This window comes from Ovis aries, chromosome 11 (genome assembly GCF_016772045.2).
Source record: "Ovis aries strain OAR_USU_Benz2616 breed Rambouillet chromosome 11, ARS-UI_Ramb_v3.0, whole genome shotgun sequence".
Lineage (NCBI taxonomy): Eukaryota > Metazoa > Chordata > Mammalia > Artiodactyla > Bovidae > Ovis > Ovis aries.
Window position 1 is genome coordinate 30,862,264 of NC_056064.1, and position 121,896 is coordinate 30,984,159.

Consider the following 121,896-nt stretch of genomic DNA (forward strand, 5'->3'; position numbering starts at 1 on the left):
TGGAAAAACCATAGCTTTGACTAGAAGGACCTTTGTCAGCAAAGTAATATCTCTGCTCTTTATTTTTATTTTTAATATAAATTTATTTATTTTAATTAGAGGCTAATCACTTTACAATATTGTATTGGTTTTGCCATACATCAACATGAATCTGCTTTTTAATATGCTGTCTAGGTTGGTAAAGATAATAGATAACAGTAACAACATATATTAAAAATGTAAGCAATTAATGTTGAGTAGTTATCACTTTTGTTTTCCATGTAATTTAATTGTAAGATATATAGTGCACTATTTAATAATGGCTGTGTTTAACAATAAGCACACAGAAATTCTTAAAATTTTATTTTTTATTTTTTTTGTTTTTGTTGTTTTTTGTTGTTTTTTTTTGTGTGTTTTTTATTTTTTTATTTTTTTAGGAATTGAGATAATGAGATATTTGCCTATGGGTCAAGGTGTGTACCCAAAACAGGAGGGACAGAAAGCAGTGGTGGGCAGTGTTCCATTCTGAGTTTCCATGAATATGCTACTTCTGAAAATTAACAAGGATCTTGGAGACAATAGTGAGGCAATTTGAATTGAGGGAACAGAGCTGAAGTTTGGAATCAGGCAGACCTCTGTGATTTGGGACACCTCATTTAACCTCCATTGGCTTTTCCTCGAATGCAAAATTCGTTTACAGTGGGAACTCACAAAGGCAGCCAGCACGTAGGGAAGAATTGATTAAACAAGTGGTCTCCTTGAAGGTGGAGGGACCCTCCTACTATAGTCCTTGTGGATGAATCTGGCTTTAAGATTCATTGTTTAAGTTACTGATTTAGTGATGGACTGGTGGGTCTCTTTTCTTTCTTCCAAGTATCTGCAATAGCTGAAAGAGAAATTAATAAACTGCCATGCAAAGAAAAGCAAGATCTATCTTCCGTGCCTTTCAAAGTCAAAACCCATGCTCTTCTGTCCCATTGTGAGATGTCGAGGCAAAAGTGATGACCAGCCAGGCAGAGAACACAGGGAGGCACAGAGGCCGGAAGTGAGGTGGCCCCAGACCGTCTGCTTCTGTGAGCGCAGGCTCCACAGCCCGAGGTAACTGAAATTGTCCAGTGCACACAAGAGAGCCATTCTGCCTGTAGGAACTAAACCAATGAGCATCGTGTTTCCGTCTTTACGATGAGATCTGAGAAGGCCTGGCATTTACCATTAACATAATCTTATTATTTTTAAATCTTATGTATTTGGCTGCACCAGGTCTTAGTTGCAGCATATGGGCACTGTGGTTGTGGCATACAGGATCTAGTTCCCTGAGCAGGGGTGAAACCTGGGCCCCCATTGGGAGCATGGAGTCTTAGCCACTGGACCACCAGGGAAGTCCCTAATATAGCCTTAGGGGAAGACATACAGCCTTAGGAAGCCCCTAATTCTCACGTAGTAGTAGCCCTCCAGACTCCCCTGTCCATGGAATTCTTCAGGCAAGAACATTGGAGTGGGTTGCCATTCCCTTCTCGCTTACTTTATCCTAACTAACGCTCAGGAATAACTCAGCAATGGTCCAACAGGACTCGGTGATCCCATTTTACAGATAAGAAAATTTGAGATTCAGGGGAATCAAATGACTTTTCCAACCACACACAGCATGTAATGATAGCGCCTCTCTGAGAATCTATTGTATTGAAAGGGTGTATTCATATGCCTTGTACTTGCGTGAGGACAGAGGCTGTGTATCTTATTCATCATTGTGTCAAGCAGATGATACAGCTTTAGTAAGGATTTGTTGAAGGGATGGCTTTCCAATATATTATCCTGTGTGTGTGTGTGTGTGTGTGTGTGTGTGTGCGTGCGTGTGTGTGTGTGCCCCCGTGGACTGTCTCTCAGTCATGTCTGACTCTGTAGCCCCATGGACTGTAGCCTACTATGCGTGTATTTGAAGAAGTCCATTGTCCTGAATCACCATGCCTTCTCATCATTAGTAAGACAAATATTTATTTAGCTATATTAAAGAATCTTTTAGTACAAATGTTTCTACACAATCATAATTCATCAATCATTTCAAAATCATTTTCTTTCTGAATATAATTAAGAAGACTGAATTACAATTCTTTTTATTTTAATTAATTTGTATTGGAGTACAGTTGATTTACACTGTTGTATTAGTATTAGTTTCTGCTGTACAGCATAGTGAATCAGTTATACACATACATATATCCATAGTTTCTTAGATTCTTTTCCCATATAGGCCATTACAGAGTAATGAGTTGAGTTCCCTGTGCTATACAGTCGATTCTAATTAGTTATTTATTTTATATATAGTAGTATGTGTATGTCAATCCCAATCCCCCAATTTATCCCTCCCTTCTTTCCCCCTTGGTAGCCAGTTTGTTGTCTACATCTGTGATTCTGTTTCTGTTTTGTAAACAGGTTCATCTGTACCATACTGTAAGATTTCACACAAGGGTGATATCATTTTTTTTTCTCTATCTGACTTACTTCCCTTAGCATGACAATCTCGAAGTCCATAATTCATTGTGAGATATTGAAATAACACCACCCCAGGGATCTTTTTTGGCTTAAGGACAATGGATGCAATCTCAAAAATGACAGAATGATCTCTGTTCATCTCCAAGGCAAACCGTTCAATATCACAGTTATCCAAGTCTATGCCCCAACCAGTAACACTGAAGAAACTGAAGTTGAATGGTTTTATGAAGACCTACAAGATCTTTTAGAACTAACACCCCAAAAAGATGTCCTTTTCATTATAGGGGACTGGAATGCAAAAGTAGGAAGTCAAGAAACACCTGGAGTAACAGGCAAATTTGGCCTTGGAATGTGGAATGAAGCAGGGCAAAGACTAATAGAGTTTTGCCAAGAGAACACACTGGTCATAGCAAACACCCTCTTCCAACAACACAAGAGAAGACTCTACACATGGACATCACCAGATGGTCAACACCGAAATCAGATTGATTATATTCTTTGCAGCCAAAGATGGAGAAACTCTATACAGTCAACAAAAACAAGACCAGGAGCTGACTGTGGCTCAGATCATGAACTCCTTATTATCAAATTCAGACTCAAATTGAAGAAAATAGGGAAAACTGCTAAACCATTCAGGTATGACCTAAATCAAATCCCTTATGATTATACAGTGGAAGTGAGAAATAGATTTAAGGGACTAGATCTGATAGATAGAGTGCCTGATGAACTATGGACTGAGGTTCATGACATTGCACAGGAGACAGGGATCAAGACCATCCCCATGGAAAAGACAGGCAAAAAAGCAAAATGGCTGTCTGGGGAGGCCTTACACATAGCTGTGAAAAGAAGAGAGGCGAAAAGCAAAGGAGAAAAGGAAAGATATAAGCATCTGAATGCAGAGTTCCAAAGAATAGCAAGAAGAGATAAGAAAGCCTTCTTCAGCAATCAATGCAAAGAACTAGAGGAAAACAACAGAATGGGAAAGACTAGAGATCTCTTTAAGAAAATTAGAGATCTCTTTAAGAAAATTAGAGATACCAAGGGAACATTTCATGCAAAGATGGGCTCGACAAAGGACAGAAATGGTCTGGACCTAACAGAAGCAGAAGATATTAAGAAGAGGTGGCAAGAATACACGGAAGAACTGTACAAAAAAGATCTTCACGACCCAGATAATCATGATGATGTGATCACTAATCTAGAGCCAGACATTTTGGAATGTGAAGTCAAGTGGGCCTTAGAAAGCATCACTATGAACAAAGCTAGTGGAGGTGATGGAATTCCAGTTGAGCTGTTTCAAATCCTGAAAGATGATGCTGTGAAAGTGCTGCACTCAATATGCCAGCAAATTTGGAAAGCTCAGCAGTGGCCACAGGACTGGAAAAGGTCAGTTTTCATTCCAATCCCAAAGAAAGGCAATGCCAAAGAATGCTCAAACTACCGCACAATTGCACTCATCTCACATGCTAGTAAAGTAATGCTCAAAATTCTCCAAGCCAGGCTTCAGCAATGTGTGAACCGTGAACTCCCTGATGTTCAAGCTGGTTTTAGAAAAGGCAGAGGAACCAGAGATCAAATTGCCAACATCCGCTGGATCATCGAAAAAGCAAGAGAGTTCCAGAAAAACATCTATTTCTGCTTTATTGACTATGCCAAAGCCTTTGACTGTGGATCACAATAAACTGTGGAAAATTCTGAAAGAGATGGGAATACCAGAACACCTAACCTGCGTCTTGAGAAATCTGTATGCAGGTCAGGAAGCAACAGTTAGAACTGGACATGGAACAACAGACTGGTTCCAAATAGGAAAAGGAGTATGTCAAGGCTGTATATTGTCACCCTGCTTATTTAACTTATATGCAGAGTACATCATGAGAAATGCTGGACTGGAAGAAACACAAGCTGGAATAAAGATTGCTGGGAGAAATATCAATAACCTCAGATATGCAGATGACACTACCCTTATGGCAGAAAGTGAAGAGGAGCTAAAAAACCTCTTGATGAAAGTGAAAGAGGAGAATGAAAAAGTTGGCTTAAAGCTCAACATTCAGAAAACGAAGATCATGGCATCTGGTCCCATCACTTCATGGGAAATAGATGGGGAAACAGTGGAAACACTGTCAGACTTTATTTTGGGGGGCTCCAAAATCACTGCAGATGGTGATTGCAGCCATGAAATTCAAAGACACTTGCTCCTTGGAAGAAAAGTTATGACCAATCTAGATAGTATATTCAAAAGCAGAGACATTACTTTGCCGACTAAGGTCCATCTAGTCAAGGCTATGGTTTTTCCTGTGGTCATGTATGGATGTGAGAGTTGGACTGTGAAGAAGGCTGAGCACCGAAGAATTGATGCTTTTGAACTGTGGTGTTGGAGAAGACTCTTGAGAGTCCCTTGGACTACAAGGAGATCCAACCAGTCCATTCTGAAGGAGATCAACCCTGGGATTTCTTTGGAAGGGATGATGCTAAAGCTGAAACTCCAGTACTTTGGCCACCTCATGCGAAGGGTTGACTCATTGGAAAAGACTCTGATGCTGGGAGGGATTGAGGGCAGGAGGAGAAGGGGACGACCGAGGATGAGATGGCTAGATGGCATCAGTGACTCGAAGGACATGAGTCTGAGTGAGCTCCGGGAGTTGGTGATGGACAGGGAGGCCCGGCGTGCTGCGATTCATGGGGTCGCAAAGAGTCGGACACGACTGAGCGACTGGACTGAACTGAACTGAAAGATGAGGAGTGGGTCAGCTGGGCACGTCTTTGGAAATGAAGATGCCAGTTTCAGAATGTCATCTGTGAACAGTTCCCCACTTCATAGCCCTCTAAGGTAGTATATTTTGGAAGAAGGAAGTTCTTTTCAGCCACAAAAGAAGTTGTGTTTCTCACATCAAGATAACTGCCAGTCGTCTGTGAGCTCGTCACCTTGAGCTTTGGTTGTGCTCTCACCCGTGTGCCAGCTGCTCTCTGTCCCCTTCACTCCCCTGTCTGACTCTATGTAGACAGAAACTCTAGGGGCAAGTGCGAGGCGATAAGGGGAAGGGAGAGGTCAGCACCTTCACATAATAGAGAGCTAAGCTGATCCTTGGGCAGGAATCTTTAACACGCTTTATTAAACAAGTAAGCTGACAAGTAGGAAGCAGTTTCATTCCATGAGTCTCTGCTGTTTACATAAAAACCAGAAGGGCCTGATTGACATTCTCATGGGGTAAAGGTGGGGAGGGAATATGAGATGGTTTGGGCTCATGAGAGGGAATGTATGAGGGATCTCAGGCTGCCATGACAGAGTCCTCAGACGGGCTGGCTCAACAGAACTTCATGTCCTCACAGTTCTGAAGGTCAAGGTGTCAGTGGGGTTGGTTTCTTTTGAGGCCTCTCTTCTTGGCTTGGAGGTGGCTATCTTTTTGCTGTGTCTTCACTTAGTCTTTCTCCTGTGCAAGCACCTGCCTGGTATCTCTCTGCGTTCTATTTGCCCACTCTTATAAGGACTCAGACTAGAGTAGGGCTCCCTACAACAACCTCAAACCAGAGACATCACTTTGCGAACAAAGGTCTGTCTAGTCAAAGCTATGGTTTTTCCAGTAGTCATGTACAAATGTGAGAGTCGGACTATAAAGAAGACTGAGCACCAAAGAATTTATGCTTTTGAATTGTGGTGCTAGAGAAAACTCTTGACAGTCCCTTGGCCTGCAAGGAGATCAAACCAGTCAATCCTAAAGGAAATCAACCCTGAGTATTCATTGGAAGGCCTGATGCTGAAGCTGATCAATCCTAAAGGTAATCAACCCTGAATATTCATTGGAAGGACTGATGCTGAAGCTGGTCAATCCTAAAGGAAATCAACCCTGAATATTCATTGGAAGGACTAATGCTGAAGCTGAAGCTCTAATACCTTGGCTGCCTGATCCAAAGAGACAACTCATTGGAAAAGACCCTAATACTGGGAAAGATTGAAGGAGAAGGGGGCGGCTGAAGATGAGATGGTTAGATAGTGTCACTGACTCAATGGATATGAGTATGAGTAAACTCCAGGAGACGGTGAAGGACAGAGGAGATTGGCATGCTGCAGTCCACGGGGTCACAAAAAGTTGGACGCAACTTAGCAACTGATCAACAACAACAAACAACAGCCTCATTTTAACTTAATCACCTCTTTAAAGACCCTGTCTCTGGAGATAATCACATTCTGGTGTGTGGATTGTTAAAGACTTCAACATACGAATTTTGAGAGGCTACCATTTGGCTCATAACAGAAGAATATGTAAAAACGCCAAAATCAAGCTTCATTTTCATCACAAATTTTCTCAAGGCAGAGTTAGACATTGGACCCAGGAAAATGGAAAGCTAAATATGTTTTCTAAAAAGCAGCCATATGCTGGTAAATGTTTAACCGCCATCTGTCATTGTGGTGACATGATTGGTAGTATTTGACAATGTCTGTGGTGTAAATACTCCCACTACCATCTATTTCAGTTAACACCGTGATGTCACTGAAGCTGGAGCTGGGAAGAGATGCGTGCACGCAAACATCAGGAACATGCCGAGCTGCCTCCAGCACACCTGCAGAGACTGGGATGGTGTAGGGGTGTCGTCTCAATGGGGCCAGATTCCCTCTTCCACAGTTACCTCGGGTTTGAAGTCCCTCCTCACTCCCTACAACCTCTTGGTTCTCTAATCTGGCAAACTGAAGATCTATGAATCAAAAGTTTTCCTTTCCCTTTCACCTGGACACCAGATATTTTAATACCAATATACAAAATCCTTGATAGAACTGATTTCAGTTCTCTGTACTGGACAAATCGCCTAAATCGTCAGGGAGGAAAAGCAGATGTATAAAATTATTCCACAGGCTCCAAAAGGGAACTGATTTGTTAAGTCAGAAAAAATGCACCCCCCTTCAATAACAGTCATTGAAATAATTATAGATCACCTGATCTCTAATATGCATTTTCAACATTCTTTGGGAAGATTTTATACTTACGAAGCTGGTCCTGAAAAGGGAGCAGACTGACATCAGAAAATACTTATTAGCAATTGAAAAATGACAGATACTTAAAATTAATAAAGGCAACACATGTCAAATGGAACCTGTATAAAAACTGCATAATTTAATTATAGTACAAAATCAAGAAGTTTCCCTATGATTTGGGATATGAACACCAAGAAACACCTAAGCTCAAATGACATTAAAGGGTTAAAATTAAAATATATAGAAAGATATCAGTTGCAGATGAAAACAAACAGAGGTAGTAATACTACCAACAAATAAAGACAAATCCAAGGTAAGAAGTTTTTAGTGACACAGATTATGTACTGTTTACTGTTCCTTCAGCTATAAAACAGAGGAAATAATAAGTGATACTTAGAAAATAATGGAGAAAATAATAAGTTCTATTGGAATACTGAGATGATGCTTGAAAGTATTTAGTGCAATGCTCAGTTCAGTCGTTCAGTCGTGTCCGACTCTGTGACCCCATGGACTACAGCACACCAGGCTTCCCTGTCCATCATCAACTCCCACAGCTTGCTCAAACTCATGCCCATCAAGTCGGTGTTGCCATCCAAGTATCTCACTGTCTGTCGTCCCCTTCTCCTCCTTCCTTTGGTCTTTCCCAGCATCAGGGTCTTTTCCAGTGAGTCAGTTCTTTGCATCAGGTGGCCAAAGTATTGGAGCTTCAGCTTTAGCATCAGTCCTTCCAATGAATATTCAGGACTGATTTCCTTTAGGACTGACTGGTTTGATCTTAGTTAGTAAATGGCACCCCACTCCAGTACTCTTGCCTGGAAAATCTTACGGACAGAGGAGCCTGGTAGGCTGCAGTCCATGGGGTCGCTAAGAGTTGGACACAACTGAGCGACTTCACTTTCACTTTTCACTTTCATGCATTGGAGAAGGAAATGGCAACCCACTCCAGTGTTCTTGCCTGGAGAATCCCAAGGATGGGGGAGCCTGGTGGGCTGCCATCTATGGGGTCGCACAGAGTCGGACACGACTGAAGTGACTTAGCAGCAGCAGCAGTATAATGCTACCTGGTTCATAAAAAGAGTTAAATGAATGATGATTATGTAAAACAAGAGACATCATTGACCAATTAGTTCAAAATTTCTCTCATATCTCACCTTTGTTCTCCAGTCCCATTTCTATGACCCTAGCATAATCTCTCCTTAAATTTCTGATGGATTATAAAAATAATCCACTATCTGCTCTCCTTGTCTCCAGTTTTACAAACTTCAATCCACCCTGCACAGATTAATCCTCTTAGAACACTATTTTTAGTATGCCACGTTTTGGCTCAAAATTTATATACAAGATGAACTCCAAACTTTCCAGCTTGTTATTCAAAGCCCTTTAAAATCTTCTGTGATCCCACCTTTATTTACAGGCTTATGCTGTGCTGCTTCCCTATATGAACTCTCCACCCCAGGAGTGTCTATGTTTTCTATAGCCCTGAAACGTACTTGAATCACTTCTCTCTGTGTGACTTTCTTTGTCCACATGTGTAACCTATTTCCATGTCAGCGGTCCCTGCTTCCACCCCTCCATCCCAGCTAGATCTTCCTTTCTCCTCCTCGAATGCAGTCTAGCTCCTTCTACAAAGAAACATTCATCTTAAATGTCCAAGGAATTAAGTGCTGTATTCTAATACTTAAGTAGATCCTACCTTGTGTCATTACCGTACATCATCAAATTCAAAAGTATTGACTGTAAGAGAAAATATTGTATGAACCACTAAGAAAGAGAAAAACCTTCCAAGTACAGTGTGAGATTTCATTAGTTTTTTTTTTTTTTTCTTTTCTTGGTTGAAGTATGGTTGTGTTGGTTTCAGATGTTCAGCAGAGTGATTCAGATAGAGATACAGATATTCCTTTTCAGATTCTTTTCCCTTCGAGGTTATTACAAAATCCTGAGCACAGTTCCCTGTGCTATCAGGGCATCCCTGATCACTCGGCTGGTTAAGAATCTGCTTGTATTGTGGGAGACCTGGCTTCCATCCCTGGGTTGGGAAGATCCCCTGGAGAAGGGAAAGGCTACCCACTCCAGTATTCTGGGCCTGGAGAATTCCCTGGACTGTACAGTACATGGGGTCACAAAGAGTCAGACATGACTGAGCGACTTGCGCTTTTCCTTTCCCTGCGCTATACAGCACGTCCTTGTTGGTTGTTTGTTTTAGGTACGGTAGCAGAGCGTGTATATGTTAATCGCAAGCTCTTCACTTACACCTCCCCCTTTCTGCTTTGCATGCCACTGATTTTTCTAATATTTGTTTATTTGTTTATTTATGGCTGTTTCAGGCCTTTGTTGTGGCACTAGCTTCTGTCTAGTGATGGTGTGTGGGCTCAGTGGTTGCCTTGAGGCATGTGGGACTTAGTTTCCCAACCAGAGATCGAACCCGCATCCCCTGCACTGGAAGGCAGATTCTTAACCACTGGACCACTGGGGAAGTCCCTGCATGTCACTGATTCTTTAAGAGGTGTTATTTTGGGGGTGATGTGAAGCTGAAGCTCCAACACTTTGGCCACCTCATGCAAAGAGCCGACTTATTGGAAAAGACCCTGATGCTGGAAACGATTGAAGGCAAAAGGAGGAGGAGGCAGCAGAGGATGAGATGATTAGATAGCATCACTGATTCAATAGACATGAACCAGCAAGCTCAGGGAGATAGTGAAGGACAGGGGAGCCTGGCGTGCTGTAGCCTATAGGGTCGAAAAGAGTTGGACGCGACTGAACAACAACAACAAAAGATAGAAAAATGTGCATCTTGGATGCAGTGAAATATAGTGGGAGATTCATACACACGTTCATTCACTCAGTACCTATTTCCTGAGCAAGTTTACTCAGTAAATGTAACCTACCATGAGCTCAGCACTGTGCCAAGGACGTCCACGGCCAATACAGACAAGGCACCTACATTCAAGCTCATACTTTGCTGTACTGATGCTTTTTACGGCCTTTACCCCCTAGGAGGACGGTAAGGTTCTAAAGGTAGAAAGTAATGGATTGCAATTTATGTCCCCTGGTAGGTAGTATATCACATAATTTTGCACATAGTAGGCACTCTAAATATTTAAAGTGAGGTAATGAGTAAAAAGTGAAAGAGGAGAGTGAAAAAGTTGGCATAAAGCTCAACATTCAGAAAACGAAGATCATGGCATCCGGTCCCATCACTTCCTGGGAAATAGATGGGAAACAGTGGAAACACTGTCAGACTTTATTCTTTTGGGCTCCAAAATCACTGCAGATGGTGACTGCAGCCATGAAATTCAAAGACGCTTACTCCTTAGAAGAAAAGTTATGACCAACCTAGATAGCATATTGAAAAGCAGAGACTTTACTTTGCCAACAAAGGTCCGTCTAGTCAAGGCTATGGTTTTTCCTGTGGTCATGTATGGATGTGAGAGTTGGACTGTGAAGAAGGCTGAGCACCGAAGAATTGATGCTTTTGAACTGTGGTGCTGGAGAAGACTCTTGAGAGTCCCTTGGACTGCAAGGAGATCCAACCAGTCCATTCTGAAGGAGATCAGCCCTGGGATTTCTTTGGAAGGAATGATGGGAAAGCTGAAACTCCAGTACTCTGGCCACCTCATGCGAAGAGTTGACTCATTGGAAAAGACTCTGATGCTAGGAGGGATTGGAGGCAGGAGGAGAAGAGGACTACAGAGGATGAGATGGCTGGATGGCATCACTGACTCGATGGACATGAGTATGAGTGAACTCCGGGAGTTGGTGATGGACAGGGAGGCCTGGTGTGCTGGGATTCATGGGGTCACAAAGAGTCGGACATGACTGAGCAACTGAACTGAACTGAACTGAACTGAATGAGTAAAAATGGGACAGTGGAGGACAAGGAAGTCTGGCGTGCTGCAGTCCATGGGGTCACAAAGAGTTGGACACGACTTAGTGACTGAACAACAACAAGGAGTAAAAATAGATGTACATAGTGTAATAAAGTCTGTTCTAAATTCAGACACAAGAGAATACACAGTCTGTTAAAGCTAATTAGCTTATAGGTCTCTCAATGTGCATCTTTACAGGACTTCATCAGTCAGGAGGGAAAGATTCAAAAACTGGGTGAAGCAATTTTGTTGTGTTGATGTGCCCAGGAGCTGTCTCAAGGATTCACAGGGGTCAGGGGAGAGGGGGCAGAGGAACACCAGAAAATTAGAATCAATGCATCATTCACACTGCTTTATGAAATTACTTTCTCCCCAGTTATTTACAATAACAAGTCAGCTATTGTCATTTGTTAATTTCAGATTTCTGGTTTTCATTGTTTATGAGCCACCCTAGGGTCAATGGCACCCCACCCCAGTACTCTTGCCTGGCAAATCCCACGGACGGAGGAGCCTGGTAGGCTGCAGTCCATGGGGTCGCGAAGAGTCGGACATGACTGAGTGACTTCACTTTCACGTTTCACTTTCATGCATTGGAGAAGGAAATGGCAACCCACTCCAGTGTTCTTGCCTGGAGAATCCCAGGGGTGGGTTGCCGTCTATGGGGTCACACAGAGTTGGACACGACTGAAGCCACTTAGCAGCAGCAGCAGCAGCAGCAGCAGGGTCCACTATGTCTAGAAATTTGCCTTTGTCCTGGAGATTCAGTCACCTGGGAAGTCACCAAGTCAGGGGTGGGTGCAGACTGTCCCCCAGCATCTCAGCCTCTCATTATAGCTCTGTCCTTCTCCTCTTCAAGTTTCTTTAGGAACCTGAGGGTTCTCAGGTTTGCAAGATACACCCCTTGAGAACAACAAGGGCCCACTGCAATCTTGATTAGCTGGGGATCCTCATTCTCGGGAGTTCTGAGCACACTCCTTGCAGCACTGAGCAAGGAGAGGACGGCGTAGGCTGCCAGCAATGCTCATTTATTGGATCAACAAACTTGTAAAGAGGTTTGCGGTGTGCCTTGTTCTTAGGTAGCAGGGCCCATACAGTGATGAAGACACTCACGTGACTGCGATGCTTCCTTAAAGGATGACCACCCTTCAGAGAACTGTCGTACTTTTCATTTTTTTAATTGGTTTATGTTATTTAGCTGGTGAAGAATCTGCCTTCCATGCGGGAGACCTGGGTCTGATCCCTGGGTTGGGAAGATCCCCTGGAGAAGGGAAAGGCTACCCACTCCAGTATTCTGGGCCTGGAGAATTCCACGGACTGTATAGTCCATGGGGTCACAAAGAGTCAGACACGACTGAGCGGCTTTCACTTTCACGTGTTGTTTTTCGCTCTGCTGGGTCTTCACTGCTCGGTGCGGGCTTTCTCTAGCTGTGGCGGGCACAGGGCTCTCTCTAGCTGTGGCGGGCACAGGGCTCTCTCTAGCTCTGGCAAGAGGGCTGCTCATTGAAGTGGCTCCTCTTATTGCACAGGCTCTAGGTGCACGTGCTCAGTAGTTTCAGTGCAGTGGCTTTCTTGCCCCACAGCATGTGGGACCTTCCTGGGCTAGGGACTGAACCCATGTCCCCTCCATTGATAGGTGCATGTTTAACCGCTGGACCACCAAGGAAGTTCCTCACTTGGAGGAACCCTCATAACCACCCAGTGTAATAGCCAGGGAACATCTCAGTCCCATTTCACAGATGAGGAAGGTGAGGCCCAGAGACATTCAGAGAACTGCCCGAACCTGGATGGCTACAGAGGCTTCCCAAACTCAAGCCTCTTGACTGTAAATCAAATGCTTTCTGCCAGATTATCATGCCAGGGATATCAGAGAAAATGGATGGAATTTCAGAGTAATCCCACAGAAGTCCTGGATGGCATTCTAGAAGCATCACCCCCACCCCACAACCTCCAAACACAACATCAGAGGGTCAAACCAAAGAATGCCAACTGAACTGAGCATCTGAAGGTCCAAGTGGCAATGACACATGGAAGGCTCTGTGCAAACCACGTTAGCGATGGAAAGTGGCTGGGAAATAGTCGATGTCCCTGAGTGTTTCATTCAAGCTCTCTGCTCTCATCTGTGGCTCGGCCTGACCAAAGAGCTCCAGATGGCATGGACAGTGTCTGGGGCCAGTCTCGGGGTTATGTTAAGACTGCAGGTTGGCCTCTTGCCACGCTGGGCCTTCGCTCTGTCCTCCTGCAATGACCCTGGCCCATTTCGACTGGCTGAATTATTTAAATATTGTACATTGCTAGTTAATAGACACAACATATTGAAAGTTTTACAATCAAATATTTATGCTGCTCAAAAACATTTTCCATGATCTTTAAACAGCCATGTCATCTATTTATTTTCATTCTCTGATCTTTCTGTTTTGTATCAGAATCGGAGAATTTAGCCTATTTACCCAGAAGTAAATATTATGATGAAAACATGGGGCGGCTCAAAAGTAGACTTAGGAAAGTGCAGAAGTATTTTGTGTCAGTGTCAATTGCACAACAGCCTCTGCATGGCAATAAATTAAGACATTTCTTCGGGATGCTTGAAGAATGGAGATTAATGTTTCATGGCCAGACCCTGCCTCCGTGATGGAGCAGCCTCACCATCCTTTCTGTCCACTCGCTCCTTTTGTAAAATGCAGAGAAAGTCTTCTGGGTCAGGGAGAGGCCATTTGCCAGTGACTTCAATCAACGAAATACACTGGATATGGAACCTGGAGCTGCAAGTAAGAGCTGACACTCGATAATCCGAAACCTTGTTTGGCAGCTGAAGGACACACAGCCCTCAGCTTGGTCCTCTTTTTTTGCAGATACTCCTAACTTCTGAGTTCTTCTCCCTAACTCTGTCCTTGGTGATGCTTTATTAGGCCTGAAAGCTGGTCACCTTGTTTCAGGGGCAACTTCTCTCTGCCCTAGAGAGAGTCTAGCCAGTATTTCCTCATTACTGGGTTAGAGAGAAAGGCCCTCCTTGAATATTAGTGTCCTTTCCAAAAAAATAGTCTTACAGATGCAAAGAAGGCACCAGAGAATCAAAGGGCCAGGAAACATGGTCTCTGGGATGAGACTCGGATCCCCATGTCTCACTTTAGGCTTAAGATCTAATTTCAAGGGACTTCCCTGGTGGCCCAGTGGCTAAGACTCCTTGCTTCCAATGCAGGGCGTCTGGGTTTGATCCCTGATCAGGGAACTAGATCCCCCATGCTGTGATTAGCAATCCCGCATGCTGCAACAAAGACTCGTACAGCCAAATTAAAAAAGAAAAAAATTTTGAAAAGATCTAATGTTGAACTTTTTGCTTGAAACTGGCTGCGTATGCTCTCTATTCCGTGGGCTTCATTCCTCCTCTAATATCTGACTTTTCCAAGCTCTGGCTAACCTCCCAATCAGCATCTTACTTCTGTCTCATCCCTCTCTTTGAAGGGTTACCTGCAGCTCCCCATCCTGACTTACCAGGAACCTCATTAGACTTGGAGAAAGTAGTAAACAGGGTTTAGTGAGGCAGACCCATGTCTTCACCCATATCCTAACCTTGAATTTTGACTTCTGTCTCTAAAAGAAGGTGCATTGCCATTAGAAATATGTGAGAACTTACATGGATTATACGCAAAGTGCCTCATGCTATGTTTGGTCCAGACTGGGCGCTCATCAATTAAGTATCGGTAACTATATTACTATCACTGTGTGAGGGACAGAGGCTGTGACTGCCTCCAAAATCTCCCAGGTCTTGATTCCCCTAGTTGCTCCCCAGTCCTTGCATGGCTTTTTTCTAAGGTTCTAAACATCAACTCTTAATCGGTGGCTCCTAGCTACAATAAGGAATAGAGATGGGACATAGGAAAGAAAGAAGAGAATAAAGAGAGATGGGAGGAGATGCAGGTTAGATCATCCATCCTGTAGGGGGAATTACTCATTTTATTTAAAAAATCATAGTCAGTAAAGAGATGGCAAGGAGAGGCCCCTTTCTTTTTTAAAAAAATAAAGTATCTTTTTAAATTTATGTACTTTTAATTGGGCATCCCTGGTGGCTCAGACAGTAAAGAATCTGCCTGCAACGCAGGAGACTGGGGTTCAATCCCTTGGTCAATAGGATCCCCTGGAGAAGGGAATGGCTACCCACTCCAGTATTCTTGCCTGGAGATTTCCACAGACAGAGGAGCCTGGTCAGCTACACTTCATGAGGTTGCAAAGAGTCAGACAAGACTGAGCGATTAACACTTTCACTTTCACTTTATTTTTAACTGGAGGATAATTGCTTTGCAATACTATGTTGGTTTCTGCTATGTCTCAACATGAATCAGCCTTAAGTAATCATTTTGTCCCATCACTTCATGGGAAATAAATGCAGAAACAGTGGAAACAATGTCAGACTTTATTCTTTTCAGCTCCAAAATCACTGCAGATGGTGACTGCAGCCATGAAATTAAAAGACGCTTACTCCTTGGAAGGAAAGTTATGACCAACCTAGATAGCATATTTAAAAGCAGAGATATTACTTTGCCAACAAAGGTTCGTCTAGTCAAGGCTATGGTTTTTCCTGTGGTCATGTATGGATGTGAGAGTTGGACTGTGAAGAAGGCTGAGCACCGAAAAATTGATGCTTTTGAACTGTGGTGTTGGAGAAGACTCTTGAGAGTCCCTTGGACTGCAAGGAGATCCAACCAGTCCATTCTGAAGGAGATCAGCCCTGGGATTTCTTTGGAAGGAATGAAGCTAAAGCTGAAACTCCAGTACTTTGGCCACCTCATGCGAAGAGTTGACTCATTGGAAAAGACTCTGATGCTGGGAGGGATTGTGGGCAGGAGGAGAAGGGGACGACAGAGGATGAGATGGCTGGATGGCATCACGGACTCGATGGACATGAGTCTGAGTGAACTCCGGGAGTTGGTGATGGACAGGGAGGCCTGGCGTGCTGCGATTCATGGGGTCGTAAAGAGTCGGACACGACTGAGCGACTGAACTGAACTGAACAGGGAGGTAAGATCCCACTTGCAGCCTAAAAAACCAAAACATAAAACAGAAACAATGTTGTAACAAATTCAATAAAGGCTTAAAAATGTCTCACATCAAAAATTTAAAAAAAAAAAGACTCAGGAACTTGAGAACAGGAAAGGCAGCCTGGGTCACAGAAATCTTGGTTCCATTCCCACGTGAGGCACTGGACAGGGTCTCTGTTTCCACAGATCTCAGCTTCCTTGACTGTAAAATGAGATGGTCCCATTGCATTCATTCAACAGACGTTTAGCTTGGGGGCTTCCCAAGTGGCTCAGTGATAAAGAATCTGCCTGCCAATGCAGGAGACAGGAGATGCAGGTTTGATCCCTGGGTCAGAAAGATCCCCTGGAGGAGGGCATGGCAACCCACTCTAGTATTCTTGCCTGGAGAATCCCATAGACAGAGGAGCCTGGTGGGCTACAGTCCATGGAGTCGCAAAGCATCAGACACGACTGAGCGAGCATCAGTCTTAGTCAATCAGTCATACTGAGCGCCAACTGTGTGCAAGGTGCAGTTCTAGGCACCGGGGTGGCAAAGAGGCACCAGAAAGACACGATTCCTGCTCAGGTGTTGGTAGCAGAGACAAACGCACTAACGGACAACCAGGTAACTAAATATGACCATTTCAGTTAATGGTGAGGGACTGGAAAAAGCAAAGCAGAGAAACTGATAGAAAGACGCTGAGACGAGCAGGCTACCTAGGGGAAGAAGGTCAGAGAAGGACTTTGTATGAAGCTGATTCCTGTGTGAGTGGAGTCCAGGCACTTGGAGACCTGGGGAAGGATGTTCCAGCCAGAAAGACACCTCAGGCACTCCTCGTGCTGAAGCAGAAGGGCGGAATGGTCAGCAGGGCCCACAGGAAGGGATCTTAATAGACAAGACTGCCTGTTGAGAGCTGCAGTCTTCACAAGGATGCTGCTGAGGTCACGAGACCCTGGGAAACAAGCACAATAACCCCTCTCTCCCACCTCCCTGGAATCCATGCTAGACCTCCGCATTGGCCAGACGCACCCAGAGGTCAGAGGGCAAAGGAAATCTGTTAATGCCAACCCTATTGGTCCACCTCCTGGACACTGCCTCCCCGCTGTACCCCACCCCAGAGTGGGGGGTTGGACAGAGAAGGCAGGAGGAAGATCAGAGATGAAAAAACAAGATGGTAGAAGATATACCCAGAATGGCCATGATAAGGTGTGTGGTTTAATTCTGTGGACATTAGAAAGCCACTGGGGAGTTTTAAGTAAGGGCATACTATTTTTTTTGTAAGATTTTTTTTTTTTTTTTTTTGGTGTGGACCATTTTTAAAATCCTTACTGAATGTGTTACAATATTGCTTCTGTTTTATGTTTTGGTTCTGCGGCCTTGAGTCACGTGGAATCTTAGCTCCCTGACTAGGGATCGAACCCACACCCCTTGTATTGGAAGTGAAGTTTTGACCACTGGACCACCAGGGAAGTCCCAGTAAGGGGATGCTTTGAACTGATTTATATTAAAAAGATTAATCCAGCTTCTGTGAAGGGAATCAACTTTCCATGGGCAAGACTAGAAGTTGGGAGGATATTTATGAGGTTATTACACCATCAAAATAAAAATTTATGTTGGGGTGGTCTAGCATGGTGGCTGAAGATAAAGAAAAATAAATAGGTTCAGGAAATATGTTGGAAAAAAAAAACCATTTTAAAGGCAAGTTCTGCCATTGCCATGAGATAAAGGAGACCCTTCTCCAACCCTGATGGGAAATAAGAACATACGTACACCCTCAGAGCTGCAAACTCTAGGACCTCAGCACTAGTGCCAAGCCATATGGCTTTTATAGTGCAAAGTGCATGGAGAGAAATGTGCCAGCTCTGTGCTGTCTTTATTTTTAAGGAGGAGAGAGAAAATAAAGAATTTCCCAAGCCTGGCATGTAGAAAAATGATGTGTCTGGTGGACCTGATAAATAACAAATTGTAAAGTCTTCTGGTTTATTGTTGGCATTGTCGTAAAGAACATGCTGTGCTTATTATCTGGTCAAAGGGATTTCATTCTTTGTGATGTTGAAGTGAGTTATAATCTTTACTAAACAAATAACGTCAGTAATTTTTAAATTCCACAGTCATGAATGTTTGTAGAATTTTTTTCCCCTCTTTCTCTCTCTCTTTGATAGTTTTGTCAGATATCAGAAATGCTTTCACTGTGTTCCCAGATGGGGTATCATTTCCAGCTAAAGAACTAAAATCCATCAATGTCTCTAAAAACCCATCAACATCGCTTCAATCACAGGCTGTATCAGTGATGAGCAGCTTAAAGGCAGATGTCATAATACTGTATTGGCCAAAAAGTTTGTTTGGGTTTTCCCAAAAGATGTTACAAAAACCCAAACAAAGTTTTTGGCCAACCTAATACCAATCCCAAACCTCAGGAAGTTCTGATGTTCCATAAATAGTCCTAGGTAGACTATTAAATGTATATTCTTATGGAAGACAGGCCTAGCATGTAGGTGCTCACAGATCAAATAAAACTGTGGAAAAGTTTTTGGCTCATTCTGCAAATAACTTAGAACAAATGACTTAGGACAGTCGAGGGAACTGATCTTTTTTGAGTTTTTTGCAAAATGTATATATTCTAGTAGCTTTAAGAATAAAGGGTGTGTGAAGCACTTCAAGACACAACTGAGGTCAAAGCGCAGCCTGCCTCTAAGTAACTGGACGGTCTTAGTCAAATCACTTCACCTCTGAGCAGGACTGCTGGTACCCAGGTTTGATCCCTGGGTCAAGAAGATCCTTTAGAGAAGGGAATGATAACCCACTCCATTATTCTTGCCTGGAGAATTTCCTGGACAGAGGAGCCTGGCAGGCTACAGTCCATGGGGTCACAGAGAGTTGGACACAACTGAGTGACTCTTTCTCTCTCTCACACACACATACACATGTACATACACATGACTTTGTACACGAAAGTATGTATGTTGTACTCTAGATTCAGAAAACTTTCTGATGACAGTTGATCATTAGCACTTGGCTCCATTCTCTGGCAGGTGCAGTGTGTGTTCAGCTTCAGATGACCAGTCAGCAAACCCCACAGAGCAACAGCAACAATAAGGGGGACTCAAAACTCTTAGAGTTGTTAGTTCTAGCTTCACAAATTTCCACCCAAGCAGATATTAATTTGCAGGGTTTTTTTTTTTTCCTTCTCAAACAGAGTAAGAAGAAAACTTCCAAAGTCTGAATGCCTCAAAACTGAATATCATTCCAATTATTAGAGTTCACTTAAGCATTGGTCATTCCACGTTTGTATTTCCAGTGGAATCTTTAGGAAAAAAACAAACAAACAAACAAAACCTCAGATGCCAGCCAAGACAAACCTGCAACTCAGGGGTCTGACAGCAGCATCCCTGGCAACGGGTCCCCACCTGCAGGACCACAATCAGCTGTGGACAGCTTGGTCTAATGAAACCAGGGTTTAAAGGATGCTGACTTTTTCACTAGTTGGGAATAGCTCTGGCCAGTTTTTCCACAGAAAACAGTTATTCCAGAGTGACCATGGTTCACAGACTCTAATAGGCAGACTTTGTAGACCACGGTGACGGGTGTGAGGCGCTTCTCTGTACCTTAGTTTTGCCTGTGAATGGGTTGGTCAATGAGGAATACATGATCGTCAGTGCAGCCATCACCACCACCTTCACAGCCATCTGTGGGATGGGGGGACTCTCTTTTTTCCCATTCTCAAGTGGGAAACTGCCACTTGCCAGGCTCTGTACTAAGTGTTTTGTGTGTGTGTGTGTGTTAGTTGCTCAGTCATATCCAACTCTTTTCGACCCTGTGGACCATAGCCACCAGGCTCCTCTGTCCATGGAATTCTCCAGGCAAGAATACTGGAGTGAGTAGCCATTCCCTCCTCCATGGGGTCTTCCCAACCCAGGGATGGAACCCAGGTCTCCTGCATTGCAGGTGGATTCTTTATTATCTGAACCACCAGGGAAGCTACCTGAGTGCTTTATATGTATCTATTTACCGATCAGATCCTCTCCATAACTTTTCAAACTGAATCTTCCTGTCTTACAGATGTGGACACTGAGGCACAGAGAACAGAGAGGTTAAGTAACTTGCTCAAAATCACACAGCTCACAAAATGTGGGGCCAAGGAATGACACTCAGGTATCCTACTTCAGAACCCACATCTTTTGCCATGCTGCTAAGCCACTTCAGTCGTGTCCAACTCTGTGCGACCCCATAGACAGCAGCCCACCAGGCTCCCCCATCCCTGGGATTCTCCAGGCAAGAACACTGGAGTGGGTTGCCATTTCCTTCTCCAATGCATGAAAGTGAAAAGTGAAAGTGAAGTCGCTCAGTCGTGTCTGACTCTTAGGCAACCCCATGGACTGCAGCCCACCTGGGATTTTCCAGGCAAGAGTACTGGAGTGGGGTGCCATTGCCTTCTCCATAACTAGCCCTCAAACCATTACCACCCCTGAACACAAGGAAACACCACCAACAGCTCCATGTTCCCATAACCTTTCCAAACCTAAACCTTGGCAGACGTGTAACTTTTACTGACTCTTCTGGGATTCACCTTTGGTCATTTTTAATAAATTTCATTTCAAACACACTGGAAGATACCCCAGCCTCATGTCACGAAAGGCTTCAACACACAGTTACCCTCCTTTAGCTTTAAAAGCTAACGTAACAAAATCCTGGGTTTTATGGATTTTTTTTTTTGAAATGGGTCAGTACCAAGGTCAGTTCGTAATAAAGAATTTTCCAGAAGAAAAGCAGAAATTGGCAACGTACTGTAAGAAAATACTGCATGAGCCAGGAAGCAATGAAGAGATGTTTAAATTTTCCCTGACATGAATACTGACCACCCAGGGGAATAAAGAAAACACCTGTTGAAGCCCCGGGCACGTGTATACCCAGAGACTGAAACTGGAGCAGGCTTCTGAGTCACCTGTCAAACCAGAGGCTATGTGAAAGAGGAAAGAGACACACGACTTAGAGAATGACCTTACGGTTGCTGGGGGAGGTGTGGAGTGGGATGAGGGGAAGAGGTAGTTAGGGAGTTTGGGATGGCTGTGTACACACTGCCGCTGTATTTAAATGGACAACCAACCAACAAGGACCTACTGTAGAGCACAGGGAACTCTGATCAATGTTATTATGTGACAGCCTGGATGGGCGGGGAGTTTAGGGGAGAATGGATACATGTATATGTATGGCTGAGTCCCTTCACTGTTCACTGTGAAACTATCACAACATTGTTTGTTAAGGGGCGATCAGTTCAGTTCAGTTCAGTTGCTCAGTCGTGTCTGACTCTTTGCACCCCATGAATCACAGCACACCAGGCCTCCCTGTCCGTCACCAACTCCCGGAGTTCACTGAGACTCACGTCCATCAAGTCAGTGATGCCACCCAGCCATAAGGGGCTATACCCCATTGCAAAACAAAAGATTTTTTTAAAAATTAAAGGCTGCATCAGCCATTGAGAACAGACATGAAGAAGCCTTGAGCCCTAAGCCCTTGTCTTGCCTCTACCTAGAGGGACAACTTCTCATGGACCAGAGACCCTCTCTTCTGCATCAATTATTTCAGCTGTCACAAAGTGTCTCAAATGACTCCCAGACTGTCTAAACTCAAGGGCCTTAAAAAGTGAAAAGTGTATGTGTCCTTAGAGGGAAAGCAGCATGAAAATTGTGCAATTATAAGACAGGAAAATCTTATGGCAGGAGAGGGATGAAGAAGTGGAACACAGAGGATTTTTTATGGCAATGAAACTACTCTGTATGATGCTATAATGATGGGTCTGTGCCATTATGTGGTTGTTCAGTTGCTAAGTTGTGTCTGACTCTTTGCGACCCCATGAACTGCATCACACCAGGCTTCCCTGCCCTTCACGACCACCTGAAGTTTGCTCAAATTCACGTCCACTGAGCTGGTGATGTTATCCAACTGTCTCACCCTCTGTCACTCCCTCTCCTCCCACCTTCAGTCTTTCCCAGCATCAAGGTCTTTTCCAATGAGTCGACTCTTTGCATCAGGTGGCCAAAGTATTGGAGCTTCAGCTTCAGCATCAGTCCTTCCAATGCATATTCAGGGTTGATTTCCTTTAGGATGTGTCATTTCCTTTAGAACTGTGTCATCTGGGGCTTATCCAAACCCCGAGAATGTACAACACCAAGGCTGAGCCTTAATGTGACCTGTAGACTCTGGGTTATAACGGTGATTCAATGGAAGGTCATCAGTAACAAACTGTAACCAATGCGTCACTGTAGTGGAATGTTCGGTAGGGCGGGTGGGGGGCGGGGGGGAGAACACCATGCACATGTAGGAGCAAGTTGCTTACAGGAAATCTCGGTGCCATCCTCTCGATTTTACTGTGAAACTCAAACTGCTCCAAAAAGTCTTAATAAAAACAAATCTTGCAAAAAGAAGACCACTGATGATCACAGCCCCTGCCTGAACATTGTGTAAGTTTTCGTCTGAGAGTTTCAGGAATCCATTTCTATCAAGCTAGTATGCCTATTCTAATCATATTCATAGGCCTTCCCTGGTGGCTCAGTGGATAAGAATCCATCTGCCAAGCAGAAGACACAGGTTCAATCCCTGGTTCAGGAAGATACCACATGCTTCGGAGCAACTAAGCCTGTGCACCTCCTCTACTTAGCCTTTGCCCTAGAGCCCAGGAGCCTCAACTACTGAAGCCCCCTGCCCTAGAGCCCACGCTCTGCAACAAGAGAAGCCACTGCAAGGAGAAGCCCCAGACCACAGCCAGAGAGAAGCCCGCACAGCCCTGAAGAGCCAGCACAGCCGGAAATAGACATTTAAAAAATCATCTTCATAAAGAGGAATTTTGTGGTAGAAGCATTTAGTGGATTTGAAAATCCCTTGGCTATTTGCTGAAATGATTCAATTTCTTTTTTAAATTTCCTTTTACTGAGAGGAGATGAAGATATTATGGGTTAATGGACCTCCCACCATGAATGGTCTTGCCTGTTGTCATCGCTGATTGCAACAGCACTTGCTGCTGCTGCTAAGTCGCCTCAGTCATGTCTGACTCTGTGCGACCCCAGAGACGGCAGCCCACCAGGCTCCCCCGTCCCTGGGATTCTCCAGGCAAGAACACTGGAGTGGGTTGCCATTTCCTTCTCCAATGCATGAAAGTGAAAAGTGAAGTCACTCAGTCATGTCTGACTCCTAGCGACCCCATGGACTGCAGACTACTAGGTTCCTCCATCCTTGGGATTTGCCAGGCAAGAGTACTGGAGTGGGTTGCCATTGCCTTCTCCAACAGCACTTGGGTTTCCCCCTTTCAGACACTCTCACTTGGAGCCTAGTGATTATAATAGTCAGATGTCAGTTCACCTCTTCCAACTCCCCGAGTAATATTTCCAAAGCAAGAGAAATGTCCTCCCTAGACTACATCCCCGAAAACAAAAAGCTCCCCCTCCCTGATTCACAGCCCTGGAAACCGGGGTGAGACAGAGATGAGGTTTGGAAAGCTCTTGACTGACTGGGGTCCAGGAGAAGTCCATGCTGGCCTGCCTGCTCTGCCCTGCCCAGGTGGTGCGTCTCCGTTCCTTGGCCATAATAGGCATCCAGGGTTAACGAAAGTAGACATGCATGATTTGTAAGGTCATCTGAAGCAGGTCAGGGATTTATGGACCTCCATTCTGTTTTCTGGGGAGCAGGGGAGATGGCAGGCCACGGGAGGAGTTGGGAAACAGAATGTGACCAGTTGCAAAAAAAAAAAAAAAGATTTGGAAGAGAAAGCAGACTCCCACATCAGATCACACTTTATGAACCAGAAGCAGTTTCATCATCTCTGGAAAGTGTGTAAGGTTGTATCAGGCTCTGAATGGAGTGAATCAGAACCAAACAGTCCCTACACCAACCGCTGTTACAATGACTATTTGAAAACCATCATTTAAGATGCCTTGGCAGAGATGAAACCTCTCAGATGTACCCAGAGCCCTCAAGAAATTCATAATATAGTTACAGAAGAGATGATAAAAAAAACCAGAAACACTACTCTATAGACAATAATTCGAACACAAAGTATGTCAAAGGGCAGTTTATAACGACAGGAGTAATACAAGAAAATAGTAAAATAGAACAAAAGGAAAAATATTAGACAATGAGTTACAGATAAATGAAAATGACATTTCTGACTCCCAATAGCTGAGAAACCAGTGAAGAGATTTTCATGTAAAAAAAATAGTGGATAATACTCCTTGACAAATGCAAAACAGAGGTATAAGCAAGCTACGAAAAGAGCAAAGCAAAGAGGGCGTGGTTAATTCTGCCTGGGACTGTCAGAGGTCTGCTGAATAAGGTAACACTTGAATTTCTTTTCATTTCATTGGAGTATAACTGCCTTACCATACTGCATTAGTTTCTGCTATGCAACAAGGTGAATCAGCTGAATGTATACATTTATTCCCTCCGTCTTAAGTCTCCCTCCCACCTGCCCCCAGCCCAGCCCGCTAGGGCATCACAGAGCACACGGATGAGCGTTCTGTGGCAGACAGCAGCTTCCCTCCAGCTCTCTCTCACACGTGGTAGTGGTAGTCAATGCCACTGTCCCGATTCGTCCATCCCGCTCCTTCCCCCTGCCTGACCCACGTGTCCATTCTCTACATCTGCGTCTCTATTCTTGCCCTGCGGATAGATTCGTCAGTACCATTGTTCTAGAGTCCTCATATATGCGTTAATATACGATATTTGTTTTTCCCTTTCACTCTGTATGACAGACTCTAGGTCAATCCACATCACTACAAATGACCCAATTTCATTCCTTTTTATGGCTGAGTAGTATGTAGGGTGTCTCTAGACAAAGGATTCTAGGCATTCTAGGTAATAGAAACAGGAAAGGAAGAAAGAGAGGGAAGACTCAGTGTTTTTAAAATCCTTTGTTACTGTGAGTATACAGAGAACGAAGTAGGAAGAAAGGTAGGAGATAAAGTAAGAGTTAATGGGGACAGATTACATGGGGTTTTCCATGCCATACTTAAGGGTGTGGACATTATCCTTTGGCACTAGGGAGCCAAAGAAGGTTGTAGGCAGGAAGCAGACTGATCCTGCTTATGACTTAGAAATATCACCTTGATGACAACATGGAGATGAATTGGAGCAGGGAAAGAGGAGGGGGGCCACTCAAAAGACACTTGAAATATACCAGAAAAAAAAAAAACAAGGGGTGGGGGCTTGAAGTAAGGAAGAGACATTAGGAGTAAATTAAGGGGTAGCTTAGGAGGTATTTAGGAAGAGAATGGAAAAACATGGTGAAAGATTGGGGATGGGGAAAACACAGGTGTGTGGATGGTGAGCCATCACCCAAGCCAGAAATTCAGGGGTGGATCTCCCCTTCACTTGACAGGAACTGCTGGGAAAGGAATAGTTTCATAGGGAAACTTGGCAAGAGGGAGTACAAGATAGTTTTGTACCTCTTATTTTCAAAGAAACCTCAGTGGAGAAGGCATTTGAGTATATGAGAAAGGACCAACAATGCTTGATCCCCGAGAGAATCTAGAGAGACAAAAACTGCCAAGTGTCTATTGAACACGTAGGTCATTACCTGTCATCTTGGTGCCCCTGCAGAACAGACAATGCAAAGGGGAATTGAGGAGTTTGGACCATATCAATGGCACCCAGCCAAGACTGAATGACAGCCCTGAGTCCAGCTGTGGGCAGTGCACTTCCATCTTCCATACCCTCCAAGGCAAGCAAGTCACAGCAGTGCGACAGGCTTTTGCATGTACCCTGGGCCAGGGACACCATCATGGCTAAAATTCAGCACCAACCAGCCTAATGGAGCTGAGATAGACTGGAGTAGTTTGAGTCAAACACTGTTAGGTGTACAGTTTTGGGTTTTTTTTAGAATTGAGGTGCAGTTGTTGGCTTCCCTGTTAGGTCAGCTGGTAAAGAATCCACCTGCAATGCTAGAGATCCCGGTTCAATTCCTGGGTCAGGAAGATTACCCTGGAGAAGGGATAGGCTACCCACTCAAGTATTCCTGGGCTTCCCCGGTGACTCAGATGTTAAAGAGTCCGCCTGCAATGCAGGAGACATGGGTTCAATCTCTGGGTTGGGAAGATCCCCTGGAGGAGGAAATGAAAACCCTCTCCAGTATTCTTGCCTGGAGAACCCCATGGACAGAGAAGCCTGGCAGGCTGTACAGTCCATAGCATGGCAAAGATTTGGACACGACTGAGCAACTAAGCATAGCACAGTTGATTTACAGAGTTGTGTTCATTTCTACTGTACAACAAAGTAATTCAGATATATGGAGAAGGTGATGGCACCCCACTCCAGTACTCTTGCCTGGAAAGTCCCATGTATGGAGGAGCCTGGTGGGCTGCAGTCCATGGGGTCGTGAAGAGTCGGACACAACTAAGTGACTTCACTTTCACTTTTCACTTTCACTTTTCACTTTCATTCATTGGAGAAGGAAATGGCAACCCACTCCAGTATTCTTGCCTAGAGAATCCCAGGGACGGGGGAGCCTGGTGGGCTGATGTCTCTGGGGTCGCACAGAGTCGGACACAACTGAAGCGACTTAGCAACAGCAGCAGCATATACATATATATACTCAGATATATATATATATATATATATATATATATATACACACACATTCTTTTTATTTATTTTTTCATTATGGTTTATCATAGGATATTGAATATAGCTCCCCATGCTATACAATAGAACCTTGTTGTTTATCCATTGAGTATATAATAACTTAACATCTGCTAAGCCCAACGCCCTCCCCCTTGGCACCCACAAGTCTATTCTCTGTGAGTCTGTTTCTGCTTCATCAGTTCAGTTCAGTTCATTTCAGTTCAGTTCAGTCGCTCAGTTGTGTCCAACTCTTTGCGACCCCATGAATCGCAGCACACCAGGCCTCCCTGTCCATCACCAACTCCCGGAGTTCACTCAGACTCACGTCCATCGAGTCACTGATGCCATCCAGCCATCTCATCCTCTGTCATCCCCTTCTCCTCCTGCCCCCAATCTCTCCCAGCATCAGAGTCTTTTCCAATGAGTCAACTCTTTGCATGAGGTGGCCAAAGTACTGGAGTTTCAGCTTTAGCTTCATTCCTTCCAAAGAAATCCCAGGGCTGATCTCCTTCAGAATGGACTGGTTGGATCTCCTTGCAGTCCAAGGGACTCTCAAGAGTCTTCTCCAACACCACAGTTCAAAAGCATCAATTCTTCGGTGCTCAGCCTTCTTCACAGTCCAACTCTCACATCCATACATGACCACAGGAAAAACCATAGCCTTGACTAGACGGACCTTAGTCAGCAAAGTAATGTCTCTGCTTTTAAATATGCTATCTAGGTTGGTCATAACTTTTCTTCTAAGGAGTAAGCGTCTTTTAATTTCATGGCTGCAGTCACCATCTGCAGTGATTTTGGAGCCCCCCAAAAATAAAGTCTGACAGTGTTTCCACTGTTTCCCCATCTATTTCCCATGAAGTGATGGGACCAGATGCCATGATCTTTATTTTCTGAATGTTGAGCTTTAAGCCAACTTTTTCACTCTCTTCTTTCACTTTCATCAAGAGGCTTTTTAGTTTCCTCTTCACTTTCTGCCATAAAGGTGGTGTTATCTGCATATCTGAGGTTATTGATATTTCTCCTGGCAATCTTGATTCCAGCTTGTGCTTCTTCCAGTCCAGCGTTTCTCATGATGTACTCTGCATATAAGTTAAATAAGTAGGGTGACAATATACAGCCTTGACGCACTCCTTTTCCAATTTGGAACCAGTCTGTTGTTCCATGTCCAGTTCTAACTGCTGCTTCCTGACCTGCATACAGATTTCTCAAGAGGCAGGTCAGGTGGTCTGTATTCCCATCTCTTTCAGAATTTTCCACAGCTTATTGTGATCCACACAGTCAAAGGCTTTGGCATAGTCAATAAAGCAGAAATAGATGTTTTCCTGGAACTCTCTTGCTTTTTCCATGATCCAGCGGATGTTGGCAATTTGAACTCTGGTTCCTCTGCCTTTTCTAAAACCAGCTTGAACATCAGGAAGTTCACGGGTCATGTATAGGTACTTCCATTTATGTCCCATTTTAGATTCCACATATAAATGATATCATATGGGATTAGTCTTTCTGTGTCTGACTTACTTCACTTAGTGTGATCACCTCTAGTTGCATCCATGCTATTGCAAATGACATTACTATGTTCTTTCTGTGGCTGTGTAATATTCCATTGTGTATGTGGACCACATCTTCTTAATCCACTCATCTGTCAATGGACATTTATGTTGTCTCCATGTCCTCGCTCTTGTAACTCCTGCTGCTATGAACGCAGGGGAAGATGATGATGATGAGATGATGTTAGTCACTCACTTGTGTCCACCTCTTTGCGACCCCATGCACTGTAGCCCACCAGGCCCCTCCACCCATGGCATTTCCCAAGCAAGAATACTGGAGTGGGTTGTCATTCCCTTCTCCAGGGGAACTTCCCAACTCAGGGTCAAACCTGCGTTTCCTGTATTGCAGGCTGATTCTTCACTGTCTGGGCCACCAGGGAAGCCCATAGGGGCCAGGTGCACTTTCTTTATTTCAGATCTACACTCCTCCCCACCTCTTAAAGTGAGAGCATCAAGGAAGAAGCAGAAAAGTAGGCAAAATGCATATGCGTGACTTTTCAACACAGTGACCCTATTCTGCAAAAGTGCCCAACCCAGTGGCTCTAACTCTGAATTATCAAATTAGATTCCCTTGTCTTGGGCAGGGGTAAGACAGAGAAGGAAAGGTGGGAGGCATTGCTGGCAGGCAGAAGAAGGAGCTTTGACCGAAACTCTCAACTGAAACTACTTTCTTCATATTTGTTTAACTTAAGAGTGAAGTCGTTCAGTTGTGTCCGACTCTTTGCGACCCCACGGACTGTAGGCTGCCAGGTTCCTCCATCCATGGGATTTTCCAGGCAAGAATACTGGAGTGGGCTGCCATGTCCTTCTCCAATTGTTTAACTTAAAGTCTTTGTTTAAATCAGGCCAAAGTCCTTTTGTATTCACATCCATGAGAGAAAACAGGCTACGTTAATAGGGTGGTTCATATGAGTTCCATCTGAGATTTCATTACTGGTCTAATAATGACATGGGATTTCTGGTTTATTAGGAGTTTTGGGGGGTCCTGCCAATCTATTCTACTCCTTAGAGATCCAGGATCATGTCTGCTTCATCTTTATTACCCCTAGAGTTCTAGAACACACTCTGTGCTTTATACACATTTCTGGAATTGAAACTGATGGGAAACTGAGAAATTGATAGGCAGAGGCTGAATTCCTTCAATGGGTCATTGGCAGTCCAGATTCACCCCTCCCTTCTGGAATGTAGATAGAGACCCTTGGAGATCAGAGCACAGATGTCATCACAGGGGTCACCAAGCAGAACCATGAGTCTCCCTGAGCTCACACACGTTTCACCAGCCCCAGAGGTGGATTTACTGGGAAGACAATGGGGGTCCCCCAACTTGCACTGGCAGTATGGGTACCTGGAGGAGCTGGGAATTCTCCAGAGTTCCAGGTGGGAAAGGGAAGCCAGGTTGTAACTGGGAAATATTTCTGTGTTTCCATTTCTGGTCAGTTGACCACACATCTCAGAAGACTTGAATCACTCCAGGTCACAAGGGTAGCTTAGATTCAAATGGAGATCTCCCTGGCAGCTCCTCTCTCTCCCTTACGTCACATCCCATCCCAGGCTCACTCCAGGCCTCAGGGGGAGAGCAAGTCCCCTGAGAAGTGCAGCGGCTGTGATCAAATTGCAAGTAAGAGCCTTGGGGGCCTGTGGTGCTGTGTTAGCCCGCTGCTCTCAAAACACAGCAGCCTGGAAGATCAGCTTCCCTCGGGATATCCTCTCTTTTTTTTTTTTTTTTTTTCCAGAAAAATTGCTTGCTTAGAGAGGGGGATGGATGAGCTTCTATATGAGCATATTTATATCCATAGATATTCCATGCCATAGGCAGTATAAATCCCAGAGAGCAGATGTCAGCAGCTCCATGCTCAGATGGGAAACTTAAGGAAGGCTACAGTTACTAGTATTTCTTAAACGTGCTCAAAAAAGAAACTACGCTCCCAGACACACACACACACACACACACACTCACACACACACACTCTCTCTCTTTTTTTCCTCTCGCTTTCTCTCCGTCTCTCTCTCCCTCAGTCAGGCCTGCAGAGCAAAAACAATCTACTCCTGTCCAACTCATCTGGGTCAGGCAGACCCTTATCCCAACTTTCACTGCAAGAAGAGTTCTCTGCCAAGTTGCCATGTATCTCTCTTCAGCTCCACAACCCTCAGGATAAAAATCTGTTTGGCTTTTTTTTTTTTTTTTAATGTGGCTCAGAATAGTTTTTTCTCAACTCAGATCATTTAGCAACATTCCTTCTTCCACCAATCTCTCCCCTGTCGAGTACCTCCCTGTCACAGGCATCTCAAAGCTGGCCAGGGTTCTTCCAGGCCCCAGGACATCTCTACTCCCAAATCTCCCTCCCCTTGACCTCTTTTCATTGAAGATCAGGAGCCTGGGGTTCAACCAAGGACAAGAACATGCTGGTAGGGAAAGTGGTCACTTTGTGTCACAAATAACATAATGCCCCTACCCCCTATGTTCACATCTTAACCCCAGGAATCTGTATTTTCCATCACTTGGTGAAGAAGAGTTAAAGAATGCATGTGGGGACTTTCCTTGCAGGCCAGCGGTTAAGACTCTGTGCTTCCAATGCAGGGGCTGTGGGTTTGATCCCTGCTTGGAGAACTAAGTTCCCACATGCCACATGGCATGGCTGAAAAATGAAAAATAAATTTTTTGTTTGCTTCCATATTTATTTCCTTTTAAAATGAATTATATTTGCATGTTCTTTACCTATCTTTTCTTTTTTCAAAAAAATATTTTTAATTGAAGGATGTTTGCTTTACAATATTATGTTGGCTTCCAACATACATCAGCATGAATCAGCCATAGGTATACATATGTCCCCTCCCTCCTAAACCTACCTGCCACCTCCCACCCCATCCCAACCCTCTAGGTAAAATTAGATAGCCAGTGGAAATGCACTGTATGATGCAGAAAGCTCAAATCTAGTGCACTACAATAACCTAAAATTTTTTTAATATTATATAAAAAAAGATTCAGGTGGAATTAAGATTGATAATCAGCTGATCACAGGGTTTATCCAAGGTGGGCCTAGTATAATCACAAGGTCCTTAAACATGGACGAGGGGGACAAAGGGGAGAGGGCAGAGCCATCTCCTGTGAGAATAACTGGGCCCATCAAGACGACTTTGAACCTGAAGAAGCCACGAGACATAAAACATGGGCGCCCTCTAGAAGCTGGAAAGGGCAAGGAAACAGTTCTCCCCTAAATCTTCCACAACGGAAGGTGGTCCTGATAAGACTGGAAGGTTAGCAGGGTGAGACCCACTGTGGACTTGTCACCACCAGAACTGCAAGATAATAAATCTGTGTTATATGAAATTACTCAAGGTGTAATTTATTCCAGCAAGACTAGGAGACTGAGGTCTTCTGCAGGAGCATGTGGCACAGAACCTGAGCTGCTCATGAGCTGCTCCTCCAGGGACAGGATCCTATCTCCAAGAGGAACAAGGACCCGACTGCTCTGCCCCTCTGATGTGTCAGGAGTCAGATGGTCTATTCCAGAAGACCTCAGTTATGCCAACTGCTGGCCAGATCCCAAGGACCCAAGCGTTTGGGCAAGGCCCAAACTCAGAGCATTACAGGTTGTCCCAGGAGGTATGGTCAGATCAGGTCTTCATGTCACCCACTTCTCTTGGAAGGGTTTTGTGCTCTAAGACAATAAGCAGGCATGTATGTAAGTAACAGATGCTCCTTCGAGGCCCCCATGCATAGAACATGGCAGATGAATTCAGCCCAACGCTGTATGCGTATATAGTTTCGTTTTTATTTATGTGCTGCTAGCAATTAAGCAAACTTCTTCAGGTCTTGAGAGCAGGTTTCATTTACAGAGGCGCCTAGCACACCTGGCACATTCTGGATGTGCAGTCCCTTGGGGTCGGATTCGAGATGGATTTGCCCCTAAGGAAGGAGGGACTCCCTCCTAGGAAAAGTCAGTCTTTCCAACCTGAACCCAAGCCCAGCTCCGACCTCGCTCTGCTCCTGAGACTCTCGCTCCTTGAGCCCCGCCCAAGGGAAGGACGCTCTTCAAAAGGCTTCCAACTCTTGCCCCTCCCCCTGGAGGGAGAGCATTGAGCCCCGGCTGGATCTGCAGCCATTCTGACTCCCAGAAAAATCAAAGGCGTTTTGTTTTCTCCGTGGACGTGTGTCCAGGTTTGATAAGGGAACTGCGGGATGTTTGTTCGGTCTCTGCCTCTGCAGATGGGGAGAGAACGTGCGGACCCTGGGAACGCCGGGATCCTAGGTTATTTGTCAGAGCTCCGTGCGCCCTGGGAGCGCGGGAGCGCAAGCGTCTTCCTGGGGCGCGACACACCCCCCGCCGTCTCCCAGGCTGCGGGGAAGGAAAGCCCCCTCCCCGGGGTTCCCCACCCTCCCACCTGGCCCGCCCACCTACGCGCCCAGCGCCGCGCCCCTCCGCTCCCCTCCTCCCCGGCTCCGCCCCCGCCCGCGCCCCCGCATCCCTGCCTCCCACCCCAGCGCAGCCCGAGTCCAGACCGGCTCCCGGGACTCCGGCGGCTGCGAGTCCCGGGCGCCCTCGCTCCTCCTGATTGGTTGAGCTCCTGTCAGTAGTAAAAAAGGATCAGATAGCAAACTGGGGACCTTCATAAAGGCGTGGTGGGGATGCTCGAGGAGCGGGCAGCCTATGACATCAGCCGCGCACGCCTGGGATGCCCGCGGCGCCCGGCCAGACCCCGAGGAGGCGCAGGGTCCCGCCGGCCGAGAGCGCAGTAGCCCCGCTGTGGCGAGCGGGGAGGCCGCCGCTTTCCAGGGGACACGGGTTTCGGTCCCTGGCTGCCGCTGTACTCCTTCCTACCCAGGGGAGCTCGCGGAGAGTTGGATGAATTCTGGGTTGTTCACTTCGGTCAGCTGAGCTCCCGGGAGCCGGTTCCTGGTGGACATCAGGGGGCGTCTGGCTAAGGGACCAGCGGCTGTCTGAGACTCAACTCAACATGACACTCCTGGGGTCTGAGCACTCTTTGCTGATTAGGACCAAGTTCAGATCAGGTAGGGCGAAGACACTGAGCGTTCCTTCTTCAGCTCTTCCTGCTCTTCCACGTCTCAGCTGCACACTGCTTTCCAGTGCACGTTTCAGAGCCCACCTTGGCTCCTGCACCTCTGTCCCCCAGAAGCACATTTGGGAAGTCAAGAATTGTATGAGCCTGGGAGGGGTGGGAGGTGGCTTTCACGTCTTCTGTTGTCAATGCTTTGAGCCGCAGAGGTGGTTTGGTTTGTGAGAAGGCCAATCCTTTTATTTTTGTCTCTGAATCTGTGACTAGAAAAAAAAAATTGGGGGGGGGGGAGGGGTGTGCATCATGAAAGGAGTAACCTTGAAAATGAGCTCATGGGGATTTCAGGTTTGAGAGCTGAGAACTGTGAGAAGATAACCTGGCGCTGGACATTACGTACGGGAGCCACTTCAAATGTAGCTAATCCAAACAAATGTATTTCCCAAAAAAAGTCACTTGGGGAAAGCAAAAATAGCAAATTTGGAGCTCACCAAGTATTCAAAATGACATCACTGTAGGGAAAAAAAAAGTCTAGTGCCACAAATATTTTTTCCCAAACCATCTGATATTTATAAATGGAGACTTTCCCCCCAAATTTCTGTCCCGACAGAGAAACTTCTCCGCGGACACTGAGGGAAGGTGAGTGGGGGAGGAGACAGGGCCTTTAACTGCCCCGCAAACAGGCTGGTGTGTGTACTCACCCCTGGAAGATATTGGTGTGCGGGTCTGCACACTGAGACAGGGTCACTTCTTCAGTTCTTTCTCAGCAGCTCTGTGTAGAATATTGGTTTCAGGAAAGTGATGACAAACTCAATACATGGTACAGCTTCTACCTAGAAGGTGCCATGTCTGCATGCTCAGTCGCTTCAGTCATGACTGACTCTTTGCAACCCTGTGGACTGTATCGCTCCAGGCTCCTCTGTCCATGGGATTCTCCAGGGAAGAATACTGGAGAGGGTTGAATCTTCCTGACCCAGGGATGGAACCCGCACCTCCTGCATTGGGAGGCCCGGGTTCTTTACCACAGCTGCCACCTGGGAAGCCCAGAAGTTGCTGTGAGTTACTTTAAACTGTGATGTGGACATTTCCCATAACAGGTGTTATAAGGATGCTGGCATAGTTTGCTAAGTTTTCCATAGCCTTTCTACATGGGACCACTCAGCATGTCACTTGGAAGGAGGTTACAAAAAATGAGAAGAGTGGATGCTGTAAAATAGGGCCCTCTGGGACCTCCTTAGGTGCGCCTGGCTTTTAGATGTCTGTGGGATCCCATGGAGATTTTCTATGGCTCTGTGCTGTCAAAGCGAGATAAAAACTTAAGAACTTAGGCTCAAGACAAAGCGCCCTGAAACAAGACTCAGCGCCCTGAAGATGCGGGGCGAGTCTGCGAGGCACTAGGTTCTGCAGTGGATTAATCAATCCATCCTTCCCGTGCTGAGGTGAGGTGCTTGGTCCGTTAATCCACTAGAGACGCAGAGACACGGCCACCGCTTCGCAATTTGGTCGGGACCGCAGGGCAACACTGCCACCTTTCTGAAGAGCAGAGGATGTGAGTTTGTTTTGTGAGAAGCTCCACACATTTCAGATACACCCTCACCAGTTCCCTGTAGGGCCGGGGGAGGGCCTGGTTTGTCTCTGGACGGATCTGGGGATGTACTTGATAGTGGAATTTCAGAACAGGCTTGTCAAGCGATGCTTCCCTCAGCTGCAGTGCAGAGGATGGTCGGACGGTTCTCCTAATTCCTGCCTTGGTGGGTTGGTGGAGTCCTGTGTGTCCCAGGCAGGCCTTGCAGACCTGCACCCTGGAGCTTCTGAGAATTCCAATGGCAGCCTCACTTTTGCTGTTCTTGGTTTGTTTGTTTGTTTGTTTTAACTTGGACATGCTTTTGTGTCCCAGAAAGTGTTGCTTTGGGAAAACGTGCTGTCAAAGCAGACAAAGGCGTGCTTAATCTTCTCCCTTCGATAAACAGAGAAACAGAGGGCCTGAAAATGGACAAAGTGGTTTGGTCATCTGAGATGTTAGGAGTTGATGATGTCTTGAAAGATAGAGAAGAAGACACACTGAATGTAAAACTAAGTAGACATCATTTTTCTTATGTGATTATTCTTCCTGGAGATCATTGCTGCTGTAGCTGCAGGAACACAGAAATCTGGCTGGCAGCAGGAGAGCCCAAGGGCCTCTTCAAGAGTCCTCGGTTTACTTTATGGCTAACAATGGATCAAGAAGCCTCTTCTCTGTTTTGATTTCTCTCTCTCTCTTTCTCTCTTGTTTTCTTTCTTTTTTTTTTTTTCTTCTCCTTTTCTTTCACAAACTGCTCAAAATGTAAACTCATAAAACTGTACCTCACTGCTAATGTTTGCTTTGATAGTGGATTCTGGTGTACTTCATTTAAAATGTTTCAAAAAGCAGGAAACAAAATTGTTCTCTGATCATAGTAAGATGGTAGGACTGCTTTATAAGGGAGCAGATAACTGTTTCCACTCTGAAACTAACATTATGGTAACCGTTTCCAACTGACTTTCTATAAACTGTATTTGAGTGGCCTTGTTATTGAACTACAAAGTCTGCTACCAGAGCGATAAATATGAAAGTTTACACGGACAGACATGTTTAGTGATCTAAATTCATCCTACTGGAATGCCAGACTCCCTGGGTTTTTAGCAGGTACCTGTTCTTATCAGCTGCATAACCTGCAACCTTCGATAAATTACATAATTTTCTCTGCCCCAATTTGTTTAGTTTGAATAATGACAAGAATCATAGGGTTGTTGTGACAAATGTGGAAATACAAGTAGAGCATTTTTTAAAAATGCCTGGCACTTAGTAACCCATCAAAAAAAATACTGTTCTATTATTCATATTCATTCACAGGGTGGTCCTAGGCTTGTCATTTCTTCCCTGTGACTCTTGGTTGCTTCATCTGTAAATGTCTAGGTTGGGCTCGGTGATTTCTCCCACCCTTGGGAAACATTTTACGGTTCTGTGAAAATGCAAAGATCGGGAATAAGTAAAATTGTGATCGGGCTGTGTGTCAGTTGGGCATTCATCATAGACAGTCTACTTAAGTGCAGTCATTTTAGTGTTGTTTTTGAATTAACCACATTTTATTGTATTTTGTCTTCTAGTTCTGTCAATATCTGTAGTCAGTACCACTGTTGATAATTTTCTTCATTACCATAATCCTGTGCTAGTAAGACACAAGGACCCGTATGCGTGCACACACGCGCACACACACAGACACACACGCCATGCACAAAGGATCAAAAAGGAGAGAGAGGTCTATTAGCCAGTTTCCCTCTTAAAGAACTGTTGTCTTTCTTTTGCTTTGTTCTCTTTTTCTCTTCTTCCCATCCAAACAGCCCGTACAAAGGTGGACGCTGGTTTCTGCCCTGACCTTGACTCTATCTCCCAGAAATTTAGGGTTGTCAAGCTTTAGCAAATCAAAATGCAAGATGCCTAGTTGAATTTGAGATAAGCAATGATTAGTTTTTAGCCTGTTGCAATATTAGAAGCATACTTTCACCTACACTGGACGTTCTGCATTTTCTGTGGTAGCTGGGCTATAAAACTATGTATATTCACCAAATTTAATTGGTCTCTTCAGATCTCTTTTTTTTTTTTTTCATCTACAAAATAGAGGATCTGAGTGGTTCATCTTTGCAGTTAGTTTTTAAATTTTCCCGAATGAATAGCCCGAGTACTTCTGTAAACTTTTGGTGACTATAAGCTTCATCAAAGCATCACTATGTCATTTTTTAACTGTCATATCCTTGGGGAACTGGACATAGAGTAGATGTTCAGTAACTTTTTCTTACGTGGATTGATGAATAATTCACACCTGCCATCTTTATAATTTGTTAGTTTCATTCAGTTACTAAATCGTGTCTGACTCTTGTGAGCCCACGGGCTGTAGCCCGCCAGGCTTCTCTGTCTATGGGATTTCTCAGGCAAGAATACTGGAGTAGGTTGCTATTTCCTTCTCCAGGGGATCTTCCCAACTCAGGAATAGAACCCACGTCTCCTGCTTTGGCAGGCGGGTTCTTTACCACTGAGCCACCAGGGAAGCCCTGACTTTATGATTAGCCCATTATTATTCTAAGTTTATTCTGAAGGCAGTCTTTTCAGTTGCTTCATATGTTCAGTGTTCTTTTCATACTTTGGTATTTTGTGAGAACAAAACACCATAGCCTGGGTAGCAAAACAACAGACATTCATTTTCTCTGGGGGTGGAAGTCCAGCATTACCATCATGGTAATTTTCTGGTCAGAGTTCTCTCCCTGGCTTGCAGACGGTCGCTTTTTCACTGTGTCCTCACATGGCAGAGAGAAAGACAGGCAGATAGACAGTGAGGTCTCTGATCTCTTCTCACAAGGACCCTGATCTCATCACGAGGGCCTCACTATGGAGTCCTCGTCTAAACCTAATTATTCCCAAAGGCTTCAAACCTAGTTATTCCCAAAGTCCTTCATCTCCAAGGACATCCCTGATGGTCCAGTGGTTAAGACTCCAATCTCCCAGGGCAGAGGATTCTGGTTTGATCCCTTGTCGGGAAACTAGATCCTGCATGCTGCAACTGAGACCCAGCCAGCCAAATAAGTAAAGTAAATAAACCAAGTCTGTAAAAAAAAAAAAAATACTATCACATACAGAGGTTAGTGCTTCAGCATGTGAATTTAGTATGTGGTGGGTGGGTGGGGGGCACAGTTCAGTCCATAAGAACAGTTAAGATCACATACTCAGGTGCCATGGGTTAGGGTGTGGACATCTTTGGGGAAAGAGACATTATTCTGCCTATGAGAGTGGCGGCCACTATGCCATTCCTCACTGTAGCCCCTCCACATGCCTCTGTCCTACAGACTGTGTTCTTCAGCCCTTTTCCCTGCATATGGATTATCCAGCCTTAATCCCATTGTTGTCTGCAGGGTGGTCCCCAGAAGACTCATTTCATAGTATGTTAAAGTTGTTCAGCAGGAAATTTGAGGGATGCAAGGACTTCCTTAGTGGTCCAGGCATTAAGACTTCACCTTCTAATGCAGGGGATTCGAGTTCGATCCCTGGTTGGAGAACTACGATCCCACATGCCTCTTAGGGAAAAACAAAACAAAACAAAACAAAACAAAAACAAAAACAAGATAGAAGCAATATGGTAACAAACTCAATAAAGTCCTCTAAAAAAATAGCTCACATCAAAACAAAAAAATGGAAAGAGGGAAGAGAGTATAGTGAAAAATTAAATTGTATTTTTAATTGCAGAATTTCTGAAGACTTTACTATTTCTAATGTCAGTTATGAGCTTCTAAAAGGCAGTGATTCCCAGCCATGTTTCACCTTCATTCACGCAGCACCTCAGAGGGCAAGTTTAGCTGGATAGACACATCATGGAAAATTTTTTCTGGACACAGAGCCTCACAGTTTCCGAGCGTGATTTCTCTAATGGGGTTAATCTCTACACGTAGGTCACTGACAGGCCCTCCGCACCAGCCAGGTGTAAACTCTGATGCTTTTCCTTCCCCCACCTCACTCCTCAAACCTCTGTTATTTATTGTCACCAGTGCCCCATCCCAGGAATATCCATCAGAGGCTTATATATAATCCCTGTCCCCAAGGAACTCACAGGCCACCTGGAAAGTGCTGAAAAATGCTATATGAGAGTTACATATTTATGCATTCATTCAACAGACATGCGTGAATATCTCTTTCCTGTTGCCCTTGTAAGGGAGGCTGTGTTAGGAGCTGGGGGTCTGTTTGGGGAGCAAAACAGACCTAGCTCGTGTCCTCACATGGGATGTTAGAGCCAACCCTCCAATTCTCTGTGTGCGATTCCTTTAAGCTGTGCTGTCTAAAAGCCCATGGGACAACACAGTTAGCTGGATCCTAGAAGATGAGCGTATTTCAAGGCCTAAGTCGGAATTTAAAATCTTTTGTAAAAACCAGAGGAGGAGGACTTCCCTGATAATCCAGTGGTTGAGAATTTGCCTTCCAATGCAGGGGAATGTAGGTTCAATCCCAAGTCAGAGAACTAAGATCCCACATGCTATAGGGCACCACAACCAGAGTGAAGCTGGTGCGATGCAGCCAAAAACAAATTTAAAAATAGATTTTTTTTTTAAGCTAGAGGAATGTTCAGTCAGGCCACCTGCCTGAGACCATTACTTTCACCTCATATACTAGGGGTGGGTGGTTGGCTTCCCTAGCATCTTCATTACCATGGCAACACCCCCAAATTCCCCTCCACACCTAACCATCCTTATTATTATCCATAGCTCTAACCACTACAGCAGACACTAAACTTAGTTTTACTTGGTTATTTGTGTATTTGTCCACGAGGGCAGGAATTTTTGTTTGTTCCTTCATTTTCACTGCTTTCTTCCCTGGCACCTAAAACAGTGATGGGCATAGATTAGGCACTGTTAAAAATGCCTTGAATGAGTACATTTTATTTTCCCACCAAAGACTATTTAGAAACAATAAAAGTAAACAGGGTATGTTTCTATATATTTTTTAGGCATATTGGTGTCAAGGGTAGGGGCTTAAAACTATTAACAACAACAACAACAAAAAAGAATGAGTGGATATAAATACAGAATTCTGAAAAGTAGTTTCCTCTGGAGTGGGAGACGCAGGGAGACTAGATACGGATGTGATCCAAGGGGAGAGAAAGTTATCGTGATGCTGGTTTTAGCTTGATTGGTGGTGACATGCACGCTGATTATTAAGCAAATGAATTAAATTGAAAGATGCTTGCTTCTTGGAAGAAAAGCTATGATAAACCTAGACAGCATATTAAAAAGCAGAGACATCACTTTGCCAACACATGTCCATATACTCAAAGCTATGGTTTTTCCAGTAGTCATGTACAAATGTGAGAGTTAGTCCATAAAGAAGGCTGAGTGCTGAAGAATTGATGCTTTCAAATTGTGGTGCTGGAAAAGACTCTTGAGAGTCCCTTGGACTGCAAGGAGATCAAACCAGTCAATAGTAAAGGACATCAACCTTGAATATTCACTGGAAGGACGGATGCTAAAGCTGAAGCTCCATACTTTGGCCACCTGATGCGAAGAGCCAACTCACTGGAAAAGACCCTGATGCTGGGAAGGACTGGAGGCAAAAGGAGAAGAGGACTGCAGAGGATGCGATGGGAAGATAGCATCACTGACTCAGTGGACATAAATCCGAGCAAACTCCGGGAGATAGTGAAGGACAGAGGAGCCTGGCATGCTGCAGTCCATGGAGTCGAAAAGAATCAAACACAGCTTAGTGGCTGAACAACAGCATTCATGGGTCAGTGATGACAATGTGACCTGTCCTAAGGATAATAATGAATCCAATTTACTGTACCTGGCATCTTTGGAAAAATGAAAACGTAAGTTTTTTAAGACCATAAAGAGTAGCCTTCCTCTTTTATCTGCTACAGTGCATGATAGACACAGTAAGATTTTGTCAAATTGGATTGAACCAAATTTAATGGTTTCTGATCGAATTGAGTTGAACTGGAGAATTAACAGGATTGCACGGCAGATGTCCAAGTGCTCAACTGGAGGCATAGGGTTTTACGTACCTCAGAAAAGCCGAACATAAATAGGAGATGTTGGCACATAATGTGGTCTTTCATCTTCTTCATTCTCATGTGCCCAGCACAGCCTCCCTAGTCTTCTATCGGATGGTCTTGCATCTCTGCCTAGATCAGGAAGGTGAAGTCAGCAAGTGTATTTCCCAGGTACCAGCCTCTGAAGTCTCATGCCCGCTCTCCAGTGGGTAGAACTTAGAACTATGCAGGAGCCCACACACCCTCCCTGACTCACAATCCTGGGAAAGTCAGCTCAGCTCGCTGGGTACCTGTTTCCATGCTGGCAAAATGGTTCCTGCCATTTGTGAGGGAAAGACCTTTGTAGAATTACTGAGGCTTTCTCTACATTCCGCACATGAGAAGGGATTACTTGGTCTGGTGGCTTGTGAATTGCACTAGAGAGAGGCATGGAATGATGAGTTCGATAGACATAAATAAGATTTTTTTTCATTAGTTAATGTTGGGCTGCACTGGGTCTTTGTTGCTATGCACAGGCTTTCTCTCGTTGCAGCTAATGGAGGCTGCTCTCAGGTTGTGGGGATGGGCTTCTCTTTGTGGGGGCTTCTCTTGTTGTGGAGAACAGGCTCTAGAGCAAGGTTCAGCAGTTGCCGTGCATGGTCTTAGCTACGCCATGGCATGTGGAATCTTCCTGGACCAAGGATTGAACCCATGTCCCCAGCATTAGCAGGTGGATTCTTAACCACTGGACCACCAGGGAAGTCCTAAATATGATTTTTAAGACATCAGCAACAACCATTAGCCAAATAACAAATTTTTCCAGTCGTATGATTTTAGTACTCAGATTTTCAGCTTTATTGAGCAGACAGCATTTGTTTAAATCAGCGATTTTTTGCAGTCATTTCCATCCTGACATCATCCAGAATAGCTGGTAAGTCAAGCTTTACTTAACTAGATTTGAATTGCTTTAAAAAAAATTTTTTTTTCCTGTCACACTGCATGGCTTGTGGGATCTTCCTTCCTTGACCAGGAATTGAACCCACACTTCCTTCAGTGAGAGTGCAGAATCCTGACTGCTTGACCACCAGGAAATTCTCTGAATTAATATTTTTAGGTAAAAAACAAGGGTCTCCAAATTTTGTTACAATAAGATGTATCATTTATTCCCAGAAATTTAGAATAAATAAGGCTGATTCCCGACTTCAATTTTTACAGAGCATAGCAAAGTGCTCCCTGGAACCGCTGAGGAAAGAATCATTTCTTTCTTTTCTCCTGTTAGTTGAAGGAAGATAAATTCTCCTATTCCCCTATAGATGCTACTAGAATACTTCTCTTACATTTCAGCCACTGCAGTTGATGTTTGCTGTATTCAGACACCTTAGATCATTAGAGAAAGCAGTAGGATTTGAGCAGTAGAAGCAGTGGCTTAAGCCACTGTAATATTGTAAAATGTATTTATTGGGTCCCCCATCTAGAACCTCAGTCATCACTGGGTATGTGTAGCAATGGTCAGTGATTACAGCCTCTCAAATTCTCAGTATGTCTTGCCTAACATCTCCATCTGAACTACCTCTCAAATAAGTTATCCAGCCCTCAATCTGGGTCTCTTTCCCCTTAGACTCTTAAATGGTACAAAGGCATCAGTTCTTTCTTATTAAATATAGTCCAGTAGCCCCCGGGAATGTCCCTGTTCCACAGATAAGGACTGGAAAATACCCCGTAAGCAGTTTTTCACTTTCCTATTTCCGGGAACTCTCCTTTCAGGAAGTCGTTCAATTTTGTTGTCCTCATGACTGGTTAGTCTGGCTTCTTATCCAAGGTAAAGTTCCACATGGAACTTTTCAATTCTCAGTTTTACAGTGAGTAACTGATGAGGCATAAAATGTTAGAAGATGATTTTCTTTAAATTTATTTATTTTTTAATTGAAGGATAACTACTTTATAGAATTGCGTTGGTTTCTGCCAAATATCAACATGAATCAGCCATAGGTATATTATGTCCCCTCTCTCTTCAACCTTCTTCCCACCTCCCTAGAAGATAGTTTTAAATTTAGTGCCCTCCCCAAAGACACAGAGAAATGTCAGTAAATGTTACATATTATCTCATTTCTTGATCAAATGGCAATTAAAAAGCATTCTTTTTTTTGTATTTTTAAAATTTTTATATGATGTTTAAGTTACTTTCCATTTATAGTTATTACAAAATGTTGACTATATTCCTCATGTTGTATAACACATCCTTGAGCCTATTTTATACCCAGAAGTTTGTACCTCTTAATCCCCTATACCTGTATTGGTCCTCCCCATCTTCTCCACTGGCAGCCACTAATTTGTTCTCTATATATGTGAGTCTGCTTCTTTTTTTGTTATATTTATGTGTTATAGCTTGTTGTATTTTTTAGATCCCGCATATCAGTGGTATCATACAGTATTTATCTTTTTTCATATGACTTATTTCACTTAGCGTAATGCCCTCCGAGTCCATCCACGTTGCTGCAAGTGACAAATTTTCATTCCTCTTTATGGTTGAGTAATATTCCACTGTGTGTAAATACCATGTCTTCTTCATCTATTTATCTTTATCCAGGTGTTGATGGACACTCTGGTTATTTCTATATCTTGGCATTTATAGATGATAATATTGTCCAGTACTCTTGCCTGGAAAATCCTATGGATGGAGGAGCCTGGCAGGCTGCAGTCCATGGGGTCGCGAAGAGTCGGACACGACTGAGCGACTTCCCTTTCACTTTTCACTTTCATCCATTGGAGAAGGAAATGGCAACCCACCCCAGTGTTCTTGCCTGGAGAATCCCAGGGACGGGGGAGCCTGGTGGGCTGCTGTCTCTGGGGTCGTACAGAGTCAGACACAACTGAAGTGACTTAGCAGCAGCAGCAGCGTTGTGAATGTTGGGGTGTGTGTATCTTTTCAAATTAACATTTTGGTGTTTTTTAAAGATAAACCCAGGAATGGAATTGCTGAATTACCTGGTTGTTATATTTCTAGTGTTTTGAAGAACTTCCATACTATTTTCCACAGTGGAGGCACCAATTTATATTCTCAGCAATAGTGCATAAGGGTTGCCTTTAAACAGAAACAATTTTGAAAGTTGAATTTTTAAACTTAGCAAATTAGGGATCAAAACATACCAGAAACTACCAGAAGCGTTCAAGCATAGAACAAAGACCTAAAAAGACCCATTCTCAGTGATGATCTCCGGGTATCTAGACAATAAGTAATCTTTAATCTTTCTTCTGTTCTCTCTTATATTCCTATATTCCTTATTTCGATGGTCTATTCAGTGTCTCCTGCATCTTCTGTAGTCATCGAGGATAACTTGGGTGATTCATAAATTAGCAGTGGGCTTTGCTTGCATGTTTATGTTTAAGCCACGGAGTCACAGGAGATAAAGGTTCCTGATTGGAGGAGGTGCTGAGCCAAGTTGGCTGAATACCTGGGAGGTTGAAGTTGTTATAAATTCCTACCAATCCAAGAACATGTTCACATTCAAATTACAACAGAGAAAACCTGGTCCCCAGCTGAGACTGAACACTGACAAGACCTCTGGTTAATTTATGTTGGAAAATTCCAATATGTATGTTGTGATACAGACCCTGCTATCTCGCTGACCTGGGTTCAGATTCTGGCTCCTCCATTCCTGTGAACTTGAGCGTATTCTTCAAGCTCTCCTCTTATCCATCCGAGAACATGGGACCAAAAAATGCCTGCTCCATGGAAATTTTGTGGGGCTTTAGTGAAAAGGCAAATAAAAAGTATTTGATCTAGTACAAGGATGCCCTTGTTGTTGTTGTTGTTGTTCAGTTGCTAAGTTGTGTCTGACTCTGCGACCCCATGGACTGCAGCACTCCAGGCTCTCCTACCCTTCACTCTCTCCCAGAGTTTGTCAAACTCATGCCCATTGAATCGGTGGTGCCATTCAACCATCTCTTCTTCTGCTGCCCTGTCTCCGTTTGCCTTCATGTGTCTATAGACTTCAACAAAGCTAGCAATTTTATTCACAGATTAATATTCATCATTTTATCCTTCCCTACATCCATATACTATAGGCTGTTGTACAGTATTTTTAAATACCTTTAATATTATTATAAAATATCATATTGTTTGTAAATTACCAACCACTAGCCTCTGATGATTATGTCATAAGATTTGCTGCTAACTCTCCTCATTGCTTTCTTTTTTTAAGATATCTTTTAACATGGACCATTTTTAAAATATTTATTTTTATTTGTTTATTTATTTGTCTGTGCCACGTCTTAGTTACAGCATGTGGGATCTAGTTCCCTGACCAGGGATCGAACCCAGGCCCCCATATTGGGAATGTGGAGTTTCAGCCACTGGATCAACAAGGGAGTCCTTGGACCATTTTAATATCTTTACTGAATTTGTTACAATATTGTTTCTGTCTTATGTTTTGGTTTTTTGGCTGTGAGTCATGTGGAATCTAAGCCCTGCCCCCCAGCTGGGAATCGAACCTGCACCCTCTGCATTGGAAAATGAAGTCTTAACCACTGGACGGCCAAGGAAGTCCCTCATTTCTTTTCAACCCCAGGTGGTGTTTGCAAGTAATACAGATAATCATTATCATTGTAGCGTTTACAATATATTCTATAAATATTTTATATACATACTATTACTTATTCCCTCTCTTTCAAAAAAACTTTTTGAGGAAGACATTGTTATCATTTTCATTCTCCAGACAGAGGTGGTGGTTGTTCAGCTCAGTCTTAATGTGTTTCCGGTGAGAGCCGGATCTTGCAAGGTTACCAGTCAGCTCTAAGGATGAGCATGGCGGCTGTTCTTCCAGCTTCCCTGATATCCCAGATCCTCCACCTTGAGAACTGAAAATGTCATTCCGTCTAAAGCTGAAACCAAGGTGGGGAACTCTGACTACAGGGAGCAGTGCCTGGGGTTCAGACAGCAGTCTGCTAAATTGTAACACCTTTTATTTTTTATGGTGAATTAAACTCTCAAGTCATTGTGCTTATATTTTCATAACAACTCTGTGAGATTGCAAAACTGGTCGTGCAGATGAGGAGACCTGAGGGTCAGGGATGTTAAGAAATTTTCCCAAGGTCCCTCAGTAGATTTAGAACCAGAGCCTAGGCTCTGGGCTCCCAGAACCAAGTTGGCCACGTGATCCTCTGAGGAACACACAGCCACGGGGAAGCACTGATGGTGCCGAGATGGGTAAGCCAGTCACTCTCAACAAAATAAATGGTCCTTCTGCTTAGAGCTGTTTTAGCACGAAGCAGCCATCTCCTCTGGCTTCAAGATAGAAAGGACTGAATTAGGAGAGGTGGAATTCAGCAAGTTCTACTGAGAGGAGAACTGACTAGGCATAGAAACAAAGGAGCCTTTGGCTTCAGTAAAGCACCACCCTCTGCAGAAGTTTCTGGTCTTAGCACATAGACTAGAACCCAGCACCATGGAACGTCCCAGAGACAGGAAATGTTCCAGCTAGAATACTGGCGTGGGTTGCCATTTCCTCCCTCAGGGGATCCTCCCAACCCAGGGATCGAACCTGCCTCTCTTACATCTCCTGCATTGGCAGGCATCTTCTTTAACCACTTGTGCCACCAGGGAAGTCCTGAAACATTATGTTTGATAGTTTCAAAACCTTGTTTAAAAAAAAAAAAAAAAAGAGCAGGGCCAAGATTATTTCCTAATGTGTAAAAAAAATGTAATATACCTATATATTCTATTTTCCCTGTATCTCACGTTTCCCATGACGGGTGGGCACTGGCAGGTGGAAATGGGAGTTTCTTTCCTCCAGAACCCCCACCCCCACCCCCAGCATCAGCTTTCAAGGAAAGCAGGTCAAACAGCAGGTGCTGGTCCGCACAGGCTCCTCCGGCCTCCCCGGGCGTGAGCGCGCTGTCCGCCTAATTCACTTATGGCTGGAGGCCGCGGAACACATAAACAGGCAGGGAAAGCCTCTGGGAGGAATCTTGATGCCCAAATGGAGCCATTTGTCTTCTGAAATGATTGTTTGAAATTGTTTATGTCAGTTGCTGAGTTGCTGTTCTGCGCTCCAGGGACCTGTTTGCGATGGAGGAAAAAATTTCCCCACAGCTGAGCAGGCAGGGCTCAGCGGGCAGGTCTATGACAGCGTGGCCTGAGGCTGGCTGGTCCTCCCCACACAGGGAGGACTTTGGGGACACGCACCACAGTCCTGTAGAGCACCCCAAGAATGATCGCATGCTCACTGCTTACTGGGTATGGCTATTAGTACATCACACATATGTTACACTAACTGACTCCTCACAACAGTCCTAGGGGGTGGTACCTTGGCCCCCTGTCTGTCCCCCCACATTCAAAGATGGAGAAATTGGAGCACGTAGCCCCAGAGGACATCTCATAAAACTCCACGAGTAGTAAATGGAAAAGCTGGGACTTGCACGTACCCACCCCTGGCTTCAGAGCCCATGTCTGTGGCTCCTGCCCTGTACTGCTCTTCACAGGCATCTAGACTGGCCAGAGCTGGCCTCCTCATCCCATCCTCTCTGCCAGAGAGCAGGTGAAGAGCGCCTTCTGTCCCCTTATTGACGTTGTCAGCCCCACGGGACGTCCACTCGAGGCCCGCATTCCTCCTGTCTCTAGTGTCTTGAAATATTGTAACATAAAGCCTTCGGCTCACAGACCTGGCAGCTGGCTGCGTGAGAGAGAATTCCTTTTGAGGCCTGAATTAGTCTTCTTCAAATGTTTTGACAAACTGAGAGCGTGGTGCTTAGGGAAAGGGTCGCTTTGCAGTGTTTGTATGAGCAGACGCCGTTCTCAAACAACTCGACTCTGTGCGTGAGGCTTAATCACCGACACAACCGCGTGGTCAGCCCAAGCTGGGGCTCTTGGCATGTGAACATGCCCGTGGTTTTCTACCCGACATGTGTCCAGCGCTGGAAGCTGGCCTGAATTCGTGTGTCTCCTTCGTGTGTCTCGAAGGAAGCAGAGTCAGGACGTCCTGTGAGGTGAAGAAAGAACTGTGGTGCCTGGTCCCAGCCTCTTTCCTGTGCTCATCTGTGAGGACCGCTCAGGCCAGTCCAGCAGCCCCCAGGCTCCCCTTCTCTGTCTGACCACAAAAGGTTACTTCCGTCACCCGATGGTCATTTTCTCCTCCTCTTTCTGGATGTCCCCAGACATGGATGGGTGGACGGTCCACTTCTGTCCTTCTTGGTCACTGTGACCCCTTGGCTGCATGTCAGTGCACAGGGTAACAGTGGCCAAGGGAACAGTTATTATTGGTACCTGGACTCTGAAGGTGAGGAGCAGGATGTGCTCAGATGTCAACAGGACACATGAAAATAATCCCTGGCTTTCAGCCTTGTTTGAGAAACACGGCCAGGATTGGGGCAGGAACAATGTAGACAGCCTGGCCTAAAAGGCCACCTTCTCTCAGCTCTCATCGGCTTGTCTCCTCTGTACCAGGTGGGCTGATGCCTGTGTACCCCAACCGAGACAATATCAGACCCATGAGTGATGCAGGCTGCTCCTGGGAGGGCTGTTTGTCCCAGCGTTGGAAAATACCAGGTCAGTCAGTTCAGTCGCTCACTGGTGTCCGACTCTTTGCAACCCTATGGACGGCAGCACCCCAGGCTTTCCCGTCCGTCACCAACTGCCAGAGCTTACTCAAACTCATGTCTGTTGACTCAGTGATGTCATCCAACCATCTCGTCCTCTGTTGTCCCCTTCTCTTCCTGCCTTCAATCTTTCCTAGCATCAGAGTCTCTTCCAATGAGTCAGTTCTTCGCATCAGGTGGCCAAAGTATTAGAGCTTCAACTTCAGCATTAGTCCTTCCAATAAATATTCAGGACTGATTTCCTTTAGGATGGACTGGTTGGATCTCCTTGCTGTCCAAGGGACTCTCAAGAGTCTTCTCCAACATGACAGTTCAAAGCATCTATTCTTCGGTGCTCAGTTTTCTTTACAGTCCAACTGTCAATCCATACATGATTACCGGAAAACCATAGCTTTGACTAGACGGGCCTTTGTTGGCAAAATAATGTCTCTGCTTTTTAATATGCTGTCTAGGTTGGTCATAACTTTTCTTCCAAGTAGCAAGCGTCTCTTAATTTTATGGCTGCAGTCACCATCTGCAGTGATTTTGCCGCTCAAAAAAATAAATAAATAAATTCTGCCACTGTTTTCATTGTTTTCCCATCTATTTGCCATGAAGTGGCAGGTATAGGAAAGGATTCTGTGGCAGGCCACCTGCTGGACAAGAAGAGATCAGTTATTTCAACAGTCTGTGTCCAACAGTATCAGCTTCCAGCCCTGAACATTACTGAAACTTCCCAGGGTGGTCTTGCTTGTTACTTTCTTTCCTTTTTTCAAACATCTTTTTTTTTAAATTAAATATGTATTTATTTGACTGAGCCAGGTCTTAGTTGCAGCATGTGGGAATCTTTAGTTGCAGTATGCTCATTCTTAACTGAGGCAGGTGCTATCTAGTTCCCTGCCCAGAGATCGAACCTAGGCTCCCTGCATTGGGAGCCTGGAATCTTAGCCACTGGACCACTAGAAAAGTCCCTTGCTTGTTACTTTTCACAAAATCCTCCACTGGCCTGTGTCCTTGAAGACAGTGATGTCAAAGTCAGGGGTTGTACCCGAAGGTCGGTTCAGCTAAACCCAGGGTGTGGTTGTGTTTTAGTTGCTCAGTCATGTCTGACTCATTTAAACCCCACGGACTGTAGCCCCCCAGGCTCCTCTGTCCATGGGATTTCCCAGGCAAGAACACTGGAGGGGGAAGCCATTTCCCCTCCAGCAGATCTTCCCGACCCAGGGATCAAACTCATGTCCCCTGCATTGTGGGTGGATTCTTTACTGCTGAGCCACCCAGGAAGCCCAAAACCCAGGGTGGAGGTCAACAAAAGAAGTTCAAGTCCTACGTTATGGACAGATACGACTGCCCCTTCTGAGGGGAGAACCTGCGGCTGGCTGATGCTCTGCTCCGTCTAGGGCTTGTGGTCCTTACCTGGCCCCACAGAGAGAAGATGCAACATTAACAACCACTCAGAGATGTTGCCTGCAACATGCCTATCCTGGCTTCCAGGCTCTGCCAATGTCACGCTTTGCAGTATGTGTGTTGGCCACCTTTACAAACCCTGGGTCCATACCTTAGGAATTTTGATTAGTGAACCAGGATTTAAAAATAGGTCTCAGAGCTTTGCTTGCTTGTCCTGGTAACTTTCCACCGCCACCGGCTGTCCCTCTTCAATGCTAATCATTAGGGAGCATCTTGGTTTGCAAACAGTAGAGAATTAAATAGAATTCTTGAACAAGCTTAAACAGAAAAGCTTATAAGCATACTGGGATGTCTCATGGAACTCGGCAACAGGAACGTGATTGATCCATAGAGGAGGATGGGCTGGAATTGGAGACTGGAACACCCTCCAGCCGCACTCTCACTGGCTCTCTGCATCCCTGTCAGCCAGGTTCACCATCTGTCCAGTTCATGTGGTTGAAAATGGCCACTCCTCACAGCTCCAAAATAGACATCTGTCTCCCAGTCCTATTTCCAAAATTTTTAGGGAAAAGGCCAGCCTGGCTAGGTGAGAGGCCATCCAGTGGGAACATCTAGGCTACACGAAACCCACCTCTGTAGCAGGTCAAAAGAGCATTGCCTTGTAATTCAGTGGAAAACCATTCAGAAGGGAACAAAAGGCAAGTATCACTTGCTTCTCACGTTCTCTTTTTTATCTTTCACTCTGTCGAAATCTCCCCTTCTCATCAGGGAAGCCAAGTCTTTTGGGAATGGAAATTACCCTTGCTCACATGCAGACATACACGCGCACACACGCACACACACACACACACACACACACACACACACACACACAAAGTAGGCTATAGTTTAGTGAAATTGAAAGGTAGCAAATTAAGTGTCATGGGCTTAACAACTCCATTTATTTATTTGTTTTAGTTTCCTGGGAAAAAAGACCAGAAAAGACTGTGATTCAAAATGGTGTGCCACTTCCCTTTCACCATATACCCACAATTGTAATTGTTTAACATCTTTTCCCTCCGAGGCTGTAAAAATTTTCATAGGCAGAGCCTGTGACTGCTTTATTTGCAGCCAGGTCTTTAATATCTAAAGTGGTATCTAGACCTTTAGGAAGAGATCAGTAAATATTGAGTGGATAAAATGAAGGATTGAACAATGTTAACCCAGTCATCTTACTGCCAAGTTCTCGAATGAAAGCCTTGCCTCAGAGGCCCCTGACAGCCCTACCAGTTTTTCCACCGATAATTATAGTCACAGTGCTTTAGTTCTTGTCATTTTATTTTTATCTTTTTTTTTTTTTTTTGCAAAAGCCTGGGGAAAGAAATTGTCATGTAAATTTGATTCAACGGTCTCTGTCCCTCCATCTTCAATTTGTTACCAAGACACAGAGATTCCTCTTTTCCATTTGTTTCTCAGATTTGACCTCTTCTCTCTGCTCTCACCACATCTAAGTGAACTTTCTTACTTTGCTGATGGATCGATAAGGGTCTTCACACCAGCGCTGTCTCCCCCATTCATGTTATCACAAGATAACATGAGGACATCACAAGATGTCCTAAAATCTCAATGTTACCATATAACTGTGCTGCCCAAAAAATACCTTCTAGAACTATGGTATGACATCCCTCATATGTAGAATCTAAAAAGAAATGATACAAAATGAACTTAACTTACAAAACAGAAAGAGACTCACAGACTTATGGCTGCCTAGTGGGGAGGAGAAGGAATAGTTAGGGAGTTTGGGAAGGTCATGTATACACTGCTCCATTTAAAATGAATAATCAACAGAGTGCTGCTGTATAGCACGTGGAACTTTACTCAGTGTCATGTAAGCCTGGACGGGAGGACGGTTTGGGGGAGAATGGATACATGTACAGATATGGCTGAGACCCTTAGCTGTTCACCTGAAACGGCTGTACCCCAATACAAAAAAAGTTTAAAATTTAAAAAAACTTTTAAAAGAGTTTAAAATTTGAAAAAATAACCTTCTTTCTACAGGATAAAGTCTGAGCAGTACAGCATAGAATTCAAGGCCCTCTGTCCATGAACCCCACTACCTTTTCTAGTCCCGTCTCCTACCACCCCACAGTAGGATCCCTCTCCTGGAACAAGGTGATATTCTGGGGGTACACTCCATAGTGGGTGGGGCCCGATGCAGAGTTATAATGTGAGGCCCTGTAAATGGTTACAGTTTCAGGTGGTGACAACACAGCGTTAGACTAAGCACAGGGCCCTTCGTGGGATGCCGGTGGCAGGTGATATGCTCACAAAGCTGGCCCTGGACAGGAGGTACCATGTTGATTCCATATTCTAGTTTGTAATGCGTGCTTCTTCCCTTAGTCAGCAATTCCCTTTATCAGCCCTCTTTCTAATAAGATTCTCCCTTGAAAAAGTAAAGGTTCTGTTCTTTTATCCTTGGTAGCCTCCTATGAATATGGATGTTTTAATCATGTGTTGCCTAACACTTTATTTCTCTGACTCATGTGTGGGTGTCTTTTCTTCCTCACTAGATTATTCACACCTTAAATTACTGTGTATCGTGGTCAGTGTCTGGAGATGCCTCAGCCAATAGCAAGGAATGACTGAATCCTTTTTGAGAGACTGAGTTGGTAGATTCATGCAAGACTGCGTGATCATCAAATTAGCCTGGGGTCCATTTGACCCCTAAAGATTTCTGGAGTCTTTGTACAAGTGATAGTATTTGGGGTCACGTTTCCTTTTGGAGGTTCATTTCAAGACCCAGCATTTCACATCTGACTTCTTAGAGCCATCGGTGAGGGAAGGCTTTCTTTCTTGCAGCCTTTTTCCTACAGTTTGAACATAACGCTTAGAACTATTCCAAGCCATGTCGCATCATCTCATGGGGAAAACTCTTGAGATTAAGAAACATCTCAGCGGCTTGAATTTGGAGACATACAAAGAAAGACCCTGGTCGAAGATGAAGCCAAGGGTCATGAAATATTCACACTCCAAGGGACCTCTGGGATCACCAGCTCATCCTTCTTGTTTTAGTAGGAAGGAGCCGAGTTGTGGAGAGGTGACGTATCTTTGACCAAGGTCACACAGCTATTTCATGGGAAGAGCAGGGCCTGGTCCCCTGAACTCTCGTGTGACTTGCAGGGGACATCCACTGATATATTTCAGCGACAGAGTTCTGGTAATCTTCTAACTGCAACTCATAAGTATTTTGCATGTGTACAAAGTAGGAATTCTGTGTAGATGCAAGTCAATTTTTGAATGCAGTTCACTTTGGTTTTCTCTGGGATTCTGGACTTTGACCCCCATTATCCAATATTCAGATGATTAAAAGAATTCGTATTTAGACAGAGGGCATGTTGCATACGCAGGACTTGAAAAAAGTATAGAGCAACGAGAGTAAAAAGCAGCGCTATAGGTCTGATGGAAAGATGGCTCTCAGGGTTACCAAGGGATGCTGGTTGCTAAGTAGGCTTCAGAGGATTCTACTGGGAGCCAAGAGCCCATTGTAAGAAGGTGATGCAGAAACAGAGCAACAGCCCACCACCATCTGCTGGTGAGAAAGGCTTCCCTCTGCTGTTGTTGCTAAGGAACCTGGGTGTGGTCCTCTGAATCTGAAGCTTTCCTGCATCTCGTGAGGCTTTATACCCCTGCAAGGAGGTTCAGTGGAGAAGGAAATGGCAACCCACTCCAGTATTCTTGCCTGGAGAATCCCATGGACAGAGGAGCCTGGTGGGCTACAGTCCATGGGGTCGCAAAGAGCCAGACACGACTGAAGCTACTGAGCACACAAGGACATTCAAAGGACTGAGAAGGGCTGGAGAAGCAGGGTTCTGCCGAGGAAAGGTGGCATCGTAATCCACCCCTCAGCCCTCATTCTGTGGATAAAGTCAACCCATCTGTTCCTAAGCAATGTCTCCTTGGAGGGTTGAGACTTTTTTAGATCAAAATCACAAAAGTAACATATTTAAGTTGGAAGAGATTTAGAGACGATCCAATCCAATGATTTTTCAAACTCTGATTCATAGAACTCTGACATTTCACAAGAGGTTCTGCATTTATTGTGCACCCTGGTCCTGGGTTTCATTTTGTTTGTGCTTTTCCTTCCATGTAGGATTTCAGCTTGGGAAAAAAAAAAAAAAAAGTTTTCAGTGATTTTTTTTTTTTAAGTTTAAGAGCACTTATTGCTGACTTTGTCTATCCTGTCCTTCATGGGAAGGAAGACTGGGGCCCAGAGAGGACTTCCTTGTGTTATTATTTTGAAATGTTGTTGGAAGAAGACTCTTGGGTTCACTCAGCAAAATTAGGGAATTGCTTTCACCTTCCCTGGTAGTCATGGCAATGCCATTGTTGGGCTGGATTTTGTGGAACATTAGAAGAAAGACGATGATGAATATATGATTCACCATATATATATACATATATATCACATATATATATTCATATGGATGATGAATATATGATTGGTTTAGTGAGTACATGTCTTCTGTTTATCATTCACCTTCTTTGAGGTGTTTTTTTTTTTAAATTTATTTCTCCTCCCACCCAAAAATGACTTACTAAATGTAAAATAAATACAAGTCAGGTTATGATGTTTGTTATGTTTCAATACAAATTAATTTAAAATTTGGGGGAAAAAATCTTGCTAGTCCATGCATTCTGGGGTTCTTTTAGAAAATATGAGCATTCTTAGAGGCTATAGAGGTGATGGCAAGTTATCTGCACAGAGACCATGGGTGAGGTGAGGCTAAGAGAGATTCACTTAAGAAAAATGGAGAATTTGGTAGGGAAAGAAAAAAAAAGCTGAGTGGCAGAAGGGTGGAACAGAAAATCAATCAAATACCAATAATATGATGGTCTTAGGAAGCCATTGCTTCCATGGCAGCATGGGAGGAGTGGTGGGTAAGGATAAAGATGATGCTCTTTGTAATAATTTTTTTAGATGGACCAAATACAAATGTAATGCACAGATCCCAGCAATTTCTTTGGGATTCTTTGTGTGATACAACTGCATGGGCCCATGTCACATCCTAGACAGAAAGTAATAAACCAGAATTCACAATTGCCAAAGAGTTGGGAAACACTAAGACACTGGGCCCATCTCTTGCTTCCTTTCTGGAGCAGGACCTCAGTGCCCCTAATCTGACCCATCTTTTGCATTCTGTTAAATACATATGAACTGAGAGCCATCACTGGAGTACTCATACAAACACAAACACTCTTCTTAGAATAAAAAATTAAACCTCTGTCCTACTCTCTTTCTTCTTTACTTCCTCATTGTACTGTTAGCCCATCTTTGCTTTCTCTTCTTTTGTCTTCTCCCTTTTCTGATAAAATGAGTAGTTCAGGACTGATTCAGACTCAGATTTCACTGGATCAAGCTTTCCCTGCCTGCCGTACATCAACATGCCCATGAGTACATGGCACTGTCTTGACTTGATATGTCACCTCTGCTGCTGATAGAAGCTGCTGCTTTATTTTTCAATTTTTATTTTTTTAAATTATGAAGTCATGAAGACACATTTACAGGAGACTTAGAAAAGACAGAACAAGGTTATATATAGTTTCACTATATATTACAATTATTTATAAGTAGAGAAAATGAGATTTTTAGGTGGGATTTCAATATCAAACTCTCAAAAATTAATAAATGAATATACAGAGAAGTAGAAGGATATGTGTGCAAATGCCTGCATAGTAGTGTTCAACTCTCTGAGACCCCATGGACTGTAGCCCACCAGGCTCCTCTGTCCATGGGATTCTCCAGGCAAGAACACTGGAGTGGGCTGCCATGCCTTCCTCCAGCGGAATCTTCCCAACCCAGGGATTGAACCCACATTTCTGACGTCTCCTGCATTGGCAGGTGGATTCTTTACCACTAACACCACATGGGAAGCCCAGAAGAATATAATAGACCTGAAAAGCCCTGTGAAGAGAAGCTTTTGTATATATTGATACTATATATATAGTATTAATATACAGAAATTTTATGAATTTTTGTCTAGCTAAAAAATTTATAACATTCTGATTCCGCTTGTTTGACTTAGTATGATCAGAATGCTAGATTTCTAATCTGTGTTCACGCAAAACTTTGATACAGTCCCATGTGTTTTGGCATCTAGTATTACTGCTGAAAGTCTAGAAAATGTATACTTTTAGAAGATAAGTTTATTGTTTGAAACTCTGGACCCTTGTAATTACTTGGGAATCATTCTGAAGGCTTGAATTGGGTCATCTACACAAGTATTATGCAACCGGGGAGCTGAGGGTTTCCCAAATCAGACTCCCGTGCCATACAAAATGTATATTTAAGTCAGGAATAAATCCAGCCTGTAAGCAAACAAAACAAAATATTGAGGTCAGAATATAAAGAAAGAGTAGAAACAGATTCAAGGGTTATATATGTAGTGTATAACAAAATTGATATCTAAAATCCATTTGATTAGAAATTATGTTAGAATAATTAGTTAACAATTTGTAAAAATGATGAAAACCTTTTTTAATACCATATACCAAATTTAACTCCAGATGCATTACAAAGTCATATACAAAACCCCAGATCTTAAAGATATAAGAACATTTAAATGAGTATATAATCTGGAGATGAAAAGGATTTTCCAAAGTATATACCAAAGATAGAAATCATAAAAGAGCTTTTAAAAAGATTGCATATAGAAATGTTAAATGCCAAAAACCATTGCACTCAAAACTGAGTGGAAACTAAAACCCAGGGGGAATTTACAACATATGACTATGTTTAATGTGCTTCAGATAAAAATAGCTCTCCCAAAACCTATAAGAAAATGTAATGCCAGTGGAAAACTTTGCAAAGACTGTTATCAAGTCATTCACAAAAGAAAAGATACTAATAATCAACAAATCTATGAAAATGTGTCTAACTTATTAGAAAGTATAATGGATACCAATCAAATTAGTAAGGCTTTTTTCTTCTTTAATAGCATTGATAATAAGGATGTAGTGAAAGGGAAACCCTCCACTAGTCCCAGAAGGAGTACAAATACATCACTTATGCAGGAAGAAAAATTAAATGTAAAATAAAAGGAGATTTGTTAAACAGTTATTGGTGCATTACCAGATACTCTGTAGTCACTAAAAAAGATGATGTACATATATACCCCTGATCCCCAAAATGACGGTATATTACCAATGAAAAAGAAAGTCACAAAACAGTATAAAAATGGGGTCTCATTTTTTCACATAGTATATTTGCTTATATCTATATCTCAAACCTACTTTTTTTCCTCAGAATTTCCTAGAATGTTTGTTAAAATATATTTCCAATATAGCACAGGACTATTGGACCATAGTCTCCAGGAAAGGTACCAACGAGATACTATTTTGTTTTCTTTCCCCCCCCCCCCCAGGTCCCAGGTGACTCTTGATATAAGATAAATTGGGGAAATCCTGATCTAAACTAAGCTAATCTCTTCTTTTGCTTTGTATTAAACTGCAATCCGGAGAGATTCTGGAACCAGTCTAAACTACAGCTTCGTAGGAGTGGGGGATGGGGGTGGGAGTTAAAATTATGTGTGCTACATTCCAGATGAGTGATCCCGTTTTAGAGCTTCAAGCTTGTTCAGACCAATATTATTAAATCAAATTCCCATCAGCCTCCTTCTATTTTGGTCAGACAGGTAACAGAACTTCTCTTCAGCTCCTCTGCTTCACATTCAGTAACGAGCTTCCTTTGTTGATGGCAAATGGAAAGTTTTCCATTTCCACTGTTCCCTAGCAATGTGACATTTTCAAACAGTAGCACAAAACTCTTTAAATAGAAAAGATCCATTTCTACTCTATCGTGACTCAGTAACAGCCTCAGGATTCTTCTCAAACTTTCCTAAAAATGTCATCTTTGGGCTGGACTCAAGAGGAACATTTCAGCCAAGGAGACACATTTTCCACTCTGTCAGGAATGAGCCAGCATGGGGTTGGAACATAAAGTGTTTTGTAATCCTCAGAAAAGCAATACTTCTCACCAAAACCATGGCAACAACTCTGTGTGATGCTGTCAGAGCCTGGGATCATTCAGGAGCCTCATCCTAACCAGAGACACGGCTGAGCCATTCACCTGTGTTGGTGAGAATGGTACCCTACATGACTGTTGCTATGGAGACACTATGGACAGTGATACTGAGCTGAAGGTCCCTTGTGCTTAGTTACCAAGGAAGCAGTAAAAATGAAACATGCTTCATGTTTTAGTGGCTTCTGATTCTTCATTTGAAAGGATACCTTCCAATGGAAGAAATACATTAAAACATAGGGTTTAGTGTGGCAGATGTTACCATTTTATCATCCAAATTGTTTCATTTGAAATTTGCACCCATGAGGCTAAACTTTAGAGTCCAAAGTCTATGTGGCAAGAGGAATGTTACTATATCCATCAATCCCTATATTTCCTTCCTCTTCTACCTGAAACTCTTGAGAGACGTGCCCAGCTAGACCTGGTCCTTCCCATCCTGGCTGGCTCTGCTCTGCTGGGCACAGGCCACTGTCATGTTCTGATTGCAAGCCAGTGGTGTGTAGACATATTCTAGCTGCTGCTGCTGCTGCTGCTGCTGCTAAGTCGCTTCAGTCGTGTCTGACTCTGTGAGACCCCATAGGCGGCAGCCCACCAGGCTCCCCTGTCCCTGAGATTCTCCAGGCAAGAACACTGGAGTGGGTTGCTGTTTCCTTCTCCAATGCGTCAAAGTGAAAAGCGAAAGCGAAGTCACTTAGTCGTGTCTGACTCTTAGTGACCCCATGGACTGCAGCCCACCAGGCTCCTCTGTCCATGGGATTTTCCAGGCAAGAGTACTGGAGCGGGATGCCATCACCTTCTCCGCATATTCTAGCTACCATCTTTAAAAAATGTATTTTATTGAGGTAGAGTTGATTTACAATGTGTTGATTTCTGCTCTCCAGTGAAGTTGATTCAGGTATATATATATATATAAAATCTTCTTTTTCATACTGTTTCCCACAATGGTTTATCACAGGATGTTGAATATAGTTCCCTGTGCTGTACAGTAGGACCTTGTTGTTTATCCATTCTTTCTATACTAGTTTGCATCTTACAAGCCTAAACTCCCAATCCATCCCTTTCCTCAACACCCTTTGGCAACTGTCCTCCATGTTTGGGAGTCTGTTTCCTACGTGTTTGCCCAACACACAGATGTGCTCATTTGTGTTGTATTTTGGATTCCACGTATAAGTGAGATCATGTGCTATTTGCCTTTTTCTGACTTACTTCTCTTAGTGTGATAATCTCGAGGTCCACCCATGTTGCTGCAAATAGCAGTCTTTTTCATTCTTTTTCATGGCTTAGTAATATTCCATTGTGTGTGTATACCACAGATTTATTTATCCATTCATCTGTAGATGGTCGTTTAGGTTATCTCCATATCTTGGCTACTGTGAATAGTACTTCTAGCTCCCATTCTTGAGCTGGGTATCCAGTCTCAGTCCCAGCTACATTCAGAGAACCTATTCCTGGTCTTGCACTATCCTTGACCCTGAAGTTTCTATATATTCTTTAATAATCTTAAACAGGATAATGCTTCCCTGGCTGGTTAGGGTTCACACTTATAATTATAGAATATTAAAGCAATGTATCCCCTCTGCTTCCAGAGAGGTAGGTTCTTGAGGTGATGGCAGAACTTGCTACTCACATCCTAAAATTCATTTGAGGGGGCGGGTGGGAAAGCAGGCTAGAGTAGTCAAGACACGTTTATAAAAGAAGGTTGATAGAAGATCCTCACTACCAGGCATGAACATCTATTCTTAAGTCTAGAATAATTCAAATAGTGTAGAACTGGGACAGGAAAAGCCAGAAAAAATGAGAAAATCAGAATTGAGAGCCCAGAACTTCTGAATAAAGAAGCAACTTGATTAGTATAAACATCTGGGTTTGTACCAAGAACACTGCTGCTGCTGCTGCTAAGTTGCTTCAGTCGTGTCCGACTCTGTGTGACCCCATGGACAGCAGCCCACCAGGCTCCCCTGTCCACAGGATTCTCTAGGCAAGAATACCAGAGTGGGTTGCCATTTCCTTCTCCACCAAGAAAACTAAGTTGGACTAATATCAGTCTTGAAGAGAATTTAATATAGTAGAGCTGATATTTTTATGATTAGATAAAATCACTAATCTCAGTATTGTGTAGAAAAGAACAGCATGTACTGAGGATTCCTTCTTGTTCTAAACTTAATATCTTCTCAGATCTACTTATTGGTTCCTAGGCAATTTATGGAAATTTCTAGAATGACATAAATGTTGCCTAACTCAAATTGGTCACAGTAATCACCATGCTTTATTTTAACATTCAGGGGACACATCACATTGTTTTTTATTATCTCGTTTTGTCCTTAAATATAACATTGTAGAGATTTTTATTTTTTTAATAAAGAAACTTACTTAAAAAAAAAAAGAAGCAACCTGAGTATAAACACAGGACTCTCAATTCTGATAACGATGACTAGAAGAATGCAAAACTAGAGGGGGGAAATTGCTTTGTTTCTGAAAGCTAAAACAGATTGACACTTGAATGCCAGAACCATATGAGAGCACGTTGGGATGATGTGGAAAAGATATCAAGAACTCCCTCCCTTTCACCTCCCAAAGAAAACCATATGGCCTCAAATGAAGTGAAGAGAGAGCTTCATGGATACCTGTAGTGTGTAGCTGGTTGGACCGGGGAGCAGGGGTTAGGCTTGGACTGGAAAGCAACCCTCTGCTCAGAGTATTTTTAGCTACAGTGGAGCGGTGGAGGTTTGCCAAGGGCTCTGGGGACACAGATGACCACAGCAAGCTGAAAGCAGGGAGGGAAGTAAAGCACGAAGAGACCATCAGGAATGGAGGCCGGGCAGTAGCTGAGGACAGCTGCGTCCATAGGTGTAGGCCACTGGCGGTACGGTTTTGGCCCAGCGTCAGGACTCTCCCAGGTGCAGCAGGAAGCGGGCGCAGAAAGGGATGTGGTCATTCAATCTCCACCTCTAGCCTTGGAGCTTTGCCAGACCTGGAGACGCTTCCCAGGGACAGATGCCACTGCCAGGATCATCCTGCCCTTGGCCGTCTGGCCTTTCCCTCTAGGCGTGGAGCGCTGACCTGACAGCCTGCCCACCAGTCCTCCACTGGAGGGAAGGACTACAGAAGCTCCCAGGTGACAAGAGGGGCAACGCCAAGGGCGCTGGGTGACCAGCCACGCTTCACTTAGCTAGTGAGAAGAACATAATCTTTACAGTTTACCCAGCTAGTTGCCATTTCTGATATACTCTAGTCATTCTTGAGTACCCTGATTTCCTTCTGATATCATTTCCGTTCAGCCTGAAGAATCTCCCTAAGTATTTACTGTAGTCAAGTCTGCTAGCAAACAAATTATCTGATTTTCTCCTCTACCTGAACTACCTTTATTTCACCTTCATTCCTAGAGGATATTCTGTGTTCTGGGTTGATAGTTTTTGTTTGGTTTTCATTTTGTTTTATTTTCTGAACTTTGATTTCTGCTGAGAAGTCTGTGGTTATTTAAATCAATGTTTTCCTTTATGTAATGTTTTGTTTTTCCTGGCTACTTTCAAGATTTTCTCCTTCTCTTTGGTTTTCAGCCATTGGATTATGATGAATCTAAGTGTGGTTTTTCTGTGACTATATCTGGTTTGGGGTTTGTTGAACTTTCTGAATCTGTAAATTTCTGTTTTTCACCAAATTTGGGGAGCTGTGGCAATTATTTATTTTTCTGCTCTCTTTCTGGGGCTCTAGTGAGCCAATTATTATATATACATCAAGTAGATCTAATGATCTAATTGATGCCTTAGAACTGTGGTGTTGGAGAAGACTCTTGAGAGTCCCTTGGACTGCAAGGAGATCAAATCAGTCAATCCTAAAGGAAATCAGTCCTGAATATTCATCGGAAGGACTGATGCTGAAGCTGAAACTCCAGTACTTTGGCCACCTGATATAAAGAGCTGACTCATTGGAAAAGACCCTGATGCTGGGAAAGATTGAAGGCAGGGAGGAGAAGGAGATGACAGAAGATGAGATGGTTGGATGGCATCACTGACTCGACAGACATGAGTTTGAGCGAGCTCTGGCAGTTGGTGATGGACAGGGAACCCTGGCATGCTGCAGTCCATTTAGTCGCAAAGAGTCAGACACAACTGAGCGACTGAACTGAACTGAACTGAACTGAACTAACTTGAATGAGATGATGTTATTAACAGACTTTTTGATACTGGGGTGCAGGAACCTGAGGGTCTGACCACTTTTTTCATCATTTTCTCTCTCTTCTTCAGGTTGCTCTGTGTTCAAGTGTCCTGACTTGATACTCATTCTTTTGTTAGGCCTTTTGGTGAATTTTTTTTTTTTTTACTTCAGATATTCTACTGTAAATCTTGTATTTTCATTTGATTCTGTTTTGTGTGTTCAGTCCTAAGATGGAGTCACATGAGACTGTTCAGCGAAGCACAGTCTAGCCTCCAAAAGGAATTGATAGCAATTGAGCAACATTGGTCTCTCCATGAAGGTTGGCGAGAAGCCAGTTCAAAACCCATAGCAACACCTTTAAAAATTACCTGTTTTCATTACCCTTTCAGAATATCTTGGTTTTTTTATGTTTATTTATTTACATATTTTTGTGCTGGGTCTTCCTTATTACACGGGCTTTTTCTCCAGCTGTGGCAAGCGGGGACTACTATTCCTTGTGGTGTGCAGGCTCCTCATTGTGGTGGCTTCTCTTGTTGTACAGCACGGGCTCTAGGGCTCAGTAGCTGCAACTCCCGGGCTCTGCAGCACGTGGCACAGGGTTAGTTGCTCCACAGCATATGGGATCTTCCCAGATCAGAGATCGAACCCATGTCTCCTGCATTGGCAGGTGGGTTCTTTACCACTGAGCCGCCAGAGAAGCTCGTCTCAGTATATCTTATGACTGCATTTGCTCTGAAGCCTCACTGTGGAATAGTGAATGAACTTGAAAGACAGCTGTATAGCCTTTTCATTTTTCTTCTCTCCACTCGAACTTTCTCTTCATAAAAGCAATGCTTGTTCTCTCTTTTCATTATAAGGTGATCAAACCAGTCCCTCTTTTGAAAATTTCTGCTGTTTCTATTCTCATCCTGAGCATCTTAAACCCAGGAATCAAGACAGCAAACTCTGAATCTCCCTGAGAAAATGTATGTGTCCAAAGATAGATTCTTTTAGGGGGTTAAGTGACAAGAGAAGAAGGAAATCATAAAAATATTACACTCATAATATATATCATATATATAACTTACATACATAAATATATGTGATATATATATATAATCTGCTTGTGCTACAGATAGTAACAGAAAGTTCCATAATTTATAGTTTGTTCAGTTTATAGTGTTTTACATTTTCTAACTGAAGCGTGACTCCATTGGCCCTTCTCTGAATTCCCAGGTGAATTCCAGACTCTCATGTTAGTACTATTTATTATTTTAATGTTTATTTCATTCATTTATTTGGCTGTACCAGGTCTTAGTTGTAGCACACTGGATCTTGCAGCTTCATTGTGGCATACGAACTCTTAGTTGCAGCCTGAGGGATCTAGTTCCCTGGGCCGCCAGCACTGGAAGCATGGAGTCTTAGCCACTGGGCTTCCAGGGAAGCCCCAATGCTACCATTTATTGATGACTTATGGTACCAGGCACTCTGCTAAGCAACCTGCATACGTGTTTTAATCAAAGTATAGCAATCCTACAGGGCATTGTTCCCATTTACAAATGAAAAAGCTGAGGGCCAAAGAGGTTGAACAACTTTCCCAGAGTTATCCACCCAGGAAAGGGCAGTCCCAGGTGGGATTGGAACCCAGGTGACACTTCCGAGACCAAACTTTCTTTACACTGTCTCCTGTTTTGAACTCATGGCAGCATTTGATGGCATTCATCTCCCAGGTAGCATAGCGGGGGAGACAGTGTCACACTGAGAGGAGGAGACTGGACTTCCAGTCTCTGGTGGCCACTCACTTGCCGGAAAACCCTGCAACCCCTCAGCTTCTCTCATCCTTTCTTGTCCATGTCTACAACAAAATGCAAGTGTCCTTCACACACTTCAGACTTTCAGAACTGTTCTAGAAATAATATGAGAAGAGTGATCATGCAAAAAAAGATACGAGGCAAATAGAAGTGGTCGCAATCAGTCTTAGCCTAGCTCACATACTAACACTTCTTTTTCTAAGTTTTACAGTTACGACTCCAGCAGAGAAGGACCCAAGAACAGCTGGCTAACCAAGGCATCGTACCATGTGAGTAGCTCTGCTTCTTATGGACTGGTCTGTATGGGGGTGGCAGGGGGGCGTGCAATTTGGGAGCTGGAAAGCACCTCAGAGGTCATAATCTAATTTCATGGATCAGTCTCCCCAGATCCTCACGGACTCTGGGTCAGCAGGAATCCTTAGAGGCTTTGTCCCAAATGCTACTCACCTGCCAGGGCTTCCCTTTACTCATAGAGGTTGTACCTAAAATTCTAATGTAGTGGATTTGATTACAAGACAAACACAATTCTATGGGCCTCCATCCCCCTCTATTTTTAGAATTGGACATAATCACTATTCTTCCTGGAAGCGTCAATTGTATCATCTTTCTCTCACCTCCTTGGTTTCAAACTATTTGAGTACTTGAGTCCCCAGTTAATTGAATATTGTCAATTGCTTCCTTTCTGGAATAATGAGCAGCAATACCACTCTAGTATAAATGGTATAACATTGAATTACTGGCCATCATTTGGGTCAAAGAAGAAGAATTATCCTATCTTTTGGAAGGTATATTTGAAATTTCCTACCTTGAAACTTAAAAACTTCAAGTTTAGCAGTTGAAGCTACCTTCTGGTTAGCTATAAAAACAGGAAAAGTACCAAATAAATGGAATCACCATGTAAGCTCCTTTAGGTCACACTTCCTAACTTCTTCCCGCAGAAGTTAAATTTTTTAATTTTTTAATTAAAATTTTAAAAGTCAAAATCCATAATGACTCCTGCAGAAATCCAGGACCTTGTCCAGACTGTGACTTCATAGTTAAGCATGCAACAAGCAAGCATTTGCCCTTGATTGAATGTCCTACAATTAGTAACCTTTGTGCCCTGTGATCCAAAGTCTAAACATTTTAAGTATAGTCAGTGCTTCAGAACCAGAAAAGAACTAAGAATATTTCAAACTCTTTCCTTTGGGAGTTCAGATGAAGTTCTTTGTTCGTGGCTCAGCCCTGCAAAGAATAAACAGCAGGTGACCTATGGCAGAACAACTTTTTTTAGCGATTTGCTAAGCACAAAAGAAAGATCTCACCCTGCAACTGGAAGGCTGCTTCGATCAAATGTACAGTTAAAATGAGAAACCAAAGGCACAAGGCTGTGTGGCCTGTTTCATCTTAGCCAGCCCAGCAAGGCAGGTGTTCAAACACAGAAGAGACTCAGAGTCTACAGGCTTCAAGTCAGTTAAATACATTGGCACTCAAAGCCGACCAGGCCAGTCTTATTTCTGAATCCTGTTGCAAATATGTAGAATTGAATTTGTTTAACCACCATCTAGAAGAACGATTCACTAACAGTGAAATGTAGACAAGTGTAGATCCACCAGGATCCTCTCAGCAGACCACAGTCTCTACCACATGCCCTCAAATATAAGATGAATACGTCAGTTTCAGTGGGATTAAAATAATCAGTTCTTTCATGGGGGCTTCCCTGGTGGCGTAGAGGTAAAGAACCCATCTACCAATGAAGGAGACTTGGGTTTGATCCCCGGGTCAGGAAGATCCTCTGGAAAGGAAATGGCAAGCCTCTCCAGTGTTCTTGCCTAGGAGACCCCAAGGGCAGAGAAGCCTGGCTGGCTACAGTCCACGGGGTCCCACAGAGTTGGACACAACTTGGCAACTAAACAATAACAACAGCAATCCTTCATGGGCATTGCTTTCCTTAATTCTGGAAAGGAAATTGAAGTAGAGAGACCCAATACCTTTACATCTGTTCAAGCTCTTCACAACTGATTTAAAGTTTAACGTACATGTTTAAATAATCCAAACCTGGGTCTTGCAGCTGCCATTTGGAGGAGAATAAAATTTTTTTTGAAGTTTCTGGAGTTAAAGTTCAGAAATAAGACACCTAATAAAAACAGGAATGAATCCAATGGCACATTTTTACATAACACCCCTCTGTAAGGTATGCAAATTTAATGTCCATTTGCAGAATAGGGTCCAAAGGAAATAGAATATGTTGTTATCCAGGATTTCCAGAATCAGATAGTGTGGGGCTTCCCCAGTGGTTCAAATGGTAGAGAATCTACCTGCAGATCAGGGGACACAGGTTCAATCCCTGAGTCAGGAAGATCCCCTGGAGAAGGGAATGGCAACTCACTCCAGTATTCTTGCCTGGAGAAACCCCATGGACAGAGGAGCCTGATGGGCTACAGTCCATGGGGTCGCAGAGTTGGACATGACTAAGTGCCTAACACTTTGCCTTTTTTTCATTTTGTCCAGGATTTCCAGAATCAGACAGTGTATATATTAATGAAATACTGCTTAACAAAAGCTTTGCATCCATAGCCCATTGTGTCTTGAAGACAGTTGCTGGGGGAAAGTCCTACGAGTCATGCGGTGTCGTTTCCTTTTTAATTCAGCAAAGTGAGAACGGTAGCTCAAGCAGCATCAGTTTCCCATAGTCTTCAGCCAGCTCCTCTCCAAGCGTGTCACTTCTGCTGTAGAAAATTGTCAGAGCTACAGCAGGTGCACCCAGCCCCGTGCAGGCCCAGCCCCTAGATCTCAGGGACTCAGCACTTCTGGGGAAGCCAGATCCAGACAAGCCTCTGCACCTGCTGAGATGGGGAGCCCAGATGGTAACCCCATTGACCCAGAGCTTAAACATTAGTCTCTTTACTCAGCCACCCACCACCACCAGGCACGCGTGTGTAAAGGCAGTTGCTCTAGAGAAGGAAGCAGGAACTCACAGTCTCTGGGTCTTTTCTGCTCAATCAGATTCAACATATTTCATGATGACCCAGACTCTGTGCAGGCTGGTATGCTGGGTGCTGTGGGGACCACTGTGAGCACAACTGTACTTTGTAGAGGCTCAAGATTTTAGGGGGAAAGGTACAAGAAACACAGAAGGTGGGACCAGTTATATTTCCCAAGAGGGCTTTTTATGTCTTCCTTCTATCATTTGAATTTTCTGAAGCAGAAGAAAAGAGGAAAGGAGGAAGAAAGTGAGTAGACCGGAGGGAAGGAAAGCCGACAGTCATTGGAGATCACCTAATTTGATGATTTTTGGTGTTTTTTTGATAGTTAAATATATTGTGTGCTATGTGTGTCTACACACACACACACATACTGGCTGGAACAGGGTCAGGGGCCTCTGCCCCACTCACTCGCCCCCCCCTCACCCCTTTAGATAACCCTGTTTCTCTTCCCCAGGGTCCTCTTCAAACAGAGTTTGAAAACCCTGCCCTAGTCCATGTCTCACTGTCTTTAACCTTCACGAAACTAGGATTGGAGAGGCCTCAGAGATGCGTCAAACATCCCAAAGCCAAAGCCCAAAGCGATCCTATTTACAAACTTGAACCGTGAGACTTTAAACGCATGCACAGTAAAATGATAACACAGCCTTACATTGTCCATAACACCGGAAATAACTGCAGTACTCCCCCTGAATTTTCAAACTTGTTATAAATTGCTCTAGCGGAGAGCTGCTGGCCAGGTGAATTGTTCATTGTCCTTCTGTTACTACCAGGTAGCCCTGCTGGTTTAGTTTGTTCACAGAAACACCTGCTCTCCTTGGACAGAATTAGTCTTGAGTTGTACATTAGATTGACCCAAGGCCGTTGCCCATTGCAAAAAGAAGAAATTGAAGTCCCCTCCTGTTGCAGCAGCTGAGGCCAAAACCTGCATCTCTTGATCCTGGAGCAGCAGCCAGCACAGAGCCCCTTTAAATAATGCAAAAGTGCTCTCAGCCAGAAGCACACCCCCAGGCTGGCTTCTAAGATTGCTTTCACATTTATAATATCAGTGGTGGAATTCACATTTTAAAAAGAGTTGGTAAACCTGAGTGAACTAGCCTCTCGATGTTAGTGTAGAATTTATGGTTCAGACTCCCTTCCAGAATCCCACCTCTGAATCTCAAGAGGAAAGTTTCAAATTGCCTACTTGTCACCGTCAACTGGAATTCAGAAGCATGGCTCCGCCACCGTCCCCATCAGGCTCAAGGCTGCAAGAGGACATCAGGGTTCTCATTTTTTCTTGTTTTGGGACACAGCCCAACCTCCTGTCCTTCCTGGACACCTGTGGGCAGGCTCAGGTCTGGTCATCATTTCTCATGCAGGTTTTCTCCACTACATTCTTCTCTTTGGGAACCAATCTCCTGGGTTGGAGGGTAAATGCTGTGGCTCAGATGGTAAAGAATCTGCCTGTAAAGCAGGAGTCGTGGGTTCGATCCCTGGGCAGGAAAGATCCCCTGGAGAAGGAAATGGCAACCCACTCCAGTATTCTTGCCTGGAGAATCCCATGGACAGAGGAGCGTGGCGGGCTACAGTCCTTGGGGTCACAAAAGAGTTGGACATGACTGAGTGACTAACACATTCCTCCTGAGTTCAATTTTAAATACTGTTTTATTCCAACCCCTTCAGAATTCTTAGTGCAGAAAGAGAATTAGCTCTGAGTTTTCGATGGAAAAAAAAAAAGTCATAGAGCTGTTCAGTAGATATTTTGACCATCTGTTGGGAGAAAAGCCCCATGGAACACCGAAGAGTTAGACGTTAATTCTGTTTCAAAGAGCTTACCGTCTAGAATGTTCTCTCAATTCTCCTGCTTAATTATGCCTGTTAATAATATTGGACGTCTTACCACTACATGGAGTAGGTTTCTGGGAGACCTGAAGGACAGAAATGACTTTCTCTCTCCTTCTGCTAGTACACTGGGGCTGATCTCTATGAATCCAGGGGAGAGAAGCAGGAACATTGAGTTGATTGTCCTGGAATCCAGAAAATGGCATTAGAAAACTGAAGTCGATTACAGAAGCCCAGGGGGCACCCAAAAGGCTGCAACTTCTCCGCCGAGACTCAAAGAAAGCCCGCTGGCCAGAAAGAAGCATCTGGGCAGCTTGGTTCCGGGGTCTGATGGATGTCGATGAATGGAAAGATACGATGAGCTGTGTGTGAATGGTGCTGCCTTTATTTGTTTTGCAGACTAATCCAGGCCTCCGCAGCCACATACTTACGGCAAAGCCTTGGTAAATCCCTGGATTCTGTGCTCCTCCTCCTGAATAGCGAGAGGCGTCACGGGCCGGTCCCTGCACCCACAGCACACGCAGCGTCTTGATAGTTTTGAGAAGCTGGCGGGGCAGAGTCTTCCTTCCTTTCCTCAATGCCTTCATCTGACTTGGCTTCTCCCCACAGCACCGCCCCCACCCCCACTGTTGGCTGTTTGAGCAGAACACGGCACAAGGGTTTCATCTGTCCTCCTTCCCTCCCTCCTAACATCTCAAATGTGGAGTGGGAAAAAAGCCTCCTCGGTTTTCATACCAAGCCCACTTGGATCCAAAATCCTAACTTCTCTATTTCCCCCAACTCTTTCCTTCATCTCTAGTTCCTTGCTCCTTAGAAATTAGTGCGCTAGTGATGCAGGCATCACGTGAATGTATCTGTGGACCCTTCTGAGAAATTCCAGAGTATTCATGTAGAAGGCATTGAATTCCCTAAGCATGCAAGCCAGGCTGTAATATTACAAAGCTCCATTGGGAAAAGGCAATTTTCAGGCCCCCTGCGACTATCCTTTGGGTCCTGAATGGGCCATCTGTTGCCACCCTAAAGAGATGAGACAGTTTCCAAAGTATTAACCACACGTGCATAGCATGGATCCCATTTGTTTGGAAGAAAAATACTCCTGGTCCAATTTGTCTTTAAAAGCAAAGCCAATGGACTTCCCTGGTGGTCCAGTGGTTAAGAGTTTGCACTTCCATTGCAGGAGGGTGCGGGTTCGATCCCTGGTTGGTGAGGTAAGATCCCCCATGCCATACAGCATGACCAAAAAAAAAAAAAAAAAAAGCAAAGTCAAGAGGACAAGCATTGCTAAACCTGTTTGTAAGTGGGAAACTGAGAACATGGGAAGGCTCTTAGACTTGTTCAAGGCTGCACCAGAAATAGATGGCAAAGCAAGGACAGAACCCAGAGGGATGGCTCCCAAAACTTTAGTCACCCAAGACTTCAATTATACCCATGACTGCTGTAGAACTTCCCTGGTGGCTCAGGGGTTAAAGCGTCTGTCTGCAATGGGTTTGATCCCTGGGTCAGGAAGATTCCCCTGGAGAAGGAAATGGCAACCCACTCCAGTATTCTTGCCTGGAGAATCCCATGGACAGAGGAGCCTGGTGGGCTACAGTCCACAGGGTCGCAAAGAGTCGGACATGACTGAGCGACTTCACTTCACTTCACCTCACTGTAGGGCTTGTATTTAAATCAGTTTTGTCTTCCTCCCCCCAAACCCCTATATATATGAATTATTATCCATATATCTGTCTTTGATTAATTAATGGCATATAAACTTACCAGCCAGTGCTTTTTGATGAGAACAAGCAGTTCTAAACCAAGTTGTTCTGCTTCTAGGCAGCAACTATGAAAAGTGGCAGTTTATGAAACTAAGCAGCCTTTCTCTGAGCAAACACGCCCTTTTGCTTCAGCTCTTTGAAATACTGAGAAATCAGTCGTAGACATCAGGCACCCCTTTTTGAAGTCTCTGATTCCCGAGTACATCTGTAGATTCCCATCTACAGATCAGGACCTACTTGCCATGGAAATGCCAGAGAACCAGAATCCCCCTGTGGGGCTTGTCCGAACACAGACCCTCTGTCCCTCCACCTCTCACCCAAGCTTTGGATTCTGTAGGTCTGGGTGGGGCCTGAAAATTGGTACTGTTGGCAGGTTTCCAGATGATGCCAAAGATGCTGGTCCAGGGCCACACTTTGGGAACCACTGCCCCAGCTGCTGCCCCAGAATACCAGCTCTTGGATGCAGCCTCTTGGTCCTGACCCGAACACCAGAGGAGGAGGTGGGTTCTCCCCTCCAAGCCGGAGGGGAGAAGGCAGGCCCCCCCTCGTCCACCAGAACTGCCCCTAGCCCCAGGCTTCTCTCCCTAACAGATTGTCAAGGGCCCTCCAGTCTGTTTTCTCTTTTTTCCGGGTCCTTGTTGGAGGCAGGAGGTTAGAAGCAGGGGGCCACCGCAGGAGGTCTGTTCTTATCTTGGGATCTTTTCCTGAGCTCTAAGTAAGCAAATGTTTATACACACTGCTGACCCAAATTAGCTGGAGCTGCGCGGACAGAAATAGGAATAGCCCGTGACTAAACTCCTCATCGAGAACAAGAATTCCCCTGTGAGAAGCGATTCATCTTCCTCCCAGGGGATGAGTGAGACGTGTGGCTGACTGAATTTACAACTGTATTTTAATTTGGAATCACACTGACTTAATTTTTTTTTAATTTAGCAATCCAAATTCCTGTTTCAATCCTAAATGTCAATGTCCCTTAAATACAAAATGTTGCCATTTGATACTCCCAGGGCTGTCAGCAGAGGAGGATTTTCCAAAAAGTCAATGTGGTGCTCCGGGATGCAGTTTCACTTTCCTTGGCCCTTGGAGGGAGGGGCTGAAACTCTCTTTTTTCTGGAATCCCAGAAAAGATACATGTCAATCACAGAGGCCATGGCAGGCCAACCCAGTGCCCCGTGTAACATTCTTTAAGTCCTAGAAAGAAAAGCGTGGGGTACAACCCAGTGTGTGAATCTTTTTAGCTTCCTTCCCAAGTCCTTGCTGAATGGTCATAGCCTCTCCCACCCTGTGGCAGAAGGTTCCAGAAGACCGTTGTGCGCCTGGCATCAGAGAACTGGACTGTTCAGTCATTTCACAGGGGAACTGTTACCACCAAAGAGTGATGAATTGTAACTCTACAGGCTAAGATACAGGAAATGCAGCATTTCGTGGAAGAGTTAATAAGCTCCACTAATAAGAACTGAAAAGCCTCAGGGATAAGAGAAGCAGATAAATTCCCCCTAAACCCTGAACCCGATTAAAACCAATTGAGTTTGGGATGTAAGAGCCATCTCAAGATAGATTCATGCTGTCCCCTTAGGGTTGCTTCTTAAGGAAAAAGTTATGTCACTCTTTTTAATGACTTAGTAAGGAAGGCCATGCTAAAATCAACTCCTTTTCTGCATTGTGGAAGGGATTAAGCCACATCAATATGTAATACCTAGGTGACCACGAGACTGTTGGACAGAGGTGAAGACCTATGGGTTCAGATGGCACAGACTCACCAGGACCCAGCGGCCCTCAAGCAGATTTGTAGGATCTGGTTGCCTGGGGAAATGGGAAATGGTTTCAGAACTCCATCAGTGTAAATTGCAGCTGTGATCAAAGGCAAATAAAGACAAGCCTCCTGACTCAGGATGGGGGTCAGACCCAAGTCAGAGAAAACGTATGAGCAATGCAGCAGATCCGCACATTTTTCCAGAGCCACTGAGTCAGGGGACAGGGAGGGGAAAGAGGCCATTGAAAAGGGCAGAGTTGGCAGGGAGGTTCCTTTTAAGAGTGAAAAGCAGCAAAGAGAAACTGGAGGTGTTAGATCGATGGGAGATGTGGTGGTCAAGCAACAATTTTTTTTTCTCCTATAAAAAGGAAGCCCCTTAGTCTCTGGTCAAATTGAGGAGAAAAGGACTTGTCCAGTCTCCTTGGCACAAGGCAGCCAGCTGGGACCAATCTGCCTGTTCCTTTGGTCAACTCTGCAGTCATTTGGGTGAGACAGGAAAGTCTAGAGAGAGATGCCTCAGTAGCTCCCCAAGCAATATCCAAGGGTAATGGGCTTGACCAACTGCCCAGAGTGGAATCTCCCTTCTCTCCAACAAGCCTGTCCAAGAGCTAGGCTCACATGAGGCATGGTTGTGAGGCTGAATGAGACACACACACTCACACGCATGCACATGCTCACACATTCGCACACACAGCCCCAAGTGCCCATCTGGTTAGATATCCAATTGTTTTTTTTTATGCCAGCCAACGTTTGGAAGACTGTTTCTTTGCCTGCAGCTTGTGAGTTGACATCTGTTGAAGTAATATTAGAATTCTGGATCACGTGATCCACCCACTTGTCCAGACCTCCAGTCCAGGAGAATATTCAATGCAATTCTGCAACCGCTGATCAACCTCATCATTTCTGATGAGAAGTTACTATTTATGGCTCTGCATTGTGATTGTTCCAGGGGATCAGGAAAGGCAAGGAAAAGGCAGATTTTTGCAAAAGCAAAGTCAAAAGTTCATCCCCGTGAGGCATTGCTGGGAGCTGGTAGGAGGAGAAGCAGTGGGGTCGTGGAGAGAAGGCGGCTGGCGTCCAGTCCAGGTTGGTTCTGGCTGCTGTGGACTGTGATGGACCAGTGCCCATGTCTATCAGTCGCCAGTGTTTTGAGCATCACAGCTGAAGAGAAGTTAGATGGTCAGAGGACCTAGGCTCCTAGCCCTACCTGTGTGACCCTGGGCAAGTCAATCCCATTCCAGGGGCCTTAAGTTTCCCCATTATTTTACCATCTCCAAGGTCCCTTCCAGCCCTCAAAGTCTCATTCCATGCTTCTCTCTCAACACCCTTTGGTTGCATGTTCTTGCCCGACCAGCCACCTCCCTGACCCAAAAGGATAAGTTGCCTCCCACAACATGGATCACAGCCCTTCCACTGACCTTGACCTCCACCCAGACTTCTGCACTCAAGGGCAGGGCAAAGTCAAAGAGAGTGGTGGTCACCCCAGCCTCCCCATCTTCCTAAAACTAGAGCATCGCCTGTCCGCTCCCTGGGCCTGCCCCTCTTCGGAATCTTGGAATGCCCCGTCTCTGCCGCTCCTTTCCTATCGCGTATTCTGCCCCCTCTGCTCCTCTTGTTTGAGGCTGACGTCCACCTTTCTCTGTGCCCTCCGACCTCGGGGAAGCTGGTGACCTCCAGGCCTTTCTTCTTCAACTGCTTGTGGCCTGAAGAAGGCGATCACCTCCCCACCCCCGTGCACAGCTCAGCAAGCACACCGGCAGACACCGCCAGGCTGCTCCGGGCCCCAAGGCCCCTGCTCATGTCTGTATCTTTCTGTTTCAGCCCTGAAAAGCCCACCTGAATTCCATGAACAAAGAAAACGTTTGGATAGTGCCAAGGTAACTTTCTGCAAACCTCCCATCTTTTTTTATCTGACTCCAGGCTATGGATCTCCAGGTGCTAAGTTTGGGCAAATTTCTCCTACAATTGGCTGGTCCCCTCTCCCCACACTGTGTGGAATCTTCCTCCTAGGCTCTGAAAACTGTGGAAATAGGATCAATGATGTTGGCTTTGAAACTGCTATTGGTGAGCTTTTTTAAAAAAAATGTCCCCAGTCTTTCTGATGTTGGTAGGGGCATCCCTGCAAGGGGTTTTCAGAGAGACATGAAATGAGGTAGGTGAGGTGGGTTGGCAAGCTGGCCTCTCTTTCATGACAGGCATTTCTCAGTGATGAGCAGATGATTTTAAATCCAACTCAGTGGTAGGGTAAGGCCTGCGGATACGGGGCTTATTCGAGGCTATTTAAAGGCGAAAAGGTTTCCCTGGTGACTTAGTGATAAAGAATCCGCCTGCCAGTGCAGGAGATGCGGGCTCAATCCTTGGGTTGGGAGGATCCCCTGGAGAAGGAAATGGCAACCCACTCCGGTATTCTTGCCTGGAGAATCCCATGGTCAGAGGAGCCTGGCGGGCTACAGTCCGTGGGGTTCCAATAAGTCGGACACGACTGAGTGACTAAACAACAATGGAAGGCTGAAGGAAGCCTGTTTATCTCTCTTTTAGCATTTGAGGGGGGGGGAATTAGCATGTATTCTATACCTTCAGAGCAAGTCTCTGCAACTTGAATTTATCGAGACTGTAAGTGCTAGTTAGGGAGCATCAGCAGTGCACCTAGAAGGAACGCCAGCAGGCCCTTCTCCTGGGAGGCCACTGCTAGAGAATCCTAGCCTGGCGGCTAGCAAGAGGGTAGGGGAGCGGGGAAGAGCGGCAGAGCTCCAGGACTCCCTAGGGCTGCTCATGGGAGGCTGTGCTGGAGAATAACTGCCTTTCATCCAAACTGGAGTGGGCCCCAGACCCCTCTTCAGGGGGCCAATACAGTGAGATCAGAACCCAGAAATGAGGGCCCTGAAGTCCAGTTATTGCTCTGCCACAGCCCACGCCATCTCTGCAGACAACTCCATCATCAAGAAAACTTTAAGACTCAATAAATACTACGTCTGTAAGTGTCCTTGCAGCGTCAATGTGGGTCTCAATCTGCAGGGTCCTCATTTTCACATCCTGAGAGAAAACTCAAGGAAAAAACGGGAGGAGGACATGTGTTGTCATGTTATACTGGATGGGATGAGGTTACCTTTAATCCCTGACTCTAGTTAGTTTGCGACTCCTTTACAAAATAAGATTGCCTATAATATAAGCAGCATGATGATATCAGTTTTATTAGTATTTTATGAATAGGTACCTGTCTGCCCTTTAAGTTTGGAGCGCTGAGATGGACCAAAGCTTTTGACCTCTTTATCTTATTTCTCCATCCTGAAATTACTAGAGAGGTTTTACTAGATGAGTCCTCCTTCATCAAAATGTAGAACAGGGATATTTGCATGTTTCATTTGTAAGAAAGGAATGCTTTTTCCTTTTGAGAGAAAAGGGGTTTCTTTTAAAGTTAAAATTAGATGATTCAGCTGTATGATACTGAGTGGAATTGATTCCATGTTTGTGTCCAGCAGCCTGAAGACACCCCGAAGCGCAAAGCAAGAAGCAGTTCCGACCGTGCAGCCGCGGTGAAAATGCACATACTCCAAGGTGGGGCTGCCCAAAGTCGCTAAACCAGTACCAGTCAGGGAGAAGGGAACAGGGACCATTGTTCAGGGTTCTTTGTCTCTGCTCAGTGGCTGAGTCCTCTTAGAAAGGAGCTACTTCCATCCCAAAGTGATTTTTGAGCTGTCATCTAGTCATTCAAGGCCGTGCTGATGGTCAAATCGAGAAGCCATATGGTGGCCCAGAAGGTACCACACTTGGGGTCCAATCTGAGCTGCACCACTGCTCAGCTTTCTCTGAGCACACAGGGCATGTCCAACATATATCAACTTCCTTTAAAATGTCCATCCTTCACACCAGTAATAAATGTTTAGTTTCGAAAAGGTTTCCCTGGTGGCTCAGCAGTAAAGAATCTGCCTGCAAAGCAGGAGTCTCAGGTTCGATCCCTGGGTTGGGAAGATCCCCTGGAGGAGGGCATGGCAACCCACTCCAGTATTCATGCCTGGAGAATCCCATGGACAGAGGAGACTGGCGGGCTACAGTCCATAGGGTCACAAAAGAGTTGGACATGACTGAAGCAACTGAGCATGCAAGGCTTACAAAATGATGTCTACTGAGGAGACCAGAAAACAAAACTATATTCACAGTCAAATTCAGGAAAGTAAAGTATATACCTAAATTGTATTTATAGTCAGATTCTATGATGAGAAGATAAAGACCTAACAATAAATACTGTGTAAATAATTTAGAAATACACCCAATTATTAAAAACAGTAGATTCTAAGTGGAAGAGGTTTCCCAGTGCTTTCATTTCTTTTGCATAATTTTTTTAACATTTTCTACGCTTACAGCAATGTATAAGAATACGTAACCAAAAAAGGAACGTTATCTGTTGCATCTTTACCATCTTGAATTAAACTATCAGGCTATGAACCCCAAGAATCGGACACAACTGAGCAGCTGAGCACACACACACATTCATGGAACAGGGGTACTATGAGGCCTGGAAAGATGTCGCCTTCTAAATTTTCAGAGTGGAGCAGAAAGCGGCAAACTCTCATGGAACCCTAACTTCCAGTTCTGCCTTATTGCAACAACTGGCTTTCAAGACTCTCTTCCATGTTCTTGCCTAGAAATAAGTCAGGGCCTCGCCCAGAGAGTAATAAAGAGTGATTGAGAGCTTGTCAGTGATCTTTCTCACCCTCCCAGTGATGAGAAGCTAATATATTCTTTTTTAAATCCCTGTTTTATTAAATAACCATTTTGTTGGATATATTCAGTTTCTTAAATCCCTGTTTAATTAAATAACCATTTCCCTCCAAAACTGTTTCTCTTTTACAACCAGATCAGGACATTTGAATCAGTTAGTATCACAACCTCAACAGGTCTGAAACCCTTAAGAAATCATGCTACCGCAGTTGTTACAATTGGGTTGGATTGTTTAGTCCCTTCAGTCGTGTTTGACTCTTTCGCAACCCCATGGACTGTAGCCCACCAGGCTTTCCATCCATGGGATTTCCCAGGCAAGAATACTGGAATGGGTTGCCATTTCCTTCCCCAGGGGCTTCCCGACCCAGGGATCAAACCTTCGTCTCCTGCAGCTCCTATATTGCAGGCAAATTTTTTTTTTTTTACCGCTGAGCCACTAGGGAAGCTGCAATTATAACAATAGATAATATTTACTGCCAGCTCATCATGGGCCAGGTAGTACCCAGGTCTCCTGCATTTCAGGCAGATTCTTTACCAGCTGAGCCATGAGGGACGCACATACAGACTGGATGGGCATGCAAATACTGTCATTTAAAGTCAGTAAACGAGGCAGGCCCTGTGGACTGTTTACTTCCAGAATCGACAGATTGCACATTTTTCTCCCCAAATCCTCACAAAGCCAGTTTCTCTAACACTACTATGCTCTTCAATTTGCCTTTATTTGGAACTGTCTGGTCTTTGCTGCTAGTCCATGTGAAATGAGGATGATTGCATCGAAATTTTATTAGGATGGTGGCATACAATGTGTCAGAGTGTGTGGGTTACAGAAGCAAGAAACAGAATAAAAATAAAACCACAAAAATGACATCAAATTCTAGAGCCAGTCCTCTTGATTTTAACCCCTCAGCTTCCACTGCAGAAAGATCGGTTCCAACTGCCCAGATGAAGCTGAAAAGAGCCCGTCTCGCAGATGACCTCAACGAAAAGATTGCTCTCCGGCCGGGGCCGCTGGAGCTGGTAGAGAAGAACATACTCCCTGTGGACTCCGCTGTGAAGGAGGCCATTAAAGGTAGTTAGCACCAATGGTAGGCTTCCTCCGTGCTGGGGTCTGGAGGCAGCCGTGGCTCTGAAGTGCTGGGGTCCTGGGGGTGAAGGCGTCTCACTAAACAAGAGTCTATCCAGGGGTTACTGTCCCAAAATGTTCCCAGAAATCCCAGGAACAAGGAAGAAATTCCCAGCCACCCCCCTCCAACGTCGGGTTGACATAGACCAGGGTGGTTCTGGTCAAGCAGGTCAGAACGTCTTCCCCATGGGAATCCATCACTCTGGAGTCGTGATGCCCCTTGGTTCTCTCTTTTAAAAGGGTGGAGGCTGGCAGAACAGAAAGAGCTCTGGACCTGAGTGGGAAGAACTGGGCGCTAAGCCCAGTTTGTGCTCTGTGGGTTGAAAACTGTTAGTTACTCAATTGTGTCTGACTCTTTGCGACCCCATGGACTGTAGCCCGCCAGGCTCCTCTGTCCAGGGAATTGTCCAGACAAGAATACTGGAGTGGATAGCCATTTCCTTCTCCAGGGGATCTTCCCAACCCATGGATCGAACCCAGGACTCCTACATTGCAAACAGATTCTTTACTGTCCGAGCTACCAGGGAAGCCCCCCTACAAAAAAAAATATATATATATATATATATATATATATATATATATATATATACACACATACACAAAATGTATCTTTAAAAAGCTGATCCTCTATCTGTCACAAATATTACACATCCTTTTATCAACATGTCCTTTACCTTTTTTGTTTGTTTTGTTTCTGTCCTTTGTCTTTTGATTTTCTGTGTAGTGCGTTTTCCCTGTAGCAGTTTTTCATTTCTGTATAGTTCAATCTCTTAATCTTTTTCTTTGAGTTTCCAAATGTTATTGCTTACTGAAAACACTTCTTAGCTCAAGAATGGAGTTATTCACCTATTCTGTTTTCTAACATGTTTATACTTCATTTTTATATTTCAGTCTTTATGCTGAAATATAAAAGTATTTATACTTTTATATATGAGAGTGCATGGTTTAGGAGACAAGGTTTAGTTTTCTTTTTTCCACAATGTTAGTGGTTTATTTTATAATGTGTCTTGATCTCTGTCTTCACAAGGATGTTTTACATTGGCCTGATTTTTCTCATGTTTCTTGGCTATTCTGACAAGTTTCTGGTTGGTGATATTTAGGATCAGTTTGTTATATGCCAGCTTCAATCCTGTTAGAATGTTGTTCGGGATTGCAGTGAATTTATAGGTTAAGTTATGGTAAATTCATATGTTTAAATTATATGAATTCTTCTGTGGCAAAAAGATAGAATCTCTTTTCACCTACACAAGCCTTTTTTTTTTAAATTTCCCATGGTAAGGTTTTCAAAAATAAATTCATATCAGTTATTGCTTGCGTATGGGAAACCTATTAATTTTGCACATTTATTTTGTAACTGGGGCACTTTGAAGATTTTCTTAATAGTTCCAGTAGTTTCTCGTTTTATCTTAAATTGTTTGGATATATAATCACATCATCTGCAAATAATGATGTGCCTTCTGCTTTGTTTCTCCTTTCTGTCTGGAAACACTGGCTGGTTGTTGAAAAGAAACATCAAGGAATTATTAGTAAATTGCAAAATATCATTTTAAGTTACATGCAATATGTTCATAGCACAAATTATATATAATTTTGTGTATTTTATTTATAAATTACCTATTTGTTTTATAAATAATATATAAATGATAACAATAGAGTATAGTATAGAAGTCTAATAATATATATATTTTATTATACATAAAATATACAAGTGTGTATCTAACGTATAAAATTATATGTATGAATTATATGAAGCACATATAATTTATATCTTTACATTATGCAGCTTTATATATAATTTAATAATTATTGATATATTACATAGAAGAAAATTATTATTATTGCTATATTGCCAGTGCTTCAGAAACAGTATTATAATGTTATATATTGGATTGGCCAAAAAGTTAGTCCAGTTTTATTTGTGATGTTGATGATAACACTTTTGTTTGATTCAGTCTTCCTTGGGAATTTCTCCAGTCATTCACCTCTAAATATGATACTGACTTTTGCTATAAGCAGATATTCTAAGGAAGTGTTTGTTCTATTCCAGTATTAACAGTAGCTTGCAAGATGTATGCTTAGTTTTTAAAATGCTTTCCACGTTCATGAAAAGATGACCATTTGAGTTTCCCCCTTCTAGGAACATGGTATTACTGTCTTTCTTAATCATCCTTGTATTTCTGGAAATAAATCCTACATGGATATTTCCCCCCTAGAAATTGCTAATATTTTATTTGCAAATTTTACATCTCTTTTGTTATTAGTTGGGATAACAGAAGCTGCTAACCAAACCACAAAATTTCAGCTACTTAACAGACATTTATTTCTTATTTATAAATGGTCCAGAGAGGGTTTTCTTCTATGGCAAACGTTTCAGGCACACAGACTCCTTTGATCTTGCTGCTCCATCATCCCCTAACACAAAGGTGGCAAACTTAAAGAGCTAGGTAGTAAGCAAGTTCTCCGAGCTGTCATAACGACTCAGCTCAGCCATCATAGTGGAAGAGGAGCCACAGGCAATACATAAACAAATGGGGATGGCTGTGTTCCAATAAAACTTTATTTACAAAAACAGACAGTAGGCTCACCAGCTATAAATTTGCCAACCTGTGCCCTGCAGCCTTATCATCCTCCAAATCTAGCCAGGGAAGAGGAAAGAGAGGAACAGCAATTTCACAGAAATATCTCTATACCATGGAAGGGGGAGGGGGTATAAATTTTAACAAGTAGCTTTTGGTCAAGAGCCTGAACAAGAGTCATGCTGTGGGCACAGAAAAAAAGAGCATCTGAGAAGTAACTGATATGCATTGTTAGATACTGGGAGAATGTGTCAGTGTGGATAAAAGGAAGAGTCACAGATGACCACCCTTGGTTTCCCTGTTGGTCAGCTAGTTAAATGGCAGCCATGTATCCAGATGGGGACTGTGAGCAGAGGAGCAGATCAGGGGAGAGATGATGAATTCCTGTTCCATGTTGCAGTGAGGGATCCACAGGAACTCCAGGGGCAGGGGTTCAGTAAGCAGGGGTTTCTACCGAACTAGACTGCAGAAGAAAGTCTTGGCCTAGAGCTACAGTCTTAGAAGACTATGGAAAGTTAAACTGGTGGACTTGCTAAGAGATCCCTTGCATGTATTCATTTCTTCATTTAATGTTTATGGAGCATCTTCTGTGTGTCAAGCACTATTCCAAGTGTTTGCGATATATTAATGAACAACACCTACAAAAATGTCTGCTCTAGCAGAGCTTATATTCTAGTACAGGAGACACAGATGATCAGCAAAACCCGTGAATAATTATATATCCTAATAAAAAGTGATAAATGGTGTGAAAATAGAAGTTGTACAGAGTGCCCAGTAGAGGGTGGTTGGGGGGATGGAAGGAAGTATAAAAAGCAAAGAGAATAATGTATAAACAGAGGTAGGGATCTGTGAAGAATATAGAGAAGGAAAAGCTAGAGAAAAGGTTGACGGAGGTTGACCTCATCCAAGGAACCCCCATGCATCAGCCTGTTAGCGGCAATCTTTCAACATGCGTGAATTTCTACCAGCAGGGCAGTGGCATCTTCAGTTCCGTCTCTCAGTCATGTCCAACTCTTTGCAACCCCATGGACTGCAGCACGCCAGGCTTCCCTGTCCATCACCAACTCCCAGAGCTTACTCAAACTCATGTCCATTGAGTTGGTGATGCCATCCAACCATCTCATCCTCTGTCATCCCCTCCTCCTCCCGCCTTCAGTCTTTCCCAGCATCAGGGTCTTTTCAAATGAGTGGCATCTTACGACAAGTCATAAAATTCTTATGACATCTTATGACATGGCATCTATCTTATGACATGGCATAGGGAGAGAGGAAGCTTCTCAGAGACCAGCTGTAGAAACAGCCCTCTGAGTAACCCTTCCACTGGCACTGATGGTCCCTACTCTTCTCCTAGCTGTCACTTCTCTGGATCTCATCCTCTACCCTCAGCAAAGCAGCGACTCGGGGTGGTGGTTTTCTGTGTATTGTTCTCCTGGCCTCTGCATATTTTCCTTCCTTGGTCCACGCGCCTTTCCAGATGTGTTTACATTTTCCAGCTCCCTCCGCAGCTGTGCGTCTGTGTTTCTGCCAATCCCAGAGCGAAACTCCCACTGTCTTCTTCCCCCGACGTCCCCACCCAGGTTTTATTCAAGACCAGTTTTTCTTCAACACAAAGATGAAATAAACTAGAACATCTCACAAGGAGGCTGTTGACAGAGAACCAGCCCCCGCTGTGGGGTTTTTCTTCCCCTTGGCAGATGTCCCCACCCTTGCCCTCAGCTGAGTGACTGTAGCAAATCTTTCCCCCTACACCTTCCTCTCCTTTGGGGTGCCAGCCAACCATTACTCTTCCAGCCTGCAGGCTTGTTTTCTGAGTCAGGTAGAAGTTTACAGATTCCAGCTGGAGGAAATTTAGGCTTGTGTGGGCTACAGTGATATGATGTGAAAGAAAAGGGGCTTGATTTTAGGTTCTTTTTTGTTTGTTTTGGTTTTTATGTGTTTTTAGTTGGAGGATAATTGCTTTACAATACTGTGTTGTTGTCTGCCATACATCAACATGAATCAGCCGAAGGTATACCTATGTCCCCCACTCCTTGAGCCCTCCTCCCACCTCCTTCCCCATCCCACCCCTCTAGGTTGTCACAGAGCACCAGCTTTGGGCTCCCTGCATCACACAGTGAATTCCCACTGGCGATCTGTTTTACATGTGATAATATGTGTGTTTCAGTGCTGCTCTCTCAGTTTGTCCCTCCCTCTCCTTCCCCCACTGTGCCCACAAGTCTGTTTTCTATGTCTACGTCTCCCTTGCTGCCCTGCAGAGACGTTCATCAGTACCATCCTTCTAGATCCACAAATATGCATTAGTATACAATATTTGGTTTTCTCTTTCTGACTTACTTCACTCTATATAATTGGTTCTAGGTTTATCTACCTCTTTAGAACTGACTCAAATGTGTTCCTTTTGTATGGCTGAGTAATATTCCATTGTATATATGCACTACAGCTTCTTTATCCATTCATCTGTTGATGGACATCTAGGTTGCTTCCATATCCTAGCTATGGTAAATACCAGGTTTTCTGATTTTACTGACACAAAAGGAGACTTGGGGGTGCCTCATGGCTACATCTCACAGCTGACGCCTGTTTTTCTGTTACTCCTACTTAGAAAACCACCAACAGCCTCTCTCTCTCTCTCAGGCCAGAACACTGACTGTAACAGGTATGGTGAGGGAGTGATACCTTGCGAGACCAGAAGTTGTGCACTGGAATTGAGCCTGGCTTTGTTCTGCTTGTGTATAGCCATTGCCACTTCACACTCTCAGCTTGGAGAGCTCTCCTCCGAGCTGGCTAATCCTCTCTTTGGTCATCCGAGTATCTCCTTCACTGCCAGGAGCATCCCTCAGCTATCAAGGAAGCTGTTATTGTCCAGAGGCCTGGCTTCTGCTTGAGGAAGGGAGAACCCTGGCTGGCTTTCTCAGCTGGGGTCCTGGTGTCCTGCTCCAGTGGGCAAGCTGGAGGGTTGCTGGGGTCCTGGTGCCCTGCTCCAGTGGGCAAGCTCCTCCACCCTAAAGTGTCCTCATCTTTTCCTCAGATTGAGCCAGGCTTCCCACCTGAATGCCTGAATTCGTTTTTTTCAGCTCCTTTTAAAAAATTGAACCTGCAATTCAGAATGAAAAGAAAGTGAAAGTCACTCAGCTGTGCCTGATTCTTTGCGACCCCATGCATGAACCATAGCCCACCAGGCTCCTCTGTCCATGGGATTCTCCAGGCATGAATACTGGAGTGGGTAGCCATTCTTTTCTCCAGGGGATCTTCCTGACCCAGGGACTGAACCTGGGTCTCCTGTATTGCAGGTGGATTCTTTCATGATCTGAGCCACCAGTGAAGCCTGATTCACAATATACAGCCCCATTTTCAAAGATAAAGTCATTCTTTCTATCACTGTAACCTTTTAACACGGGAAGCAACATTTCTGTCCCTGGGGGATGACCCAGAAACCATCCGTTAAGTGTCATGTACATTTTTCTAAAAGATCCTACGATAGTCTTAGCTCACTTATAACCCCAAGGCTAAGACTTTATAATAAAACAAAACAAAAATTCTTGTTTACTAGGAATCCAGTCATCCTTCAGACTCTCTGGAAGTCTTAACACTCTCTAATCGTCCATTTTGAAGGCAAATAGACACTAACCATGGCCCCTAAACCAGATGGCAGGGTCATTTGCTTTGGCATAACTTTCTCATGACCAGAATCTATCATTCCATAATGAGAAAGGATTTCCAAAGTGCAAATGATCCTTAGGGGAAAGAAACATGTGATAAATACTTCTCTGAGGAAGATTCTAGAAAAGGTGGTGGGAAAAGAGAAGCAGGAAGCCAGTAGCTTTGGGGGTCGGGGATGTCAGGGAGGAAAGTTAAGGTGCTCTAAGATGATGTTAATGTATCTTTACCCACCTAACAATCTTCTTTGTTCCTGGAGAATTGGTTTCAATAGTTGATACAGGACAAATGCTGATGCAGCTTAACTGTTTTTCCCAACTCCTGTAGTCCTTAGCATCAGGGTCTGTCTAGAGACTTAAAGTCAGTTTCTTTTTTTTTCTTTTTAAACTTTTTATTTTGTATTGGAATATAGCCAGTTAACAATGTTATAATAGTTTCAGGTAGACAGCAAAGGGATTCAGCAATACACATACATATAATGAATATGTGTACTGTAATATGTATGTAAACAGTCAGACACAATTGAGTGAGTAAGCACAGAGCACAGCACATAGAAAGAAAGGCGTTAGTCACTCAGCTGTGTCCTGCTCTTTGCAAACCCATGCACTGTCGCCTGCCAGGTTCCTCTCTCCATGGGTTTTCCTAGGCAAGAATCTTACTGACTCAGGGATGGAACCTGAGTCTCCCACATTGCAGGCAGATTCTTTACCATCTGGGTCACCAGGGAAGTCCCTGGGTCAGGAAGATTCCCTGGAGAAGGGCATGGCAACTCACTCTAGTATTCTTGCCTGAAGAATCCCATGGATAGAGGAGCCTGATGGACTACAGTCCATGGGGTCATAAAGAGTCAGACACAACTGAGCAACTGACACTTTTATTTTCGTGTATATATATTCTCCCCTAATAAAGGCAATTTCTAAAGTGCCAGGAATTTGAGGTAAAGGAATGCTTGTTTCTCCAAAGTCCCATGTCCACCTATTCTCTTCCTAAAGCCATCTGATCCCCTTCAAGAGCTGTGGGCTCCATGGTCTTTGTTGGACAGTTCAACCAGTCTCCTCCAGACTGTAGGATCCTCAGTGTATAGGAACCTCTTTAGGCAGGAGCTGCATTTACACTAGCTCCTGGCACCCGACCACCTCTTCCCTCAGGAAGTGGATTTGGCTTCCGCTTCTTCCAGGAGGATGTTAGGAGAAGGTCTGACCGAGAATTAAAATAGCTGTCATATGCGCACTGCTCAGGCTTGCATACAGATAAGCCAGTGAAGTTCGTTTTCATGTTCCACCCCCTGCATTCCAGCTCTTGGTGTGGATCCAGAGGCAAGGTAACCAGGACCCTGACTATCTTACTGTAATCTTGGAATTTTAAATGTTTATACAGAGGAAAGTCCAACTGACTCATTCATCTAATCACTTCCGAGAGAGAGAGAGAGAGAGAGAGAGAGAGAGAGAGAGAGAGAGAAAGAGGAGTAGGGGTGCGCCAAGGGGCCAGACTGAGATCCCCAAGAGGCCAGGCCCGGAGTCAGCCCTGTGGGCATAGCTGCGGGGTGATGTCAGGACTTCCCGAAGCGGGTCCTTGTCATCACATGGGCCGACGAGTCTCCAGGGACAATAGCCAGCGCCCTACACTCCAGCAGCTCCCAGCGAGCCCCAGGAGATTGGAGCAGGGGCCCTGGGTCACAACACGGAGCCGATAGACACTGCTTGTTCCTGCGGCAGCCAGATAAGGTGACCTCTGTCCCTCTTCACCGAGCCTGGTCTGAACCAGGCAGGAGAGGGGGGAGTGCACAGCCTTTCCTGTAATGTCCCTTGTGCTCTGGGGAAGGTTTGCTTCGCTTTCCCAGAATGAACCTCTCAGTGTTTCTGGCTCCAGAGTTGTGCTGACTTTTGCACAGCTAACCACAGGATCAACTGCCTCTTGGGTGGTCTTTTTTAAAATTTTTGATCATGGTGAACTTGAGACAAGCAGACACTCCTACCAAAACCAACAGTAACAACAACAGCTAGAAATGATTGGACGCTTGTGTGTCAGGAACCTTGTGAACAACATATAACATATATCAACCTCAATGCTTTTTTATTTTAAGAAAGCTATCTCATTGATTTTTTTTAAAATACCTATTTATTAGTTTGGCCGCCCTGGATATTAGTTGTTGCATGCTGGGCTTCCCAGGTGGCACTAGTGGTAAAGAATTTGCCTGCAATGCAGGAGGCATAACAGACCTGTGTTCGATCCCTGGGTCGGGAAGGTCCCCTGGAGGAGGGCTTGGCAACCCATTCCAGTATTCTTGCCTGGACAATCCCATGGACAGCAGAGCCTGGTGAGCTACAGTCTATGGGGTCTCGAAGAATCAGACATGACTGAGTGACTGAGCGTGCACTCGCGGTGTCAGAGTGGAAAGGACATGCTGATTTATGACCGTGATAGCAGGGCTCCACAGTCCTCCCACGCCTTCTCTGAGACAACGGCAACAGACTATTGCGATGCCCTGCCTCCTTTCTTCTCACAGTCAGGGTGTCACGTCCATTCCCTCAGATCTCAAAAACTCAAGCAAAAGATGTCATGAAGGATGGAGCTGTCCTTAGCACACATATGCAGAAACAGGGACACAGCTGATTTCTGTGTCATCAGTCCCCCCTCACCCACCAGCCCAGCAGGTCTTAACATATTCCCGAAACAACACACATCTGACAACCTCCCTGGAGGAAAATCGATTTTGCCACCCCCTCTGCTGGGACCCTGAGCATTCAAAGGCTGGACCTGCAGTCTTAGCTCAGTCTCTAGGGAACTGGGGCCAGCCTGGACCCTGTGATGACCTCCTCTACAAAACAGGGATGAGCGATTGCAGTCCTTACTCTGACTTCCTGGGCCATTCTGAAGCCAAACACAAGCTGACCATTTGTGTTGCTGCTCACTGCTAAATGGACTGCTGATTTGAACTACTATCTTTTGTGTGTGGTGGGGTGGGGGGAGTTGTTTGTTTTTTAGTGTTTGTTTATTTATTTGGCTGCGCTGAGCCTTAGTTGCACACAGGATCTTCGATCTTCATTGCAGCACGAGGGATCTTTTTTGTTGTGATGTGTGAGATCTAGTTCCCTGACCAGGGACCAAGCCCAGGCCCCCTGCATTGGAAACATGGAGTCTTAGCCACTGCACCACCCGGGGAAGTCGCACAAACTACAATTTTCATCATTTGTTACCTTTCCACTTAAAATCACTGAAGGGGAGTAGTCAGGGAACAAGAGAAATTTTCTCTCTTTTTCCATCCCCACCCTTCTTATGATATTTCTACATGAGTTAGAACCCTTGGACAACTTTGTGGTTTAATTAATTCACTCTCATTTGTATGAGTTTCAGATGTGATATTCTTGTGTGGAGTTGGGAGTGGGGGTTGGGGGGCAGGGAGGCAGGGGGTGAATTGTTTGTCACATAAAGGGTCAGATCACACAGAGAAGATCCATACCTGTTCAGCCTGAAGAAAGTGGGGAAGGAATATAAGATGCTAAAGCTCGGCCATCAAGGGTCCTACTGGGCAGAGGAGGCTGACTGCCCCCAGGGGCTGGCACAGTCAGCATTGGGCTCTCTGAGTCAGTGTGCGCTCAGGCCCTATGCCAAGTAAACCCCAACAAAACGCCGCAATTTCTGGGGGTCAGTTCAGTCCAGTCGCTCAGTCATGTCCGACTCTTTGTGACCCCATGGACTGCAGCACACCAGGCTCCCCGGTCTATCACCAACTCCCAGAGCTTGCTCAGACTCACGTCCATCAGGTTGGTGATGCCATCCAACCATCTCATCCTGTGTCATCCCCTTCTTCTTCTGCCTTCAATCTTTACCAGCATCAGGGTCTTTTCTAATGAGTCAGTTCTTCGCATCAAGTGGCCAAAGTATTGGAGCTTCAACTTCAGCATCAGCTCTTCCAGTGAATATTCAGGAATGATTTCCTTTAGGATTGACTGGTTTGATTTCCTTGCTGTCCAAGGGACTCTCAAGAGTCTTCTCCAACGATTCAAAGTATCAGTTCTTCGGTACTCAGACTTCTTTATGGTCCAACTCACATCTGTACATGACTACTGGAAAGACCATAATTTTGACTAGATGGACCTTTGTTGCAAAGAAATGTCTCTGCTTTTTAATTCACTATCTAGGTTGGCTATAGCTTTTCTTCCAAGGAGCAAGCGTCTTTTGATTTTATGGCTGGAGTCACCATCTGCAGTGATTTTGGAGCCCCCCAAAATAAAGTCTGTCCCTGTTTCCTTTGTTTCCTCATCTATTTGCCATGAAGTGATGGGACTGGATACCATGATCTTCATTTTCTGAATGTTGAGTTTTAAGCCAGTGAGGAAGGCTTAATACCCACTTAACCACAACTCCCATGCCCAGCTGGCCCTGAATAACGCATGTCATCTTTTAAACAGGGACAAAGCCTTCTTTAAGAATGATATATGTATCTATTTACTTCCTGGGCTGTGTCGGGTCTTGGTTGTGGCACATGAGATCTTCCATCTTTGTTGCAGGTTTTTTAGTTGTGGCATGTGGGATATAGTTCCTTGACCAGGGATCAAACCCAGTGCCCCTGCATCGGGAGTGCAGAGTCTTAGCCACTGGACCACCAGGGAAGTCCCGGGACAAACCCTTTATTTTAATTCCACAAACAGAAGTAGGAGTTGAAATGCCAATGGAAAAAAACGTGGTTTCTAAAGTAAAGAAATTAACAGGTTGAGTTACAATGGAACCATATTCATAGAGGCTTCCAGAAGGACCTGCCTGGGAAGATCACACAATCCCCTGGAGAAAGGGAAAACAGTATAAAAATTCCATCACATTGTGTGGAAACAACAACTTGAGCTTCTTTGCAGAGTCCAAGGTTTGCCATGAGAAAAGAAGGGAGGGAGTGAGCTAACTCTGGACCGTTAAAATAGAGGGTGGGGGCAGGGGTGCGGTGGTCTGAGACCAGATGGGAGAGAAAGTGACCCATGATTGCAAGAAAAAAGCAGACATTTGTCAAATAACCCTCTGTTAGAAAATGAATCGGTTTCTGATACACATATAAAAAATACTGGCATGTATTTATTTCAGATGATACTTGAACAGATGTTTTATAGTTTTCTCTGTACTTTTCTATTATTTCAAATTTTTATAGATACAAATAAGGGCCCTTTGGGAAATAAAAGTTGAAAACTAAAAGTTCCTATTAACACAGTCGAATACTGTGTAGCTGTTGCCAAAAAATTGAGGCCGATCTCTATGTGTTCACATGCAAAGATCTCCAAGAAGCACTGTGGAATTAAAAAAAAAATTTTTTTTTTAAAGCAAGTTTCAGAATGGTCTATTTCACCCAGTCCTAACTGAATGAAATGCTTTTTATATCCATCTGTGTCTTGCTATATGGATAGAATTAAATCTGAAAGAAGAAATAAATCATTAACGCAAGTGGGATTATTATATACCTTGTTATGTTCATTTCATATGGTGCGAATGAATTTTTATAAGTAAAAATTACTTTTATAATCACAGAAAAGTGACAGTGAGTTTCATAAGTGATCCTGGAAGCTGAGAAGCAGCAGGGCCGGTCCCCTAGCCTTTCCAGATTAGCAGGCTGCCCAGCGACTGACTGCAGCTCTCAGCGGCTCTGTGCTTGTCCGGGCTCCCTCCTGACTTGACGCTTGCGTGTCTGAGTGGGGGTCCGGGACACATGCCAGCAGCGGTGGCGGTGACAAGCCCCAAATCGCGTTTGTTCCATTACTTCCAGCTCCTTTCCAATCTCCCCAGTGAGAGCTCCTCTCTCTTATCTGCCCAGAGCTTGAGTCAGAAGTTCTTGTCAGTGTGATTGCGGAACACCGGGCTGGAAAACTTGCTGATAATACATAAATTCCTTTCCAAGAGCTGTGCCTGCAAGCAGGTCAGGAGGGCTCTGTGGCCTCGGCACATTTTGTACTCTGCACTTGGATAATAAGAGAGGAGATCTGGTAACTAAGAAATGAGAGGGACATTCAAGGATGTCACCAGAGTCCCACCTGGTCTGGTAACCCCACTTCCCAAGCCCAGGCCTGGGTTCCCCTCCCGACACCACGCAGGCTGCTGGGGAAGAATCTGAACATGTGTGGGTCGCTAGGGATTTCCAAAATAGACACAAAGATAAGAGGAATAACAACAAAATCCAAAGAATTAAAAAAAAATAATAAAGATCATGCTCCAGTTTCTGAGACACATTTATGGCTTTTTATAAACAGATACGCGTTTGTTGAATGGGGCTTCAGTACACTCTGGTGACATTAGCCCTCTTCTGACATTTAGAAATTTAAATTTAGGAGCTCCCCTGGCTTATCCTTAATAGCAAAGTTTGCAAAACATTTCGTGCCGGATGCCTGCTTTGTATTTGAACACGATGCAAATGGCACGCCGTCACATCAACTTCACCTCTGGTCGTAAAGCCCGAGGGAGACGGGGCCTTCTCCTCCAGTGTCCCACATTCTTTCCTTCATCTTCCCTGATTTAGCTCCAGAAAGATAGGGGTTCACATAACAAAATGTGCGGGAACGGATCGACACTAAGTAAGGGTTGACAGGTGATGATAGACCTTTAGTATGTCTCTCATTACTCCCTGCCAAACATGCCACTTTTATAAATGCAAATCCCCCTCTGTGGAGTGAATAGAGGAGAAACCAAATCATTTTAAATATACCTTCACTCTTACCTTGGGCTTCCCTGGTGGCTTGGACAGTAAAGAATCTTCCTGCAGTGCAGGAGACCCGGGTTCCTTGAACTGGGAACTCTGAAGGCAGCGGGTAGTGCTCCGAATGGGGTTGACACCTGGAAGCGTGCCTGCTGACCCAGTTCTTGGCTTCCCCTCCCTCAGGGAACCAGGTGACTTTCTCCAAGTCGGCGGATGCGTTTGCCTTTGAGGAGGACAGCAGCAGCGACGGGCTTTCTCCGGATCAGACTCGAGGGGAAGACCTCCAGGGCTCAGCGGGATCCCCCCCAGACACGAAAGCTACGGAGACCCCTTTGGCGGGTCCTCGCGGGACAGTCCAGGTAAACAAACCCCCTTCCAGCCTGCTCATCTCTTCAGTCCTGAAATCGTGGCTGCCGCGGCAGGTTTAGCATAGAGACCTGAGAGGTGTCTCTTCACGACACATCGTCCCGTTGCTAACTCTTATCGTGTTCAGTTTAGGGTTCTGTGTGTGAGGGCAGGAGCTTCCAGAAAATACCAAGAGAGAGAGTCCTCAGAAATACGTCCTTTGACTTAAATTTTCAGTATCTACTCAGCCAAGTAGATCTCTTTTATCTCTGTTTTTGCAGACAAGGTAGAAAGGAGGCTCCCGAATACTTGACAGTCAGTTGACAGTCTCCTGGAGAGAAAGGGCCACTGCAGGGCTCATTTCAAAGTTCACGGTCCTTCCTGCGATTGAGCTGCCACTCTAGGGTCTGGGGAGCAGGAGCCGGAGGTGCCGGGGGTTGCTGTTCAGTCGTGTCCAACTCTTTGCGACCCCATGGACTGCAGCACACCAGACTCCTCTGCCCTTCACTGTCTCCAGGAGTGTGCTCAAATTCATGTCCATTGAGTCAGTGATGCTATTTAATTCATCTCATCCTCTGCTGCCCTCTTGTCCTCCTGCCCTCAATCTTTCCCAGCATCAGAATCTTTTCCAATGAGTTGGCTCTTCACATCAGGTGAACAAGTATTAGAGCTTCATCTCTAGCATCAGTCCTTCCAGTGAATATTCAGGGTTGATTTCCTTTAGGATTGACTGGTTTGACCTCCTTGCTGTCCAAAGGACTCTTAAAGAGTCTTCTCTAGCACCACAATGGGAAAGCATTGATTCTTTGGTGCTCAGTCTTCTTTATGGTCCAAGTCTCACATCTGTACTTGACTACTGGAAAAACTGATTGGCTAAAGAGCAGGAGCCCCAAACTGCTCCAGCCTTTAGTGGGTGTCCACATGCCAAATCGTGCCAGGGCTGCCTCCAGCTCCAGCCTAAACATAGTGCTCCCCTCTTTCTGGACAAATCTACAGACTATCCAGACATGATAAATATATGTTGCAAATACTATTAAAAGCACATTTATAAAGAGCAGGATGATAGCTGTCAACAGCTACTGCCATTATTAAGCACCAGCTGTGTACCAGGACCAGCGAGTGCGAGGCACCTTGCAGGCGTTTTCTATCAGATGCTACAGAGAAGGAAATGAATTGGTGAGGCTGAGTAGCTGTGTGGCCCCGGGAGCACCACAGACCACCCCCCAATCTCTGGAGCGTCCCCTCTAGAAGCCACATCCAGTCTTGATGGCACTCCCCTCTGCCTGGCAGGATGGGATTCCTGGAGCCCCCAGAGAAGATTAGTGGGAGCGTCCACACAGGAGGAGGGAGAAGAGGGGTCACACTCGTGTGACAGCGAGATGTGACTCTTCCACCACATTCCAACTCTGGAGAGAACCCTTCACCCTCAGCCCCTTCCTTTCAGGAAGACCTCACTCCTCTTGGCCTCACAGGAATTGTTCAATGACTTGAAATCAGATACTATATATATATATATATATATATATATATATACACACACATATTGCCTATTTTTATTATTTTTTATATTATTTTATATGGGGCTTCCCTGGTAGCTCAGTGGTAAAGAACCTGCCTGCCAAATCCTGGGTCGGGAAGATTCCCTGGAGAAGGAAATGGTAACCCATTCCAGTATTCTTGCCGGGGAAATATCATGGACAGAGGAGCCTGGTAGGCTACAGTCCATGAGGTCGAAAAAGAGTCAGACACAGCTTAACAACTGAGCACGTATTATTTTACGTATTTTAAGTATATATCAGAGAAGGCAATGGCAACCCACTCCAGTGCTCTTGCCTGGAAACTCCCATGGATGGAGGAGCCTGGTGGGCTGCAGTCCATGGGGTCGCTAAGAGTCGGACACGACTGAATGACTTCACTTTCACTTTTCACTTTCATGCATTGGAGAAGGAAATGGCAACCCACTCCAGTGTTCTTGCTTGGAGAATCCCAAGGACGGGAGAGCCTGGTAGGCTGCCGTCTATGGAGTCGCACAGAGTCGGACACGACTGAAGTGACTTTAGCAGTAGCAGCATAGATATCTTATATCTTATTTTTATTATATATAGATATTTTATATCTGTGTGTACTTTTAATTTTTAAATTGAGGTATAACTGACATGTAACACTGTATTAATTTCAAGTGTTCACCACAACTGTTTGCTACCATATATGTCATGAAATACATAATGTATATATACAATATCAGCTGTAGGGTACAATTGTTGGATATTATATCTACTGTATATATTGTGAAATATAACATATACATGTGATGTATGTGTGTGTGTGTTACATGTGATGTAACATGTACATGCGATACATGTGTGAATTGTGTGTGTATTTCACAGTATATGTGATAGATACAATATATCATTATGTATATTGTGAAATGATCACCAGGGTAATTCTAGGTTAGCATCCATCTTCATATATAGTCACAAATTTTCTTTCTAGTGATGAGAGTCTTTAAGATCTACTCTCTTAGGAACTTTCAAAGAGACCATGCAGTCTTGTTAACTATGGTCACCATGCTGAACATAACACCCCCAGGATTTATTTACTGGATGTGCGTGTGTGTTAGTAGCTCAATCTGTCCAACTCTTTGCAACCCCATGGACTATAGCCTGCCAGGCTCCTCAGTCCATGGAATGCTCCAAGCAAGAGTACTGGAGTGGGTTACCATTTCCTTCTCCAGAGGGTCTTCCCTACCCAGAGATTGAACCTAGGTCTCCTACATTGCAGACAGATTCTTTACTGCTGAGCTACCAGGGAAGCCCAATTTATTGTATAGCTGGATGTTTGTATTTTTTAAACCCATATTAGTTGAAAACATTTTTATACTGTAAAGCATGCAGGGATCAGAGACAGTTTCAGGAGTTATTTACCATGGCCCTCTTTCCTGAAGCTGCACTGTTACCGGTCATTGTCAGGCTTTCTTCACTCCATCAGAGCAAATTCAAGGCTGCCAGGAGGAAATGTGGAACGAGAGGATGACAGAAGACAGAAAAAGCAGAGCCAAAAGAGCTGCATGTTTGTTGTGCAAGAGTTTATAATCAAAGCATTCTTTCTTCCCTGCATCCCGAGCTTCTTTACAGCTCAGCGTCTTTGATAGCATCAAACAGTACATCAGGCCATTTGTATTCTTATTGCTTTGATAGTAAATTCCTCAGCTTCTGATTTAAAGATGGTTTGAGGAAAAGACACACGCTTTTCTTTTTCACCCTTGAAGTGGGGAAGAAGGGAATGAGCACTGAGCAATATCAGGCAAAATGCAAAAATCATTTTACATCAGTTAATCCAGCAGCCTCAGGTGAGAGACGAAGGCATGGGCTCTGAGAGAAAAGGATGCTACAGACCTTTGACACATGCTCAGGCAAAAACTGGGCAGCTCAGGGGCCTTTTCTCAAAGTCGAGGCATAGGACTGTGGGAGAGGAAGAGGATGCTGTGTTCATTTCTGCATCCTCTGTGTGTGGGAACAGGCCTCTCATTAAGGTTTTCCTGATGCTGCACAGGTACACACACATATTTATACACACAGATGCACAGGTATGCACACACAGACACACATGCAAAGGAATGTATATGCATACACATATGCACACATACATTACAGAGGCATACACAGGGACGTATACACAGACTCAGAGACACACATACACACACATACCTACACACTTTCCTTTCATCTGCCAACCCCCTTCTCATCTGACTTTTTCATTCCTAACTTTCCCCCAAAGTCCCTCCACTCATTCCTCCCGCTTCCTCCTGCTTCCTCTCTTTTTCAATACCACTGTCAATTCCAACATGTAGACCTCACTGCAAGTAAGTGGATCCTGCCTGCAGGGTGACCAGATGTCCCAGTTCGCCTAGCCCAAGCCAGTTCTACACCTGTTGGATGGAATGATTATCACGCCTGCTTTCTCTCTTAAAAAGGGTCCTCAGTTGGTTGACAGATCATGTGCTTGACTCTCCACCCCTGGGGACAGAGTCTGAGGCTCTCCTCAGATAGGAAGCTGGGGTTGACACAGCAGAGCTGAGGGGCGAGGGTGGGCATCTCCACTGCAGCACCCCCGTGTCACACAGGTTCTGCTCCTGCATCCTAATCAGGCTCAAATTTGGATTTTCAGGATGCAGAAAATGAGAGGAGTGATTCAGCCCAACACCCCAGCAACCAGCCAGACCTGGGCAAGCAGGGGCTTGGCTCCCTGGGCACCCCCATCCCTGTGCACACAGCCGTAAAGGTAGGATGGGTCAGCCTCCACGCCCACCTGAGCACACAGTTCACGGGGCCATTGCAGGGCAGGGCGTGCTGAGTTAGGTCTGGCAATGGGGAGAGTCATGTGGACCGATGGATGGATTCAGTCCCCTGGGAGCATCGCTAGACAGGGGTTGAGAAGTGGGCTATCAGTGTACGGGGACCAAGACACTCTTGCCCCTCAGGGGTCTCACCCACAGAAGAGAAGCTCCTCAGTTAACTGGTAGTCATTTGACTTTTTTCATAATATTTTATCCCAGATAACTTCTCATTGACTTGGGGGCATATTAATATTTTCTCAGCTCTAAAGCTGGCACTTAATGCTGAGATGATGCTTAAGAAATACTTTTAAAAGCTTGTAAGTTGAGTAAGGATCAGTGTTAAAGTGATGGCCCTGCCACCCCCTCCACTGCACATGCACAAAAGCGGCTTTCTTTTTTAATTGTGTGTGTTTATTTACGGCTGTGCTGGTCATCACGCTGCAGGGGCTCTTCTCCAGTTGCGGAGAGTGGGAGCTACTCTCTAGATGCGGTGCTCGGCTTCCCCTTGCGGTGGCTTCTGTTGCAGAGCACGGCCTCTAGGGTGCTCGGGCTTCAGCAGTTGCAGCTCCCGGGCTCAGTAGTTGTAGCCCTTGGGCTTAGTTGCTGTGGGATCTTCCTGGATCAGAGATCAAACCCGTGTTTCCTGCACTGGCAGGCAGATTATTTACCACGGAGCCACCAGGGAAGCCCACAAAACTAGTTTTCATGTTCTGAATGGATGACAGGCATTTCTGATTCCCAGGAAAGCTCCCCGGACTGCAGCGGCTTAAACCCAGTCTACAATCCTCTCTTCCCTGGTGGCTCAGCTGGTAAAGAATCCACCTGCCAATGCAGGAGACACAGGAGTTCTAGGTTCAATCCCTGGGTTGGGAAGATCCCCTGGAGAAGGGAACCCACTCCAGTATTCTGACCTGGAGAATTTCATGGACTTGTCCATGGAGTCGCAAAGAGTGACTTTCACTGCACAATCCACTCAGCTTAACTGCTTTGAACTTATGTGGCTATTGGTGAATTTTGTTCATTACAGGTGGAGGGAGGAGACATATTGACTTGGGTGAATATTTATATTTTAATATTAATGTGATTCAGTGATTTCTACCATTGGGAGCAAAGAGAAATTGTATTAATATTTCTATTGAAGTGTTTAAGTTTTGCCTAATGCAAAAGAGTTGGAAAAGACCCTGAAGCTGGGAAAGAGTGAAGGTAGGAGGAGAAGGGAACGACAGAGGATGAGATAGTTGAATAGCATCACCGACTCCATAGACATGCAGTTGAGCAACTGAACTGAACTGAATGCAAATGAACAGAGCCTTCAGCCTCTTCAAACTAAGAAAGTGTAGTAATTGTCCTGAGAAAGGACAATCAATTTCAATGAAGAGTCATATCAAAAATATGCAACTATACAGTTCCAGGTGTGCTTTCCATGTGGCGCTAGTGGTAAAAAAAAAAAAAAAAAAAATCCCCTGCCAATGAAGGAGATTCCTGGGTTGGGAAGATCCCCTGGAAGACGGCATGGCAACCCACTCCAATATTCTTGCCTGGAGAGTCCCATGGACAGAGAAGCCTGGCAGGCTGCAGCCCACGGGGTTGTATAGAGTCAGACATGACTGAGCAAATGAGCGCAGCACAAATCAAAGTTCCAGTGATTCAGAGTTCCGTGGGCTCTGTGGTCTATGCTTCTCACTATCTGGAGAAGATGGTCCGACTTACAATACCTTTTGAATGCTCAGAGTCTCTGTGATAATAAGGCAACAAATAGAGAAGATGACTGAGCCCCTGATTTAGTTGCTTTAGACGCAAGGCTGCAGCTCCCCAAGACAAGCAAGTCCTAGGAGGAGTGGGAGCAGGGCAGAGCTGACTGCAGGAGCTGGGGGAAACTCTCCCAAGAACAGAAAGCTGACTCATTACCTGGAGCGCTTAACCCATCGATGAATGAGCAGGGAGGAGGGCCCCTGGCCCACAGGAATCCTTGAGCTAAGTGTACAAGAAGAAGCCTTCCTGAGAAAACACACACAAAAAAGGCTTTGGTGGATGGGCACGCTGAGTCAGAGAAAAGCAAATCCAATAGGTCACCTTCAGATGTGTATTTTGTGGTTAAAATGGGAAAGCTGCCCGGTGACAACCTGCCTGCTGGCTATTCAGGAGCTCCCTCTTCTGGACACTGCGGGTACCACACCTTCCCCTGCCAGCTTGTTCTCAGATTAAGACCCTTCCATCATCACATCCCTGTTCATTTCAATCTTCTGTAATACAGTCAGGGATTGGAAATGTATTTTTTTTTAACTGACTTAAGTACAGACCTATCGCTTCTCAATCTCTGGAGGTCTTTGGATTTCAAGAACAGGTTATAAATATAATCACGCTATATTCAAATATAGTCCTTTGAAATCTTATTGTTTCAACAATATATTTTACCATCCTCCCATTGGTTACTGAAATCAAAAGTAGAGAATATTTTACCCAACTTGCAGGTCGGGGTCATTGAGATATGGTAAAGTTGGAAAACTATACCACGTTCAAAAATGTGCCTTCACTTCCAGGCCTCTGTCCTTAACTTTTTTCAAGGATCCAAACCGTACACCATGACTGGTAACTTCTGGAAAGGTCTCAGTGGGTGACTTGTCCTTCCTATAGTCAGTGAAGAATCTTTAGTTCAGAGGGTGTCACTTCCTGACCTTATATCAGTATTTGGTGGGAAGGGGAATTGATTTAGAAGCAACAAGAACCCACCTTTTGGGTTTTTAGAGATAGCCTTAATTTCATCTTCTTTTATATTGTTAATAAGTCAGCTCACGAGGAGCTTCACTAGAGATGATGACACGTATACAGACGAAAGAACCTTCTTGGGACCTCCCTGGCGGTTCAGTGGTTAGGACTTGCCCTCTCAATGCGGGGAGTGTGTCTTCAATCCTTGGTCGGGCAGCAAAGATCCCACATGCCTCATGACCAAAACACCAAAACAGAAACAGCAATGCGACAGATTCAATAAAGACTTTAAAAATGGTCCACAGCAAACTTTTTGTTTTATTTTTATTTTTTTAAAAAAAAAGAACCTCCTTATGAATCTAACCCAAGAACAGAATGTCGTCTTCGTTAGTCATCAGGCTGAGGTTTTAGGTTAGGAAGCTGGGCTCACTGAAACATAGACTTGCCTCTCTGTTCTGGGAAGGCAGTTCCCCAAAGCCACTTCTAAGACTCAAGACTTCCTGCCTAAGGAGTGTCCATCCTTTGCGATGTATTTGCATGGATCTGTTTGTTAGGTACCTTAACTTCCAGGATCTCATGGTGCCTCCTGTCTTTGCTATATTGTGTGTCGGGGGTTCAAGGACATCCATCAGATAAAATCTAGAGGTAATATTCCTGATGCCAAGCCGTTCCCATCCATCACCTAAAAGCACATGCCGTCTCTCCATCCGCTTTGCAGTCCAAGTCCTTGAGCGACAACAAGAACCGCCACAAAAAGCCCAAGGACCCCAAGCCAAAGGTGAAGAAGCTCAAATACCACCAGTACATCCCCCCGGACCAGAAGGCGGAGAAGTCCCCTCCGCCCATGGACTCTGCCTACGCCCGGCTGCTCCAGCAGCAGCAGCTCTTCCTGCAGCTGCAGATCCTCAGCCAGCAGCAGCAGCACCGCTTCAGCTACCCCGGGCTGCACGCAGCTCCGCTCAAGTAAGTCAGGCAAGCCCAGGGGGGTACGGAGGGGGGCACCTGGGGATGGAGGCTGGCTGCAGCTTCTCTATCAGAGGACCCAGCGAGTCCCACACCATACCACATCCTGGTGGTCGAGTTGCCCAGTCTTCCTCGCACCATCTGACACCAGCTGGGTTGGGGGGGGGGGTCCCGCAGTTCAACTCAGTTCTGATGCCCTCTACCCAAAGATGGTGTTGGATCTAAGTCTCACAGATTGAGAGCTTAGTCCCCCAAGACTGGCCCCTCACCCTCCAGACACCAGTCACAAGTCCAAGTTGTCACCTGTCCGTCTGACAGACCAGCTATTGACTGGACGTTCCAATAACTTCTTCCTTGGGTTCCAATTAATTTGCTAGAGTTGCTCACAGAACTCAGAGAAACATTTTACTTATTAGACTACCAGTCTGTTGTAAAAGCACGTAGGTCCTCATGGGAACAGCCAGATGGAAGAGAGGCGCAGGGCAAGGTACATGGGGGTCAGGCAGAGCATCCATGTCCCTCCAGATACACCCCTCTCCCCAAATCTCTACCTGCTACACAACCCAGAAGCTCTCCAAACCCCATTCTGTTGGGTTTTTATAGAGGCTTCATTACATTATTGAGTGGATCTTTGACCGTTGTGAATCAATTCAACCTCCAGCTTTTTCTCTTCCCTAGAGGTCAGGGGTGGGACTGAAAAATCACATGATTCAGTCTCCAGGCCACCAGCCTCCAAGCTTAAGTAGCTCCCAACAGTCACCTCATTAGGATAACAAAAGACAGCTTTTGTTCTCATGACTTAGGAAACCCCCAGGGTTTTAGGAGCTGTGCCAGAAACCAGGATGAAGACCAAATATATACATTTCCTATTATAAATCACAATGTCATATCCCCATACATAAATTTGACTGCATTTTCAGTACCTCTTCTGTTTGTTTTACAGGGAACCAAATGAGCAGATGGCCAGAAATCCAAACGCTTCTTCAGCACCATTGAGCAATACCCCTTTGTCTCCTGCCAAAAACAGCTTTTCTGGACAAACTGGTGTCTCTTCTCTCAAGCCAGGCCCACTCCCATCCAACCTGGATGATCTGAAGGTATAGGGTTTAGCATTATTTTGGTTTTTTAAAACAAATATTTAAAAAATATTTATGTATTTATTTGGGTCTTGGTTGCAGCATGCAGAATCTTTAGTTGCAGAGTGTGGGATCTAGTTTCCTGAGCAGGGGTGGAGCCCAGGTCCCCTGCATTGGGAGCGCAGACTCTTAGCCACTGGGCCACCAGAGAAGGCCCTGGTGTTGAGTCGCTCAGTCGTGTGCTACCCTTTGTGACCCCATGAACTATAGCACTCCAGGGTTCCCTGTCCTTCACCAGCTCCCAGAGTTTGCTCAAACTCATGTCTGTCGAGTCAGTGATGCCATCCAACCATCTCATCCTCTGCTGCCCCCTTCTCCTGCCCTCAACCTTTCCTGGCACAGGGTCTTTTCCAATAAGTTGGCTCTTCACATCAGGTGGCCAAAAGTGTTAGAGTTTCATCTTCAGCGTCAGTCCTTCCAGTGAATATTCAGAGTTGATTTCTTTTAGGCTTGGCTGGTTTGACTTAAAAATTCATCAACGATTAAAACATCAGTGAATGTATAAAAGAAGTGAATAGAAATCTTTGTGCCAAGCAAGCCTACACAGCATAATAGTCTGAAATTTAAAGTAAACTGGACTGAACAAGTATTCATTTTATTTTAGAATATGAGCTGCATTATTTAATAATGTAGTTTAAATTATTCAGTGCCGGAGCAGATTCTAAAAATGAATGTAGAACTCATTAATTTTAAGTAATTCTAAATTAAAACAATAATGAGTTGCCATTTGTCACTTTTTCAAACCAGTGAATATAGAAGAAAATGGTGAGACAACGCTAGCCAGGCTAGGGGGCTGAGAGCATATCTTATTGCTTGTGATATAGTCAGTAATTGCAATCCTTTTGAAGATAACTTTTTCAATAACTCTTAAGGTAATATATATTCACTACTAAAATATGATAGTGTATAAAAAAAGTATTTTAAAAGACAGTTGACTCACAGATTCTATAGTATTTCCTTCTAGACTTAAAATATTTGTGAACATGTTTGGTTTTAAAATAATTATTGAGTATATACTTCTGGCATGCTTTTCTACTTATTTATCTTGGACTTTTTCATACCTTTTAATATTTCAGTAAGGTTTTTCTTTTTAGTACTGGCATATCATTTCTCCACCTCATTGACCTCTGCCTATTGGACTTTTGCTTCCCAGTTTTTGCTATGAAAGGTATAATTCGTGTACGCTTTTAATTTCTCTAGTTATCTCTCCAGGCTGAATACACAGCAGTGGAACTCCTGAGCCTAAACGCATGACTAGTTTTGAACGCTCTTCGTCCGTGTTGTCACATTCCTGTTGTGAATGTCTGTGTCAGTCTGTTCCCAGAAGGACTGCGTTAGGGCAACACTCCTCAAGCCGGCACACGCCCTGTGGCCCACCTGGGGCTCGTGGTCAAATGCAGATTCTGATTCGATAGGTGTGTCGAGGGCCCTGAGAGTCAGCATTCCTATCAGAAGCTCCCAGATGCTATCTGATGCTGCTGGGCCCACGGCCACACTCACAATAGCAAGGTTTAAAAAGCTTTTTTTTTTTTCTTAATATTTTTATACAGTTATTTTTGCTGCTACTTCACTGACACAAAGTGTTATTATTCATTTCTTTGTCCATCTGGTAAATGCAAAGCTACGTACATATTTATTTCTTGGAATATTAGCTGGTACTCAGATGTTATAGGTCATTTTTCTTTTAATTTTCTTAAAAAAATTTTTTTAATGTGGACCATTTTTCAGGTCTTTATTGAATTTATTACAATATCGCTTCTGTTTTATCTTTTGGTGTTTTTGCCATGAGGCATATGGAATCTCAGCTCCCCAACCAGGGATCGAACTTGCATTGGAAGGTGAAGTTTTAACCAATGTACTTCTAGGGAAGTCCCCATTTTTCTTCTGATTTTACCTTTTGTTTGTGAAGGGTTGGATCATGTCCATTACCCAGTTTTAGTTTGGGTGTCAATATTTTCCTTTGGATACACTGAGCGTACTATTATTTTCCCTGCTTTTTTTTTTTTTTTTTAATGAAATGGCTATTTGGATTTTCTCCCAGTGTTTTTGACCTATAGTTTTCAGTTTTGTGGTCAGTACTTTTATGATTAGTCTCTCAGCTTTGAGGTTCAACAAGACGTTTTTGTGTGAAACATCACAAGAATATCTCCCTATTGATTTCTGGCTGTTGTATCGAATTACTGACACTTAGGTATTTGATACGTTTTCCATTTTGATTATTACAAAAGTAATACTGATGAGGGCTATTTTAGAAATGCAGATAAAGAGGACTGCTGTTAGAACTTTAGCCTGTTTTTATCCAGACGTTCTCATCTACAAACAGAGGTTTAGATATATATACACGTACATGTATTTATAGGCTTCCCGTGATAAAGAATCCACCTGCCAATGCGGGAAACACGGGTTTGATCCTTGGGACAGGAAGATCCCCTGGAGAAGGAAATGGCAACCCACTCCAGTGTTCTTGCCTGGGAAATTCCATGGACAGAGGAGCCTGGTGGGCGACAGTCCATGGGGTCGAAAAGAATCGGACACGACTGAGGTGGCTAACACAACAGCGACAGACATTTATATATATAAATGTGGGGTTAAAATAATTACTTGTGAATCCACATAATAATAAAGCAAGAACCTTGCACCAACAATTGTGAGGCGCTACTCCAAGCCCTTCACAAATCCTAAGCCGCTTTCATCCCCACAAAAATGTGTAAGAGAGGTACTGTCAGCCCATTTCACAGAGCGATCACTGAGTTGGGAGGAGGCAGGGCCAGGATTTGAACTGATGGTCTCATCTCCGCACACACTTCTCTCGGTATATGACTGCTATCCAGCCAGTCACTAAAATTAAGACATTCATGGTAATGCAGAACCGTGATGCTCAAAACTTGGTCCTCCAGGAACTTGTTTGAGACTCGGATTCTCAGTGCCCAACCCAGACCTGCTGAGTCAGGAACCCCATGGGGGGCAAAGCTCTGCTCTAATACTCTTGCCAGGTGTGGGGGAAATGGGGTGAGCAGGATGTTCACCAAGGGCACAGAGGTCCTAGCATGTCAGGCTGCCCTGTGTTGCTGGTTGAGGGTTGACATCTAAACCCAGGCAGGTACCAGCTTTCTCACCTGTTAAGTTGGGGCAAGGACCAGGATGGGAGTTGCAAGGCAACAGACCAGATAAGCCCCGTGGTTCATCTGAGCTGGACATTTCTATAATCTGAGACCATGAAAACATGGTGTATGATTTTTTTTTCAAATCATTAAAAATGTGCAAGATGATATCAAAATCAGAAACAAATAAGGGGACATGTTAGATTCCATTTGTGACATCTTAAAGCTGCATAACAATACTTAAAAAAAAAAAAAAAAAAAAGAAAAAGATTGTCACTAAGCAGCATTAACGCCAGCCTGGTTCCTTCAGGTCTCTGAGTTAAGACAACAGCTTCGAATACGAGGTTTGCCCGTGTCCGGTACCAAGACAGCCCTCATGGACCGACTCCGGCCCTTCCAGGACTGCTCTGGGAACCCTGTGCCCAACTTCAGTGACATCACGACTGTCACCTTTCCGGTGACACCCAGCAACGCGCTGCCCAGTTACCAGTCCTCCCCCTCCACCGGCGCCCTGTCCAATGGCTTCTACCACTTCGGCAGCACTAGCTCCAGCCCCCCGATCTCACCCGCCTCATCTGACCTCTCAGTGGCGGGGTCCCTGCCGGACACCTTCAACGACGCCTCCCCGTCCTTTGGCCTGCATCCCTCCCCGGTCCCCGCGTGTGCCGAGGAAACCCTCATGGGCAGTCTGAATGGCAGCTCCATGCTTCCGGAGCTGGACGGGCTGGACTCGGAGAAGGACAAGATGCTGGTGGAGAAGCAGAAGGTGATCAATGAGCTCACCTGGAAGCTGCAGCAAGAACAGAGGCAGGTGGAGGAGCTGAGGCTGCAGCTGCAGAAGCACAAGAGGAGCGGCTGTCCCGACAAGAAGCCGCCGCCCTTCCCGGCCGCCCCCATCAAGCAGGAAGATGCCGTGTCCAGCTGTCCTTTCTCATCCCGGCAAACAGCCGTGAAAAGACAGAGCACCGGCTCGGAGGGCCAGCCGCCACTGCCTCGCGAAGACGCTCAGCTCCTGCCCCTGGGGAGCACTCACTGTGCAGAGCCCTCGGGTCAGACCAACGTACTGTCTTCCACATTCCTCAGCCCGCAGTGCTCACCACAGCATTCTCCCCTCGGGGCTGTGAAAAGCCCACAGCACATCAGTTTGCCCCCATCGCCGAACAACCATTACTTCCTTCCCCCATCATCAGGCGCCCAAGGAGAAGAACACAGGGTCTCCTCACCTGTCAGCAGCCAGGTGTGCACTGCACAGGTAAGAACTGGCCCCGTGCTCTTCCTGAAAGTGCGATGTGAATTTGCAACTGCTAAGGAGCTGACCTTGGAACTTTGCATGGGGAGGGTTTGCTAAAAGTCTGATAGTAACTCCCAGGCACCACAATCCACAGACCTTTATGGTTGGCCAAACTCACGAGACAAGGATGGCAAACTTGCTCTGTAAAGAGCTAGATGATAAATGCTTTTTCTTTGCGGAATGTACAGTCTTTGTCACAGCCACTCAGCTGTACCTCTGCAACCCCAAAGCAGCCACAGACAGCAGGGTAAATGAGTGCACACAGCCGTTCCAATAAAGCTTTATTTACAGAAACAAGCTGGGGTCCAGATTTGGCTCATGGGGCTGTTCCCAGGACCCCTTGGTGTCAAACTTCATTGTAGGCCAAACTATCTCATCAAGAGGGCCAAAGGGAAAGTTATCAGACCTTACTGTTCTCTCTGAGTAATGGTCTGTAAAGTGCAAATATTTACCTACTGTGTGCCAGGCTGTGTTCTAGTATCTGGGGATTAGTGTTGAGCTAGCCAGGCAAAAATTCCTATTCTCATGGGGAGACAGACAGTAAGCAAAAGATCTAAGTAAAGTATTTAATATATTAGAAGATGAAACATCTTACAGAGAAAAAGCAGACGAGGGAGATGAGAAGTTTGGAAGTTTAAATGGAAGGGCCAGGGACATTTGAAGGGGGTAAAGGAGAAAACCTTGTAAATGTTTGGGGTGAAGGCATTATAAGCAAAGGAGGAACAGCAAGCACAAGGGCCCTGTTCTAGGAGCATATGTGGGACAGTCCAGGACCAGAAAGAAGCTGGTGTGGCTGGAGCAGAATGAAGGGTGTCATAGGGATGGCTCAGAAGAATATCCGGTTCAAAGACTAGACCAAGGGGAGCATCCAAGACTTCCTCTGTCCATGAAACCAAAGAATTATTAGAAAAGTCTAAGTCTCTTTGAGGAAGAAAATTATGAAGGTTCTGAAATCTGTTATTAGGCAGGAAATAGGAAGAAAAGTTAATTGGATCCCTGCCATGCGCCAGGTATTAAGGGGCGTGTATGGGACTTCCCTTGTGGTCCAGGGGCTAAGACTCCTTACTGCCAATGCAGGGGGCCTGGGTTTGATCCCTGGTCAGCGAACTAGATCCCACAAGTGGGGTCCCACAACTAAATCCCCTATGCCACAGTGAACATTGAAGATCTCATGTGCTGAAACTAAGACGCAGAGCAACAAAATCAATCTATCAGTTAGTCAAAAAATAACAATAAGATGATCTTTAAAAAAAATCACAGTGTATTTTTTTCAAAAGAGGTATGTATGTGAGCAGCTCATTAATTGTCAAAACAGCCTTGAGTGAGTGAGTGAATGAAGTCGCTCAGTCGTGTCTGACTCCTTGCAACCCCGTGGACTGTAGCCTACCATGCTCCTCCATTCATGGGATTCTCCAGGCAAGAATACTGGAGTGGGTTGCCATTTCCTTCTCCAGAGGATCTTCCTGACCCAGGGATCAAACCCAGGTCTCCCACATTGTAGGCAGATGCTTTACCGTCTGAGCCGCCAGGGAAGTCCTTACGAATTCCAAAACAGCCTTACGAATTACAATTTGTTATTCTTCATTATTGAGGAAAATAAGGCCCAGGGAGGTGAAGCCAGTTGCCCAGGGCCACGGAACCAAGGATTATTGGATACTATTAATAAAATGTATGCCTCTTTCACGTTGAATATTCTCTGCCCTGGGAGTATGAGGCGGGGTAATGCAGATACATTTTTATGAACCCACTGGAGCAACACATTCACATGAAGGATGCTCACTCCTGAGTCAGCACTCTGGGAGGAGCTGAAATGTAACGTGGATTCTCATCCTCATTGACAACAGGTGTCAATGTGGTGTTCTCCGCATCAAAGCTAAAAGTAGCTCTTGAAATACCTCGGGACCAAAAGATGCTCAGGTGAAGGATTTGGATGCTATCAAGAAGAACCACCACTTGCACTGTAATTGATGGCTTACAAAGCACTCTTGGAAGACATGAATGATTCCATGATAAAAAATGAATACATAAAAAGACAAAGAGCAATATAGGATAACATCACTGAGCACACGATGTTAAATGCTGCACAGAGCCCTAGGGGAGTGGGTGTCGACCGTGAAGGGCTGCAAGAGTGGGAGGACTTGCAAAGGGATTGGGCCCGAGAAGAGGAGAATCAGGAAAAGGTCATCCCCTGTGAAAAAAGCGTAAGCAAAATGTACAAGTTGTGGCTGGATTAGCAGAGTTTAAGCTCTCAAAGGGCTTCCCTGGTGGCCCAGTGGTGAAGAATCCACCTATAATACAGGAGACACGGGTTTGATCCCTGGGTTGGAAAGATCTCCTGGAGAAGGCCATGGGAACCCACTCAAGTATTCTTGTCTGGAGAATCCCATGCACAGAGGAGTCTGGTGGGCCACAGTCCATAGGGTCATAAAGAATCAGACCTGACTGAAGCGACTGAACATGCGCACACGGAAGCTCTCAGAGGGAAAAGAATAATGCCTGACTGTGGAGCATTTTGAAGATTCACCCTGGTTGGATGTGGAGACCCTCCATTGTAGATGTGTGGAAACCATGGGGAGTTTGTGAGCAGGAGGTGAAATGTCCAAAGCTGGATCTGAGACCTTGCTGATGGAATTTAGGGGGGTTTGGAAAGACAAGACACCAGGGCAGGGATCAGCCGTTTCATTTGTCCTTCTTCCTCTCCACAGAACTCAGGGGCACACGAGGGCCACCCTCCCAGCTTCTCTCCCCAGCCTCCCAACCTTCACCCCCCCTTCTCTGGAGCTGCGGCAGACAGCAGTCATGGTGCTGGGGGCAAACCTTCTCCCAAAAGCCCAGGTGTGCAGCAAAAGGTAGGCACCTGGAGACAGGTGGAAGCTGGGAGCCAGCTTGGCCTCGTCTCTCTCTGTGGCCCCTCTCCTCCCTGTGTTGAGGTTCAAACAGAAAGAAATGACATTTTGGATAGAAACAAGTCTACTTGAAAAGGACAAAAATGGATATACGGATATAAGTGGGAGTATTCCAAGGCATCATTTCCTGGGTTCATCCCAGAAATTATGACAAGTAAAATGGCCTTGGCAGGTTTGCAAAAGAGCGTGGCAAACAGACCAAGTTCAGTGGAGTGGAAGATAGGAGTCAGGGAGCGTGGGGGTGGGGGGGGGTGGAGGGTGGAAATGTGGAGAATGAGAGAAATAGCGGATCCTTGAAAGTGAATGGAAAGGTGCAGAAAGTTGGAGTCGCCGTGTAGAAGGGAGGAGATGACACATGTCAGCAGGCGGGAGAATCAGAGAGGTAAAAGATGCAGGATACGGGGAATGCAAGGAGCAGTGGGAAGGCAGCCTTTTATGTAGCAGCCTGGATGGGAAGGGGGCTTGGGAGAGAATGGATGCATGTATATGTATGGCTGAGTTCCTTCACTCTTCACCTGAAACTATCACAGCATTGTCTGTTAATGAGCTATATATACCCCAATACAAAATTAAAAGTTCAAAAAAAATAACAAAATTAGTCTTAAAAAAAAAAGAAGGTGGCAGACATGAATTGACCATGCCACGAGGGTGCTGCGTGCAACAGGCAGGGCATCACTTGGGGATGGAGACCCTGTGAGGTCCCGGGTACCCCCGCAGAGCGCACGGCACACAGCGCTGGCTCGTGGGGAGACACACCAGCAATATCTGCATATGCACTCACTTGGGAATGAAGCGGGCTTCCCTGGTGGCTCAGATGGTAAAGAATCTGCTGTCAATGCAGGAGACCTGGGTTCGATCCCTAGTTTAGCAAGATCCCCTGGAGAAGGGAATGGCTACCCACTCCAGGATTCTTGTCTGGGAAATCCCATGGACGGAAGAGCCTGGAGGGCAACAGTCCATGGGGTGCAAAGAGTTGGATATGATTGAGCAACTAATACTTTCACTTAGGAACAACACAGGCTGAGAGATAAATTACTCTGGAAATGCCTGGGATGATGGAGCTCTTTGTGTTGGACTGGAGAGACACTTCTTCATTTTCTTTTCTCATCTCACTTTCTCCCAACAGTCAGGGCGGACCTTAGAGGAGGGGAATGAATTTCTGAGGCTCCCATCCTGAGATGCCTCCAGCATCGCATCCACAGTGATGTGTCCTGTCGTTGATATACATCTGTAACATATCTGTGATATATATTTAAGCCCCAGATCTTTTTTCCCTTTAATCCATTTTTCCTACAGTTGAGTCTATAGTTTCTAGAACAGGAGCTATATACAATGTCTGACGCATGGATTGATCATCTTTCTCTGAATTTTACTCACGCAGATGGCGGGTCTGCACTCTTCTGATAAGGCAGGGCCAAAGTTTCCAATTCCATCCCCAACTTTTTCCAAGTCCACTTCCGCAGTTTCAGAAATAACCCAGCCACCATCCTACGAAGATGCGGTGAAGCAGGTAAGCACACGATTTGATCTTCCTGGAAGAGCAGGCTGACTCACTGCATGTTGTGTTATATGATGCGGCTTCATGCATGTAGGTTCTGTGGCCTCCCCCGCTGGAACAAGCAGACTGTCCAGATGCTCACTGTGAAGAAGCGTGGTGTGTGTAGAGACGCCGTGTGAGGCAGAGAGAGGAGGTTGACTTAGCACCCAAATGTCCAGACTCGGTGCCAGCTGCCACTGCCACAAACGCTGGTCAAGAATTCGACTTCTCTTCTGTGAAATGAAGACGATATCTACTGGATAAGGGTTCTAGATGACATAGCATTGATCACATTGTCTTGACACAAGATACGTACTCAAATATTAACACGTGAGAGTAATTGCTGGGGCAACCGTTTCTAAGGTTCTTCCTAGCTTCAAAACTCAGTGATCCCAGGGACTGAGATCCGTGTATGCCTTTGTCCTCCTCATTCCCATCCCCTGGTATCTGTAAACATAAAATGGATCCTTTGTGGTTTCAAAAGAAAAGAACAAGGCCAGGCAAAGTGGACTTCCACAGACAGAGCTTACTTAACTCAGATGAGCCAGAGGGGAAGGTGTGTTCCCTACAAGTGCAATGGAGCCAGAGGTACGGGAGCCACGTCCTCAGCAGCCAAACGGGAGGCAGATCCAAGTCACTTCATTTCTTATTTTCTTTATTTGGGTCCTTTCTTCTTGGTGAGCCAAAGGTTTGTCGATTTTGTTCGCTGTTTGAAAGAACCAGCTCTTGGATTTATTGATTTTTTTTCTATTGTTATTTCATCTCTATCTTATGTAATTCCTCTCTGCTCTTTAATGTCCTTCCTTCTGCTGAGTTTAGGTTTTGTTTGCTCTTTTTCTAATTGTTTTTTTTTTCCCCAGCCCCCTTCATTAGTTGCTTTTTTTTTTCTTTTTTTTGGCCACACTGCATGGCATAAGAGATCTGATTCCCCAACCAGGGATAGGACCTCTGTATTGGGAGTGCAGAGTCTTAACCACTGGACCACCAGGGAAGTCCCTCTAACAGTTCTAGATGATAGGTTAGGTTGTTCATTTGAGATTCTTCTTATTTTATTGAGGAATTTTGGTATCCCTATGAACTACCTCTTAAGAACTGTTTCACTCCATCCCATAGATTTTGCATGCTTGTGTTTTTATTGACATTTGTCTCTCCGTTCAGTTCAGTCTCTCAGTCATGTCTGACTCTTTTCGACCCCACAGACTGCAACATGCCAGGCTTCCCTGTCCATCACCAACTCCCAGAGCCTGTTCAAATTCATGTCCATCAAGTCGGTGATGCCATCCAACCATGTCATCCTGTATTGCCCTCTTTTCCTTCCGCCTTCAATCCTTCCCAGCATCAAGGTCTTTTCCAATGAGTTAGTTCTTTTCATCAGGTGGCCAAAGTATTAGAATTTCAGCTTCAGCATCAGTCCTTCCAATGAATATTCAGGACCGATTTCCTTTAGGATGAACTGGTTGGATCTCCTTGCTGTCCAAGGGACTCTCAAGAGTCTTCTCCAGCACCACAGTTCAAAAGCATCAATTCTTCAGTGCTCAGCTTTCTTTATAGTCCAACTTTTTGACTAAGTCCAACTTTTCCTTGTCTCTAGGTATCTTTTAATTTCCTCTTTGATTTTATCACTGACCAATTCCTGTTTTAGTAGCATGTTGCTTAGCCTCCACTTAAGCATTTTTTTCCATTGCTTTTTCTCTGATTAATTTCTAGTTTCATGACGTTGTGATCAGAAGATGCTTGATTGTTGAGGCTTATTTTGCGTCCTAGCCAAGTCACTTCAAAGTGATAAAAATGGCCATACTATTTATATATTAAGGTGCCCATCTCCTGGAATGGAAACTTCTCAAACAACTGAATCTGCTCTGAACGACTTTGGGCTAGGGATCATTCTGCCTCCTTTCCCCCCTTCTCTCGTTGTGTCAGATTGTTTTATTTAGTAGTTTTCCTGTCCAAAACTGCATGCTACCAAAACCTTTAGCCAGTTATCGTCCGTATTCATGAAGGCCAAAGGTGGAACCAACCCAAGTGTTCACTGAAGGATGAATGGATACATGAAATACGTATTCTATACATACAATGAATATTGTGCCTGCATGCTAAGTTGCTTCAGTCGTGTCTGACTCTGTGCAACCTCATAGACTATACCCCGTCAGCCTCCTCTGTCCATGGGATTCTCCAGGCATGAATACTAGAGTGGGTTGCCATGCCCTCCTCCAGGGTACCTTCCCCATCCAGGGATTGAACTCAAGTCTCTTATAGTCTCCTGCATTGCCAGGTGGGCTCTTTATCACTAGGGCCACCTGGGAAGCCCCACAATGAGTATTACTCAGAATTAATAAGGAAGGAGATTCTGACCCCTGCTGCAAAACCTTGAAGACATTGTACTAAGCTAAATAAGCCAGCCATAAAGGGAAAGACACTGTGAAAGTGAAAGCGTCTCAGTCGTGTCTGACTCTTTGCGACCCCGTCGTGGTCTATACAGTCCATGGAATTTTCCAGGCCAGAATACTGGAGTGGGTAGCCTATCCCTTCTCCAGCGGATCTTCCCGACCCAGGAATCAAACCGGGGTGTCCTGCATTGCAGGCGGATTCTTTACCAACTGAGCTACTAGGAAAGCCCCAAAGATACTGTATCAGTTCACTTATGTGAGATACCTAGAGTCATCAAATCCACAGCAACAGAGAACAGAACAGCGGTGTCCAGGAGCTGTAGGGAGGAGGGGGTGGGTAGTAGTATTCAGTGGGGTCAGGGTTGCAGTTTTGCAAGATGAAAAAGTTCCAGAGCTGAATGGTGGTGCCAGCGGCACAACCATGTTAATGAACTTAATGGATTTGCACTCTGTCCTCTGAAATGGTTAAGATGGTAAATTTTTATGTTGTTTGTAGTTTACCACAAAAAACAAATTTACCAAAAAAACAACAACACTGCTAACCAAACCTAATTAAAAAACCTGTCATACTGCTTCCGATGATTTCCTACAGAAGCAGTCGCTACATTTTAATTTCTCTGTTCTCCTTTGGTTAACTGGCAACAGCAAATGACCCGGAGCCAGCAGATGGACGAACTCCTGGATGTCCTCATTGAAAGTGGAGGTAAGATATCAGGATGCTCTGCCCCTGTGTGCACTCTAGGGTGTAGATGCTCAGGGCCAAGGTCAGATGCTCATTGTGAGTTGGACTAAAGAGCCATGTCGGGATGGAGTGTCCCTGCCTCTGAGCCTCCTGTCCAGGTTTGGAGCAGATAAAAGAAGTCCTAGAGAGTGACCCCTCATCACCTTTGTCCCATCGTCCTCAGAAAACTTTTCCGCAATCGTTTCAACAATTTTCACCTTTCAGCTTGGTCCTTGTTTTCCTAAGTGTTTTTCCTGCTAAACCATTTCCCCCTACTGTTCTAATCCCAATGTCCCTCTCTTCTTATTATGAGAAGAAGGAAACAGGTAAAGCAAGTCTACTCAAAATGAATCTCCCACCAATGGGCCCTTCATGTTCACACGTCATTCAAGCAGTGTCAGTGACCAGTGTGTTCTTTTCTGCCTCCTTTTAAGTCATTCATTTACTTCTTTTTAAACAGTTACATAGTTGTGCCTAAAATTTTAAAGCATGCAAGTGACTATGATCATGTAAGGAGAATGTGTGGATAAAGAGAAAAGACTCCATATTGGAGCCCTAAGTTGTTGCTGTTTTTCAGTCCTTAAGTCCAGCTCTTTGCCACTCCATGGACTACAGCACACCAGGCTTCCTTGTCCTTCACTATCTCCCTGAGTTTGCGCAAACTCATGACCATAGAGTCAGTGATGCCATCCAGTCATCTCATCCTCTCTCATTCCCTTCTCTTCCTACCTTCAATCTTTCACAGCATCAAGGTCTTTTCCAGTGAGTCAGCTCTTTGCATCAGGTGGCTGAAGTACTAGAGCTTCGGCATCAGTCCTTCCAATGAGTATTCAGAGTTGATTTCCTTTAGGATTGGCTTGCTCTCCTTGCTGTCCAGGGGGCTCTCAAGACTCTTCTCCAACACCATAGTTCGAAAGCATCAATTCTTCAGTGCTGAGCGCTCTAGTGACAGCATTGAAAGTTTCAGAGAACTAGGTCCATCGCTGAACCAGGCAGAGCCTCCACCTTTAGGGGGTTTGCTGTCTGGCAAGAGAGATGGGCATCATGCAAGGAAACAGGCAGTTCCCCCCTTGTAACAAGAGGGAAGAAGAAAAACATGGGCACAGGTGTCTGTATCGTTGTTAAGTTTCATGATGGAAAGATGAGCAGGTTCCTATCAGACACCATTATATTTTGTATTTAAACTTTTTATTTTGTATTGGGGTATAGCCGATTAACAACATTGTGAAAGTTTCAGGTGAACAGCAAAGGGACTCAGTCATGGATATACATGTATCCATTCTCCCCCAAATTCCCCTCCCATCCTGGCGGCCACATGATAACACTGATCAGAGTTCCCTGCGCTACACAGTAGGTCCTTGTTGATTATCCAGTTTAAATATAGCAGTGAAGACACCCTTGTGTTTTTAATGAAGCATGTGGCAAGGTCTGCAAACAGGGTGTGGGAGTGGAGCCTGGGAAAGTCCAGGAAAGAAGAACAGTGATGAGTCGATCACAAGAAACAACAGTAGGCTCACCCTCTCTCCGTGCCTGAGTGCATGCATGCTAAGTCGCTTCAGTCGTGTCTGACTGCAACCCTATGGATTGCGGCCCGCCAGGCTCCTCCAGCGACCTTCCCAACCTAGGGATTCAACCTGTGTCTGGTACATCTCCTGCGTCTTTCACATCTCACAGTGGGGATGGCTGGCTCTGTACCACTAGTGCCACCTGGGAAGCCCCCTACTAGGCAGTATTAAGTGCTGACTTAACATCGTGAATTTAAAAATGAACTGGGCAACTTCACTGTGCAATTTTTTTCTCAAAAGTCCAGAAAATCCTGGAAGGACTCGGAGAAAACAGACGGTCAGATTCATCCAGGTGTGGGATTTTGCCAAGGGAGTACGGTGATGGAAGGAAAGGGCAGGGGGATTGAGGATATATGTGAGAGTAATTAGAGTGGTGGATCAAGAGTACAGACTGCACAAGGGAAGAAGCAAAAGCCAGGAAATTGCCTGGTGGTCCAGTGCTTGTGATGCCGTGCTTCCACTGCAGGGAAGGTGGGTTCCATCTCTGGTTCAGGGAACTAAGATCCTGCATGCCGCACGTAGTGGCCAAAATAAATAGAAACCAGAAGAAGCTGATGGATGGTGATACAATCGTGGGGTCAGTAGACTGGGGTGACTCAAAATGGCTGAGAATTTGTCGTCAGAGGGTCCTTACGAAGTGAACTTCAGGAGTGGGAGGCGATGGACAGGGAGTTGGAAATGGTGACTGAAACTGAACTTTCAGAAGATGCAGTGTTTGGGGCCACAAGATCCAGGGTGTGTCCAGCAGAGTGGCAATGGCAGCAGCACTTGCATTGAGGGGGATGGGGTGTCAGGGAACCGAGAGGCCCCCTGGACAACAAGTCACTTCCGGGATGCTGACGTCACGGAGAATGACAAGAGTTGAAGTGGAAGAAAGGCGGTGAACGGGGGGTAGTTTTTTGAGGATGATGAGGAGGGACCAGGAGACAGGGCTGGGGGGCGGGGTGGACTTTGAGAGCAGGATGACCTTCAAAACCACTGAGGAGTTATAATAAGGAGTAGGAGAAACGATCAGGCAGTGGTGGCAGGAAAGGACCTGATGACTCATCTTCTGGCTGGGCGGCAAAGAGCCCCCAGTGAGGGTGCAGTGAGGTTGCAGTGTCTTCAGGGGCAGCCAGGTGTCAGTGAAGGAGCAGGTAAAGGCACCTGCTCTGAGCGTCTGATAATCACAGAGTGGAATTTCCAGCAAGAGAGGGTTTGGGGAGAGACCCAGGGGAAGAACTTGCAATGTACAGAGTGGTTTAGGGGTGAGACCGGGTGAAGAGCCGTGACCCAAGAAGCATGGCCATCTCCTTCTGTAAGTCATTCATTCAAGTGAATGAATCAATCTTTGAATGATCACGATCGATTGAAAGCGATTGAACAATTCCTGTTGTGTTTCACCAACAGAAATGCCCGCCGACGCCAGAGAGGATCATTCATGTCTTCACAGAGTCCCAAAGATCCCTGGGTCTTCTCGAAGCCCCACTGGTGCCCTCCCCAAGTCCTCGGCAGCCTTTGAACCAGCGTCCACAGGAGGCCAGCTCTCCTTTGATCACTTCGGTGCTGACAGCGACGAGCACCTGGAAGTCTTATTAAATTCCCAGAGCCCCTTGGGGAAGGTGAGTGACACCACCCTTCTGAAAATCGGGAGTGAGGAGCCTCCTTTCGACGGGATGATGGATGGATTCTCAGGGAAGGCTGCAGAAGACCTCTTCAACGCACACGAGATCCTGCCAGGCCCCCTGTCCCCCATGCAGACTCAGTTTTCACCCTCCTCTGTGGACAGCAGTGGGCTGCCCTTAAGCTTCACAGAATCTCCTTGGGAAAGCATGGAGTGGCTGGACCTCACGCCGCCCAGCTCCACCCCAAGCTTCAGCTCCCTATCTACTGGGGGCCCCAGCATCTTCAACATTGATTTCCTGGATGTCACGGATCTCAATCTGAATTCCCCCATGGACCTCCACTTACAGCAGTGGTAAACACCTGATGAAGGGCTAAGGAAAGCCAAGAGGAATCCCATCGGGGAAAGCACATGACCACAAATATTTACCTTCTTCCAAAGAAGGAGGAGCTGGAAGAGGAGGAGGAGAGGAAGAAGAGGGAGGAGGAAGAAGGGGAGGAGGAGCTGGAGAGAATGAAAAACAAGCATGGAGACTTCTGTGACAACCAGCAAGAACAAACAGGAGTCTTTTTTTAAATAGATAGATAGTGTAATATTTGCCAACATTCAGTAACTGTTATTGATTTCAGCAATGCTTTCAAAATTATGTTTTTTTCAGATCAAGAATGCAAAAAAAGTTTTTTTTTCTTCCAATGCCTTTCAAACACTAATCTTTTTTTCTAGCTTGTATTTTGTTCAGGCACTGTTGGGGCATAATCTCACTTTGTAAGCTTTTCTCATGAATTTGTCACTCCTACCATGGAAAGAAGTTGTAAGCTCTCTGGGGAACACACAGAAGCCAGTCCTTCAAAGGTGATGGAAGTCATACCCCAGAAGGCTGCTTCTCCTGTCTCCGTCACCTGCCTGTCAAAACAGAGGTCCGGGCCAGTGTCAGGTTCTTAAGGCAGAACAGAGGGACAGGACCAATCCATTCCCAGGGAAGTGAAGTGAACTCAGTACCCCTTGGCTACAAAGCTGCCCCCGCTACAGTGACCCCAACCCTGTACCCAGGACTCCATGTGGTCACTGATAACAACCAACCTACCTTTGGCCCAAAGAACCCCACCTGGAATTTCCCTTTCTTAACCAGTGGCCGGATCACTGTCACTGTCTCCGTGGTGATGTGTGTGCTCGGTTGCTTGGTTGGTTGTGTCAGACTCTTTGCGACCCCCTGGGCTATAGCCCGCCAGACTCCTCTGTCAGTGGGATTTCCCAGGCAAGAATACTGGAGTGGGTTGCCATGTCCTCCTCCGGGGGATCTTCCCAACCCAGGGATCAAATTCCAGTCTCCTGCATTGGCAGGTGGACTCTTTACCACTGAGCCACCTGGGAATCCCCACCATGGTGTTAAGCATTGTGAAACAGGAGAGAATCCTAAGGCAAGAAGAGAGACAAAACCTCCTGCCATTCTCCAGCACAACCTCCTTTAGTGTCAAAGACTAGAAACGACCATGTAAGCAAATCAGAAGTATCTCTCTGGTCTCAAGAAACTGTTATCAGGAATAATGCAGACAGCACTAAAGAACATCATTTCATGTACGATGGGAATAAACACAGTGGGTTACTATTCATATAACAGGGTAATTTATGGACGTTCGGCTTCTCTTTTTATTTTCTTATTGGAAGGAGGGCTTCACCTCCATTATCTTTCTCCCACTCTACTTTTCTTTCAAATTCTCCATCCGTTCTCTCCCCTCTTTTGAAGATCTCCCTTTCTCTGCCCCAACGTTGGGAGAAGAGGATTTCATCCATTTATCAGCTGTCCTACTGCTAATAAATCCATACGTTAAAAAGCTGAAAGTCAAGGTTCTCCTGGGTAACTCATTCTCCATCTGCATAATAACTTGCTGTAAAAGGAAGTCAAAAGAAAGAAATCGAAGGAAAGAAACCAATGATTCATTCCGTCCATCAGTCATGAAGCTGTCCCTACCCTCATTTGGTTGGCAATCACTGATTTGGGTTGCTCTGGGGAAAACCGGAAACTGTTACACTGTAAAGGTAAATACAAAGTATAGTTCCAAGGAAAGAGTGTTTTAGGTCTGGGTTTCTGAAAGAAAACACAATCGCACGTTGAAAAGGATGGAAGGAAAAACAGACGATGGTCTCCTGTGCATTCCTCACCACTTCCCCTGCTTTTGCTGGGAGTTGAAAACTTAAATTGCAGGATCGTCTCTAAGGCTCACTGTGGTTCTAATGCACGGATTCATAGTGTTGCATGCTGTAGAAGGTAGCTCTCGCTGTTTTTATTTTTTATTTAAATCACTAAGGCACTGTTTTCTTCTTTTGTAAAAAAAAATGTTCACTGTGCACTTACAGAGAAAATAACCAAACATGTTGTGATTTTAGAAGTTCTCTTTTTGAAAAAAAAAAAAATTTAGAAGTCATTCCATTGTTAACCTGTTAACATGTGTGAACACAGAGTGTTTTTGGTGATTGCTACTCTGAAAGCTGCCGTATCTTAATGAGGGGGTGGGGAGGGCAGGAGGGGAATATATATATTATATATGTGTGTATATATATATACACACACACACACACGCATGCATGTGTGTATAGATATATACATATGTATATGTATGTGTGTCTGTAGGTATGTGTGGATATGTGTATCCATATATACACATCCATATGTACATATACATACACATGTGTGTATGTGTGTGTATCTTCAAGGCAGTGCAACAGAGTCCTATACCAAAAGCCTTTAAGCCTCCATCTGCTGTGAAATGATCTTGCCCTTTCTCACTGCGAGTTCCCGATTCATCACCCAGACTACAAGTTGCTTCTATGTATGACTCATGGCTCCCACCCGGTGACGCACAGCCACCTGCTTACGATGAGCAAGCCCGTCCCGACAGTGACTGTGATGTGAAGAGACGGAGCGTTCACCTTTGGTCACTGGAAAGGCCCTGCCTCCTCTCGCAGAGAGCAGCGGTGGAAGACGGCGGTCGTTTTACATTCCCTCATCTGCCTTGTGCTTTAGAAGAGCCACACGGTACATTTTCCACTTTGCTTTGATGCCTGTCATCAGAACCAGAGATCCCGAGGGGAACATTGCCATCTCGTCTTTGATGCTGACGCTATGGGGAGGGACGCCTTCCTGACACATTCCTCGCCTTTGTGTGTCCTCAGACGTTGACACTTTGGGGGGATCTTGACAAAGCTCGCTGGTCAGTCCGTTTCTTATGTGCCAAGTTGTGTGAATTTTTTAATGTTATTTTTATCCCCCTTCCTTTGGAAAACAACCTCACAGCAATCTCTGAGACTCTGGTCTGAGTGTCAATTATTTTTTTTTCCTTTGGGTATTTCTGTCTGAAGGGCTAGTCTTGGCTAGGAGGCCTCTGTCTTTGTAAGGCTATGCATTTTCATTGGGATATTTTTAGGCTATTATCTGGCACTGACATATATGCCTCACAGTTAACGAAAGATATTTGCTGCTACAAACCAGCACACAACCCAGAGCAGACTCCTGGATCATTGCTTTCAACCTCCACCCACAACCCCCACCCACCATATTCACGCTCTCTTTCTGTAGATCAGATGTGAGATTTGAAAGATAAAACTGAGGATAAATGGGAAAAGGTTGATGAAGCTGGTTGCTCCCTGATCATCTGTGTAAATTTATGTTTCCTATAAGGGGGATTTTTTTAAAGTTCTTTTAAACTCTTAATTGTGTCTTCTGTTCTGGTGACAAATTGGGCATGACTAAAAGATGTACAGAGACTTAAGAAGATGGCCACATTCAAGTTTCCTCAGGCTTTTAGAACCTGAAACTACCCACATGTGGTCCTCTCAAGAACCCCAGGATAAAGCTGTGATAAAGCTGACCTGCAGACATTTGCAGCTGCTCCCAACTCTGGTGCAGTCCTGTGGGTTCACCCTTATTCAACGGATTCAGGAAGTTCCTTTGCGCAAACACTTCCATTAAGCCTGTGTTCAGTAGAAGCCATGCTTCTAACAGTGTTACTGGGATGACACACATTCTACTATTAGGAAAGGGAGAGGAAGGGGAAAGGAAAGAGGAAGGAAGGAAAGAGGGAGGGAAGGAAGGAAGGTCAGGTCACAGCCTCTCGGTTCAGCTGAGACATTACATTACGAAAAGGAAATTGAAAAGCTTGGGATGAGAAACCATTCTCTCCATGAAGTGATCGCCCCATCAGATAAGAAAAGCAGGAGGGTCTCCAGTTGAACAACCAACAGTCTGTGAACTGGTGGCCTTTGCCATCCAGAAACATTTATTTCCAATCTGAAAAAAAGGAGGAGGGGGATAAAAAATCTACCCCAAGCGTTCAAGATAGTCTTTTCTAAAGACCTGTTGAAGAGGTTTCTATTACCTCTTCTAGAAACCAATGCTGGTTTGGCTGAAAACTCCTGCATCAGATTTACTCATCCAGGAGATAATAACTTGATGTCTCACCTGTGCAGAGCACATCCCCTGTCCCAGATGTCCAGTACCACGTAGACTCTGTACAGATGGTTCTGATCTTGAGGGGCTGGGAGGTTGCAAGAAGCCTGGTAATTTCCAAGTCTTCCAACCAGAATCCCTTTACCTATGATGACAAAGGGGGTCTTCATTTTCCCAAAGCAGAGGGGCTTTTTAGCTAAAACCTACACTCATGCTGACATTTTTTTTCTTCTGTGATCAAACAGCAGCAACATATGACTTAGATGTCTTTCTACCACTTAAAACATCTGTTTGAGCTTTTAGGGTTTATCTTCATTGCCAGATACAGAAACATTTGGAAAATCAGAGAAGGACAAAGGGAACTTATTTTGTCCCATGCCTTCATCTTGATCTTCAGAACAAGCTCTCTGGACAAAAGGGGCACTTACAGGGTAGGGTGTCCATGGAGAGCCTCTATCTTTTAGGGAACAAAAGCTGCAGGATTGTGAGGGCAGCTTGGCCCCCCTTCAGGGCTTGGCTATGGTCCATAGATGCACCACGTTTGCTGTCAGCTGTAAGAGAACTCAGAGGGAAAGAGTCTGCAGTCTTAAGTTTTGTTATAAATCCAGTAGAAACCAGCAGGGCAGTTGAGATGCGGAAACTCAACTAGCATTAGATGATATTACTAGACATACAACAAGACAGTCCTATAAGCTAGAGAGCTGCTCAGCGTGGTGAGGAGCTGGGTTTGATTCTGGAATCCACGTTTTCAGGGGAGCCCTGGCTAGGGTGAGAGTATGCATTATGAAATGACTTTAAGACCGGAAGAGATCCGAAAAAATTTTCTCTATTACCTCTCAGGGAAATTGCTGTAGACTCATTGGGCTTGGCAACATGAAGAAGTTCCCTTCCGATGGTAGGAGTTGGTGGAATCTAAGTTTCTAGAATTCTATGGATTAAGACAAACTCATGGTGGTCTCCTGCGCTTCCTGCAGTCACCTTTGGCCTTGTGAGCTCCCTGTGTGTGCTTTAACAGCTCCAGAGGGGTTTGGGGATAAGGTCATAGAATGATGGCAATCCTGGAGGCTGCTGTAATGTTTTCCAAAGGAGGGGAACCCACGCTGCTCCCCAGAGTTCTCTCCAATGTGCCTGCAGTGAGGAAAGAGGGCAGTGCACAGCTGGGTGCTTGAAATCCTGCCTCTTGGAAACACAAAGAGGCACTTTGCAAAGAAATCCAAAGAGCCAGCATATGTTCTCTGCAGGGACCCCGTGTGGTGGAGCTTTCACGTCGGCTCCTTCACTCAACTATATATAACTAGGAAGAAATGTGAGTGACCAGGAAGAGAAAAGAAGCAATGGCTAAATACCAAAGTTGGCATGTGTTCTTTTTTAAAAAAATATATGTATATTTTTAAATAAAATGTTTATTTTAGAGAGAGATGAAAGCTTTTTTCTTGACTATGCAATGTACCAGGCATTGTGCTGTTATTTTGTAAAATCCCCACAATGGTACCATGAAACAGTATCACGATCACCCCCAGTTTACAGATGAAGAAACTGAGTCTGGAAAAGCTGAGTTAATCACTTAAGGTTACACATCTGAGACCTGGCAGAACCAGCAATCATACTTTACTTATCTGCAGTGCTTCTGATCTCATACACTGTACGTCTCACCCACGCTAATCAAATGAGGACATTAGTGAGCCTACAGTTACATATATCCTATTAAAATACATGCAGTAAATTGTGAATTAGTTTGATAAATCACTGATGCCCTCCTTATTCTACAGATGTAAGAACTTCAAGGGGAATTCAACATACTGAATTCAGTACAGGAGAAATGATGGGGTAA

General features: G+C 44.7%; 1 protein-coding gene across 8 annotated transcripts; it reads left to right on the forward strand.

Annotated features, from left to right (window-relative positions):
* The first annotated feature begins 33,098 nt into the window (after nt 1–33,098).
* On the forward strand, nt 33,099–121,482 carry MYOCD (myocardin). Of its 8 annotated transcripts, XM_027974868.3 has the most exons (15): nt 33,426–33,474; nt 64,186–64,251; nt 69,169–69,212; nt 74,101–74,156; nt 75,756–75,834; nt 77,906–78,067; nt 91,208–91,383; nt 95,537–95,650; nt 99,130–99,374; nt 100,318–100,471; nt 103,922–104,863; nt 107,608–107,751; nt 109,190–109,318; nt 112,378–112,435; nt 115,408–121,482. In XM_027974868.3, exons 5-15 carry the CDS (start codon nt 75,819–75,821, stop codon nt 115,977–115,979), a joined length of 2,712 nt encoding a protein of 903 aa, XP_027830669.1. In that variant the 5' UTR covers nt 33,426–33,474; nt 64,186–64,251; nt 69,169–69,212; nt 74,101–74,156; nt 75,756–75,818; the 3' UTR covers nt 115,980–121,482. The 8 variants fall into 8 exon arrangements, with proteins under 8 accessions (XP_027830668.1, XP_042111613.1, XP_012041147.2 ...); XM_027974867.2 differs by lacking the exon at nt 69,169–69,212 and having other exon boundaries at nt 33,099–33,474; XM_042255679.1 differs by lacking the exon at nt 69,169–69,212 and having other exon boundaries at nt 33,099–33,474; nt 77,918–78,067.
* Nucleotides 121,483–121,896: the final 414 nt, after the last annotated feature.

Bases quoted from the DNA above. Each gene is read 5' to 3' on its own strand.
- MYOCD (XM_027974867.2), top strand. From the start codon at position 33,420: ATGACACTCCTGGGGTCTGAGCACTCTTTGCTGATTAGGACCAAGTTC. The intron at 64,252-74,100 runs GTGAGTAGCTCT...TTTCTGTTTCAG, and splicing joins TAACCAAGGCATCGTACCAT to CCCTGAAAAGCCCACCTGAA. The intron at 75,835-77,905 runs GTGGGGCTGCCC...TTAACCCCTCAG, and splicing joins GAAAATGCACATACTCCAAG to CTTCCACTGCAGAAAGATCG.